The sequence below is a fragment of the Ixodes scapularis genome, unplaced genomic scaffold (genome assembly GCF_016920785.2).
Source record: "Ixodes scapularis isolate PalLabHiFi unplaced genomic scaffold, ASM1692078v2 PGA_scaffold13__105_contigs__length_92229423, whole genome shotgun sequence".
NCBI classification, from domain to species: domain Eukaryota; kingdom Metazoa; phylum Arthropoda; class Arachnida; order Ixodida; family Ixodidae; genus Ixodes; species Ixodes scapularis.
In genome coordinates, this window is record NW_024609839.1 from 85,937,301 (window position 1) to 86,041,817 (window position 104,517).

General features: G+C 48.5%; 10 protein-coding genes across 17 annotated transcripts; 6 read left to right on the forward strand and 4 right to left on the reverse strand.

The window, feature by feature from the left end:
* Nucleotides 1-481: 481 nt before the first annotated feature.
* LOC121048050 lies at nucleotides 482-12,807 on the forward strand. The gene is made up of 4 exons (XM_040503903.1): nucleotides 482-683; nucleotides 10,977-11,230; nucleotides 12,430-12,615; nucleotides 12,670-12,807. The coding sequence occupies exons 1-4, from the start codon at nucleotides 482-484 to the stop codon at nucleotides 12,805-12,807; spliced, it is 780 nt and encodes a 259-aa protein (XP_040359837.1).
* A 3,909-nt stretch (nucleotides 12,808-16,716) lies between these two features.
* On the forward strand, nucleotides 16,717-24,205 carry LOC8026417 (splicing factor 3A subunit 2). The gene is made up of 5 exons (XM_002403549.4): nucleotides 16,717-16,847; nucleotides 18,020-18,190; nucleotides 19,152-19,360; nucleotides 20,311-20,493; nucleotides 24,013-24,205. The coding sequence occupies exons 2-5, from the start codon at nucleotides 18,037-18,039 to the stop codon at nucleotides 24,172-24,174; spliced, it is 708 nt and encodes a 235-aa protein (XP_002403593.1). The 5' UTR covers nucleotides 16,717-16,847; nucleotides 18,020-18,036; the 3' UTR covers nucleotides 24,175-24,205.
* Nucleotides 24,206-25,125: 920 nt separating this feature from the next.
* LOC8026416 (histone deacetylase complex subunit SAP30L) lies at nucleotides 25,126-32,101 on the reverse strand. Its single transcript, XM_002403548.5, has 4 exons — nucleotides 31,776-32,101; nucleotides 29,521-29,697; nucleotides 28,629-28,850; nucleotides 25,126-25,370 (listed from the first exon to the last, which is right to left on the reverse strand). Exons 2-4 carry the CDS (start codon nucleotides 29,686-29,688, stop codon nucleotides 25,248-25,250), a joined length of 513 nt encoding a protein of 170 aa, XP_002403592.2. The 5' UTR covers nucleotides 29,689-29,697; nucleotides 31,776-32,101; the 3' UTR covers nucleotides 25,126-25,247.
* A 1,971-nt stretch (nucleotides 32,102-34,072) lies between these two features.
* On the forward strand, nucleotides 34,073-37,030 carry LOC8026415 (high mobility group protein B1). Of its 2 annotated transcripts, none has more exons than XM_029991413.3 (4): nucleotides 34,073-34,232; nucleotides 35,650-36,009; nucleotides 36,108-36,282; nucleotides 36,345-37,030. In XM_029991413.3, exons 2-4 carry the CDS (start codon nucleotides 35,711-35,713, stop codon nucleotides 36,492-36,494), a joined length of 624 nt encoding a protein of 207 aa, XP_029847273.1. In that variant the 5' UTR covers nucleotides 34,073-34,232; nucleotides 35,650-35,710; the 3' UTR covers nucleotides 36,495-37,030. The 2 variants fall into 2 exon arrangements, with proteins under 2 accessions (XP_029847273.1, XP_029847282.1); XM_029991422.3 differs by lacking the exon at nucleotides 34,073-34,232 and adding an exon at nucleotides 34,385-34,924.
* Nucleotides 37,031-37,524: 494 nt separating this feature from the next.
* Nucleotides 37,525-38,727, forward strand: LOC8026414 (NADH dehydrogenase [ubiquinone] 1 subunit C2). Its single transcript, XM_002403546.3, has 3 exons — nucleotides 37,525-37,781; nucleotides 38,000-38,143; nucleotides 38,585-38,727. Exons 1-3 carry the CDS (start codon nucleotides 37,577-37,579, stop codon nucleotides 38,632-38,634), a joined length of 399 nt encoding a protein of 132 aa, XP_002403590.1. The 5' UTR covers nucleotides 37,525-37,576; the 3' UTR covers nucleotides 38,635-38,727.
* Nucleotides 38,728-38,782: 55 nt separating this feature from the next.
* LOC8026413 (coiled-coil domain-containing protein 169) lies at nucleotides 38,783-56,473 on the reverse strand. Of its 3 annotated transcripts, none has more exons than XM_042290016.1 (7): nucleotides 56,396-56,473; nucleotides 42,040-42,125; nucleotides 41,745-41,858; nucleotides 41,640-41,686; nucleotides 41,483-41,581; nucleotides 40,777-40,931; nucleotides 38,783-39,512 (listed from the first exon to the last, which is right to left on the reverse strand). In XM_042290016.1, exons 2-7 carry the CDS (start codon nucleotides 42,119-42,121, stop codon nucleotides 39,362-39,364), a joined length of 648 nt encoding a protein of 215 aa, XP_042145950.1. In that variant the 5' UTR covers nucleotides 42,122-42,125; nucleotides 56,396-56,473; the 3' UTR covers nucleotides 38,783-39,361. The 3 variants fall into 3 exon arrangements, with proteins under 3 accessions (XP_042145950.1, XP_029847305.2, XP_002403589.3); XM_029991445.4 differs by lacking the exon at nucleotides 56,396-56,473 and adding an exon at nucleotides 42,178-42,336 and having other exon boundaries at nucleotides 38,783-39,494; XM_002403545.5 differs by lacking the exon at nucleotides 56,396-56,473 and adding an exon at nucleotides 42,178-42,326.
* Nucleotides 42,496-47,958, forward strand: LOC8026412 (60S ribosomal protein L21). The gene is made up of 5 exons (XM_002403544.3): nucleotides 42,496-42,533; nucleotides 42,742-42,872; nucleotides 42,955-43,067; nucleotides 43,966-44,116; nucleotides 47,837-47,958. Exons 2-5 carry the CDS (start codon nucleotides 42,744-42,746, stop codon nucleotides 47,927-47,929), a joined length of 486 nt encoding a protein of 161 aa, XP_002403588.1. The 5' UTR covers nucleotides 42,496-42,533; nucleotides 42,742-42,743; the 3' UTR covers nucleotides 47,930-47,958.
* On the forward strand, nucleotides 51,879-63,837 carry LOC8026411 (alpha-N-acetylgalactosaminidase). Its single transcript, XM_029991430.4, has 7 exons — nucleotides 51,879-52,253; nucleotides 54,791-54,965; nucleotides 56,197-56,374; nucleotides 57,501-57,598; nucleotides 60,572-60,733; nucleotides 61,011-61,208; nucleotides 62,085-63,837. The coding sequence occupies exons 1-7, from the start codon at nucleotides 52,018-52,020 to the stop codon at nucleotides 62,343-62,345; spliced, it is 1,308 nt and encodes a 435-aa protein (XP_029847290.2). The 5' UTR covers nucleotides 51,879-52,017; the 3' UTR covers nucleotides 62,346-63,837.
* Nucleotides 63,838-63,904: 67 nt separating this feature from the next.
* On the reverse strand, nucleotides 63,905-80,011 carry LOC8026409 (nascent polypeptide-associated complex subunit alpha, muscle-specific form). 5 transcript variants are annotated; one of them, XM_029991484.4, is made up of 10 exons: nucleotides 79,467-80,010; nucleotides 79,286-79,395; nucleotides 79,067-79,120; nucleotides 78,061-78,309; nucleotides 76,874-77,071; nucleotides 74,463-74,573; nucleotides 73,494-73,630; nucleotides 71,667-71,917; nucleotides 66,593-66,645; nucleotides 64,927-65,053 (listed from the first exon to the last, which is right to left on the reverse strand). In XM_029991484.4, the coding sequence occupies exons 1-9, from the start codon at nucleotides 79,721-79,723 to the stop codon at nucleotides 66,639-66,641; spliced, it is 1,374 nt and encodes a 457-aa protein (XP_029847344.2). In that variant the 5' UTR covers nucleotides 79,724-80,010; the 3' UTR covers nucleotides 64,927-65,053; nucleotides 66,593-66,638. The 5 variants fall into 5 exon arrangements, with proteins under 5 accessions (XP_029847334.2, XP_029847341.2, XP_029847344.2 ...); XM_029991474.4 differs by lacking the exon at nucleotides 66,593-66,645 and having other exon boundaries at nucleotides 63,905-65,053; nucleotides 79,467-80,011; XM_040503898.2 differs by lacking the exon at nucleotides 79,067-79,120 and having other exon boundaries at nucleotides 79,467-80,009.
* Nucleotides 80,012-82,082: 2,071 nt separating this feature from the next.
* LOC115329815 lies at nucleotides 82,083-103,161 on the reverse strand. Its single transcript, XM_040218541.3, has 19 exons — nucleotides 102,439-103,161; nucleotides 100,657-100,729; nucleotides 97,301-97,360; nucleotides 95,302-95,361; nucleotides 94,956-95,009; nucleotides 92,601-92,663; nucleotides 92,458-92,517; nucleotides 92,325-92,366; nucleotides 92,189-92,248; nucleotides 92,070-92,120; nucleotides 91,257-91,406; nucleotides 90,781-90,834; nucleotides 86,133-86,195; nucleotides 85,976-86,035; nucleotides 85,840-85,893; nucleotides 85,704-85,763; nucleotides 85,585-85,635; nucleotides 84,339-84,637; nucleotides 82,083-83,586 (listed from the first exon to the last, which is right to left on the reverse strand). Exons 1-18 carry the CDS (start codon nucleotides 103,048-103,050, stop codon nucleotides 84,480-84,482), a joined length of 1,785 nt encoding a protein of 594 aa, XP_040074475.3. The 5' UTR covers nucleotides 103,051-103,161; the 3' UTR covers nucleotides 82,083-83,586; nucleotides 84,339-84,479.
* Between the last annotated feature and the right edge of the window lie 1,356 nt (nucleotides 103,162-104,517).

The window sequence follows — 104,517 nt, forward strand, 5'->3', positions numbered from 1 at the left end:
ACGTTTGGGTGCAGTTTTAGATCTTTGCCCTCGTTAATCACCTTATTCTATGATTCATTCGCTTGAGAAAAAAAAACAAGAAAGGTAACATAACACACAACATGGCAGGCTTATAAAGTCAAAGCCAACAAGGATGGGACGCTGAAATATTTATTTTCGTCATTCAATAACTTTCGTTTCTCTCTGATGAATTTCCATTAAAAAAAAAATAAAAGAGTCAACCCAGGGGCGCATTGCTATCGATACAATCAAGACGGCCAGCAAGATCACCAACTCGAGCTAGGCCAGGTGAATCGTGGGAGCGTGTCCGCAGTCAGCCAGAAAAAAAACATCAGCAACTTCGCGGCGTGACACGCCAACGCAGTCACGGATGTGCCTTAATAGGCTGCGGTGCACGACGGTTCTTATCGTAGCATGCGTGAGGTAAGAGCAAGCGCTGGCGGATGACTTGTGCAGCCGATGATCTTTTCTGAACTGGAGCATGTCGCTGCAGCGGTCCATAAGCTCGCTTCAGGGCATGTGGGACGCCGGTTCCGAGGACCGCGTCATCTGCTGGGCAGGAGGTTCCGATGTACAGGCCCAGTCCGGGACGTTGCTGGGATTGGTGCTAGCCTTCGCCAACGTCTTCTTCAATGCCTCCAGCTTCGTGCTGAAGAAGTACGCGCTGCGCAGGCTCCATCTCAGTAAGTCTATAGACACCCCCGTCTTTTATCTATGAGGAGTATTCAGCGGCGGTCATAGCTGAGTCCGCGGCTGCCGGTGGTGAGTTTCTAGCTCCTTTGCAACGTGCATTTCATACAATGAAGATTGCCCGAGTTAGTAGCCGATAGATGGGAGATGGTTTTGAGCACGCGCAGTGCACAGCTGGCGTTGGTAACAGCGCACTCAAGTATGGCGTTCAGTGAGTACCCGCTGTAGGGAATATATACCTATCCAATGTTTACAAAATCAGAGTGCAGCGTCCTATCTTTACAACCCAGCACGTGCGTGTTCGTCGCTTCGAAAAGCGAGCAAAGCACGCGCCATGCGCACAAACACTGAAAATGGCTCCGGCCACACGCTCTTTTTTTCGAAAGGTCTATTTACTGGCGGCCATAGCTTTGTGCCCGACTGCTCTTAGCGAGTGCTGATTGCAGGCTTCCACAGTTCATTTGCAACGTGCATTCCATACCATCAAGATTGCCGGTCTTGGCAGCCTATTATTGTGAGCTCGTTCTGAGCATGCGCTCTAAACAGCGCCCTCAAATATGGCGTCCAGTAAAGGAGTGCACGTGGTACCCACGCGGTTATGCTATCATTTTCATAGCGCATAGAAGCTTGGCATTGCACGTGCTTGCACCAGCGGAGGAAGTTGAAGTATCCTCACTCTGGGTGCACACATTCTTGTTTTGCCTCACTTATATTTGGTCGCCTATTTCAGGTTTAAATGTTTTTTTTTTTGCTTCCGCATACAAGATACGGAACCCACGTGACTGAGAACGACAGGAAACAGAAAACGTCTATACGTCAGTTTTGGGCAGCAAAGGTGATAAACCACCATGATCATTATGATGGACCAACGTTTTGTTCCACATATGGCCGTCAGAAGTCGTCCTTGCATACTGGCGGTCATTTGCTTACTGTTATTGCCGAGAAAAATGAATTTGGGGTTGCGAAATGTTTGCTATACGCGCTGAGCAACGAAGTCACCCCAATGGTCGCTGATGTGTGACGTTAATACAAGAAGACGTTTTCTGTTTCCTGTCGTTCTCCGTCACGTGGGTTCCGTATCTGGTATGCGGGACGAAAAAATAATAAAACGTTTCAACCTGGAACATGTGAGAAAATATAGGTGAGGCAAAACAAGGATCTGTGACAATCACGCATTTTTCGTAAACACCTTCCAGCGGCGTGGAGAGCTCAAAACGATGTTTTACCGCATACCAGAAGTGCCGACATTCAAGATGGCTGCGCCCTTGGGGAAAAGGTACACGCGGGACAACTAGCCGGCGCCATGTCTCTGCTCGGGCGAGCAAACCTGTGCAATTGCGAGCATGCCAAAGCTACATCCACGCGCCCGCTATACTCTCAGTCATACACACAAAAATAATTTACACCCTTAAAGGTGTGAATCAGCTTCTACAGTGGCTAACTCCCCGGGCTAATGCCCTAAGGGTGCTACTTAACACCCTTGGGGTAATCGTCGCCATGTTTAATCGCGAAACTTCCGGTATGGGGATAAACATATTTTTCCCTTGCCACGCAACTGGGAGGTGTTTACGTTTTTATCATCGTTGGCAATCCTTGCTTTGCCTCTTTTATATTTTTAACTTGTTCCAAGTGGTAATTTCCTGCTTTTTTTTTTTTTTTTTTTTTTCTTCGCCTATGTTAGATGTATGGACAACGTAGCTGGAGACAAGATTTCAATAATCAGGTTTCGGACGGTACCCTTTTCATCGTTCGTACGAACTGCGCGCGGTTTGCTCGCTTTCCGAAGCGACGAACACGCGCATGATCGCACGCTGGGCTGGACGTTATATTTGAGTGCGCTGTTCAGTGCGCATGCTCCGAACGAGCACATTTATGGGCTGCTTAGACCAGCAGTCTTGATGGTGCGGAATGCACTTGCAAACAAACTGTGGAAGCTCGGCTTCAGCACGCGATCAGCATTCTCGCACACAGCTATGACCGCCAGTGAATAAATACTCCAGACATTTTTCATTTACTCTAGTCCCCAGCCAAGTGTATCTGCCGCATCGGCGATGCGGCTGCCTGTAGCACTGGCTCAAAAGTGTGTAAGCGAGCTTGGCATCTGATCGTTTAGCCACCGATGAATCGATTAATACTTTCATCGCTATTAATTATTTAACCGGTTAATCAGTTAAATTTGGGGGAACACACAAAATTAAAAATGCTACGCTTTTACCACGCAGACGTGGGCCAGTACACCAGTAGTGGTGTACTGGCCCACCTACAGTGAACTGTAGGTGTGAGATTTGTAGTAACTGTAAACAAGTGCAGAAAGTTATACGTGTCCCAGCCGCTTAAACACCGTGCAAGTGTCCGTTTAGCGTATCAGAGACTTTTGTGAACAATCGAAGGAGTTCGCCCTTGCCGTAGGCTATCAACGAACCTCTTTGCCACTGCGGCTGAAGTAATTATTGGTGAGTGCGGGTGTCTTATGACTGTTCTGAACTACGCATCAAGTTTAATTTAAAGTCTGAAATTGTATATTGGACCGTTTATTACTTATTCAGCAGAAGCAAAACATTTAATTTTGACTTCTCTAAAAACGGTTACGCATGGGAATGAACAAAGCCGATCAATCGATTCATTAATCGATTAAAGGAACCAATCAATCGGGTTATTTTTTTAATTTTTTTTTAATTTACGCCCAGCCCTACTTGCGACCCCATCTAATACGTTGAAACACGCGTGGTCGCCACTCGTTTTCAGTCTTGGGTAAGTTACTTTTAAAAAGTAATTAGTTACAGTTACACATGGTTTGTCAAAAATGTATTTAAGTTACAGTTACGTAAAATTAACGCGTTACAGTTACAGTTACTTCGTCATAGTAGCTTAGTTACTTTCAAAGTACTTTTCTTGTTGTTGTTGTTGTTGTTTTTAGCGATGAAGGCATTGGCGACAACAAACAATGACTACGATTTATATTTATTTTGAAACTCTCAGTAAACTCTCATTCCACTTTCTAAGATACATATTATTACCGCCGCACGACTTTAGTGATACAAAACGTTTGCCGCTTCCATACAAGACGGACTAAATAAAAAAACTATTTTAGTTCTTGTTGTAACGCAGCAGCGACTACTTTTCAAAGATCACTTAAAGGAGCTGTGCAACGATATTCAATCGGAATGTTTTTCTCTCTACACGAGCTTACTGGCACACCTGGGACTCAAGGATACTCACACGCAACGCCATTGGCCAAGAAACGCCTTTGTTGCGGTGTAATTTCAAGGACAAAAGCGATCATTTTCATTCAATCTCTCCTTTGCAAAATTTGATGACGTAACTCGGGGATCGCAGTACACCCAAGTGACGATATTTGAATGCGGCTCATAGATTGGACCCAAGCATTGCGTGGGCACTCGACTTGGGCTCGTGACAATTGCTATCTCGAGAAGCATTCGGGTTGTAACCCGTGTCCAATCGCTGCAACGACGACAATAGCCGAGCCATAACAATGTCTGGAACTCAGCGCGTGTCCTGCGCTTTGCCAACCCCAGCGCGTGGCTATGATCAACACTGGCGGCATATAATCGGCTCCAGATCACGTGGCCGCTTGTTCTGGCTGCGAGTTGAGGGGGTGAATGCTGCTCGTTTTTCTTAAATTTTTTTCTGGGACTTCTATTGCGTGAGGTGAAAAACGAACGCGTGTTTCATAGGTCATTAACGTTAGGGATCCGTTTTACGCGGTATTTGTGCAAAGTACAAAAATTGTTGCATTGCTCCTTTAACTTTCCCCCTTTTGATGCTGAACAGATCCGGGCCCTTGTTAATACCCGTGTCCCACTAGAGCGACAGACAGAAACAAACGACAGCGACAAGCCTCAAATCAGGGTCTTTCGCGATTTGGCAGGCTTTGTATAATAAAGGAAGCTATGTTCAAACACAAGCATCATGCACGCGAAGGTGGCTTTGGCAGACTTGCAATCGCTCGTGCTTACTTCACGAGCACCGAACGACTAAACGCCAGCCAAAGGTGCCATCGCGAGCATGCTGCATGGGTTTGAGGCTTGTCGCTGTCTCTTGTTTCTGTCTGTCGCTCTAGCGGGACACGGGCATAAAGAGGCGCTCAACGGGTGCGCTAGACGGCAGGGCAGTATACAGACATGAGAAAACTTACCTAATAGTGGGAAAGCCGTTGAGGCTGGAAAGCGCTGTCGAGGTTTCAGCCTTCCCTCGTTCCGTCTCCATGCCTAGCGGTATAGTGTCCAGAAACGAAACTCACCCCGACGTGCTTGCGAAGAATGGAGGAAGAGGACCTCCCGGCTGCGAATACTTTTTTTTTTTTTTTTTGGCAGGATTTTCAGCCAGCAGTGAAGTTATCGCTAAAGTCAAAGTGCAGTTCATAGCCGGGCCACGGTAACACCAGCCGTTCGTCACTCGTGATAGCCTCTCGTTTGAGCTATAACGGTTAATTGCCATCCATTTTCTTTCTTTCTTGGGACGTTCTCTCTCTCCCTTCCTTTAACAGCTCTCTTGTTCCCCTTTCTTAGCTGACATGAGAGGGAGATACCGATGGACGAACGCATATACATTACAATGATAGGGAAGGGAGCAGAAGCCACTTTATTCGGAACTGAATAAAGTGGAAAAGACCGTTATTATGAAACAAGGTAAAGAAAGAAGCCAACAGAAAAAGAGAAGGTCATCTCGGAATGCGTTTCGCTTTTCTTTTTAATTTCTTCTATGCAACGCAGAACAAAAGACTCGACCGTGGATCACGGGCTCACGGCCCCTGGAAAAGTGCAAGTCGAACAGTGGAAACATCGTCTGTGGCCCCGGTCAGACAGTGTCTTCTGGCGGCGACTCGCTTTCGCAAAGAAAGCTGTCACCGCGACTGCTGCGGCACCGACGACAGAGGCTCTCGGTCGACGTTAAACAGTTCACCGTTAGGTGTGTACGCGTCGCGGGTCGCGTGTTTCCTTGAGGCGGCTCTGTTGCTTGACTGAGGCCGAGAAGGTTGAAGACGGGGCGAGAGAGACACGCACAAAAAGATTGAATAAAACAAATGCTAAATGCGCACTTTCCGTGCAATGAAAAATGAAAAACAGAACAAGAAAGACGTCTGCAATCTGCGCCGGCACTTTGCTCCGACGAAAGAATGTTGAGTTCTTGTTTTATTTTGTCCCGCCTAATGTGGGGCCCAACCTCCACACATGGTCGAACCCGCTGTAGTGTGCACAAAATGGGGTCAATTTTTCGCGAAAAGTATCTATTTTTACAGATACCTTTTTTTTACTTTTTCAGGAAAGTATTTAGGTCGTCGTTACGCTTACTTAAAAAGAAAAAAAGAATGTATCGAGTTACAGTTGAAAGTTATCAAAGTCAGTGACGACCTACAGTATCGCGATACAAATATCGCTATGCCAACTCAAGACTGCTCGTTTTGCGCTCGTGCCTCCCACAGCGCTGGTCACCCGCAATGCCGCTTCTCCGCGACGCAACAGTTCGAAAGGAGAAGACCAGCTTCCACTAAGCAGAGCTGGCGAGCTATCCCGTACGAAAATGTCAGATCCATGTCAGATTCGGTCTCGTATCTGGCGGCCATGACTTCAATCTGCGCTCGACCAGAGGCACACTTCCATTCGGGCCGGTTCCAGTCAACGGCTTCCATGTTTTCGGTAAATTCAAAAAACGACTCCGGTGATTCCGGTGTGGCTTGATCCGGTCAGTATTATTATTTTTATTTTCCTTTTTTTTCATTTTTTTTTACATAGGGAGTCGCAGGACGGAAATCATAATCAGACAAGACGATTTAAGATTTCACCTGGTTCGAGCTCTATACGGAGCGCAAGTTCGTCTGCTTCTTGAGCAGCGGTTGTGGTGACGTCAGAACGTCGAGCTCTGATTGGCCCCGATTGGAAAGATAGTGGGTAGACCTCAAGGTAGCTAGCATTGAGGTCTACCCACTATCCCTCTATCGGAGCCAATGAGAGCTCGGCGTTCTGACGTTACCACAAGCCCTGAAAAAAGAAGCAGACGAACTTGCGGTCCGGACAGCACCCGGCGACTCCAAGACAAACGTCTGACGCTTCGTGGCGTACTCTCGTCCAGTTTCAGCGTATTTACCGCTTGGGGCAGGTCGGTAATCCACTAACGATGACGTCATCCGCAGGTCTTCACTTTTAGGCGGGTTCAACGCGTGCTCAAAGCGTATGCCCAAAATATGACGGCCTCGGATAATCGACGCATGCAGCACTGGAGGGCGCGCATTTTTGAAAACGGTTATACAACTCTTGATCGCAGTACGTGCACGAAACTGTCGAACCACCATGGTGGTTTAAAGACCCGCTCGCCGATGCGCAGGCGGAAGCGGCGGCCTCGGGGGTTTCGAGCTGGGCTGCCTGCTGGACCCGATCTGGCTGCTGGGAGCAACGCTCGGTGGGTGCGTTGCCCCCCGCGCTCCCGCACTCGGCGCCCGTCGTGAGCCGGGCCGTACGCAGGCAGTTCGGCGGACGTGGCCCAGGGACTGGCCCTCCAGTTCACCTCCTCCACCGCGGTGGTCGCCATCGGCATGGCCAACGGTCTCGTCACGTGAGCAGTCTTTGCGCTCGCCTGATGCTGGGATTGGCCAACGCCCAGTCACTGGAAGGATCAGAACGGCATAACGTTTCCTTCCGACGTCCAACACGTGCTCTGCCTTCCGACATGCTTTGGCTATGCGCCCGTTTGAAGCTCACAAGACATCGAAGCGTTATCGAAGGAGCTGGCGCCAGTGGCGGGACACCTGAAAGACCTCCAGGCTCCCTGGCCTTCTGATCCTGTATAGTGACCCTAGATTATAAAATAATTAAATCCTGTAAACGACCTCCTCAACCACAATGGAACGTGGATATAAGTTCCGCCGAACGCTTCACTAGTGTTCAACCTGAATGATAGCCGGTGATAAGGCGTGAAATTACACGGTGTGCTATTAATATTAAGCGTTAGTTTGGTTTCAGGGGCACCCCGCTTGCGCGTTGCCGCATAAAAATTGCACACACCAGAGAAGACCTTCCAAGGGAAGGTTGATTATCCACGAACTCAATGACGGTTCCGTCCTGACGAACACACGTGACGTCTCTGTTGTCGCAGGGCGCTGCTGACGGCGACGCTGTTGCACGAGCCCTCGTCGGTGCTGGTGGTCAGCTGCTGCCTGCTCACCATCGTGGGCACCCTGCTCATGGTGCTCGGGGTCCCCTCCGAGATGGAGCCCACCACGGCGCTCGAGCTCGAGCTCTACCTCGTACAAACAGGTGCCCCCCCCGAAGCTCTCGTGGGAAGCACCACGCCTCTGAGACCTTATAACTGTATAGGTTCCGTGTTTGCGGAACAATAACGATAAATCCCGAAAATCAACCCCCGAGGCTTTTTAATCAAAATCGAGGAAAACCAAAAAACCTGAAATGCCCTTAAATATAAAAAAATAAGAAAAAAAGCGTATCAGGAAGCAAATTTTTTTAGTTCACAGCTTTATGCCAATGTTGTCTCGGAAAACAGACCTAGACCTAGACGTTTGTATAAATAAAACGTCATTATTAAAAACAGCGCAAAAGGACGGGACAAAAGTAGAAGGAGCAAACAGGACATACGCTGATGTCGTTCAACAACCAACTATAGCCGAGCAATTCACCCTTTAAAATATTAAAACGCATTTTCACTTGAGTTGAATGCGCTATCCGCCAGGCATGCTTCTTGCTTCGGAACCGGACCTCTTGCCTGGTTTCTTTTTTCTTGTCTGCACGGGGTCTTTTTCTAATTATTCAGGCCACGGGTAAACATAATTGAAAACGGGCGTGTTGTTGAATAGATAGGAATACTTGAAAGAAGTCTCGTTTCCGTCCCCGTCGAGCTCGATGGTTTTTCCTTTCAAGTATTCGGGTATACATGTTTCCCAAACGTTGGGGCATTTTATGTCCCTATTTTCTTCGACGGGAACCCCAACTTTTTTTTTATCCGAAACCTAATATTCACACAGAAAAACGCCGAATGTTTGTGAAAAAGTAAACCCCAGAAAACACCCCCCAATTCGCCGAAAATTATACACCGAAAACACAGATCATAATTTAGCATGTCCCTGCAGAGATCCAGCAGTCATAGTTCCATGTCTATACTCCTAGCCTAATTAAGAAGAAAAAAAAAGTTTTGCGCATTGCTCATCCGCTACGCGAAGTAGCCCTTACACGATTTGGTTGTCGGGAGAAGAAACGATGCTTTGGGCGTTTGAAACGCGCGTACCGTCTTGATAAAATAACATGTAGCTAATTTTATATGCACATATATGTTCATTCACCCCATAAAGAGGGAAATTAGTAAAACTCCGCGAGAAGTCGAACTTAATTCATTACGGATTCTGTGGTGACTCACTTGTATAAACTCCAATGCAGAGTGCAAGTTCGTGGGTAGACCCAAAGGTTGGCCGCTCTCCACCCACTGCCTCCCCACCAATCAGAGCGAGCAAGAACGTCGTCTGCTCCTCGCCCTAGGGGTGCTATGTTGCGCTTTTTGGACTCCCAGGAGACTAGGGAGAAGGATGTGACATCAACAACGCAGCAAATGCAGATTGGATGTTGATTTTGTTTTCTTCTGTCAACACCCAATCTACGTTTGGTGTATCGCTGACGTCACTTCCTTCTCCCTAGTCTCCTGGGGAGCGCAACATAGCCCCCCAGGGTCTGGCGTCCTTTCCGTCTACAATCATTCCAGTCAGAACTCGACGATCCGACATCACCGGACGCTCTGAACTCCTCCTCTCCCGCAGTTTCTCTCGGTACAAAGCGAAACGTAATAGGAAGTTTTAGTAGACCGTATTTCCCCCTCCGCTAAGCACCTCTGCTATCCGGAAGTCTACAGCCAAAGCCATCGGCACGAAGGCGCAGTGGCGGTTTCTTCGTTGCGGAGGGTTAGCGGAGGGGGAAACACGGTCTACTAAAACTTCCTAATATGTATGCGAGAAATAGAGATACCTTGCGTTCCATGGGGCTAGGACAGAATAAGACGCTAAAAAATATGCAGATTGGGCATTTTATTGCAATCTGTATTAGGTATTGTCCAGCCGTAAATAAAAACAGCCCCTCCTTCCCCCCCCCCCCCCCCCCCTCTTTTTTTTTTCTTCTTCTTTTTGGCGTCTTGCCTGCTCCGTTTTATTCAGAACCAATATTTCCAAAGAATTTCTTGCCGTTGTGGCCGTAGCGGCACCGCTGTCAGCCAACATATCGATGATGATATAATGCTCGTTCTACTCCACTAACCGAGGTTCTTGTTGGGGACATGAAAGGATATCGGGTTGGAACGTTCAGGACTTTACAGAGGTACACTGGTCCTAGTCTGGCCCAAGTATACTCGCAGAGACCGCCACGGATTCAGAAGCTTCTCGGTCGCGGCATAATTACGAAAATAAAAAGGAACTATTTCTTTCAGTCTTGCCTTCGCAAAGATCGATGACGTCATTGCGGGCTCGAAACCACCCGCCTGACGGCATTCGAGCGCGGCTCATGGATTGGACACGAGAACTGCGTGAGCACTCGACTTCGGCTCGTAACAATCAATGCCTCGACGGACACTCGGGTAGTGGCTCGTGTCCAACCACTGCAGTGATTAGAATAGCCGAACTCTTACAATGCCTGGTACTCAGTACGCGTTTTCTGCTTTGCCGACACCAGCGCGTGGTTATGATTAACGTTGGCGGCAGGGTAAGCACCAGGCCACGTGGCCGCTTGTTCTGGCTCCGAGTTGAGGGGATGAGTGATGCTCATATTTCTTGAATTTATTTGCCGACTGCCATTGCTTAGGAAGAAAAGCTAAGGCACGTTTATTTGGTTATTAACGTTAGGGAGTGATTCTAGATAGTATTTAGCTAAAATAGAAATCTCCGGAAGTTACTTCAGGCTGTCCATCTGGTCACCATGACACTATGGCAACCTAGCTGTCCCTTGTCACCGGCCCGGCTGCAGCACGCCTTACAATCAGGGCACTCTGTTGCGCACCACCCTTGAGATAAAGCAATCTGCACAGTTGTCAGACGGACTGGCTGCTGGCACCTCCATCCCCTTCTGCAAAGAGATCTGACGTGAGGAGCGAAGCATTGACCAGCTATATTTTGTTCATCTGATATAGTTTCCATTTCACCCAAGGCTAAACATTTCTTCCTAAGAAAGCTGGTAAATGTAGTTTTTTTTTTTTTATTAAAGAGAGGGTGGGTGGGGGGGGGGGGGGGAGCGACCTCTTTCCTCCTTTTTTTTTATTATCTGCTCCTGACGGACGTTGCACAGGTTTCGTGGTGTACGCCCTGCTGGTCGGCGTGGTTCTGGTGCTCGCTGCTGGGCTGGTGTCGCAGGGCGGTGGCCGTCGCTGTATCCTGCTCAACATCTGCGTGAGCGCGTGGGCCTCGGTGCCGTACACGATCGCCGTCAAGGCCATCGTCATGACCGTCTCAGAGGTCGGGCGGCTCGTGTCCCTGCGCACGGCCGCCTGGTTCGTCGTGGTGCTCGTCTCCTTCCTCGCACACGTCATCTTCCTCAACAAAGTATGAGCGTGTGAAATGTGGCCAGAGAGTGGCGCCGAACGACCTCGCATTTTCTCAGCCTATAGCATTCCTTTTGATGAGCGCTGGTTCCGAGGCCATATTCCAAGAGCCCGTGACGTTGGAACAAGAAGGACACAGGGTGAGGCGATCGTCCCACCAGATACTAAAGGGCCTATTATGTCCGTGCGCTTCGTCCTACGTCACGGTAATAGCATTGGCTGCTGATCGATATTAAGTTGCGTGACACACTCGTCACACCCTGGGTTTCTTGGGCTACCAGTGACTATGATAAAAAATCGGGTGGAAGGAAGGGGCAATCCCGCCATGTCCCTTTCGACGCCCAAGAGCCGGGAAGCATGTTGGCGCGAAACAAAGATTCATATACAAAATCCCGAAGACGTACGCATTTAAAACCACGAGCGCCGTGAACACGTCCTCAGCCGCAGTTAAATGGTCTCGCCGGTTTTTGAGAACCCCTCCGCCTCTTGACTCCGTCCGACTGGAGCCGATGATCGGACGGAGCCAATCAATAAGCAGCACCAACAATGCATTGTCACGGCCCTCGTTCTCTTTGTTGGTTTACTCCCGCGCTAAATCAATCACGCACCAAAGAGCGCAGGATCGCGGCGCATTCACACTATGCCTGGTCGCAAATAAGGCAATGAGCACTTTCGGCGCTGTCTGATTGGCTACACCGGATTGTCGGCTGCGGTCAAGTGAAACGGAGTATGCACGGGCGTGCACGCTCTGGGTAATTGCACAGGTGAGCTGGTTGTCCCTAATCTAAAAAAATTAGATTAGGGACAACACAACACCGTGTCTTGTCCCATTAAAATCTCAGTTTTTTTGTTTCTTTTTGCTGTGTTTGTTTTTGTTTGCTCCTGGACTGCTCGTCACCAATACCGCCTAGAACAGAAGGCCTACGCTTGACGTCATCGTTAGTGGATACCCGACCCACCCCAAGCGGCAAAGACGCTAAAGCCCGGCTAGAGCCGCCGCAAAGTTGCAGACGCATCCGTCATGGCGTCGCCGCATGCTAACGTTGCACTGGTTGCCAGACGCTGCAAGACGCGCTGGCGATAGGGCTCACGCAAGCTAGGCGGCGCTGCTTGGATTCACTAGTGGTGACGTTTGGAGGGAGAAAGGCGCAGGGTCTTGTCTTCTAGTCTTGCTGTCATCCCTCGATCCATGTGATGCAGAGCCTGGAGCACTTCGACCCGGTGCGCATCTCGCAGCTGTCATCCTGTCTGCTGCAGCTGAGCATGACGGCCACCATGATGCTGCTGTCCCGGTCCTGGCAGGAGGCCACGCCGTACCACGCGCTGCTCTTGCTCCTCGCCGTCGGAGACGTGGCCTTTGCGCTCCTCGGATTCGTGCTCTTTCAGGCAGGTCCGCTCCTCGATCGCGCCGGCGTCAGCTGAAGATGTCGCTGCACGCAGGAGGACCAGCAGCGCTCGGACGCCGCGGTCCGTGTCGCTCTGCGGCTGCTCTTCACCTCCAACCGGCTCGGGAGGACACCTCGGCCCAAGGACGAACTGGGCTCCCGCCCGGTCCGCAAGAGGCGCAGGAGCCAATGAGTCGCTTGGGGCGGCTTGCTTTCAAGTCATGGCTCGAAGTTACTTAACATATGTCCTTATTCGTATGTCCTTCCCTGCCGGTGGAGTAATCTCCCGGTGTATATCGGACAGAGCCCCTTTTCGAGGAACTGTCCTGTCTCTTAAAAATCTTGTCTGCGCGAAATGTTGCGGTACATATAGAGCTTATATATTAATCGCACCCTTTGACCCTTCTTTCGTTTGGTGCCTTCGATGAACCGATTGCCCGCGCATCGCCATAAATAAAGTGAGTCAGTGGTTTTACAACAAACACCTCTCCACAAAGAAAAAAAAATAAAGAACCATTGGTGGATTCTTAGGGAATGTGTTAGTATGACGCTTGGGAAACGCCACACAGGTCCCTTTTGGGGAATCGCTAACGCTGCCCCTTCATTTTTTTCTGTTAGAGTTTTCTCTTTTGCTTACTTTATTTTCTGCTGCCTATTTTTCCCCTCGTTACGGGGTTAGCGTTAGCGATTCCCAAAGGGGGACATGTGTGGCGTTTCCCAAGGGTTATGCTAATCCATTCCCTAAGAATCCGCCAATGAATCTTCCTGTAATTTGTTTCACCCCTTTTCTGTACTCTACCTGTCAGAGTATACTTCGAAGCTCTTGGATACGGTCATCCCTGCCACTCGTGCAAAAAACCACGTCCATATCACTTGTGGAAGGAACTGCATTCATATCACTCGTGAAGGGAACCGCACCCACCGTTTTAACTACACACACACATCACAGCACACGCACCGCCTCTGCGGAAACCAAGAGCGAAGAACAACCGGCGACGGTAGAACAGCAACTGAGCACGCCCGCATTCCACCGCGCCGCGGCTCGGTCTCCTCTCTGGCTCCGTGCCAGTTGTGCGCGTGACTGACGAAAACGAAAGGGCTCGTTTTGACAAAAACCCGGCGGTGTCTGTCAGTTTGTCAGCGCGGAAGAGAGAGGGAGAGGGTGACACGTGCTGACGTCAGCGCTTCGGACCAATGGGAGCGTCGCATGCGTCACCCTCTCCCCATCCTTCTCCCTCTCTCCCCGGCGCTGACAAACGAAAGAAACCGCCGGGTTTTCATCAAAACGAGCGTTCTAATGCTCGTGTAATTAAAAGAAATGTTCGTGGCAGGGTGCAGCATCTGCACCGTGTTACGAAGACGCGTGTTGAACGGAAACAATGAAGTGCCTATATTATTGTCATTTTATTTATTGAATATGCTGCTTCTAGTGCAAAGCGCCCATTGTTCCTATCGGAAAATAAAACATACCGGTTTTTGTCTCAGTTCGTCTGACGCCTCAATTTGGTGAAGCCCCAGTTCAGAAGAGAGTTTAAATTTGGTTAAAAGTTTTATTTTGGCTAATGCTTAAGTTCGGCTGAACCTATCAGTTTGGAAGGTTCACGTAGATGGGACGCTTCAGTTTCGGAGAACGCTTCAATGTCGGCTTATTTATACTGTAAAACCCAGGGAGCCCTTAATTTTCGCAAATTACGCGAACTGAAATTTGCGAAATTTAAAGGCGTCTGGAATTCGCGGGCTTAACTGGCCGGGATTATGTACTCTGTGACCGACTCGCGAAAAATAGGGGCCGCGAAAATGAAAGGTTTTACTGTATTTCAGTTAGACTGCGCCATTATGTGTAAATGTGTGTCTACAAATGTTACTTCAAGCTAAAGATTTTTTTTTTTTTAATCTGCGTTTTGGGAATTAATGCAAGTGCACTTTTTGCGTCGAAACAGTTCAATTCAAGAGCAGTGTCACGCGTGTGAGAGTCCGACTTTCCTGGTAAAAAAGAACAATCTCAAGAAGTTATTTGGAAATTTCCAAATATTGTCACGAATGACAGCCAGGCGTCAGTATTTTCTGAGATATCAATATGAATGAGAGGCGTTCATATTTTCTGAGATATCACCTTATATAATATCAGGCATACATCGAAGCGTTAAATCAACCCCTGCCGCATTTAAGAAAAGCCGCTGGAAAGCTCCTCCCACGAAGCCTTCTTTCCACTTAGCAGAGCGAATGCCGGAGAGGGCGTATTTCCAAAACCTAGCCCTTCCAGATCTGCCGCGGAGCGGCGTGCTTTGATTGGCCAGATTACCGCCGCACAAAATTTTGACGGCGACGCACATGCGGCGCCGGTCGCCGGCTGGAGCGCCGGGGAGCAGGCGAGGCGAGGGGGGCTCACCTCCTCTCCGGCGTTCGATCTGCCCTGCTTGAACGTAACTTATGCAGCGCCGTATCAGCGCAGATTCATTGGCGCAAAGTCAGCCTGGTTCAGATTGCTACCAACAGAGATACTGACAGGTTAACAAAAGGGTTGTTTAACAGCAAAGGCGATCTAAAACAAGGAGACGTCGTCTAGTTGAGTGTACACGTCCCACATCTCCGCGGCAGTGTTCCCGACATACACTTTTGCCGAGGATTGGTTCGATAGAACCGTCGTGTCAATGACCGCTAAACTGTCTCTCTCGAACATATTGAGGAGAGATACACTCTAAGAAATGCCTGCGCGTCTACTTAGCCGCCAAACACTCGAAGAGCAAATCCCTGCGATCTACGAAATCAGCGCACTGAATGATCGAAGAAAGGGTAAAAGCACAGGCGAGCTGGTGAAGAACTTCCATCGTAAACCGGAGACACGGAAAAATAAAAAAAACGGACAAAACAACAACAAGTCTCAAACACAGCTGAATGATGAGGCGGAACATCTGTTTAGTAGTCAAAATGAAGTCTGTGTTGTGGCATTACGCAATGCAAGCATGACGCTTTGCATTGCGTAATGCCACAGCGCAGACTTAAATATTAAATATTTAATGTTTAATATTTAAGTAGAAGTCCTTACATTACTCTTATTTCCGTCAATCCTAGATCCTTTGCTGACGTAATAGTCAGCATTCGGCCAATCGTGGAAGGCCGATCACAGCGACGCTTTCGATCGCGCAAATACAACGCAACCATAAAGGAGAATGCTGGGAACGTATTTCTACGCGCCGCACGCGCTCACCTTCCCCGTATAAAAGATTCGGAGTAAATAACCAAAATGCATCATTGAACGCGCGTGTTAAATGAAATTTGTTGTAGACTTTTGCTTTAGAACAGTTACAACTGCAGATGCCAGCCCGTGCAGCGCGCGTAAGTATACAGCCGCAGCATGCTCCTTCGTGCTTGGGTAATTTAGGAAAAGGTATATTCGTTCTTCCAATCGTAAAAAATTCGTCCCATTGGCCATTCGAATAACTAATCCTTGCACCCCAATTTACAAACAAGTTTGGCTTGAAATACGCGCTAGAGAGCTGCTCAACGCTTGCGCGTATATCAACTAAAGCGTAAAGCAGTTTTCTTTTTTTTTTTTTTTTCCTTGTACTGTTTTTGAGTAAAATTCGCTTCCGGAGGCTATTTTTCAAACATCATCTAATTTCAATCCGGCTAGAATATTATTTACTTAACCTCATTTTTCTGCAGCATTGGTCTTTTTTCTCCCTCTCTCTCTCTCTCTTTCAAATACAGTTTTATTTTTTTTTTTTTTAAGCTTTACGTTAAAAAAAAAAAAAGAAAAACGTGAAAGTTACGCTTTCACGGTTTTCACGGTACAGCAAAAATTACGTCGGTTAGTCTCCGGTAGCTACGTTAACACCGTGATCCCGGTGATCCCCGCGACAACATTTGTGGAAATCACGCCGGTTTGTGTGATGACGAGAAAAACCGAAACCAAACATGTCATTTGACTACATCGCTGATTTCTGAAATAACGTGATAAAACACAGTAATATTTGTATTAATTTGTATAGTTTTAAAATCCCGGGCTATTTAAGTATTCTTTAACGTAAGAAAACAAAAAAGATTGTTTCCAGTTGTTTCTCTCAAGGGGTTTGGTTTCTCTGGTTTCTCTAGAACTGACGGGATGATCGCTATCGCATCAGAAAATGGCGTCTTGCGTCGTTCGCTGAATGCTGAAGTAACGCCATAGCTCAACGTTTAGCGTTCAGCTAAAAATTCAAGGCGACCGTACATCTTGAAAAGAAAAAGCCGGTGAGTTTCTAGAGCGCGTCGAGAGGCCCCTTGTGAGTCATTTTACAGCTCAATTAAGCTTCTAGGCATAGCCGAAGCCGCTTCCAAGTTTGACGCACGTTGAGTCACATCGTTGACGCCGTCCCATTAAAGTCCGTTTCTGTGAGTCTTATATGTCTCTTTCTAGCTTTACTCGCAGAAAAATTAAATATATGCTAGCTTAAAAGACGGTTGTATTTATACTTTGCCCAAGCTGTCCTGTTTCACCGCTTCTGCAATCGTGTAGCGCGCTTGCCGGGACACTACACTATCGGCCACAATGTGAGCGAGAACACGCCATACGCAGGTGGATCAGCACTGCAACGCAGAAAGAAGACTGCACCGCCGTGAAAGCTGGGACTTTAATCACACGGACTTTAGTCACATTGGCGCCGCTCTGCGGTAGCCGCCTTGCCGATCGGCCAGCGTTCGCGTGTTCATGCTCATATCATGGCCGATTCTGCTACCAGCCACAAGCGCCCCGATGAATTACGAATGACCCTCGGCGACGAACAGTCCCCATCACGGGTCAAAGTTGGACGTGAAGCCGGAGCCCAGCTATGGCTCCTCTGGACTTTCTGCCTGCCATCTTGTGACGGATCAAAGAGTACGCTACCAGCCATCGAAGCCCACCCAATGCTGTGCGAATGTCACGTGACCTTCGGATCACGTGATAGTTTCAGAGCGCTGGATTGGCTAGGGTGACTCGTAGCGTCCACTGAGTTCCATCGTAAGGTGAAACGGAGTATGTTCTCCATCTTACTAGTTGGGTGCAGCGTTATTGAAGGGGCAAGAGCATAACACAAACAGTCGGGGAGGAGGGAAAAGAGGCCCATCTTACCCGAGCCCTCCATTGTGTATCTCGATTGTTGCTCTTGAACCCAGCGAGGATGAGCCTGTCACTCAAGCCTCATACAAAAAAAGGCTTTCTCCCTCTGCCACCCGTGGCTTCCCCAGCGCCGCGCAGAACTGCCGAGATGCACCCGGGGACAACTTCTCTCTGCGTTTCCGCGGTGCTTTAATCGGCGCTCAAAATAGGAAACGACACATCTGTCGGTACCATGATTGCACCGCCAAAAAACGTCCCCGAGTGTAGTTCCGGGCGGAAACCATCTGCAGTGGGGTGTCATCTAACCGGGGCGTGTGTATCCCAGCCGGCGGAGCATCGGCGATGGACTTCCAACACCGCCCAGGGGGCAAGACGGGCTCCGGCGGGGTGGCCTCATGGTCCGAGTCCAACAGGGACCGGCGGGAGCGCCTCCGGCAGCTGGCACTGGAGACCATCGACCTGCAGAAGGACCCCTACTTCATGAAGAACCATCTCGGTGAGGGCGGCAGTCGGCGCGTGGCCCGCGCCAGACGAGCGCGCTCGTCGCTCGCTGCCAGCCGGGCTTGGCAGGCAACCACACGTTGAAAATGTTGTTATTCACGAGTTTTTAGAGCGTCACCCTTAACGCACGAGTTGACAACCCCTTGGTTGAGCTCACAGTACCAATCCAATGTCAAACTGCGCTGTCCTTACACAATGTTCCTCCTTTCTGCTTTGTCATACTTAAGAATTGTTTCTCTCATCGCCACTCCCAGCTTCATTGTTCTCAGAGTGTGTTCCACCTACATACTTTGCAATGCTTCAGGTGCCCCTATTGACGCTCTTGGATATCAAGCCACTTTGCTTCGGCTTGTTCAACTTGCTATGGTGGGAACAAAGGGGTGAGCCACAGTAAGAGGCTTCATTTATTTGTCTGCACCATCAGCTTTCCCGAGCTCTTGGGCCGAGTACAGCACATCAACTGCTTGAATCATCCGGTGGCTAATCTCCCGGCCCCACAGTTCTACAAGCAGCGGCTAGTGGCACAAATCTGGCTCTGTAATAAATTACTCTGTTTCACAAAAAAAAAATAAAAAAATTAAAATGGTTACCTGACACATTTTGTTTTAACACCATGAAAACAGTGTCCAAGCGTGAGGGAGATTTGATGGATCTGAGGCAGAGTGCTAGCCTTCAAATTCCCGGGTGGCAAGTCCAGGTCTGTGCCAAGGTGCTTGCAGTCGGGCAGAGGTTAATCACGCTAATCACCTCGAGGAAAAAGCAAGTTTTCACATGTTGTATGTGCTCCATGAAGCAGCTCTTATATGTCAAAGAAAAAATGGAGTTCGTTAATTTTTATTAACATTTTCTTTATCCTCTTCGCACAAAATGATCCCGAGCATAAAGTAACGAACAAGCAGGAAACTGTGCTTGTTTTGCAAGCATCATCCGAAACGCTTGGTGGGTGTCTCTCTCAGGCTCGTACGAGTGCAAGCTGTGCCTGACGCTGCACAACAACGAGGGGAGCTACCTGGCCCACACTCAAGGCAAGAAGCACCAGGCCAACCTGGCACGCAGGGCCGCCAAGGAGGCCAAGGACTCGCCCATCCAGCCCGCTCCGGCCAAGCCCCGCGTCGACATCAAGAAGTTTGTCAAGATCGGACGGCCCGGGTACAGGGTCACCAAGGTGAGGCACCCCGAGACCGTGGTGTTTGGAACACACCTCCGGCTGGTGCATTCCTCAAAAGTGGGCCACTTTTGAGGACGCGGTAAACGCACCAGGCGAAGACGCGTTCCAGGCCCCACAGTTGCCTTGGACCATCTGCGACCAGCGCTTGGATACACTGGTTGCACTCGGTTTTCACCACTAGGTTGCGACGGGAACCCGGCTGTCCGGAGTGGCCGGGCACCTGTAAATGCCTGTGAGAAGGACGTTTATATACGCAACTTTTGCCAGCTTTGAGAGTAAATAATGTATAGGGTGGTTTCAGGTGATGTACTTCCGGCTGCAAGTCCTGTTGGGCGACATGCTGATGAACTTGCGCCTTACATCTTTCAATGCACAAAGGCAGCGTTTTTCAGCTCGCTCGAGTCATTTTTGCGTCGCGATCAACTTCGCCGATTGGAGTGGTCGGGAACATAAAAAAGCAGCAGCTGGTACTTGATCTTTATACGCGTCGGTCTTTATTTGTACCTAAACCGAGCCAGCTATTGAGAAGTCCAGCCGTCTGCGGCCAAACTGGTTGCAGGAGATGCTGCCGAATCGACTCCGAAAAGAGGAGAAAATTGAGCGAGCATTGCTTTCTGCGGCCACAAATACGTCCCTGGTTGCACTTACCGAGTTCCGTAGTCGGCGAGGCCACTCGCCATGCTTGTGCGTTTCGGCAACCTCAAAAGTGACGCCAATAACTAAGCATCCGCATGCAAACTAACAAAGAGAGTGGAGGACACTGTTTATCGACATGAAAGAACGCGGCTTACCGGATGTAAAAAGGCTTTTGTGAAACCGCCCTAGGGTAATAAATGTCCGTCCCTTTTTGCTGAACACGGAGCAATGTCACCCGCTTACGTTGGGCAAGCAGTGCGTGTGGACGGGAAGAGAGGGCTCAAGGACGGGCGTTGTTATCGCGTGTGCAGCAACGGGACGGGACCACGGGGCAGCAGTCGCTGCTGTTCCAGGTGGACTACCCGGAGGTGGGAGACAGTGTGGTGCCCCGGCACCGCTTCATGTCCGCCTACGAGCAGAAGGTGGAGCCCCCGGACAAGAAGTGGCAGTACCTGCTCTTCGCCGCCGAACCCTACGAGACCATCGCCTTCAAGGTGGGCCCTCCCTCCGCGCCGGGATTTTGGGGGCACATTCAGCAAGGGGCACCTTCGCTCGTGGTGGTAGAGTTTGTTGCGTGGGCTCCTAGCTGGCTATAGTGCATAGACTCTCTGACCGGACTCCTAAGTACACACACGTTCCTCAGAGTACCTTCAGAGGTTCCCTAGGCTCTGAAATTATGTCGACTGCCCCTGCTTCTAGACAGAGTTTTTCTGGTTAACTCTTTCCGCACCACACCCGTCAAAATCGATCAAACTTGATCGACGATTTGCAAGCACCGTTGCAAAGCCACCAGCACATTTGTAGACAAGTCGTGGTATCTGGTGTTTGGAAAAGACACTCTAGTTTCAGTTACTGTATAGTTATCTTTTTCTCACGAGCTGGCGATTTATTATAATTAAACACGCAGCCAAGGAAGAGCGTTCTGCGCTGCAAACGTGGTGTCTGCGCAGCACGCTTCCTCGGAAGTATTTGAAGTGTCGTGATTGGAGGACGTCTGCGGTCGATTTTGTTGCCGATTCTGACGCGAGTGAGTCGGAAGGCGATGTTGGATGGTCAGATTTTAGTTCTGACAGCAATTACTTTTTAATAAGCCCGGAACACCGACAACTGCACGTCGGTAAGGACTTATTTTGGTTTTGGTTTTCATGTTCTTTGCTGGTCTTGCGTGAAAGTCCAGGCTGTTTGTGCTTGCGGTGGTTAGATTAGACACTCTAGTTCGAGTATCTGCATTGTCTTTTTTTTTTTTTTTCACCACTAAATAACAATTTTTATGAAAAAAAAAAAAAAATGCAACCGAGGAGACAGTGTTTTGCGTTGCAAAAAGTGTGTTGTGAATTTCCATCTGAGAAGGACTTCAGATGGGAGAAGTCAAAAAGAGGTGATGTCCGGTGACGACGGGGGTCGAAAAGTATTATATCTTCAATGAAAAGACTGGTGCGTCGTACACTTAACGGGCACTGTACATACTGCCAACAAGCGCATGCTTGTAAAACAGAGGGAAGAAAGAGAAGATACATGGTCACAGATCTCCATCAAGAAGCCGCAGCTTGTCGACGACTACAATGAAGATATGCTTGGAGTTCACAAATCGGACCAGCTGATCGGATCGTAGAACATCCTCATGAAGCGTGTTTGTTGGAGATGTCACTGTAGTGACATCTCAGCCATCAACAGCTGCATTCTTTTTCAAGCACACTGCAAGCAGCATCCAAACATTCCTGAACACTACAGAAGTGCACGTTTTGATCAGCTGGTATTCCAAACAGAGCTTGCCTAACAGATTCTTAGACTTGATGTAGAGCATATCCAACACCCTTCTATCCTTTAACAACTGCATCACAAACATCCCCCCCCTCCCCCACCCCACCCCCCTGAAAAAAAAAAAGGAAAAAGGAGTGTAACTGCAAGATTTGTTAGGAGGAGTGCGATGTTGAGCACAAGGCAAATGCCTTCTGCAGTACCTGTTTCTTTTTTATATAAGGCACTACAATTTAGTCTTTCTTGCTATTGAAATTTGGCATGTTGTGTATATTGTTAAATTTTTTGGCTGTCATTTTTTGCCAAGACATCTGCATATATTTCTCATTTTTGTTGTGTTGGCCCCAATAATTTTGGTTTTCAGAAGTTTAATTTTACATAATTTATTAGACTCCCTATTTCATACTTATACATATCATTAGAAAGATAATGTATTGTGCTACACTTTGATAAACTGCAACAAACTTTAGAGCTGCATGTTTTTTAGAGAAGGGAAAAAAAAAAAAGAATGCTGGGGCCTTCCAGAAATGGATTGAAAGGATTATTTTAGCAGGCATAAGCCATCTTACGACTTGCGACTGTGTGCTAAGAACTCCCTAGAATGGGCATTTCTGTTCACATGGCCTATGCAGAGTGCGAGTTCGTCTGCTTCCTGCACAGGGGTTGCGATTGTGTCGAAACGCCGAGCTCTTATTGGCTGATCTAAAAAAATGGTGGATAGACCTTTAGGCATCTAGCATGGAGGACGACCCACTATCCTTTCTATCAAAGCCAATCACAGCTCGGCGTCGTTCCGACGTCGCCGCAACTCCTGCGCAAGCAGCAGACTACTTGCTCTCCGCATAGGTTTCTGTTCCTCTTTATTGCATTAATGCTCCCAAGTGTTTTTTCTAGTTTAAGCGCTATTTTAGCAGACCCGAGTCATCAATCGATGCGTAACTATGAGCCCAACATTCCCTATACTGCATTCACCCCTAAGCTGACAGTGCGGTGGAAGCTACATGCTAGTTGGGCCAGCTGTGCGTGTACCTTTTGCAGGGGTGGATCCAGAGCTCCATTTTGAGGGGGGCGGAAAATTTGTAAGGATACTATTCTCCCATTCTTTCTTGTGCACCGGGGGGTCCAGCAATGACAAATTGCCCTCCGAGAAAGGGGGGGGGGGGGGGGGGGAGGGAGGGAGGGAGAGAGAGAGGGCGGTTGCCCTTGTCGCCCCCCCCCCCCCCCCCCCCCTTTGGATCTGCCACTGACCTTTTGCCACGTGGTCCCACTTTTGCTCATACCATGGAGGTGGGAAACTTCTGGGGGCGACACGACGCCACCAGATAGGTTAGGACTTCCGCTTTGGAGGGGCACACCCCCAACCACGACCAAAACCAAAAGACGCTATTCGACAGACTCAGGCACCCTTGGGGGCATATCCACCAACCGCGACCTCTGCTTCCGGCTTCACCTGGGATTTATTCGTTTGGCTGGCTTGAGCTGGTATGTCACCTCCACTTTTTCCTACCTCCATGGCTCATACCCAAGTGCAGGCAGTGGGGTCAGGGGATAAAAGGAAGGCAGTCGATGGGTCTGGCGAGAGCATAGCTCTTACCACGCCGTCAGCTTAGAATTGATCAGAGTATGGTGCGTGCATAACTGTTTACAACACTGCCTTACTGCATCAGAGAAAAGGCAGGGAGGGGTGGTTTTCTCCGCTGTTCGAAGCAAAAAGAGGGTTCCTCGAGATCTCGAAGTTTGAGAGTTCCTGCCCCAGGCAACGGAAGCATGGGCAGATGTGAGCCTAACCAGTACCATTTAGAGGCGAAGACCCGCACGTTTCCCCTCCAAATGCCATCGCTAGTGGGTCCAAGCGGCGCTGCCGGCACGTGGCGACACCAAGAGGCACATGTCTGCAAGGCTCTCGTCGAGTTTCAGCGTGCTTGCTGCTTGGGATGGGTCGGGGTCCACCAAAGACAACATCATTCTCACCTCGGGAACCGTAGTAAAAAAGGTTTCCCATTTACCTAAAGAATCAAGATATGTGTAGGTGCATTTTAGATTAGATATGCTACGTTATCTTATCAAGACGTACGCATTCTAAATGCCAATAGCATAGCTTCTTCCTCCAACAACCAAATCTCGTAAGAACTACTTCACGTGGCATTCAAACAATTCGCAAAGCTTCCTTTTTTCTTCGGGTGGAAATGAGTGTAGGTGGTATTGGCCCAAGTGGCATCACAGAGCCGAACTCGAGGCTGGACGCCTTTGTGCAGGTGCCCAGCCGGGAAGTGGACAAGTCCGAGACCAAGTTCTGGACCCTCTGGAACCGGGACAGCAAGCAGTTCTTCCTCCAGTTCAGCTTCAAGCTGGACAACAAGCCCAAGCTGCTGGGACCCCACGGCATGCTGCCGCCACCGCCGCCCCCCGGCAGCTAAGAGGGACTCAATAAAGCGTCCGCTACACCGACTGGTCCTTCGAGGTAATTGACGAAGCAGTCCCATTCCCCCACAGGCCTCTTGTCAGTAGTCGCGTTGAGCCAACATCTCCTATAGTCTGTTGCAGGTTAAGACTACCACTCTTTCCACTTCAGGAGTGAATGCTGAACAGGAGGAAACCACCAATCACGTCGAGCAGAGAATTTTGTTTGAGGGGCGCATCGCGTTCCTGCAACAGACTACAGATAGCAAGGCCCAGTGCCAAATTTGCTGCATCACCTACCGGAGGCCAACGCAGGGTGCAGATTGGACGTGAGTGCAGAGCCGACATCCGGCCAGAACTCGTGATCTTGCCGACGGACCCCCAGCCGAATGGTGACGCACCACTCGCATCCAGTCTGCGCCCCGCATTCTCCTCTTTATACTCGGCATCAACTATTTTGTGCTACAGGAGCGTTTTATACTCGCACACATACCCAACATGCCCCCAGCACTACAGTGAGAATGTGTGGCTTTGTCCCGTGTCTCGTTCGCACACCCTAGTGCAATTAGATTTGAGAGAGTTGGAGCACCGAAAAAATTCGCCACTACGGCCTCGTTATCCATGGCGATTTCCACCGTGTTTTCGAACCTACTTTTACAGCTTAGTCCTTCGACCGCCGTGAATGTCCGATTCGCCCGATGAGGCTGGCGAGCAAACCTGCCGCCTAGGCTTTCTGTTCTAGCCACTAGGTGCCGTCGATTTGGCCGGAGTTGCCAATAGTCTGTGACAGTTTAAGAACTTGGTAGGTGCTTCTTAACCAGCCCGCGACTACAGGAACCGTTGGCAGAGCCCATGGCATTCTCGCGCAGCTCGAAGACTGCGTCGGGCAGCCAAACCCTCCTCCCCATTTTGGGCGCCCGACAAAGCCCGTCAACCGCTCTGTGACGAAGCATGCTACGAAAAAAACCTTTGCCTTTTAGGCTGGCCAGGCTTTCTCTTTATTAATTTATGTACAGGGGCCATCTATATGTACAGTGGGAGAGGATGGAGGATGCTATGTACAAGAGGGCTGCCTTGGGCAAGGGTGCACCTAGCTGGTGCAGGGGTCATTCTTTTGGTCCAGCTTGTTCCGGTTGTTCTTGACCATGTAGATGAAGAAGGTGATGGCCTCCTTCTCCGCTATCGGGATGGTGCGGAAGTGCCGGGCAAGGTTCTGCATGGACAGAGGGGACGCCGACAGCGTTGAGGCACCGAACCTCCGGACGAATCGCTCGACGCTCACTTTTGGCCCGTCTTTTGACTCCAATTAGAGCAACCCGAATGCCAGGCAATTGCCAGACGGCAGTACGGCATCTAAAACGCGTCTTAGACTGCTGCGTTTACCATCCTCCCCTGCCCGCGCATCAAAAGTGGTCCTGAAGTGGAAAAAAGTTGCAATACAAGAGTCGGTATATCGCGCCGTTGGACATTGTAATCCTGGCAGTTGGTTGTAGAAATGCTGGCGAAAAAGGCGAGGGGATGTGATGGTCCCCGCGGTCGTGGTATCCCAGCTCTTTGGTTTTTGTCAATTGTGTGGTTGCAAAGGGATGTGTAGCAGAACAGGTGTCTGCCAAATCCAACCCCTGCTGCTGTGCCCCTGCGAGGATTGGGATGGGCAACGGTGTGACACCTTTAGGACATAGTAGGTCGGAAATCGAGGGACCACTTTTGAGCACATGGTAGACACAACAGTCGGAGATGTGCCCCGAGCACCATATTTGATGGCAATGGTTTCTTTTACAGTCTGCCAACCCTTGCCACAAAAACTTCGTCCTACCCCAAAGAGAAACCAGCACAGGCACCAGATGCAGTACTGTACTTGGTTTCAATTCACGCACGGTGATCTCTGCTCTTTTAAGGGGGGACATGGCCTGGGAGGGTCAACTTTTGAACCAATGTCTCAAATTGATTCAAACTTTCAGGGTGAAATGAACCCCATTAGGATTGATGAAATCTAAAGTTTCAGTCTTATCGGCCAACTCTACAACATACTATGCTTAACAAACTCCAGAAAAAAGTTACTTTATTAGGAAATGTATTTAAGAAAAATAATAATTGTGATCCACAAAATGTTTGGTTTAATGTGAAGTACAATACCCATAGTGCAAGTTAAGATAAAAATTAATTGTGGAAAATGCAATTCTAGAGAAAAACAATAACGCCCAAAAAGGGCAAACAATTTTAACAAATTTCTGAGTTTTAAAATATTCAGTTTTTGTCTTGAAGAATTTAGCTTTTTCAGATTGTGAGTACCTTAACTTGTTCCTCAGGAAATTTCATTCAAGGACAACACTGAATGAAATCTTTACACTTTCAAAATGTCCAATGATACATTTCCTCATACCACATTTCCTGCCAAAAAGTGAAACGGAGAAAAATGCATTTGAAGTTTCAACTTTAGTTTTCTTTCTTTTCTGTGGGTCCGAGGTAGCCAAAATTCACCTGGCGCATTGTTAGAACCTTCCTCTTTGACACTTTATTGTTCCCCTGGCTATAGCTACCAATTTGCGTCGTTTGTAGGCAAGCTAACTTTCATAGCAGGCATTTCTTGACAGATAAAATGACAAGAACTAAGAGGCAAATAATACTAAGGAAGAGCAGCAGAGCAGAAATATGATCTCTGAGTGGAAGATTCTGTGAAAGGGTGTTACTGAAGATGGCACAATATCACATCACCGGGCAGGACCAATCGTAAATCCCGTTTCAGGTCTCAACTAATAAGATTGCTCATACCAAATTTTCACAATTTTTTTCTGTTTGGATATATAGGGTTCTCCTGGCCATTGATACTTTTAAACTTGAAAGGCTTCTACGGGCTAAATCCAGAGTAAATGGCGCTTCCAATGAGGGTGAGATGTTCTGGCTATGTTAAACGAGTATAAAGCAGTGCTAAATTAATATGCAAAAAACTTGCTCCCTGCTGACTCAGAGGGCTGCCGACATGTCGAAAATAATTTATTGTGAGATAAATCCTGCATGTTTATAAATGAAAGTTTCTGAAACCATTCTTTGGAAGTTAATAAGCATACACATATTATTTTTGAAAAAAACATTTTTTTCTGAAAATTTTAATTCCGAGGCCATGTCCCCCCTTAACTAACTGTGCATGGCTGCTCACCGACACAATAGCAGTTATGAAATGGCAACGAAGAGAAGAGAGTATGGGCTCGTCGTTCGTGTTACTTTGTTCTCATTTGTTTCTTAGATGCTAGTTACTAGCCACGAACCAACTGGTCCGGAATTGTGCAGACGATAGACCGTTTCCAAAATTCGGTCTACCCACTTTGACCGCTATTGTCCAAGCGCGCAGGACATCTGTAGCATGCTGACGGTGACCCTCCCGTGGGTGATGAAGGAAGACTATGAAGACACGCGTCGGAGTGGATAACACGAAGCATGTAGACGTCGGCACAATGTGACGCACAAAATGGACACAAGCGCTGCATCGACACTCACTTCATACTCGCATTTAATAAACCAGCTGGCACACATACTCCCCACCAGCCACTCGATGCGGTGAGCATTGCCTAGGTCAGGGGTATCCAAACCCGGGCCCGCGGAAGTCTTTTGACCGGCACACGGCTGATTGCAGTCTTTTTAACGAAGCCCGGCTTGCAACCCGCTTCCAGCAGGTCTGCTGGAGGCAGGCTACTAGCGGTGCAAAAAGTAGTGAATAAAGGAATGGCACCGCAATGCGCTCCAAATGCGCAAACTAAGATGCCAGAAAGAACGAGAGAAACTGCATTGGAACGTGGGTCCTCTCGCCATATCATTAATGGAACATTGCCACCACCAGCATTACTATTCTTAGTCCTTTGCTTTATGTCCAACTGTTAAAATTTCCTTGCACTTAGTGTCCTCTGTCACAACTATTGCATATTGTCAGCATTAGTTTAATCATTCTCATTAGTCTTTTGCACTGTGCAAATGTGCCAAAGTTCCCATTCACTTTGCTTTATGATTAGCGAGTTTCTTGTCCACAAGTGTTGTGTAATGTCAAAATTAGCTAATCATAAATCATTTATGTGTTTAAATGGTTATCTAGGTTTATTTATTCCGTTTTTCTTCGTTTATGATTACTTTTTTTTTTTTCCCTGACCTTTATGATTGCAACAGATTGCTACTGCTCCTTAGCCAAAAAGTTTGGAGACCTCTGGCCTAAGTCAATGCTTTACACCAATCAATAGTTTTCTGTCACTATTGGAAGTGAAATAAATTCAGAAAGAACTGTATGGCGATGAACAGATCCCCCAGCTGCCATTGATGCATGAATGTTGTGGCGCCCGGTGAGCGTGACTCAAACATTAGTGTGACAAAAAGTCACTCATATCTGGGTCACTAGATGGCACTGAATTTCGGAAAGGGTCTACTATCCTGCACTGCCACCTTTGTAGTCGCTCTAAAAAGAGAGAGGCAGGACACTGGGACTCACATCTGCCAGCTCAGCCTTGTTGAGGCCCGGCCGCATGGGCACCTTGTAGTGGCGCTTGTAGCGGCGCAGGGTGTTCACCTGCAGTTGGAACAGGTCCACCTCGGGGATGTCCATTTCCTGCTCGTTGGAGCCATTGTCATCCTCGCTGTCCTTGCGCTTGCGCTTGGTCCGCACGCTCTGGATCACCCCCTTGTGGTAGTCGCAGATGTAAATGTGCTGCGCCTGCGGGGAATGCCGGTCGCCCTTTGCAGACTCAGCGTGCCACACAGACTTTCCATTTTTGTTTTGGTCCATACATCCATAATGCCCCTTTCTCCCCGAGATTGTAACCATCTATCTGCACATGCACTGTCGCAAATGAAAAAAAAATATTGCTCCTTTTGTTAACGCATTCCTTGCGAATTGCTTTGGGTGTCCAAATAAATTTAAAATCCTGAACATTTAAATAAAATTGAGGTACATGCGGTGCATTTAAAGCAGCTTCTTTTCGACTTGCCGACAAAAATAATATCTATACGCTTCACTATACTTTAATGTAAAGGGCTAATGATATGTGGCTTTTGTCCAAAACTTGCAACTAGCAAACGCCACGTGCATGATGCGCTGGCAGCACCACCAGTAGGAAAAATCGGACGTGGTTTTCTATGCTATCGGTTGTATGGTGCCTATGGCAACATCCACAACGGAAGTAACCTTAACAGGACAAGAACAGCGTGAGTTTGGGTGCCCGGCCTCCAGTATGCACTCGTTGCCTTCCGTTGGGCTTTGGCTGCGTGTGCGCCCACAAGACGCCAAAGCGTTACCAAAGGTAGGAAGCTCGCGCTAGAGGCATCCGAAACTCCTCCCTGCCGTTCTAGTCTTGTCAGTGGCAACGTCAGCTGGGCCCACTCACGCTGGGGTCGATGTTGAGCTTGAGCTTGCGCTGGGCGACCGTCTTCTGGATGCGCTTGCTGTAGCTGGCATTGCCGGCCGGTCGGGTGCAGCGCTCGGCGTCGTCCAGCAGGCAGCACACCTGGTTGTGGCCGCTCTGCGTCTCTTCCTCCGTGCTGAACCCGTTCATTGGACTCCCCTGCACATGGCAAGAAGCCGTCGTCAGGAGGAACGCTCGAGCCTGGCTTAAAAATCAAGCCCAAAGGCCACAAGTATTGGCAAAGCCCCGTAGACAAGCGACCCAGGTGTGAACACCGGGTGCCGGCATTCGAACAGTAAGCAGAGCTTTGCGTCTACCCACCGATCGTTCCAGCCAGAGCTCAGCGTTCCGACATCCCCTCTCGTCTCCTCCTCTCCCTCAGTTTCTGCCCGTATTGAGAGGCAACATTCTTTCGGAGAGCAAGTGCCGCCTTTTCAGCTGTGGAAACCATTTTGCCTTCTGCAATGTTTTAGCCTTGTATACGCAAAACCGGTGGATTGGCTTGTGCTGGTGAAAATGCCGAGTTAGAAACTACTCGCTGAGGTCGCCATAAATTATTCCAATACTGCAACGAAACGTCGCAAATGCAGTCATCTGTACTATGTTGCCACACTGTCGTCAGAAAACGGCACCGAAAACAAACGCTTAAATGTTCCTAAAATTATGCCCGCATCATTCTGCGGGTTTTAAGGCTCAGTAGCTGCGTAAATAACTCAAACGCCTCCGTATGGCTGGGAGACAAGATGGCGGTTCGGCTAGCAGACAACAGAGAGTTGTCCCCACTCTGGGAGGGCTCCCACCCCAGCCCAGCAACCTTGCGGCACTCTAGGCTGGACACTTTCACCGTGCAAGCACACTAAATGATCGACAGCCCAGAGTCAAGTGAGAGCAGTCGAGCCTAGAGTCACAATCTAACTGTATTTGCGCCACTGGAGTGCCACGTGCGGCTCTTTTGCCGGCCATCTGATCCCTCAATTGTGCTAATCTTTTCTTGGTTTGACTGTACAGCGGTAGCATCTTGGTGGCCTTCGCTGGATTAATATGTACAGTGGTTCCTTCAAGGTCACTTATATGGTTTGTTTTACTTTATGTGCGAGGGAAGCTACAAACACTAGCATGTTGACCCGAATGATGCACTACATGAGAGCGGATGCTTAACTGAGACGCTGAAAGCCCAGGAGGTCGCTCGTGCAACTTCTGCTACGCTCGCACTTATTTATTTTGGTGCCCTTGGGGCCAGGGTCATTACAGGGGTGGTGGGCAGGGGGTGCTATAAAATGCAGAATGAAGGAGAAGCAACACGAAGCTGTATATCTCTTGTCCCCTCCTGTTACTCATCCCGCAATAAATTGTTCATAAGCGATATTTTTATTTATCCTTTCGTTATTGTCAAACTGACAACATTGCACCGATGAGAAGAGGATCGCCAAGATTGTGTGTAACACAAACGTCGCAATGACAACACGATCAAAACGGGGGCATTATGCGAACTAAAAACACATGTGCGAAACGTTCATCTCGCGAAAACGAAAAGAACACCCATTTTAAGTTCAGCCACCGCCGTACGGGATTGCCGAACGGAACCGTTGAACTACGCCGTTTCGGCTGGCGCAGGAAATACGGTGGCATACCGGTAAATCCTTTTAAATGCTACCTAGCGGCTACCCGACAAGCAAGGGCGGGCAGCGCTAGTGATCGATGCCGGCACTTTAATAAACAATGATGAACCGTGGGGGGAAAAAGGGGGCGTTTTCAACGCTCATCGGGATCCTCGAATCGCGGAGGGAGCGCTACCAGCTGACCGGTGCCGATCGCCATCAAACATACATACGCTCACCTGACGATCCTCATGGCACTGAAAGCTGCGCGGCTGCGCCTCACCAACGGCGTTGGCGCAGCGCGTACCGACCGCCGATTGATCGCCGGCGTCGTGCTTCTGCCGGCTCGGGGACGCGAGCAAGTGCACCGTCGAGATGTTGACAGCGTCTCGTGCAACTTGGTCCGCGTGTCCGATCGGCGAAAGCTCGCTGTGCCCGATGTTCCGGGACGGCAAAGTACGGGCCTGGTGCCCGGTTGCATCGAGCGGCCGGCGTATCGGACTCGGCGTACTCACTCCGAATGTAGGCTTAGCACGAACACGGCACGCGATGCGACTTCACGGGGGGGTTGCGGTGACTTGGGTGGATGAGCCAGCTCGCGCTCGCAGGCGGCAAGCCAGCTGCTGTGCAGTTACTTGCCTTGCAGGTGAAGACTGCGCGTTGTCAGGACGATGCGATCGAAGAGGCTGACCAGCAACGGCGTGTCCTCTACGCTGGTTTGTTTACAATCTTGACAGCGGGGCCGACGGCACACGAGCTGGCTGGCTGGCTGGCTCTGCCCGATCGGAGTTCTTCCTTTTTCGTGCGCAGCGGACTGTATTTTTGCCTGGTAGCGGACCGCGGCCCAGGCATAGATCCCACCGGTAAAACTGGGTAAACGACGCAGACCCTGCAACCGCTGGAACACCTGAAACCTCTGGATGGATCGTGTCTCTGACTGGTGCGTTGACCGCGCCTGTACTTCCTCACTCTGGGCCTTCGATTCACGCTTTTTGACGTCACAAGTGGGGAGTACTGCAGTTTGCCGCGACCCTGACGTTGGCGCGGCGACGGAGGTAGGTTGTAGGTGCGGTTAAAGTGAACTAGAGGTTCACTTTAGTGCGGTCCCTGCTCTATGCCCCCTATGCCTGCGACAGGCGGCGGGGGAGTGTGCCTAGATTTGCGTGTTTCCAACTGCGCGATTTGGGTCACGTGGTTTATAGACGGCTTTTTGCGCTTACAAATCAAGCTGCAAGGAGGTGGCAAAAGTGTTTAGCATCTTCAGACTTTGCTCAACCTCTCATTGTCCTCGTCACGCCCTCACGCACGCATATGTAAGAGGTGTCCGCCATTAAATGGCTAATATTTTTGGTTTGAGTTGCTCCCTCTCTTTTAACGGCGCTCCAGGGTGCGGGTGCGGCTGGTGGGCTGTAAAGCGACTTTAGTGGGCTGGTCCTGCAAGTGTCTGGCTCGCAGGCTTCTGTTTGGCAGCCATCGCACCACGGGTTAAATCGGAGCTTATGCTTAAATCGTTTTACTTGTTTATTTTGGGGTGCCATGATGAAAGGTACTTTTTTTTGCCCATCGTTTATATAACCCTCCACCAGGATCGCGACAATCTGTAGCATTATCATCAGCTTATGCCTTTTTCGTTTTTTTTATTATTATTATTATTATCATTGTGTTGACCGTGCCACACTCTTGTTCCAACGTTCATGTGGAGCGAGCTTTCCGTCGCGATTCAATTTTGTAAACGAGCTCACATGTTGGCTCACATATCGTTAGCAGACGAACCGTCACATCCGAAGAACGGTGTTCGGCATGAAGTGTCAATCGCAAACTAAAATAAAACAAGCAAACACCTCAGGTTATCCGCCAACAAAACTGAGAAAGGTGACTGGATGCTGAATTAAAATTTGGGTTAGGGCTATAGTTGGTCCATTACTGAATAAAAGGTTAGAAAGCGCGAACAAATGGGGACAATGAAGAAACACGGACGACAGGACAGGAGAAGCGCCTTTCCTGTAGTCCGTGTTTCTTCACTGTCCCCGTATGTTTGCGCTTTTTAACATTTTATTCCATGTTGAAATTGTGAGTCTGCTACTTCACGTTGAAGCGATCGACAATCTGTAATCGTTACTTTGCTCATTGCCGCTGGATAAATTTAGGACCGCTCGGAACAAACACAAAATAGGCCGCGATACGTGAAACCTCTCTCGTTGCGCATGATTATTGTGATTATCTGGCTATCCGCGACAAAGGTGAGTCCTCACCAAAGCAAAACCGGTAAAAATACTACCTCGATTGTTGTAAACCACATGCCCACATGTCCCACATGTACTCGAGAAAGGGGAAAGGGCCGATAACGCTCGCCTGGCTCGCCCAGCAAAAAGCTGTGACGTTACGTCCAATGAGCAGTCGAGAAATCTCTCACCAGGGGCCAAAATTGGACCTCGTTAGAGCTACTACTACAGTGCTACTACCTGGTTCTCTCAGTTCTGCTACATTGCGTCGGTTTTTTTTTTTTTCTTGGTTAAGTTAAACACATGAACCTACTGTTAAAACGCCAATTAATTTTTAACGTTTTAACGCAAATAATAATCTAAAAAAATACGCGATCGTCCTTTTTTTCTTTTCTTGTCCACGCGTTTGTCGAACGTTCGACAACTAATGAGATTCCTCAAATAAAAAAAAAAATCGAAAAAAACAGATCCGGAAAATTTTTGCTGAAGACGATTATTATTATTATTTTTTTTTTTTTTATAGTCACACTTTGTTCGGATCGTTCGGATTGTTGATTTACCCATTAATTTACCGCGGCAACGGCCGCCTCATCTTTGTCGTCTGCAACCATTGCGGTTCCCGCGCTCACTTCACTCGGCTTTCTCATTGGCGGCGACGTCAGCTCACGTGATATAAAGGAGTACCGCCATTGGATAACATTGTGCGCTCAATCCAAATCCCGCCAATCGGGGCTCTTCCATTGCTTTCCTGTGGCGAGAATTCAGCGGCGCTCTCGGTGGATAGGATCTGAGGAGGCCATCGTTGCAGCGAGTGCCAGCTTGTTTATTCGAATTCTTGCCAACGAACCACCTCCGAGGCACCACCTTGTGCGCAGTAAGTCTCTTCGAAAATATCGTAATGATCGGTAACTTCTTTTAATCGTGACAGTAGCCGCCGAGACGAGGTAAATTCCGAGTTCGGCGTAGCATTTTACATGTATCCCTATGGGCGCCGTAGGAAGCATTAGCCGTGCGAGGCCTCACAAAGGAAGCCTATGGACGCCATAGTGTTTCAATGGGGGAAGTCGCGGGCAGTACCCTTGCGCCAAAATTCCTATCTCTTTTCTCATGCGTTTTCCGCTAATTGTGGCCCGGCAGAGTTGTAGACGAAGGACGAAGCTTTCTAACGAATCTTTTTCCGGTGTGACTGTGCCTTTTCTTCACGCCCGGAAAAAATTTTGAAAACGGGCGTTTGGTGCCTGCCTTTGTTGGCGGGCGTTCCATGCTTTTGCTATGGACGCGCATTGAAAACCCAAGGGCCTAGTGTTTTCTATGGGACGGCCGTAGCAATGCAAATCCCGTGTGATCCCTGCTACGGTCGGCTTTGAGTTCCGTGGCCAGGGGGATCCGAGCCTAGCGAGTGTTAGCAGCGGAAGCCATGATAACGTCCAAGGGCATTTTTCGACGGGGCTTTCATTGATGAAGACGCGGATTTCTTCCCGGTCTTCGCTATTTTCAGTGCTTGCGACTGCCCCGGCGGCTTCCATTACGCAGCCTACAGACGCGCCGCTCGCTCACGTCAGCCAGGTAGGCGCTTGCAGCCCATTTAGAACGCGAAAAGATGCTATTCGTTGCTATTTTCATCGCCGAGGCGTCCTTTGCTTTTCTGTGACTTATTTCGACTCAGTACTGCGAGTTTTTGAGGGACTTTTCTTGGAATAGTCGGAATATTGTTGTTGCTTCGACGGTTACTCTTCGTCACAGATCCTTTTTTCTTTTCCTAGGGAAAGGGGGGACATATTGTAAAATGCAAATAGCCTTTGTTTTTTTTTTTTGTTTTTTTTTCGAATTTCGAACATTTTTAGGGGGACGCCGTCAGAACAGATTTCATTAGGCCCGCTAATTACGCTCCCTTATTGTTTGTGCCTTCGTCGGAAGTATCGTTGCCCGCCAGACAAAAACCGCTATTCGATCGCTTATCCCGTCCTCGTCTGTTTATTTGCGAAGAAAATCTTCAGATACCGGAGGTCAATAAACCGATCTGAAGCAGACGCCAAAAACGTAACCGCGCGCCATTTTGAACGGGCCGTTTCAACCCCCCGGTGCGTTGCGACTTTTTTTTTTCTTCTTTTCCCGCCACAAAAGTTTACCGATTACTTTGGTTCTGTCCGTTACACCGATTCACTGAATGAAAGTTTTTGTTTTAGTTCTTTTTGACTTTGGCGGCATTATAAGGGCACCGGCGACGCTTCTTTTTTTTTTTTTCTTCGGTTGTTTGACGTGCGCTCAGACGTGCCGCTTCATTATCGCAGGTGTTGCAGCAGTTCGTTCTTTGCGAGGAAACCCCGTACCGGCCTGAAGATTGCGAGGAAAATGGGCAAGGGCGACAAGCCGCGCGGGCGCATGTCGGCGTACGCCTTCTTCGTGCAGACCTGCCGCGAAGAGCACAAGAAGAAGCACCCCAGCGAGAACGTGGTCTTCGCCGAGTTCTCTAAGAAGTGCGCCGAGCGCTGGAAGACGATGAGCGAGGGCGAGAAGAAGCGCTTCCACCAGATGGCCGACAAGGACAAGAAGCGCTTCGACTCCGAGATGGCCGACTACAAGCCACCCAAGGGTGAGAAGTCCAAGAAGCGCAAGCGCACCAAGGACCCCAATGCCCCCAAGAGGCCCCTGTAAGTACCCCCTTCCTCGGTCTGTACCACCTGTGCTGAGGAGCACTTGTCTATGCTGACGAGCATCTCTTGCCCATGCTGAAGAGTGTTGTTTCCAGGTCAGCCTTCTTCTGGTTCTGTAACGACGAAAGGCCCAACGTGCGCCAGGAAAGCCCCGACGCTTCGGTGGGCGAGGTGGCCAAGGAGCTGGGGCGCCGGTGGAACGACGTCGGCGACGACACCAAGTCGAAGTATGAAGGCCTGGCTGCTAAGGACAAGGCGCGTTACGAAAAGGTGAGTTCTGCCGAGGTGTTTGGAAAGGGCACGGTTGACAGCTGATCTGCATGCACCTGCAGGAGCTGAAGGCGTACAAGAACAAGAAGACCAAGGGCGCCTCTCCCCCGAAGGAGAAGGGCAAGAAGAAGGACGAGGATGAAGATGACGACGATGATGCCGAAGAAGAGGAGGAGGAAGCCGAGGAAGAAGATGACGAAGACGATGAGTGATGTTGACGGGGGTTCCCGGGCGCGATCCTTCAGACGGGTTTTTTTGTTTTGCCACATTCTTTCTTTGTTGTCCCCGTGTCACTTTTTTTTCTCTTGTCGTTAGCACCAGGGTTTTTTGTCCCTTCCACCGCCCTCTTCCCCGTGCGAGCCGCGTTTTTGTTTTTGTGTTCTCCAGTGTAGCTAGGGGGTGGACTAACAGACTGTTTGGGTCTACGGGGGCAGTTTTGTGCGAGGGTTGTCCCCCCTCGTCGTCGCATTCTTGGGACGAGAGCTCGGCTCTTCGGGCTTGTACATAAGACACCAATGTTCTGTCCCGGGAGGCCGGGGCACAGCTCTGGAGCCGGTGCCACACACACTTATTTTTTTTATTTTTTTTGTGCTCCGTTTGCAGTCGTTCATTTCTTCATACCTCATTGACAGTAAATATATTCAAGTACTTTTTGCTCATTCTTCATTGCTATTGGAGGACGACGCTCATTTTAGTGGCATCATTTATTTTTTGTATTGGATGGACCCTAATAAAAACGTTTAGAATATGCCTGGCTCCTGTTGTTTAGGCCTCTGGCTGTGCAGCAGTAGGGACTAGCGCCTTCCAGGTGTGTCCCAGTGCAGAATATGCTTTTCTGCTGGATCTTGTATCTACAGGAAAATGGACCATTGGGTATTTTTAAGCATATTCATAAATATTCTCTGCCAAACTTGCTTTATAAAAATCTGCTGCTACGTTTTTAGCGCTTTTATTCTCTACGGCATCCGGAGCCTGTGGACATTGAGCAGGCTTCACCTTTATGGAGCATCATCACAGTGGTACGGCGTCAATGTTGACTGGGCTTGCACTGCAAAGGTTTGTGAGATGGAGTATTGCTGTAGTAGCATAAGAATTCCGTGGTTCGCTTTCAGGTAGTGGAGAGTTTTAGTCGCTCGTTTCGATAACGAAGCGGTGCATGCGCAAAAGCAGCGGCGGGGTCATCGGAACGAACGGTCGTTAGGTGGCGCAGGTCGCCCCCTAATTTGTAGTCAGTTCCACTGTTCGGTTCTCTAATCCATTCACCCGTAGCTTCTCCGTCGGGAGAAAAGGAAAGATGGCGGACGACGAGTTTGCTAACGCTGATCTCACTGGTCGCTACGGCGAGTTGCCCCCGTATTACGCCAACCTTTTCCGTCCGACCCGTGACGAAGAGCATCGGAGCATAACCACGAAACTCTGGTACTGGGGCTTTCCTGCCTTTATAGGAATCGGCACCATATGCGTCGTCAACTTGTCCACAAGGAGACCGGCGCTCAGCGGTGAGTCCCGCGACCTTCTATGGGGACGCCGCTCGGGCTTTCTTGGAGCACGGCCGAATGAGAGTTCTCGGCGCCGGCCCTTAGAAACAATCCGGCTGCAAGCTCTCTCGGCGTGGGTACTCCCAAAAGCGCTACCACGTTGAGCGTGGAAGCGTTGTCGGGAGGCCACCGTGTGCCTCTTGCTAAGGGTCTGATCATTGTGCCTTGAAACCTCACAGGTATCCAAAAGCATCTGATCGCAGCGTCCATTGGAGCGGTTACGGGAGAAGGGCTACGGCGTTACTTTATGTATTCTGCGAGGGAAAGGGACGCCTTGCTCAGACACTATATTCTGCTTCACCCGGAGGACTTTCCCGAGCCAGGTGAGATACCTCGGCAGTGTCACTAACTCATTCACAGTCACTGACACTTAAACATTCGGCCCACTTATAAACTGAATCACTCACATTCACGGCGTGACTGACCTGCTGTGAGCGACTTTTTGAAGACAGATGAGGTCGTGGTTGTGAATTGTAAAGTGTCTTGGAGTGCATCACCCTCCAGACTGCCAGCACTTTTGTGTTAGGTCTCTACACTCAAAATGCACCCTGCTTGATAGATTTAGTGAGACTAAATTACGAAACATTTTTTTTTTAAAGCGTTCCCCAAAGTGCGAACTCGGAGCACCTTGAGGTAGTACAATCATAGCTCGACGTGCGTTAAAAGAGGTGGTCGATTTACGTCTGACGCACATTGTTCTCTGAAGAACACGATGGCTGGCAGTCGTGTTTGGTTTGCGCTGATTGACCATGGTTCCTCTGCAGAGCGCAAGAAGTATGCGGACGTATTCGAGCCGTGGCTTCCAGTCCGCTGAGGACCACCCGCAACGGCCAGTTCTTTGGGGACGACCAAGTGGTTGGAGGCGACGCATTGCTTGTTTTTGTAGAAATAAAGAGTTGTGTTTAGAGCCCGTGTACACTGTCTTTGAGAAAGGGTCTCCAAGTGCCAAGGACGACAAAAAGTGGCATTTAAACTAGCAACTTTATTCTGCTCATACTGCCCATCCCAGGGTCTGCGAGGGCAGATTTCAAGCTGAGTTGATTCATGGGCTGCACAACTGGAGCCTCGGAATTTTGTAAACTAGAGGGAGCCCCGACAGCAGTGCTTTTGCAAGCCTTGGAATTTGTTCCTTGCAGCTTGCATCAATAGCTAATTACCGTTTGCTTTTTTTTTTTTTTTGCTTTTACATTATTTTTAGTGCGATATGCATACATGCAGTGGACACTCCTACAACTGCTCTCTTTGCTCTCTTTCCGGAACGTTCCTAAGTTTCATGAAATGGTTCTTCAACGCTTACGGTCAGAGTGTAGCCGTAAATCACGCGTGTTCGAGTGCCGTGGACCTGCGTTTGAAGCATCGACAACGAGAGTGGTGGCGAAACCAAAGAACTTCCATCCGAACAAAGGGTGCTGTTGACTGTGCAGTTTGTTCAAAGAAGCCAGGAGCCCGCGCGTGCGTGGGCAGAGCCGAGCGGCTAGGTCACTGGCTCGGCTACGCCTTTGGCTGGACTTGGCCTTGGCTTGGCCGGGCCTCCAGCTCAGCTAGGTCTCCGGATCGGCGGTGGTGTCTGGGGGGGACTCTGTCGGAGCCAGCTTGGGGAGGCTGCGCACGGCGGCCGTCTTGCGGATCGGACCTTTCCGAGGGTCCAAGATGCGTTGATCCGGGAGAAGGTTGCTGCGCGAGCAAGCGTACCTGCTGGGATTAGCCACTGCCATGACAAGCCAGACACACTTTAATCACTCACAGGATGAGAATGGTGGGGAGCAGTCTCGGCTGTCCCGGCCCAAATGCGAACACCCTACCTTCGACAACGCTGAGTCGTCTCGGGAGCCTCAAGCGCGTGTGCGCAGCCAAAGTATGGCCAAAGGCAACTAGCACATGCCGGAGGCCGGGCTTCGGAAAGGGACGCCCCGCCATTCTGATCCCGTCGGCGACTAGTATATTTTGCAGTCTTTGCAAACTCTGGGCACAAGTAAATCGTCTTCAGGCTGGTTGCAACTGGTATTTGTCCATGCAGCGACGCTACTGGTCACAGAATCTGAAGCCGTCTTCACTCTATGGGTAGCTCGTAGGCTGACACTGCCTGACCAGGCTAAATTAATACCTCTCGTATCTTTGATGTTGAAAATCTTTCACCATTGCAGGGAACTGGAAGATACGTGTGAATTGCAGGGGCGAAGTACCGACCATGTCAAGTGAAAACGATACCTGTTAGAATCGAGGATCTCGTTCTCGGAGAGAAAATAGCGTGGATTAAGGAAGGCATATTAGCGGTGAATGGATGTCTAACCCAAAACGCACACTTGTTTATCTCAATTCACCTTGCCATGAACTGCGGTGGATGCTATGAGTTATTTGAGCCAATCCAAGGCCGTACGATTGTCATGTGACCTTCGTGAAAGGCGCATGGCACACATAGTCGCGCGACACGTTCACGGTGCTGGGTTGGTTGGAACGGCTTGTAGCGTCCGCTACGAGTGTAGGAAATACCACATAGAAGAAAGGGCTTACGCCTTGCACCCCCACTAATGTCATCACTAGTGGATCGACGCAGTGCTGCCTAGCTTGCGTCAGCATCGCCGCCAGCGCGTCTTGCAGCGAGCGCGTCTGTCGCTTTGCGGCGATTCTCGTCGTGCTTCAGCTTGTAGGCTGCTTTGGGCGGGTTGGGTATTCACTAATGATGACTTCACGTGCAGGCCTTGTATTCTAGGTGGTTTTGGTATAGGAATGAAGCTTGCTAAAAGGTTTGTTTAGGCTGGTTGGTTGATTAACATTTCGTGGTAAAACAGCAAAACGGGACACGGACGAAGTAGAAACGAGAGTACACGGTGCTGACTAGCAACTGAAAGTTTATTTTGCTCACAGCCTGTATATATGAACACTTCGTCCATGTCTCGTTGCACCGTTTTAGCCCGAAATCGGTATAGGAGCCAACCGAGTGCTTTACGTAACGTACAGGTACTTAAGGCGTCTGGGACACTTGGCCAGCAGCGGGCCAGGCTCGTTCATCTCGACGATCCTGATCCGGTTTCGGAGAGACTCTAGGTTGAGCATGGCATCCGTGATCTCCGTCATGTATGCCTTGCGAGTGTCGTTGAACTTGTGGAAGGCCTGCACCAAGAATGGCGGTGCTCAGTTCTCCGGGGCCTGACCCAACCGCCTGTGCCAACTAGCACCGCTAAATAATTTTACGCTTAAGGGCTGACAAGCAGCAGAAAGGAGGAAACTCTCCCTCAATTCCTTCTTGCAGTGGGGAGAGAAGAAAACTTCTCTCCCCACTGAGTGCGAGGGGGAATAGAGAGAAGGAAACTGGGAAGCGCTTTTCTGCCTGGCAGAAGAGGATTCTGTAGGTGGCCCTTTAAGAGCAACAACACTTGGCCATTGATGGAGGGATGGGATCTTGTTTCAGGTAAAGTTCCAGCTATCTGAAACTTTACCTGAAACCCCAGAAAACTTTTTTTTTTTGCAAGAACGTCGAAACAGTCTGTAACAGAATAAAATGCTTGAGCTTCCTTGATTTAAAGATGCAGAAGAAGTGCCAACATGGCGGCGCCCGCAAGAAAATCGGGGAATGAAGTTCTCTAATGGCCCCACCCGCAAGAATACCAGGAAGCTGAGTGCCGATACTCTAAGCACAGCTTATTTCTGGTTCTAGTGCCGACCTTAGACTCCTGGTCCAATTTCCACTCCGTGTCCCGTATCTCGTTGTGCACGGCATTCCGGTCCTTCTCCAGCTGCTTCAGGTAACGCACCAGCTGGTTCTGTGAACAAGACACCCTTACAGTCGCCACAGCCGTGCCCCTGTCTCCGGGTAAGTACCTCAGTCAGGCTGTCCAGGTCTAGGTCTGCCAGGTACTCGGTGAGGCCTGCCGGTGGAAACTGGTGAGAACACTGGTTTTACACCGGGGCTACGGACTGACAGACCTTCCCTGTTGTTCACCCTGGCCGCCTCGGCGCGGCTCTTGAGCCAGTCTCTCTGGTGTTCGAGCTGTTCGTTGACTTCCACCTGAGTGTAGTAGCGGACCTTCCATTCGTCCTCTGCAGAGAATGAACGTTCAACAGCTGTGAAGCTGGCTCACATCCCCATCCTCTTCCCCAAACTGTTTTCACCAAGTAAACAAAAAAGAAATAAAATAAAATAAAAAAAACAAAAAAACAGGCGCTTCTATAAGGAATTTTGAGTCGCTGAGGTGCACACGAAATCAGAACTAAAGCGTACCGTCGCTAACGTCCGTGCTCTGCGACTGGATTTCGAGGGACTGGACGGTCTTGCATAGGTCGTTGATGCTTTGTTCCAGCATGTGCCTGAAAGGGATAGAACGTTGGCGAGAATATCGAGAGAGGATACAACACCTACTTCATTTTCTCTTCATTCTCGATTTCTGATTTGATGCGCTTAATTTCAGCATCAATTTCCGGCGAAATCCTCATACCAGCGGTGTTTGTTTCGTGACAGGCTCGGTTTGTTTGTTGCCGCGCCAACGTTGCTATGTGCTGTTGCTAGGTTACAAGTGCCGCTGTTGCGGTCCTGGTTTTCCTTTAGTTAAAAAATTTGAATGTCTCTTTATTACCTCTTAGAAGTAAAATGTATATATTTATAATATAGTGATTAATATAAACTTTTTAGACTAATAATTGTTTCGTAACTTGCAAGAACAATACATATTATTGGACATTTAGTGCGGATCTTTCTTTTGGGATCTTTCACTAGCGGTGAGTAGCCACGTTCACTTTGGCTCCATCCTAATCATATCTTTTCGAACGCGTACACTAACAATTAATGTAATGTCGAGCTTAAAATCCTTATTATTTGGTTTCTCACTCGCCGCCCTGCGAGTGAGGCTTAAATGAAGTGACTGGTAGCCGACCGTAGTGAGCACGTGTGGTACCACTCGCTAAGCCTATCTCTTGCTGTCGACAGGGATGGTGAACACCAAGGGTTACCGGAGAGGAACGCGCTACCTCTTCGCCAGGGGCTTCAGGAAGCATGGCGTCGAGCACCTGTCTACCTTCCTTCAGGTCTACAAGCGGGGAGACTACGTTGACGTTAAGGTGAGGCCCTCTTCCGCACAGACAGCTCGGTGGTGGTGCTACGCAAGACCACTGTTCTGAGCGTACCTTTCTCGTTTCGCAGGGCAACGGAGCCTTCCAGAAAGGTATGCCGCACAAATTCTACCACGGCAAGACGGGCCGAGTGTTCAACGTGACGCCGCACGGTGTCGGCGTCATCGTCAACAAGCGCGTCCGGTGAGGCATTGGGGGCAGCTTCCCCTGCTAGCATTGTGGGGAGTGAAAAAGCCGTGCTTGAGCAACGGACTTTCTCTATTAGTGTTCGGCAAGAATGACATAAATTGACAGAGACGCATTCATACATTAGCTTGCGTTAACATCGAATCAGCTGGCATTCGTGGTGGCCTTGCTGAGTGCATACCTTGTGCAGTGTCAATTTCGCAGCCCTATATTTTTTTTGGCAAGAACTGGTAGGAATGGCCACCAGCATGGCGTCATAAACGGAGGTAAATGTTTTTGCGCCGTTTTTCACAGAATTTTTGTTGAGATGAAGAGTATTCACAACCCCAGCGGTGTGCATTTTCTCCCCTTCCCTCCGTTTCATATTTCGGCTACTGGGCCGTGCTGTCTTCCATTCACTCATTAGCCGAGCATTGTGGGTGCTACACGTATGCCACACCAATCAACTGTCTCCCTTTAATCACCTGACTTCGTTCTCTGCGTGCGGGTATGGGCAGCTGAGTAATCGCATGGCGAAACGAATGTGTATGACCGTTCCAGCAGGCATGTAGCTTCCACTGCACTGTCAGCTTACGGGTAAATGGAGTGTATTCTTTGCCGCACACTCGAATAGGGAGTAGCTGCCTGTCTCTCTCCCTCGCGTCTTTTTCTACTAGATGGTGCTGCCCTCCTCTGGAGTTGCAAATAATGTAGCTGCAACCTCGGGACTTCTAAATTTGCTTCAGGACAACGTGGGTGACCCCCGGGCCACTCATGGGACATGGGGTACAATGGGAGTGGCAACTGCTACTGCTTTAAGCCAGGCTTAGCCTCGTCAGGGAACAATAACCTTTCCCTGCTTTCTGCGATGTCTTCCGGCGACCAGCTTGTCTTGCTGAGAATGTGTGGCATGCAGGCACCGCATCATTCCCAAGCGCATCAACCTGCGCATTGAGCACGTGAAGCACTCCAAGTGCCGCCAGGACTTCCTGGAGAGGGCCAAGAAGAACCGTGAGCTGCGCAAGGAAGCCAAGAAGGCCGGCATCAAGGTCTGCTGCAAGCGACAGGTAAGTGTCTCTCCTCCTCCCTGTTGTAGTCTCCACTAGCACGGAAAACCCAGTGGAGGTGCATGGCCGAAACGGCGCTTGCGAGTATGGCGCTGCTAGAGCTTTCGGCATAGACCCTCTTCAAAATTCAGTGCCGTTTCGTGGTAAAAAGTAGTTTCACTGTTGACAAACCATAGCCTCCTGTGTATTGATACTGCCTGCCCTATTCCCCATTGCCAGTTATCGCCACAAAGGTGTGCCGCTTCCCCATACATGACAGAAGACGTGAACAAAGACATTAAGCCTCTCTCAAACATTCTTGCATTCTTGGCGCTATTTTGGGCATTCGGTGTGGTAGCTGTAAGCTGCAATTCAAAAAAGTTTTTTTTTTTTTTTTACTTAATGTTGCGTTGTAAGCAGACTTGCAAAAGAAGGTGCCGGGGCTGTCATTTTCCAAGACCCCCCAAGCAAAACCCAGGACCATGAAAAGTGACGAAGGACTGTGTCCCAAATTCTACTTCCTGCCTACCCGAGAGTATGCACCAGGCACCTTTTGCAATCACCTGCCTGGACAGGTCTTTCTTAATGTATGTTTGAGTGAAGCCTCAGCATCCTGCTGAGGCTTCACTCCAGGCCCAGCTTAATTGGGGCCTCACTGTCGTCAAAGCTGGATCAGGCCACATACCCTTCCACGTCCTCTTTCGGTGCTGTTCGGCTGGCTGACTTGTCCAGCTCTCGCGCACCTCGAGGTATACTCCGTTTCAAACATAGCGTGCAACGCTGGGAAAGGTACTCAAGTAGCGCGCATGAAAAAACACACAAAAAAAAAGTGTTACTCCGCGTGTTTCGTGGCCCAGTGGTACAAGGCGCTGCTCTGGCAATACCGACGTCTCGGTGGCAGTGGTTCGAATTCACTTCAAGCGCAAAGGTTTTTTTCTTTTTTTTTTTTTTTTTTTCTTTTTTTCAACATATTTTTTGTGCGAATATTGTGCGCATTGCGGAAGTGTATATTTCAATTCCTATTTTCTTATTGTTTTTATTTATAAGGCGGTAGACTAGGGGCTGGTGTTCCGTTTGAACCCCGTACCGGCCTCGTCAAAACGGAAGAACGGTCGAGATCCAGGGCGTCTCAATTTAAAGCCGTTTATTTACACGGTAGCGTGAAAATCAGAGAATACCTTTAGAGTGCGGTGGACGGTCCTTTATACAACGAATACTGGAATTAGGGGACCGCACTGCCATTGGTCAGACGGCTTGGCATTCCCTCGCGTGATGGGACTTCATGGAAGTTTTTTTCAGAGTCCAAATACTCGCCGGTGTATGCAAGTCGTCCAGACGGCAGTATCTCGCTGCTCTGGTGCCGGCGTTCCCATGAACCGGGAGTAATTCACAATAGACGCGTACACAACACACGGCACTCGAGAGCAGGATCGAGTATTGTTTCCTTTTCCGAGGAAAGCAGGGGCCTCGGAATACAGGCACGGGCATGTGCGTCGTCCACTTAGCCGACCAAGGTTAAGGTGCCTCAGGCAGACGGAGCCGACCGAGGTTACGGTCCCACAGGCAAACAAACCCAGACGCTTCGGAATGCAACCACGGGCATCGTCCGCTTAGCCGATCAAGACGAAGCCGTAGGCACGATTCATCACAGACACGGTTCCTTCTTGAGGCTTGATTCACTTTGAAGCCACAAGGCCGATTTTAACACCAGAAATAACAGAAGGCAGTTCACAACACGGTCCGCGTGCTCAAAACTTTCACGTTGCGAGGTCCTCGCTTCGGGGACGCCACCTTGCCAGACACTCCGGTGTCGTTACTGACAGTCTCCAGGACTTCACGGACCGACGTCTCCGGGAAACGCGTTCTTGGACTCGCGTACACGTTGGCGATCACCTGCTTGCACTTTTTCGAGATCTTCACACAACGAATCTCCGAAAATATCCGAGCAGGAGAGGAAAGCTTCCCTGCGTAAGAGGCCATCTCCTCAAAACCGGCGAGGCAGGGTAAGCCGCACAACCCGAAAACCCGAAGCGACTGCCGCACGGACAAAAACGGAAAACAGTTTGGACTTTGGAGTAGTTTACATTATCTTTTCCTTTTTATTGAAAAAAAATCGGTGTTCCGTCGAAATCATAACGCCACTATCAGTTACTAGCTCCAAAAATTCACATTTTACGATTTTTTTTTTTTCTTGCACGGGGTAGCACTATTTTATGGGGCGAACGTAGGCGGTCGGCAGTGCAAACCGGTGCGCTAGCTTTGACTGCGTTGCACGCTATGTTTGAAACGGAGTATAGTGACGAGCGCCCGACGACAGCCATAGTACAGCTAACGCCTTCCACTCTGCTTAGGGTACTTCTTAATGGTTGTTACCCAGAGGACCCTGACTGTTGCAATCCCTCTTCCCTCCTGCTTTTCGCCTGGTCCTTGGCATCGGCCATAAAAGACTTGTTTTTGTGGTTTCGACATTGTGAAAGTTTACCAACTCGTCCGTCTGTCCTGTAATTCGTGTTGGGTCATACCTACCGTCCACTACGTTTATTCTCTTTTGGAAACCACATGTTGCCGCTCATCTGCTATGAAATATGCATTCCAAAAGTATTTGAATCACGTTATGTGTGCAGCCGACAAGCATAGTCTTTGCATGGGGACGTGGCGCCTCTGGCAGTGATTATGTGAAACGGGCAACGGCACCAAACCATGGGAAAGCCAGAAATTGGGCAGGCATTGTCTGCATGAAGGAGGCTATGGAGAAACTAATGGCTATCACGAAACTGGATTTTATTTTGCATTGTCAGTTTCGCACGTGAATGGCAGACAACAACTGGTTCTTCAGTCGCCTCATAATCCTTTCGTTTGTTTCAGTTTTGATGGTGGGAACATGAGAAATGATCAGTGCAAAGAGGCAACCCATAAGCTCCTTGATTAGACTTCTGCCATCAAAAGGCTTTAAAGCTGAACTTGTGACAAGAGATTGATTGGACCACACGTCAAAACGAATGCTTATATCCTCTGCTTGGTTGTATCTTCACCTTTATCAACCTCAAGAAGGCTGCCATTAGTTTTGGCACAGATGCCTTACACTGAGAGATAATAGTTATCAAAGCTTCCAGACGAACATCTTCAAAAGCATAGAAGCTAACATGTTGGTATTTGTGCATTGCCTTTGATTCACACAGTTAGGGTGCTTGATTCAGCCGATCTTGTTTTTCTGTCACCGCCATTAGGACAGAAATGTTAGAGCTTTTGAGACTGCCACTGGATGGCTCTTAGTTAAAGAAAAAGTATAGTGTTTTACTCCCCTAAAAGTAATGATGTTTGTGTGTATGTAGACAGCAGGAAGTTTGTCAGCCCCATTGAGCGCATGGTGTGTCTCTTGTAGATGATAAATTTAGCCAGTACAGATAAAACTGCTAGCCTGGGTTCTTCAGCTTGCATCACCCAGTAGTGATACAAGACCGCACGCTGGTACGATGCTCGTCCAGATTAGAATGGGCAGGGGTGAGGGTCAAACCCAGGGTGCCTGGGATCGGCAATGCAAGCTTTTGGTCCACGTGCGCCGACACGCTCGGCCACCAATCCCCCTTTCATTCCCCTCGTAGCAATATGGAACTGTCCACTTCAGATACCACGCCCCCTCCAGCCACCGTCTCGGCCGTGTGCTCAGAGTGGGTCTTTGGTGTCGGTGGAGACTATTGGTGGCCCCGAGCAGATGCTCACTGCCTCTCTCCTTTCCCATAGCCCGAGGGTCCCCGGCCAGCGCACTTCGTGAAGCTGAACGGAAGACAGGAGCCAGAGTTGCTGCAGCCCCTGCCATACGAGTTCATCGCCTAGACCTGTCAATAAACGACCACCCAACACACTGCCTGTCTCGACTCTCATCGTGCAGCGCCTGCCATCGTTTTTCCGACTCTCCATGATATTCCGATGTGTGGCGTTCGAAGGGTACCTGTAAATAGAAAAGAATGGCTTCCTTGTTTAGCATTTTGCAATCTCTGGATGCAAAGAGAGCATGATGATAACAGAACAGGGTACATATTGCCTTTGCGATCTGTTCACTGCATTTTCTTTCTGTTCTGAACTCATAGTGTTAAAGGGATACTTCAACGAAATTTGAAATATTCCCGTCGTGTTCAAAAATAGGTTGAATATGATCCACAATATCCGTAAATGACAATCGCACGTTTGTATTTTGAGCCTGGTGGCTGTATTTTTCGTTATAAACGGCCCACTCTGGCAAGCGCTCGGAGAAGGCCCAGCGGAGACCACGTGACATCCAACGCAATCGTGACGTAGGTCGTCTCAAGACGAGCAAAGCTACGTCGAGAGGATGGCCTAGTCGTTCCAGCCACCGAAGCGGCTGCTTTTGTACAAATTTTGAGTGACGGGTTAATCTTCTATAATCTTGTAGGGGGACAATAGCGACTTATGTGACACACAAAAGACATTCTCGAGAAGAGGGGAGTTCCTCCTGCCCCTCTTCTCTCGTCGTGGCGGAAGGTGAGACAACCTCTGTCACTAGCTGCCAAGGTTGCTAGACGGGCATTACAAGCGAGGCGTTAGCGACATCCACCAGGTGCTCTTTGCTAATCGTTTAATTCATTTTAAAATATTCCTTTTCGTGACTTTTTTAACGAGATATTGGTATGTTCGATTTGATGGTGCTTTTTTAAACACATATAGACCAAAAAATGAGCGCCGAAATTTCGTTGTAGTATCCCTTTAAAGGGGATACTACAACGATTTTCGGACTTTGGCCAATTAACTACGGAAATTAATCTGCATCACCTATGGAACGAAAAGCAGAAAACCACATTTTTTTGCGAATGCTAGTTCTTATTTAAAAAAAAAGAAATTAAACAAATCCAAGGTCAAAGTGCCTCTCAACTCTCCACGTCTACTTTCGAGTGACATACTCTGGGGGTTCACATAGTTTCCCCTTGGGTCCTCTCTTCAGAGACCAGCCACTTCCTCCGCAATTATCTACTTTTAAAGGATTGGCCTTGTCGAAGGTCGCGGCAAGCGATGGAAACAAAGGACGGTTCGCCACGGGGCTGACGGCAAGTGTAGCAGCGGAGGGGGACAGGGTTTGTTGACTTCTGCGTACCCCCAGAGACGCCGGCATTTTAGTTCTCGTAGCTGCCACAGGCGGCTGCAGATCGGCAAATAATTCGTTTTTTGCCTTGCGATTACGCAGCAGATTAGCAGTTTTTCGGGGAAAAATGACGCGTTTTTGGTCACTTGGACTTGTATAAACAATATAAAAAATGCAAACTGGCAATTAAACATTAAAACCGTTGCACTGCCCCTTTAAGAAAGAAGGAACAGAGCCGCTTTTATAATGTACGAGGCAACCTGAGCATACATCTGAGCGGCCCCACGCGGTACAATGCAGGATGGCCGACAGGTCTTGTAGAGTTTTCAGGAAGGGTCTGTTGTGATGCCTGGAAACGAGTCTTCGACCAATGTATTTAGCGTCCTATACACGTTTGCAAGTTCAGCCGTTGGGTGCCGCCATTTTGCTCAGTTAGGGTGCGCTTGGACGCGTCTTAATCTGGTTATGGCCGTGCCCAAGCACACTCCAACTGAGCAAGACTTGCAAACATGAATACACCACCCGTACATCGAAAGTGGTTGTAGATGTTACAGCAAAGAACGTTGAGTGAACGCAAGTGTTCCTGTTGTCGCGACATCCCAAATTCTGGCTGCTCAGGTTAGCGTGGATTGTTGGGCTGGATAGCAACCTACAACAGAGCTGGCATACCCACCCCCCCAGCTGTGCCACCGCCAGGATTGAAGCAGGCAGCAGCATGACACTAACACGACTGACGGGCGGAAATCGAGGGACCAAGGATGATGCAGTAAGCATTGCAGTCCAAAACATGTTTCTGGCACTATAATTGCAGTCTGTTAGCTTTTGGTAGCGGTTTGTTGCCTTTCACCTGATCATGATGCTGCAACTGAACTAATGTCCACTTTGGATGAAGGGTTCTTCCCAGGTGCCTTCATGCATGTGCACTCTTGTTCAGCAGTAAAAACATGAATCGCTTTATTGGGCTGCTCTGAGACTTGCTAGTGACTGATGTAAGTGCTTAATGCATTTTTGTTTATTTCATCTATCAAGGGTGGGGGGTTGTATACAAATGCATTGTTTCCGTGATGCATGATAAAAATTTCTATGCCACCGACATATCTCCGACTTAGACACGCGGCATGTCTGCCAAAGGTGACCACGCTAGCGCTGTTAGATTTTTATTTTTTGCGTGTTCAGTGAATTTCGTGGTAAAACCGTGTTTGACAATAGCGTTAGCAAATGCAGCGTTACTTTGAACAAGCACATGAGGTTTGGGTAGCCCTCGGTTGAATGAAGCTTTGGGGAACGCCGACTTTTCATTGAAAGACTGAATAGTTGACTGCCGCAAGGCGGCATTTACGGATGGGCCAAGTGGGTTAACATTTTTGTAATGAGCCGCAGCAGCCTGCCGGTGCAAAGCGGAGTGAACGCAGCGCAGGCAGTGGTCGGGTTAACGCCCGCCCCCGTTATTCGCTAAAACAGTCAATTCGCTCAAATGGCGCTATTCGCTAAAACGTCGTTTGCTCGTGATATGGACCTCAAGGGGTCACGGTGAGTTATTACAATGAACTCTATACTCCGTTTCACCTTATGTCCAGACGCAACCGAGTTACAATTTCTGCGCGTCGCTGCCCCCTCTTCTAGGTCGCATGATGCTCGCACGGCCTTGGGTTGGCTCTGTTGGCTCATAGCCTCCGCTGTGCCCGGTCGTAAGGTGGCGCTAGTGTGCTGTTGCATTTTGAAGCAGACAGCACCCAGTCTAAATTTGACTTCCGGTAATGCATGCCTATGGGAAAATGCAAATTCGTTTTCTCTTTGCGCTCGATTATAACAGCAGATATGGCTTAGTGTTGTGAAAGTATAAAAAGTTTGGAACATTTTACAATTAAATCTACAAAATTGTGAGCGTTTTTCTTTAGAATTCATGGGGTCGAAGACTGCACTAAAATAGCCCAATACACAAGTATAATACGTGTTGACGTTGCGGCAATGCCATGACGCACACAAAGTGATCAGCTTCACAAAACACCAAAAGGGTGCTAAAATATGCCATATCAAACAAAAACCCGACAAGAACGAAGCACAGAGTTATGAACGAAGCACATATACTGGATCAGTAACAAACTACATGAATGATCAAAGTGAAGCAGTAACGGAGTGTTGTCTTTTTGCTGATATTAATAGCTTGTATTGACATATGCTGTACAACAGACCTGGGCGTTTTGCCATCACTCAATAATAAAAGAAAAATAGCTAAATTAATTACATTTTTATAATATGAATAAAGCTACGTAGTGCCCGTACCCGTTACGAGTAAATAAACTACGCTGATTTCTATTACTCCTTGGCGAAGAGAAAAATATCACGTGGAAAACTGGTTGCTGTCTGCTTCAATTTGCAACCAAACGTCCCGTAGACACTAGCGCCAGATGAGCCTCTAGCGTTGATTGTATTAACCAGTGGTATTAACTGTATGGTCGCGGTGCCTGGCGGTGCTGTATGACTCATCTTACAAAATTGCCATTGATTTTTTGAATCAATATATATATATATATATATATATATATATATATATATATATATATATATATATATATATATATATATTTTTTTTTTTTTCCCCGCCATAGTTTAGGGACACGGTCTCCGAAAATTTGATCGCAATATATATTCAGAAAAACACGAGGCGCCCCATTTCAGTCTAGTGGCGAAGTGCGGAACTGCGCTCGTCAACATGGCAACGCAAGCAGCTGACGGGTGCTCTGTTTACGAATGGGCGCAGGACACGTTTTTCGCTTATCGCTGCTTCTAGCACCCCGTGTGCGGTTAGAATGTGAGCGATTTGGTGATGGCGAGGAACGAGCCCATTGCTCCATGCGTCTATGTCCGTGGCACGATCGCTGGTTGCAGACTCTTGATGGGATCGCGTCGGTGGTGCCTCATGACCGCGTTCTTGGGCTGGGCAATCGGACCAACTCACTGCCTGGATAACGGCGTGGCGCTGACGCCTCCGATGGGCTGGATGTCATGGGAGCGATTTAGGTGCAACATTGACTGCTATAAGGAGCCGGATAACTGCCTCAGGTTCGGTCTTCCTTTCTGTTTTAAACGATTCTCGGGCATGTGGTCGTTTTCCGCGAGCGCTTCTCATTTGCGAGTTCGGGGGGAGGGAGGATGCAAGACGCTAGCTATTTGGCAACTATATTTCGATCTGCCGACCAAACTTTTAAATTCAGAATTGCGTTTTGTGAAAAACGCAACCAACACACACGTTCACAGCCTCCGGCTTTCTGGCGCGCGTCGCCTCGTCTTTTCGAAGCGCCGCCGCGTCTTTTCGAAGCGACGCCGCGTCCCTTCGTTGGCCTCGCCTGCCTCTTTCTTGCGACGACGCGGAGAGTGCACGACCAGCCGGCGCAGGTGTTTGGCAGGTAGCCAACCTTGCTACCGTCTACCCTTATTTGCGACGCCAAGCTCGCACAAAACTCGCATACATTCACATGGTGACATTCCGCCATTTTGCTATTAAAATAAGTGAAATATAAAAAAAAAAGATAAAATTTATTATTTTTTGCGTACTACCAATCTCCGGGAGTGGTGTGAATCTTTCAAATACTCGCCTTCGCTCGGCACCGTTCCTATGTTACTAGATTACCTCAGTTGTGGAACTCCCGCGGTGGGGGGTAGCCCAATACCACCTAGAACACAAGGCCTGCGCGTTTCCTCCTCTAAACGTCATCACTAGTAGATCCCCTCAGCGCCCCCTAGCTATCCCGGATGAGCAACATCGTCTGCTACATCGTCTGCAATATTGTCTGCTCCATTGACTGCTTCAGTTGTTTGTGTAGCAGATAATGAAACAGATGCTCATGTCGAGTGTCTTTTGCTATAGCATACAATGAAGTTAGACGTTCACGTGGAGCGTCAAATGCATGAGTGAAAGTGCCTTACTGCTGTGCGAAGGGCCGCAAAGCCCTCCGCTGGGCGCTGGACGCTGGCAATGGACGCCATTTTTGAGGGCGCTGTTCATACTCCGTTCATTCCTAGGCAGAGAACGCAGCCAATGCCAGAAGCACGAGAGCTCGAGGTGGCTGCTTTCAAGCGTTCTTCGGCAGAACGAGCGCGCGCTCGAGAAATGCTCGTACCAAAGCCAGGAGCGCCTGCTAGCCGGCGCTTCTGGCCGAGGGAGTGTTCGTATGCACGTTACAAATGACCTGCAAGCTCGGTATCAATTCTAGTACACTGTAGTATCAGCTCGCGCTCAGCAGTCGCGCACGCAGCTGTGGCCGCAAGTGAATGCGACGTTGGCCGTGTTCCAAAATTTACTCGATCTTACTCCAGGATGAGGTGTTTATTACCTTGGCATTTTAAAACCTACCCGCGTCCAGCGTTTTTCAATATCTGTGTTGTCACGTGACACGACCCGTCGGAGTAACTCGGATCCATTTGGGTAAGATTTGGAACGCAGCCGTAGTTCTGAAGCGGCCCATATATACTCTCGTCAAGCTTCGGGGTGTTTGCCGCTTGGGGCGGGTCGGGGATCTACTAACGAAACGTCATGCGCAGGCCTTGTCTTCTAGGTGGTATTGGGTAGCCCCCTCACTCACTTCTGTCCGCCTCTTGTCGTTTGAAGCACGATCTAGATTTTCGTTCCATAACTGTGTGTTCGATAGGGTATGGTGAAATGCGCCATCTAGACGCTGTGCTTTGAAACATATGTTTTCCATAGAATACAGTGTAGTTACCGTAGCAGCCGTCCGGCATGTCAAACGGTGGGAGGCGAGCCGTTGTGAGAGGAGTGGGGGTACTGCTCGTGCGAGCGGTGTCTATGAGCAGTTCCGTAACTGAGCTAATCTAATAACGTTGGCACCTGTCGACAGCTCATAACAAAAGGATGAATGTAGTTACGTCAGCAAGAACGCCCCTTAGCTTCCATTCCAGTACATTAAAAACGCAGGGCAAAGACGAGAAACATGCAAGATGTAACGGGCACCGACTCCCAACTGAAGATTTCAATACGCAAAGGAGAGACAAAACCTACCATAATATCCCGAGAGATAGCCCACCTAAAATCGACAGCAAATCGGGCGAAAAGAAGGAGTGGGCAAACTTTTGGTGTACAATCAAGTAAAGTTGAAAAAACACTATTTTTTTATTATGTTTTCCTGCCAAACTTCTTATTGCAGCGAGGGGAAATGAAACAAAGATGACTACAATTCTCAGTCAGCAATGTTCGCTTATATCCCGCCATAGCTAACTAGCCGCATGTACGCCAAGGTCATCATTGATCCGAACACTACGATTAGCAGGTGTTTAAGAGAAATCGGCTAATCAAGCCAAAAATAGAGGTGGGTTATCTTTCGGGGCTGGGGCATCTCGGGATATTACGGTATTTTCCTTGGTTCACTGGTCACGGAGACTGTTCAAACATATGAAACATTGTCTGCCCATCACCGGTGTTCCAGGGCTACCTAACAGATGGCGCCAGAGTGTTCTTTCGTCGCAATACGAGAAAGCGCGCTGAAATGCAAATGTGTGAACCAGTAGGACGACACTGTGCCGTTCGATTTGACGAGACATGTTTATGCCACCGCTTCTCAGTAGGCTGTATCGCATCGATGCAGTGAAAAGCTGTTCATGGAAATGGCCGACCGGCTAGCAGACGACGGATTCCGGGACGCCGGCTACGTGTATTTGATCATCGACGACTGCTGGGCGGCCCGAGAGAGGAACGCCCGTGGCGACCTCGAGCCCGACTACGAGAGATTCCCAAGGGGCATGAAGTTCCTCTCGGACTATGTGCGTATAAGCCTCGCGCACTGCGCGCGCCTGGCTCGCGACACCCCGGAACTTCGATGGGAACACTGAGGTACACGGTTTCCTCGCCGCCTCTTCCACGAATCCGTGGGCATGGCTTGCGCTCCGGCGGAGGCCGGTTTCTGATCGCGTGGTTGCCCTTTTGATTAGTATGGTGCCTGTCGCACGCAGCCTGCGCCTGGATGCTGTTAGGGGATGAGTTTCAATGTTTGCTTGAATTGTGGAACTTGGTGCTGAAGAGCCTGTCAAGCATGGGACTGCCTTCTTACGAGATGATTGCAGAAATTACTGCGAGGGGGGACGTTTTCGGGCAGTTGTCATAGTGGCAGAAGCTACATGCTCGTTAGACCATGTTGTATATCCGCAAATCTTTCTTCCCGCTTCCACCCATATGCCTCCCCCCCCCCCCCCCCCCCCCTCCCCCCAAACACTATGACAGTGTGCCACTTTATAGGCATGGTGCTGTTTGTGGACACACAAAAATAAAAATGAGTAAAGAGAGCGCGGGGTTGGGCGACGAAAGGCAGGTGGCTGATTAGTCCGGTCAGCAAGCAGCTTCCGCCGCTGCTCGGGTGTGAATGGAATGTAGGACTGTCCCCTCAGTACTGCTTTGGCAGTTTTCTTAAAAGAAAATTGGGTCTGTCTGCAAAAACAAAAAAGTCCCAACAATTCTCAATCTTTTCTTAACTTTGTGGCTACAAGGGTGCCCTTTGCTTCCATTTGCAACTTTTGCCCGTTTCGTCGCACGTGTTGCCTCAAAAGCTTGTTTGAGGTTCAGATAATGTTTATGGGCGACACTGTGGTTGTAAAATGAAAGATGCAAACAAACCGACGACGGTCGAACCCGATTATCCTGGGACACGAGACAGAGAGAAGGGGACGCGTCCTCTCTCCTTCTCTTGCCGCGGCAATGCCACCTAAAATATCCTAGGCCTGCGAGTATTCTTTCCTTCCTCTATGGAACGTGGCCACAGATGGGTGACGTCAACTCATCATCTGAACCCGAACCCGATGCCGAGTGTCCTACGACGCATTGATTGAACACAAGGCCCAGCCAAACGCTGACGCAGCACCACGTCCAATCTGCGACTTCGCTCTATCCCACGGTGGTGATGTCGAAATGCTATCGCACGGGCTTGGATTATTCTAGGTGGCGTTGGCCGCAGCATCCTTGTTTGGCGCGACTGACGTAGCATGCTGGCGACTCCCCCAGGTGCACAGCAAGGGCCTCAAGTTCGGCATGTACACCAACTACGGCCACTCGACGTGCATGGGCTTCCCCGGCACGGAGGACAAGGACATGGAGAGGGACGCCCGTCGCTTCGCCTCCTGGGGGGTGGACTACCTCAAGGTGGACGGCTGCCACTCCAATGCCACCCTCCAGAAGCAAGGTGGGCGGCCACCACACTCACCTGTGGTGTAATCACGGTAGGCTAGAAGGGGAGGTGTGGTGATCGCTCGCTTCTCCCTGCAGCTGACAGCAGCCCCACGCTTTCACTATCACCCCACCTGTAGGCTGGCAGCAACGCTACAACGGCAAAGACCGGATATTTTTTTTTCGGAAATTAGGTTCCGAATTCAACGAAGCGGGCAAAAAATATTAAAATATATGAGGGGTCGTGTCAACATTTACTGCCTAAAAATACCTTTACAGGGTGGGATAAAATGGTCAATTTGGCCGCTTTTGTTATGATTAATTTGCTTCTTGCTGCCTGCACATAAAAACCTACCACCTAAATACACGATCATTCAGAGTTTGATCTCAATGAACGTGTATTTAGGTGATAGGTTTTGCCACGTGAAATTTCTAGACATGGCTTTCTTCTTACGAAAAATGAGGCCAAGAAACTTGCCGGGCTCAACAGCAGAAGTGTTAGGTGCAGCGAGCAGACAGTATACTTTGTTGTCTGCTCGCTGCGCTAAATGGAAGATGGCACCAGAAATTACAACCGTTGCCAACTCGGTAATCTGCGAACATGTCCACTGTTTGCCCTGGCAAGTTTGTTGGTCTAACCTTTTGCAGGAAGGTAGCTTTGTCTTAAAAACTTCACCAGGTAAAATCCACCACCTAAATGCACACTCTGTGAAAGTTTGATCTTTCCGTGAGCAGGCGGCGAGTTTTCTGGCTTGTTTTACAGCACTAGGATCCACCTGATCATACGAATGTGTGCCACAATGACGTCATTCCTGTCCCACAAACACCCACTTAGTTCTCTCTCACATATATTATGTGAACACTGGCTTCACATAAACCTGACTTATTATACATGTACTGAAGGTATAGAGCTAAAATAACTCTCTGCACTAAGTTTCATCTCGCGACAGTTCCTTAAAGAGAAACAGGGTCCGAGTACAATTTGCTTAGTGAAACAATAATTACCGTGCTGCTTCATAAAAAAATATAGCTTTTATATAAGAAAATAGATTTTGACCTCTGATGGTACAAGTCGCTTCGGAAGATATGCGACCTCGGCGGCTGGCTAGCACGGCAGCCTCTCACGCCGGTGGTTGTTTCAGGCTACCCCAAGTTCTCCCGCTACCTGAATCAGACCGGGCGTCCCATGGTGTACTCGTGCAGCTGGCCGTACTACGACCTCACCCTGGCCAAGATTGAGGTAGCCACTCTCGCTCGTACTCTTGCTGCTGCGGGTCGGCTAAATGGATGGATGGATACACAATTCTGAACCCTGTTAATCGGGTGGCAGCTTGCGCCACGTAGCATGCGTGCGCCTCGCTGACCTCGGAGGGCTTGCAAGTGCTGTGTGCCACTGCTGCCCTATACATAGCTTGCATGTGACGCCATTCGTGGTCATGCCAGTATTTTATGCGCCAAATTGGCACGCTCGCTGCACCAATGCTTTTGTAGAGTAGAGCCCTTGGACGGTCGAGGTGGCTTACAACAGACCTTTATCATCTTGGCATCTCAAATGCTGCACCTGTGTTATGCAGGTTTCTTTTAATTACTATTCACATATATAGTTGCCAAAAGCTTGAGAAACACACGGTGATCTTACCAGTTAACTCAATAACTGCGGATTGATATAATAATATACACAGGACTGGCCATGCCCCGCATTTCCGTCACTAGAATATTTATATCGGAGAGAGATAAATAAATGTACTGTTTAGGGGGGTCTGACAGCCTTTATATGGTCAACTAGAAGCCTGTGTTTTATTTAGGTCGTAAAAACAACACTAACACCCCCCCCAAAAAAAATTTTTTTTTTTTTTGCCAAGCGATTTAATATGCTGTTAGGAGACTACCCAATTAATATTATGGTGCAGAGTCAAGGAGTCGCGTGGCTACATCCGACTGCACCAAGTTGTCACACATGCTTGAAACAAACATTGCACACTGTGAAGAATACTGCTTCACGAAACTTGCGATTATGCGCCCTTGTATCCCAACAAAGTTCACCTTCCTCAAGCTTCTCCGCCAGCGCATGGAAGGAGTCGAAACGAAACAACAAAGAAACAAAACATTTCTTCACTTGGCGACGTGACGTTTGGCGCCGGAACGGCAGAAGGCGGCAGTGGCCGTAAAGGAGTTGTAAAAGCCACTTCGACGCGCAATTCGTGCACAACACGAGCGCCAGTGCCGCGGCTTCAATGAGGGTGAGAACTACAGGGTGTCTCAAATAGCAGCCAGGCTCTTTAAATTGACCGCGAAATTCGGTTTCTTAGCCAATTGCGCTACGATTTGTACAGCATTGCCCACAGGTGGTGCATTTTTTTCTATAAAATTTGCATAGAGCAAACTTACCTGAGGAAAAGTTAAAAAAAGAAAAAGGCTGAAAAGGATGCTGAACCAAAATCTGGATTCCCCAAAACACGCGGCAAAAGCGTGCAACGGGATGCTACAAACACCAAACCATCACTCATACAGCGATATCTCGAACGGGTGACGGTATTTTTGAAGGGAAGGAGGCGCATTTGGCAGGAATGTTGACGTCATGTTTCTCCGTGAAGGAGAGGGAACGGCCTCGCATCTTCCCCGCCTTACGGTCTTGAGGGAGCGAAGCGAAGAGAGGAGGAAACTAGGTATCTTGACGGTCACGCGCCTCGTCGGCCTGGTTCAATCTCGACTTCTTTTTCCAAAAATACGGCCGTCCATTTGAGATATCACCTTACGAGCAGTGTTGTAGGAATTGTAGCGGCCCGCCTACATCTCCAGCATTGTTTTTCTAAAATCCAAATTTCGGTTCACCATTTCTTTAACTCCTATGGAAACACAGCAAAGCCACCGGTCTTCAAACAATAGGGTGCCGTTTGGCACAGGATACAAGACATGGCACAAGCGGTTGCGATGCCAACTGCCGCCAACGAACTAGCATACGGCTCCGAGAGCCGGCGTCATTAGCAGACAATCTTTTCGACTCAAAAGCAGTGCAAGCTTTTTCGATGTCAGGTGCCAATGCATGATTTTATCATCCTTACTAATAAAACTCATTGAATGGGCATATAACCGATTAAAACAATGGTTTGTCGGGTTATTTTTACTTTTTTTTGCGGTACTTATGTTGTCTGCTTTGCAGTTTCCCGTTACCGCGCCTGTTTTTGGTTCTGCGACTGTCGCCGCCTGCGTAACGCGCACTGCTTTTGAGTCGAAAAGATTGTTTGCTAATGACACCGGCTCTCAGTGCCGTACACTCATTAGTTGGTGGCAGTTGACGTCGCGACCGCTTGCGCCATCTCTTGTCTCCCGTGCCAAATGGCGCCCTATTGTTTGAAGACAGGTGGCTTCGCCACGTCTCCATAAGAGTTAAGCCTTTTTCTTTCTTTACGTTTAACTCAGGTAAGTTTGCTTTAAAAATTTGAGATAAAAAAAAAAAAATGTGTGTGGGCAAGACTGTACGAAATCATAGTGCGATAGGTTAAGAATCAAATTATGCGGTCGATTTAAAGAGCCTGGCCACTATTTGAGACACCCTGTAATTCTAAGTGAGTGGAGTCGGTGAGTGAGTTCATGAGTTCTATGAGTGGGGTGTGATAAGGGGAGCGAGTTTACGAGTGGACTTGAAGGTGAGTGCGGCCGTCAGGGTGACGGTGAGCTTTTAACTTTTTATTGTGAGCTAGCTCTTAGCAAGTTCAGCCAAAAATGCCGACCTCTGCTGTATTACAACATTACTAGAACTTTTAAAAGGTGCAGTATAGTTTTGGGGATGCTCTAATGCTGTTCTCAAGATAACGATGGAAGATTTAAAAAAATTTGCTCATGCACACTTTTTTTTTTTTTTTTTTTTGTAAATCAATTTTTGTAAATCAATTTTATTGTTATGGTGCTCAACTGCTTGCTGAGTCTTTTGTGGCACCATTGCTGAACACTGTTGATACATATGGAACAAAAGAACATACAGACACTGCAGGCAACTTGTACGTCTGGTGGAAGTGCACGCCTCTTTCTCAGTTTCCCCAGCTTTTTGCTACATACCCTCTTGCCATTATAGTTCCAAATCAATGTTGGTGCAGGTGAAATTATTGATGCAACCACCGATTGCATATTATTGCGCTGCTGCGTCGAAATATGTAAACAAATCCATTTCTTCACGTGGCCATCCATGACTTGAGGTATGTGCGTTGCGATGCAGCCCAGCTTCGGGGAGCTCAGGCAGTACTGCAATCTGTGGCGCAACTACCACGACATCAGGGACAGCTGGCCTTTCATCGACATGATCATCAACTACTTTGGGGACCAGCAGGAGGTGTTTGCAGACTACGCGGGGCCAGGCCACTGGAACGACCCAGACATGGTGGGTGGCCTCGTCTTGATACAGGCACGACTTTTATTTTTGCAGGCTCAGCTCTTGTTCAACTGTTCAGTATGCTGCACGATTTTTGAGTTGAGGAGGAAAGCCAAGAAGGAAAATGTTGAAAACTCGTTTCATGGCCCCTTTAAGAACAGTGTGCCCTATGCGAAGAGTGTAATGATAGCAAGGTTTTACGCTTGTTCCCCGATTAGCAGCCGATAATTGTGCCTCTGATGCACTTGATGATTGACAGGGTCGCTTGCTTGTGCCTCCGACGCAGCTGATGATTGGCAACACGCGTCTGACGCCGAGCCAAGCGGAGGCCCACCTGTGCCTGTGGGCCATCCTGGCGGGACCACTGCTCATGTCCAACGACCTGCGCAGCCTGTCCAAGGAGGCACGCCTTCTGCTGCAGGACCCAGAGATCATTGCCCTGGACCAGGACCCCCTGGGGATACAGGGCAGGAGAGTCTTCCAGGTGGAGACCAATGCCACCTATACTTGCAGATAACTTTCTGTCGCATCTCGGAAGTGAAGAGTGCACAAGCGCAGCTTTGATGGGTGCCCAAGATGAGCGAGCACACATGCGTCCATAGCTCTACCTGCTTCGCCGCAGAAAGTTGTCTACGAGTGTAAACGGGGCGGCTCTTGGCCGATACTACAGTGCTCGCAATGCATTGTCGACTGGCATGTCCTTGCCGCCCATGCATTGGAAGTGGTACCGAAGTTACCATATTTTCGGACTATAGTCCACACCCGGTGTATAGACCGCAGGAGCCAATTTCGGCCAAAAACAGAAGTTTTTGCTTAGATTGTCGGCGCCTGGTGCTTAGGCGACAGGAAAATCTCCTCTTACACGGCACACCTTGACAGATGTCTGCTTTCTTAGCAGAAAGCAGACATCTGTCAAGTTGTCTGCTTTAGTTCTTGCAAAAAGTATAAGGAACGCAAGTGTTGCTGCTGCAAGGTCCCAACCCCTGGCAGGTAAATTTTCCACGGACCGTCAAGCTGGAGAGCGATATGCAGCAGAACAGCTGTCTACCGCATACCCCTCCATTGCCATACCACCACCAGGATCATGACAAGCAATGGCGCAATGCGTCTAGGACGTCATGGGGCAGAAATTGAGGGACCACTTTTGAGGGCGCAACGACCCTACGGTGCTTCGGGCACCATAGTTTTGTCACATTTGTTGCCACTTGGACCGCTTATGATGTACGGGTGCGATGGGGTGCTAAACGCACGAGTCAGACACGTTCCAGGCACCGTAGTCAAACCACATTCTGCATTAAGGAGCGAGAGAAGGCGTTCAGTCTTTTTTGGCTTCCCAACCCCCACCTCTGCACCTGCGCAGGAGGACGACGTGAGCGTGTGGACGCGTCCCGTGATGCCCAGCCTCGGCGGACGGCACTCCCTGGCGGTGGCCTTCCTCAACCGTGCCAACACGCCCGCCAGGGTCTCGGTGGTTCTGTCGGAACTGGGACTGAACTGGACGCGGGGGTACCGGGTGCGCGACCTACTCGCCAAACGGGACTTAGGCCTCATGTTTCCCTGGGACTCGCTGAGAGCAGACGTCAAGGCCACCGGAGCGGCACTCTTCAGGGCGTCGCTGTGACGACCGTTACCAAAACACTGGTTTCCACTTGCATTTGAACGCGATCGACCGCATTGAAACCGCTCGTTACAGCACTGTCCCGGGACGTTTTCAACTTGCGTGCAACCATAGGATGCTCCACCTGGAGCATTAAGTCCCGCTCACACACTTGCGACCTCTTAGAACAGAGTGCCTTGGAACCTCTTAATATCTCTTACGAGAGGACACACTGGTGCCATCTATTGGGTAGCAGTGTAAACTTGGCGGTCCGGCATATTTTCTATTTCTCTCGTGCATTATCCTTCCGTTCTTGGATCTAAATACTTTTGTCAACGTTATAAACAAGTTTTTCTCATAGGTATGGGGCACATTTGACCTTGGAAATCCCGCAAAACCTTCGCTCTTGTGAAATGCAGATCCAGGGTCACCGCATAGGTGGCGCCAGCGTGTTCTCTCGTCCTAAGAAATTTTAAGAGGTTTCAACAGGTGTCGTACTCGGTTGCAAGTGTGTGAACGGGCCTCTAGCTCACTGCCTTCAATAACATTCGGTCACAAAATGCAGCCATAGCCTGGCAGAAGTCAACAAGCGCGTGCTGGAAGCGGAGCTACTACTCAATGCTTGGCCCGCCTCTGGCCATAGATCGAAGGTGTTGCAGTTTTTGAGATGGAACTCTATTCACTATCTGGGAGAAACGTTTGCTTATAATGTTGTCGAGATTAGTTTGAGCCCACTGTGCGAGAAGGGTGTGTAAAAAATGAAGGAATGTACGTAGATCGAAAGTGTTCCAGGGACACCGCACATAGATGGCACCAGTGTGCGCTTTCGTCGTTCGTGATACAAGCAGTTGCAATGCAGTCGGTACCATTAGAGTTCAGATGTCCAAACCAGTACGAAGGCGCCAAAGAGGCTCGCGGAGAGGCGTTTCCGAATGCCCCGACCCGAGGGTTTGGGCCAGTCCTCCGGGAACAACCTTTTTTGTCTCGAGATCCCGATAGGCCAGCAGCTTACTTCACCCAAAGACAAAAATGCCTCGTTGATTTTCATGCGAGATTTCTGCATCGCAGTTCTGGATGTCAATTGCTCAAACAAAACCGAACTGCCAGCTACAAATAGATCTCGCAACGGCTCCTTTGAGCAAATGCGTGCATCGCCTGAGCAAAACCAGCGTTTACGGTATGTAGTCTTTGTCAAAAGTTTAGAGCTCACCACGGTAGTGCTGGCTGCGGGGTTATGGGCAAGAGGGAACTTCGGCAAGCTCTACTGTGGGCTCTAAACTTTTGACGAAGACCGTTTATAGCAGTGGCACGCTGTTGACAATCATAGTGTGGCCTCGCTAACAGTTGCCAAAGCCGTCTGCGAGCACTTGTTTCTGCCCGATGCCGTCCATCCGAGGAACAAGAGCTGCAATATTTTTAAAATGTGGGAAACATATTAAAAGCAGCGGGTTGACCTTGGATATTTTTTTAACTTGCGCAGTGTTTGCACCGAATAAAACTAGAATGTTGCTTTCAAGTTGCCCTTCTCTGCTCTGCAACGATGGTGGTTCAGTTTGGCAGAGTAACTCAGAGGTGCGGGGTTGTTCGAGCTTACCTTTTTATTTGTACCCCATAAAAAAAAGCATGCAACGTATATACAGTGCATCCAGCAACAACTGCAGGCTCGAGCTTGACCAGCAGTTAACACCCGGGTTAGGCTACCCCCCTCCCCCCAACGTGCGAGGAAACTCTCGCAGTAAAAGAAGCAAAACAAAGCACCTCGCGGCAAACCCGCGCAGGAAAACGTGTTTGGGTCAACGTTTCTCCGAACAAAAGAGCAGGCAGACCAGCAGCCGTCCATAAATATATCACATGACATCGCCCTAGCTCCGCCCCCCCGCAACGCACTTGAGTCTGGCTGCCCACGTCTCGCACACAACTAGAAAAAATGAGCAAAAGGTTACACACACTCGCCACCAAAGGGGAGGAACAAAATGTCTGGGGACGCCGCCGGTCGAAAAACTGCGGCTCTGCGCAACCCTGTGCGTTTCGTTTAGCCCGCTGTCGCGTGCAAGAACCTTCACCGAAGGTTTTCCAGCGTCCAAAAACGAGGAACGATCGACGGTGCTCGCTTTTGCGGCTTCTTAAACCTCGCGTACAAACACTCGGACTCTTGCGAACAACTCGAGATGCCTCTCCGAGATCGGAAGGCAAACTCACACTCTGCTCTAGACATTCAGTCGAGTGGCAACCACTCGACGTTGAGGAACATTCATAGGTATCTAAATCATATCTGCCCCCACGCGACACGTTTTCTCCTTACCGCTGTTGGCACTGTTGCGAGGATTAAACGCTCCTCCTGGGAGGTTGCACCGGAAGGCGGTGGGGAAGTAGCGGTGGGCCTAGCAGTGGCCGCCTTAGCAAAAATCGGCTTTCTCCCGTCGGGAGGTTTTCAAACAAAAATGCGTAAAACTTTAAAAACTTGAAACCATGATTGAAGAAAGAATAAACATGCAAGACAAGGACAACACAACCAGATCTTTCTTGAAAGATGTGGTTGCGTTGTCCTTGTCTTACATGTTTATTCTCTCTTTAATCCTGACCCGCACAACAGGCTCTTGCGGTTTCTTGATAAACGGTGGAACAAAGCTTGGGGGGCCGTGCATCAGTAACAGCCGTCGCTCCAGTCGTCGTCTGCTTCTGCAAACCGCAGAGTCGCTGCAGCATTGGACGCCAACGCCGGGATGCCAGACCTGTGGCCAATCAAATCGAAGGTTAAAACTGTGAACCAATGAGAGGACACGAAATTAACTGCACAGACGGCGCTCCTCGGAGAGACTACGCCTTGATCGACGCACAGCTACTCATTTAACGGGGTTCATTTGCACCCGCATAACTTTCAAGAGAACTCGAATGACAACCTCAAGTGTCGCTAGTTCCAACATATATTAGGTGAAATACCCTGAAGAATAGGAGCTGGTGACATCATCCTTATGCAGTTGTGAGCTACACAAACGTGCGTGTCAATCGCTAGACCTGCCCTCGCAAACCTCATCTTGGAGGTTTTTTGTCAGTGGCATACTTATGCTCTAGTCCCACTTGAGTTTTAAGGGGGAACATGGGCCTAAGTTTCTAAATTGTTTGAAAAAATACATTTTTCAATTTTGAGGTTTTTGGTATTAAAAACATATTATACACCCTTTCCCTAAATTTCATAACCATGTGCCAAATAGGTACGTTGATATAAAATATTTTCGACACATTGTGAGGCAGTAACAAAGTAAAGGAGTGCAATGTTTGAATGCATTTTTCTCAGTTCCGCTTTTTGCTGCGAATTTCATACGAAGGAATCTTTTGTTCGAAGATAAGCTTATTCTGATATCACTATCTATATGTTTCCGAACTGAAATTTACTGGGGGAATTGGGTTATCTACTTTATTTTGTTTTCAGTTGAAGTCCTCAGTGAGAAAAAACAATGTTTTCAAAAATTGACATGGGACACATATGCATCTCATATTTTGAAATAATCACTCTTCCTGAAATATTTACATTTGAGTTATAAAAACTAGATAGACTGAAGTACCACATCCCTTACTTTATATTCAAGAAGTTAAGACGATGCTTAATAGCTGCATTTACATATCATAGATTTCTTAACGAAGAGCGACACATCTTCTTATGCAGGTATGTAAAGTTGTCCTAGAGAGCTGAAAGTTTGCACAGTAAACCTACATTTGGAGTTGAATCTGCCCTGCGAATTTCATTCCGATCACTTGGGTAGTTCAGAAGTTCAACCTCTAGCCAGTGTCCCCCCTTAACAGCAACAACCCACACTGACCAACTTCGTGCATATGCAGTGTGCAGGCAAAGGTACCTTTCGCAGGCTCGCAATCTCTCGGTGCTCGTGAAGTAAGCGCGAGCGATCTCAAGCCTTCCAGAGATATGTTTGCCTGCGTGGTGCTTGAAGTTGGTCGGATGTTGCTGTTTGGTTCTCCGGTGGAACAAGGGCTTTAGAGCTACACCATGCGTCATCAACACAAATCACCCAAAGCACAGGCATTGCGAAGAAGGGCAGCTTTATCCCAAGATGATCTCCCCCTTCGTAGTTGTCGTGCCAGATAACAATATAATGCAGCTCACTTGCGAAAAACAAGCTGTGTTCTGTTTACGAATAGCACGACCTTGTAACTCAACACCCGACAGTTCCACTGTATTGCACAGTTTACACCGCAGAACCCCAAGCAACACGAATAAGAGCAATGGTAAGGTTCGACAGGCAACGGACACTTACAATAAAAAAGAGGTTGTCGTCCACCAAACAACAGCATCATGCACCTCTAAAATCTGAACGAAAAATAAAAAAATGCAAGCAACATGTCAACATTCTCGTCAGCACATTCCAGGTTGCAAATGGTATCATAAAAATAGGGCATCGAGCCAACATGCAGAGAATTCACCATTAAGGCCAAAACTTCACAAAGCATACTTGAGCGACACACTAGAAAAGTTGATGGGCAAGCTTTTCAAAACCCGAGGCAACATTCAAATTTTCGCGACGGCTCAGTATCACTAGGTTAACTTTTCTAGCAGCCATAAAAAAACAGTTTCCAATAATGGGATTAAAAACAAAGAAGGATGCACCAGGATGAACCACAAAGTAAAATATGGGGGATTTACATGCCAAACCATCGAAGGGCAACCGGCACGCCCCGGCGGAGGACTAATTTGAACCAACTGCGGATAACAGGCTGAAGTTGAGCTAGTTGGTACATAATTTAGGTAAATGGTCAGCTAGAACGAGAGGGACAAACACAGACAGGGAGGAACAGAGACATACACACCGCTGACTATCAACTAAGACTTTATATTTCTTCTTCATCACTGTGACCCTCAAATTCACACCTAAAGTAATGCCAATGAATGACCCTAAATCCTTACAGTACACTACTAAATGAAAATACTGATTAAATAATATTAAATTAAAATTGAAACTAATTAATTACATTAAATTATTAATTATTAATTTTGGTCCAACCCACAGACCACCGCCGAAACATATCCCTCCTAGTCCCTTTCACGGCGCCGTGCCACACTGCAAAAACTGCCTTTCTTTCTTGCTGACCGTGATGGAGGGCATGCTCACGCAGTCGTCGCCGGTTTGCTCAATGGCCAGGGCCTCGAGGATCTCGCGCGCCAAAGCATTCCTGTGTCTGTTAATAATGGAGACGCTACTAAACCGTGGCCTGCACCCGCACATGCGGCAATGGGCAGCAAGGTGCCCAGCCCCCGTGCCTTGCACCGACGCCGCGTGCTCCCTGACTCTGTCGTTAACGCAGCGTCCCGTCTGCCCAATGTAGCAGCTCCCACATGACATAGGAATCTTGTATACCACACCGGTCTGGCACATGGTGTACTTATTCCTGTGTGCAGTATTGCAGGTTGGCTGGCGGTTCGTGGCCCGATTTACTTGGCGGCACATAGAGTTCCCTCTGTTCGGTGCCGAGCACACCACGCTGACGTTTTGTCGTGCAGCGATCTTTTTGAGCCGGTGGGTGACACCGTGGATGTAGGGGACTACTGCGAAGTTCGCTCGTGAAGTCTGTCTGTCTCGCTCGGTACTGGGTGATCCTCTTGAAAATTTCCTGCAAATTGCCTCACATACGGCTCCAAGGAGGACACCTGGGTACCCGGAGTCACGAAGCCGGGCCATCTGCTTCTGAAAGCTGGCGTCAGCTTGATGGTTGCATGACTTGCGCAGCGCTGACACGAGTGCCGTGTTGGCAACACTCCGTTTTACGGTTTTCGAATGGCAGGACGCAAACGGAAGAAAACCTTTACTGGAACGAGGTTCGTACCTCCAGCATACATGTCCATCCTTAAACTCAAGTGCGAGGTCCAGGAACTTAATAGACTTGCCCACGGGTAGTTCATGAGTGAAGAGCGGGTCGGGGCAACATTCGTGGAATGTTTTCATGATCGTGCTCCTGCATCCGTTTTCGTCACTTTCGATGTCTGTGCTGCACAGGATCAAGAAGTCGTCCACGTACCTGAAGATGGCTTTTACTCTAGCATCGTTCAGTGTGGATTGGATGTGCCTACCACACCTGGTTTCTTCCTGCCCTGAAGCAACATCTCGCACTGAGGAAAGAAGAACACGCCAAAAGATGGCCACTCCAGACCTTTGGTCACGTCCATCTCTCAGAAGCGACAACATCTATTCTCGAACAAGGACCGAAGTATGCTGCACCACCGCAGCTAGAGGCGGTAGACAAGGTTGCCCTTGTTCGCACCATTGCGTCCCGAGCTCACGAAGAGCAGAAATCACAAATCATCACGGAAGCCATTGAGTGCTTCGCAAGCCAAAGGTGCTCGGCACGTCCAGGCTTGGGCTTTGGCAGCGCGGTACAAGAACTACGAAGCAAAGATCTTCGGCTTTGTGTCTCAGATAAGGAAGGTTTCGTAATCCTTGATGCTGGGACCTACGGAGAGAAGGCCAATGCTGCGGTAGCAAAGAACTTCATCCAGGTTGATGGGAAACGAGGCCAAAAAGCGAAGCTTGCCGTTAAGCGGCTGCTTGAAGATCACAATCTACCCAGCCTAGGCACCAAAGTGAAGGCTACGAAGGGCGGTCACCTTGACGTTTTCTTCTCGGCCAAAACACATAAGGTGGGGGTACCGTTTCGTGCCATTGTCTCCGAAAGGAAAACCTGGCAAGCTCATGTGTCAACGTATCTTGCAAAGCACCTGTCCCAGGTGCATTGCGATGACCCGTACAGAATTTCCAACTCAGAAGAGCTCATTGCCTATCTTCAAGTACATGGATCCCAGGTAGTATCTGGATTTTCCATCGACATCCAGGATATGTACTATTCTATTCCTCACACTAGCCTCATACCAATTCTACGAGAGACCATCGAGGAACACGGCGTAACGCCTTTTCAAACCGCAGCAGGGATTAGCATAGACGCCTTCTTGGAACTGCTCGGGGTATATTTAACGGCGACCGTGATCTCGTATGAAGGTCTAGACTACGTCCAAAGAAGTGGGATATGCATTGGGTCTAGAGTGGTACCACATCTATGTGATCTGTTCTTGGCGGCGTGTGGTAGGCACATCCAGTCGACACTGAACGATGCTAGAGTAAAAGCCATCTTCAGGTACGTGGACGACTTCTTGATCCTGTGCAGCACAGACATCGAAAGTGACGAAAACGGATGCAGGAGCACGATCATGAAAACATTCCACGAATGTTGCCCCGACCTGCTCTTCACTCATGAACTACCCGTGGGCAAGTCTATTAAGTTCCTGGACCTCGCACTTGAGTTTAAGGATGGACATGTATGCTGGAGGTACGAACCTCGTTCCAGTAAAGGTTTTCTTCCGTTTGCGTCCTGCCATTCGAAAACCGTAAAACGGAGTGTTGCCAACACGGCACTCGTGTCAGCGCTGCGCAAGTCATGCAACCATCAAGCTGACGCCAGCTTTCAGAAGCAGATGGCCCGGCTTCGTGACTCCGGGTACCCAGGTGTCCTCCTTGGAGCCGTATGTGAGGCAATTTGCAGGAAATTTTCAAGAGGATCACCCAGTACCGAGCGAGACAGACAGACTTCACGAGCGAACTTCGCAGTAGTCCCCTATTTCCACGGTGTCACCCACCGGCTCAAAAAGATCGCTGCACGACAAAACGTCAGCGTGGTGTGCTCGGCACCGAACAGAGGGAACTCTATGTGCCGCCAAGTAAATCGGGCCACGAACCGCCAGCCAACCTGCAATACTGCACACAGGAATAAGTACACCATGTGCCAGACCGGTGTGGTATACAAGATTCCTATGTCATGTGGGAGCTGCTACATTGGGCAGACGGGACGCTGCATTAACGACAGAGTCAGGGAGCACGCGGCGTCGGTGCAAGGCACGGGAGCTGGGCACCTTGCTGCCCATTGCCGCATGTGCGGGTGCAGGCCACGGTTTAGTAGCGTCTCCATTATTAACAGACACAGGAATGCTTTCGCGCGCGAGATCCTCGAGGCCCTGGCCATTGAGCAAACCGGCGACGACTGCGTGAGCATGCCCTCCATCACGGTCAGCAAGAAAGAAAGGCAGTTTTTGCAGTGTGGCACGGCGCCGTGAAAGGGACTAGGAGGGATATGTTTCGGCGGTGGTCTGTGGGTTGGACCAAAATTAATAATTAATAATTTAATGTAATTAATTAGTTTCAATTTTAATTTAATATTATTTAATCAGTATTTTCATTTAGTAGTGTACTGTAAGGATTTAGGGTCATTCATTGGCATTACTTTAGGTGTGAATTTGTGGGTCACAGTGATGAAGAAGAAATATAAAGTCTTAGTTGATAGTCAGCGGTGTGTATGTCTCTGTTTCTCCCTGTCTGTGTTTGTCCCTCTCGTTCTAGCTGACCATTTACAACTGCGGATCTTTTAATGTGCAACCGAAAGCTCGGTTATACGGCGCCTTCTCCGCAATAAGCCTCCGTCGGATTGTGGGCACCTCGGCCGGGATTCGAACCCGCGACCTGGGGAAAATGCCACAGCCTGACACGCAGCCTATGGCATTTTGACATCACTCGCTTATTCTGTTGCATAATGACAAGGCCCATAGTTGCTGCACCTATTGTGTTGTTGCACTTATGGCAGACAATGCTTCTGGTCAAGATTAGAACTGATAAGTGCAGTTAATTAGGGATCCACTCAGTGAACAAACCAGTTACAGTGCAGTTTGTGGGTGCCACAAGCACTGCTCCAGCGGTACGACTTCGGTTATATTGAGAGTGTTCTCGACTGCTGATTGGACGTGGTGTACAACTTCCGTGTAATCGACCCATGTAGCATTTGCGACCCGTTCAAGACTTCAAAATCTGGCAATTTTTTGGGGAAAACGTTTTCTCGATGTACGAACAGCACGAGAGCTCTCGTGGCCCCTGATGTGCTTGTCCTTAGAGCTCTTTCGTTCACCGGTCGATGTCAGCTTGTGTACGGCAGCAGAACAGCTTGAAATTTGCAACCGAATCGCTGGTTGTCTACGGCTTCCGAAAGAAGTTATAGACAAAAAAGTGGATGATCACAATTTCAGCCTCTGTACAATCTCACTTTGCCGTGGCCCTCGGTTCGTAGCAGATGGACAACATTTTTTCCGCTATGTTCGCAGACGGCGCCTTGTAGCAGAGGAACCGCATTCTATGCTACCGTTAGCAGATGAAGCGTCTACAAATGCTATTTTCGTTTGCTCCGCGCGATGCAAATTAGGTTTTGCTCTGGCAGTGACCAAAATCGGACCCCCGGGTGCTCGTGGCACTCGTGACACTGACATGCAAAGCTCTGGCGACACGTTCACGGCGCAAAGCTCACCTTTTGGTGGGTGGCGGGATCCGGGAGGGCCGGGGCAGGCCCGACCGGGGCTGGGTGGCTGGGGTGGCGTTCCTCGGAGCCAGGGACAGCCGCAGGGGCGTCGTCTCCGTCTGCTCGGGCCTCGGGGGGAACTGCTCCGAGCGCCGACCTCCCCTAGGGAGTGGGGAGGCCGCGGGCAGCCCCGTCGACGCCACCGAGGACGACCGGCTGCGGGTGGGGCGCGGTGCCGGCAACGCGGAGCGGCCTGGAACCTGCGACCACACCAAGGCCAGCTGCCAACCTCACCCGACACTTTCCATAAACACTTTTTCTAAAATCGCCGAAAAAAGGCACCGTTGCGTTTTGAGTCCCTGTAAACGTTCGGTCAAATAAGGGCACAAACGATATCTACAATAGTGCCGCTTCTTACAATGTCGTGTCAAATATTTGATAACCAGTTCTCCAGGTCGTTAGTCAATGGACCGGTTTACAAGATTTGTTGGAACTTATGCTCCTATATGATGACCGATCCCCTTTCGTCTTCGCCGTCCCAGGAATCTCGTGCCAACGGGCTCAGAAAGCCCGCCAAAACGGCTGGAAGTCTCTTGGGAGGCAAGACACACCTTGTGTTTGTAACCACGAAAGGGGTTTACAGCCACTGGCAGGGAGGAGCCTCGGCTGTCCCGCCTCCCAGCGCGAGCATTCTACCTTCAACGGCACTAGGGCATCCCATGTACCTCGAGCACATGCCAACAGCCAGCGCACGGCGGAAGCCATGGAGCTTGTGCTGGAGAGACATGCCCTGCGATTCTCACTCTGTCAATAACTATAAATAATGTGGCCAAAGTGCTCGACCGTCTTCGCCACCTAAAGAGACCAACGCAGAGCGCAGATTAGCACAAGTTCCAGGCAAAACACTGCCTGGAACGCATCTGCGACTGGTGCGTTTGCCGCGTCCTAGAGAGTGTCGCGTTGTCTGCAGCCGCAATCCTGGCAGTGTCGCAGCAACGCGAGTGGATGTAGCAGACGGCTGTTCTGTCGCAGGTCACACTCTCGCTTTCCAGCTTGGCAGTCCACTAAAGTGTTGGCAGCCGGGAGTTGGGGCGTCGCGACGACAGCCACGCTCGCATTTTCCCGCGATGTTTTTTTTTTTCTTTCGGAACTTCTATACCCAATTGACGAGATTGCAACATTCGACAGCATGACACCCCGGCTTCTGCAACGTCGTCTGTTGCCACTTTGGGACCACTTTCATGTTGTGGGTGGAATAGGGAAGCTAAACCCACTCGTGGAAAACTCCTTTCAGGCACCGTAGCCAAACAACGACGCAGCACTCGTGTCAAATCCCCGCTTTGTGTTTGCCTCTTGTAAGCAACGCAAAATATTCGGCACTACAATCTTGCTCGCTGGAATGCGGCTGCTGAAAAATCACCCGGAAGAAAGAGCCAATACTTCAGCAGACCATTCTGGAAATGTGTGGCATCTTTTCCATGCATAATGGCACTTCAATGTATGGTGTGCTGAAGATTTTGGTAAAAAAGATCCGTTAGCAAGAAAGACTATTGTTTTCTCTCTTGCTGGCAATTTCTTTTTCGCTGAAGCAGATGCCACGGGCACCCACAATGCTATTTCTTGCTTTGACGGATGTGGTGTTAGGCGGAAGTCTTCCTGTAGAGAAATATTGTTCTTCTGTATTACTTTTTGATCCAGGTAATGTCACAATCTCAAACTTTCGCATTCCGTCACCACAGCTAGCGTTGCATTCTCACAAAGTTCCGGCATTTTTCGATGTGCCGTTTATTTAGGGGGTGGAAAAACCGGGATCCATTAGCCAGCACGTTCTCCCACCTCGTGCTGAGTGGGCACAGCTAGCCGACTTCTCGGGGCGCCTAGCGTGGCCTGCTGGCCAGTGACTGCGGAGCCAGGGTGGGACCCGAGGCCATTCAGCACTCGACTCAGGTTGGGCAGGCTCCTCCGCGTTGCTCCTGCAAGGCCCACACGCACGCTTAGCACGCTGCCACAAGCCGGCCATGCAGAACACTGCGAGCCCAGGCCAAACCCACACACCAAGTTAAATGCTCTAGAAATCAGTCTTGTGATGGCACCCAAAAAGATAGATGCCATCACACCCGTCTTTATACCGCCACTTCGAGTAAACTTTAAGGTTATTTCAAGCAGAGTGTGAGAGAGGAGGCTTGCAAAAGGGAAAATATGAAAGGTGAGATTCAGAACTAGAGGTAATTCAGATAGATGAATATTTACCAATGGCTTTCAAAATACATCTAAAATTTTTGGTGCAGTACAAAACACATAAAAGATCATGACTCCCCAGGATCCTTAGCACCTGGTAAAAGTCCAGTGGAAGAGCCACTGAAATCTGTCTGCTCTGCAGGCACGGAGTAATAAACCTTTTGCAATATGTGCAGCAATCTCTGCTGGCACTGCAAGCAATTATGGGAAATTATGGGAACTGGCTGCATAGAGGCGACTGTAGCAGACGACAAAGGCAACGCGGGAGAGCGGGCAAAGGCAGGTGAGCAACATTGCTAGCCTCTCTCTCCAATGTCATGTAGTAGATGCTGCAGGAGCAAGGAGGAGCATACAGGACAATCCCATGATTCATTGCAGGCTTCACACACGGCCTTTTTGGCATTTCCTCGACAGGCCTGCTAAGCAAGCGCCTTGTTCCCAATGTCAAACGTCGAGTTCCGAGTTTCCTTGCCAGCCGTCTCTCTTCAACAGCCTGCAGCAGCGACATCTATCCTGCCTCGGGACCCTGTAGCTCGCTTAATGGCCGACGCAGAGTGGTTCTGTCACCTTTGCTGGGGAGCAGGGACACGTGGTGCAAGGAAGAGTTGGAGCCGTATGGACTGCTCGCAGCAGAGCCTCCAAGGTCGGGGGTTGGGGGTGTGGCTGCACGGGCACCACCTGCGGGCAGCCGGGAAAAACACTGAGCCAATCATTCCGACTAGGACGCCAGGGCCCGTTTGCTCGAAGCGCTAACCGCGGCTAAAGTTAGCCGCAGTACCTAGGAGAGGGATTTTGAGATCACGGGACTGGGGCTCGGTAGGGATGCGGGGAAACATGGCGGTGCCCCAGTGAGTGAGCGCCGGTCGCTTTGGAACTAATATGTCGTTGTAGCTGCAATATCGGGCGCGTTAGTCAGCAACGAATAATGCAGGATGCTTTCGCTTTGCCTTACCTCACTTAAACCGCAAAGCATGGGCAATGACATCGCCGCGTTTTTTAGATAGTGTTTCGATTCTGGGCATTCCTAAGCCTAAATGAAAGCGATAATTGTCGGCATGGCCATGTCTTTGGAAAGCGGATTGTTGATAGCACACAAAAGCAGACAGCGTCCCGACAGACTTTTTTCTAAATTATCCAAGCATCGCGAGGAGAACGCTGGAAGTGTAATTCTACGGTTCACGCGCGCTGGCCTTCCCCCTATAAAAGATTTGAAGTAAAAAATCACAATAAGAACGCGCGTGCAAGGCAAAATTTGTTTTATAATTTTTGCTTTAGAACGGTTACTACTGCAGACGCCAGCACGTGCGACGCGTGCAACTACAGTCGTAGCATGCACCTCGGTGCTTGGATAATTTAGCAAGAAGGTTTGTTGGGACGTCGTCTGCTTTTGTGTGCTATCAACAATCCGCTTTCCAAAGACGTTGCTATGCCGACAATTATCGCGTTCATTTAGGCTTAGGAATGCCCAGAATCGAAACACTGTCTAAAATATGCGGCGATGTCATTGCCCATGCTTTGCGGTTTAAGTGAGGTAAGGCAAAGCGAAAGCTTCCTGCACCATTCGTTGGTGACTAACGCGCCCGATATAGCAACCACAACGACATGTTAGTTCCAAAGCGAGCGGCGCTCACTCACTGGGGCACCGCCATGTTTCCCCGCATCCGTACCGAGCCCAGTCACGTGATTTCAAAATCCCTCTCCTAGGTACTGCGGCTAACTTTAGCCGCGGTTAGTGCTTCGAGCAAACGGGCCCTGGAACGCATCTCCGACTGGTCTGTTTAGCGTCCTATAGACCATGTGCTAAATCCCCCAAGCGCCCCGGCCTGCACCTTAGGAATCATGGGAACGGCGTTCCTTCAGCTCCCTAGTGATCATCATTTTTCGACCAATTCCATGGTTACACAGTTTTGGATATAAATCGGAGTCACCCTGAACAAGCGTCGTATAGTGCCCAAGGACCTGTCGTATCACTTATAAAATTTCTCATCAATGTCAGCGTTTTCGATACTGTGCATGCTGTCCACCCTTCAACCTGGCTGGGCTGCACAATCTCTTACATTATTCTCTCTCATACAGCTTCAAAGATGCTGATATTAAGCTAGAAATGTTAAAAATGCTATAAACAGCCCCGCTAACTCCGAGCTAAATCCTGGTTTTTGTTGTGGATTCTCGGCGTTTTAAGCAATTCCTGCTAAAATAACAATCAAGAGAATGATAATATTGTAAGATATCTGCAGCTCAGCCAGGTCGAAAGGTGGATTGCATGCATAGTATAAAAAAAATGCTGACATTGAAGAGAAATTTTAAAAGTGATACGAGAGGTCCTTGGGCACTATACGACGCTTGTTCAGGGTGACTCCAAATTACACCCAAAACTGTGTAACCATGGAATTCTTTCGAAAATAGTAATCAATAGGGAGTTAAAGGAACACCGTTCCCATGATTCCTCAAGTGCGGGCAGGGGCACTTGAGAATATAGCAGATGGTCTATTTCGGGGTTGGCCAGGCTGACCCGGCCTAAGAGCCGCAAAGGAAACCACGAAACTTCTAAACTTCCGCCGAAAGGGAAGGGGGGGGGGCAGCCCAGTGATGAATAACGGTGTATGGAAAGCATTGGCCTCAAAACAGCTGACCTTAACATTTCCGAGACAAGAGGCGCCGCCGAAAGCTTACCAGGGCACACTTTCCAGTGTGCGGAACAAGGCACCTTGCTCCATCCAATTAGCCTTATCGTCGTCTTTTTCGGCACCTGTTCCGCACATCAAGATGTGCACTTTGTTTTTTATCGGCTTGCCTCGTCCTTGTCTTTTTCTAGATGCCAAGATGAACCAATGAACCAATTATGTACTCTGCCGGAGAACTCGGATATTGTTGGAACAGATTTTGGCTTTGGCGATACGTCGGCTCCAATATCACGATGCATGTCGCCACCAACAGCAAGCAGATGTCGCACAAGGTGGCCTCTGAAGCGCTCTTACCGTCCAGTGGCACCCTGGCGAGGCCGTCTCCGTCGGAGGGCGAGTCTTCCCGGCGAGGGTCACTAGGCCTGGCGCCCGTTGTGCACCCTGTAGGCAGCCCGGAGGTCGGCAGAACCTTGTCTGCGGCACTCGACCGTCTGCCACCCGACTCGCCGGATCCCCTCTTGGGGGAGCACATGGGCGAGCTCAGCCGCAGGCCTGGAAAAGTAGGAAATCGCCGCGTCATCACCTCAGTTACCCTTCGGAAATCGAGCGAGGGCCGCCCAAGAAATTTGCCAAAGTTTTGGCTTCTGTAACCCACTCTGAGGAAGACGGGGTCGAGCAACTTCGTTCGATACGCTTCATCGGTTGAAGTGTCGGCGTGAAACTGTCTTTTGTGCGTGTTCAGATGGTGAGAAGTCAGCCTCAATGGGCATTCGGTGTCTCCACTGAAAATGAGAAATTTTGGCAGTGCAGCACTTTTTTTAGCCTGGGGTTTTTAACGTGCATCACGCAGTAGTGGCACACGACCGCGAGTTCCAGATATGGGGTTTGGGTATTCACGTTATTGCAGCGATTGGACATGGAGCCGCTATGCGAATGTTGTCACAAGCTTAAATCTAGTGCTTGCGCAGCACTCGTGTCCAGACTACGAGAGGCATTTGACTGTCATCACCGTGGAGTAATCCCCACGACAATGTCAACAACGAGATCTCCACAACTTCATCGTCAATTTAAATCGTAAAGAAGCTTCTCCAGTTGTGTCGCTTTTTATAGTAACTGACAAGATGAGAACGGAAGGAAGGAGCTTGAGTTGCCCCGCGTTCAGCGCGAGCTTCCTACCTTCGGCAACGCTTGGGCATCTCGTGAGCGTTGAGTGTGCACGCCGAGCTAAAGCACGGCAAAATTGCAACGAGCACGTGCCAAGGGCTGGCATTTGAAAGAGACACCCAGCCGTTCTCGCCTTGGCAGCAACTAGAGCCTGGGTCTTTAATGCGCATCATGCAGTGGTGATGCACGACCACTGGCCGGCACAATGCTCATCTGGATAGGAACGGGAGGAAGTGGGGATTGAATACGGGATCCCCGTGCAAGTATCCTACAAAACAGTTTGTTTGCATTTGCAAATGAGGGAGAGCACAAAAACGAAGGCTGGTGTTGCATCGGTGCCACATACACCACGCTTATGACAAGCAATGGGTGCTTACTCTCTCCTTGGAGCCTGACGATTTCGTGCACATTGACGGAGGCCAGGGGGACTGCAGCCGCTTCCGGAAGGGGCACGACCGGAGGGGGGGCCTCGCGTGCCGGCGAGACACCTCGCGGTGTGTCGTGGTCTGCCGCCGGAGCCCCGTTCTCCGCCGCGCTAATGGTAGGCAGAGCGTTCCAGTCCAGCGCCGGACGTAGCTTCCTCCGAGGCCTCGTAAACGTCCGGGAGTCGAAGGTACGGCTGGGGCCTGCGACCCAGAGGGCTGTCGGTCGGACTACCCAGGGTGCTCATCCCGATGGAGGCACTATCGGAACGCCGGGACGCGTGGCCTTTGACGCATGTTACGCTATGCCTTATCGCGAGTTAAGAATAGCAGGACATGCTCCTCCCACAAGGCCCTCCACTCTTTTCTGCTTTAGCAGAGTTAACGCTGGAGGGTAAGCGAGCGGAGAAAAGGAAACCTCCAGCCATGGCAAGCAGAGCTGTGTGGGTGGAGCTTGTTCGGCTGTTCTAAACATGCCACAGGCTATGTAGGAACCCATAAGACTGCGGAGTGGAGGGAGGGGCTGCGAGGGAGTGCACGTCGGAGTAGGCACACCTCCTCGCAGTTTTATCAGTTTGCAGAGGCCCTCAGGTAGCGCAGCATGTACTCGAGACCACGTCGCCATGCGCTCTGATGTTGACGTTTCATTAGTGCCCGACTGTAGATCGACGACCAAGAGTAGATCACGGAAGAAGGTGCAGGCAGGTCGGGACCACTGAAGGTACCGGATGCATCCATTCCGAGCAGCACTCAAACCAAAGCATGCAGCGTATGCTAGCATGCGCCAGATTCGTAATGTGCTGGTATCACCCCACTCCCCACACTCCCCACCAGCGGTCACTCCAAAAGCAACAACAAAAAATAGCAAAACAAAAAAACAAAAGAAAAACAGCAGCCTCAAAAACAAGGGGGATTAGCGGCACAGCAACGACGACGACGACATAGGGGGTCCAAGACCAACCTGGATGCCTAACGCGCGCAAGCATGTCGCGCAGCTCCTGAGCTCTCGATGCCACTGAAAACAAGATTTCGGAGATGAGTGCCCCGCGCACAGGGCCGGGCCAGCAACCAGGCGCCTTCGTACAGACGCCCGGCAGCCCGATAAAACTCTCTGCAACGCAAGGAGACTACGCAGGCGGATAACCTGCGGGGGCGGTCGCCGAGGCAAACGCGTACTCACACTGGGAGATCTCGTCCAGCTTGCTGGCGAGCGAGATCCTCGTGTTGACCAGCTCCTTGGCTTCGCTGGCGTCGGCGATAGGCCACGGCCGCTCGGACGGGTCGCAGAGCCTGTTAGGACAGGGCGCTCTCACCGACTGCGTTCCGGCGGAATAAACTTCCAAATTTGGCCCGTCCCTTACCAGGTCTCGTCGTCGTCGTTCTCGAGCAACCGGTCCACGTCGATGATGCCCAGGTCTTCGAGCGAGCTCTCCTTGGACGACTTGTCGTTGTCCGACATGCTCATGTTTCTGGACTGCTTGCGTTCCTTGCTGCTCGTCGTGTCGACGGGCGAGCGCTGGTTCTTACGGAGCTGCTTGTTTTGCAGCTCCAGCTGTCGGACCCTATCCTTGAGTAGCCGCATCTCCTCCTCGGGGTCCGTGACCAGGGGGCTGTTCATCGCGGCGCATTCACGGCGTCCTCAGCGGGCGTCCGTCTTCGCTGGTGCTCGGCTCGGGGGAACCATTCATCGAACTGACCACATCACTGAGCGTCGCCCACACCGCCCATCTTGTATCCCCTGGCCCTCCATCGCGGTAATCAGTCAGTCCTTCGCAGAAAAACAAAACAAAAACAAAACCCGGAACGGAAGGACCGAAGCCCCCGTGAACAATGCCTTTGCAAGTTCTTAATCTGTAATTATTTCAAAGTACTGTTTGATAAAATTATTTTTGTTTTGTTTGCCTATCCCAAAGGTCTGATCCGATCGCCCAAATCCTCAAATGATTACCGAGCTTGTCAAATAGTTTCGGTTTATAGACGACTGCCATCTAGTTCGTACATACGCTCGGCACAGAACACATATCTATTATAAACTGAGCATAGACTGGTGCCATCTATGCAGCGATTCTGGAACTGCATTTCGAACAAACGTGCGCGAACCGCGCGAACCAGGCACGTAGCCAGGGTGGCCAGGGTGCCTGCCGAGGACACCTAAGCATTTCTTGAGAGTTGTGAATGCGAAAAGCATGAATGTCGTTCGTCCGCTCCCTTAGTTCGTCTGCGGCGCACCGGCGTGGGCCACGTTCCGCTACTGCTGAGGTAGCCGCCGACGGCCGAGCGCGCGCTTTTCCGCTCTTGGCCGTGCAGCCTCTCCGGAGTTTGCCCGTGCGGATTTTGCGTCCAGGCGCTCCCTCTTACCGGCGGCCGATCCGCTGCGTGCGCTGCGCCACCATTGAGAGGGCTCCTCTGGTGGTGTTCCTTGGAATTACGCAGCGCGAGAGCTAATGGGAGCCTATCCATTAGATCGTTGCTGCAGACGCCAGGCTTCGCTCCATTGGGACAGGGGAGTTTAGGTGCCGTTTGGCGCGGCTTCAAAAGCTGTTGACGTCGGTTCGCTCCGTGTGACAGTTAAAGGACCCCTAAAAAAAAAAAAAAAAATTCTTTCTTAAGTCAGGACCCGCGTGTCAAAAAATAAATTTTACACACAAAAAATAAATTGGAGCAATATTGGTGGCGCAAAATTTATTTAAAATTCTATGCGCAACGTCCATGAAGAATGGTCATTCGCTCTTTCCACCTCGACATGAAGGCAGAGCCGATCCACCTCTCCTTCATGCGCTTCAAACGCAGAGAAAGAAAACAAGTGGAAAGGACGTGACTACCGAATATATCGCGTCTCACACTGTCAATGTTGCTCCAAAAACTTTTTTGTTCGCATAAAATATTTTTGACATGCGTGTCCCAACCAAACTTTAAAAAAACAACTTTTTTTTTTGCTTTTAGGGTCCCTTTAAACGTGCACTAAAGAGATCTTAGCAGCCCAGAAATCCAAAAATTATGCTTGTGCGAAAATTCTTTCCCTACTAAAAATGTGATCAAAGTTTGTGCCACGCCCCTTTCTGTGCGGAAAAATCTGGAGCACAAAATTCATCAGAGGCGCCAGAGGCGTGACGACTGTCGCCCATCAGCCAATCACAAGCAAAGGCGCCGGCAGCGGAGGCGCTGCCGGCCCCTCCACTGGATTTTGCGCTCTAGAATTTTCCGCACAGAAAGGGGCATGGCACAAACTTCGATCCAATTTTTGGTACGGAAATAGCCGTCGCACGAGCATTTTTCGATTTCTGGGATGCTAAGATCCCGTACAATGAGTTATCTCAAAGAACAAACGATCTCAGAAGCGTTTTTGGTGCACCTTTAGTGCTTTAGCATTAATAACCTGGTGCACCCGGAAAAATGGTAAGAGCAGCATCGTTCCTCACAAGAGGTCTGCCGCGCTGGACCTGGACGAGCTCACCGTTTACGCGATACACACTGCAGCGCAAAGGACGAGACATAGACAGGGCAAGCGCTTGTCCTGTCTACCTCTTTTACGTGTCCTTTGCGCTGCAGTGTGTATGTATTATGTACAACCAACTCGCCTATCGGATCATTTTAGTTCACCGTTTGCAACGTGCTTAAATGTCTTCTTAATGCAGTGTTCTTCAAAGTGCTTCGCACACATCACACACATACTGTCGAGGGTTCTGACCGCACGCTTGATGTTCCGGGACCAGCGACCAAGCCTCCAAACGCTCAGCGTCCTTTAGAGCACGGAACAGCGGCACTTTCACTTTGCCCATTTTCTTATTGCGGGCACCGAAAATGTGGGAAACGAAACTATGGGAAAGGAAAATTGAGCAACCCCCAGTTTTGTGTCCGCCTGGCAAAAATATACTGCCTACATCCATTTTCTGCCTTCATGAAACAGCATTGTCTGAAGTTCAATGCAAGCAGTCATTCCAAATAGATTATTAAACGAGTGACAGGTAAAGTATCAGTTGGAGACACAGCAGGGAGAATGCTGTTCAAGGTTTTCAAGCTTTATTCACCTCTAAAACACAAGGCAGAAAAGTGAAAAACCAGAGCACTTGGCAGGTCAACTGAAAACAAAAACGTTTTCTCAACAGAACTCGGGACTTAATGCAAGTATGTAAACCGGGAAAGTCCTGTTTCCTTGTACGACAAACTCTTTGGAGCACTACCAATAAATCGGCTCAGCCACTCGATGAACTTACGATTTCCGCATCATAATAATGAATTCACAAAATGGTAAAAATGCTTGTACGATTGATGAACATGAAAGGGAGTTCCGACAAACTCGACCGTGCCGCACTCGAACGCCAAACTATTTGTGCACACACACGCACAAAGTGAAACCACAAAGGGCATCATACGCGTCCACGGATGCCAAAATGCGGGCCACTGAAACTTGAATGGCATGTCCATGATACTCAATGTGGGATCAAGAGTCTGCATCGAGACGATACGGCGTCTCCCAGCACAATCCTTCCGTCGTGATGTAGTCGTGCACGCCCAGGTCACTTAGGCCGTGCATCGCCTAGACGGTGACAATATGGGCCTTGCCAACTGTCAACAGACAGTATCACCGAAGCCCACGACTATTGGCATAAGCATACACCCACTGCCAAGAGACAGTATTGAGAATGTGAATTCATGTATTGGACTTGCAGTCTAAGAAACGCACTGCCGACTTTCAGACTGCATCTCCTCTAAATCATGTGCTAAAAAAATGCGACGGTCTTTACACGCCGCTTCTCGCGTACGTGCACCATTAATTTGACTGCTCGTTCACAACCACTGGATCTCCTTCACCAGATTTGAAGTTTGGCACCGATCAAAGGAGACGTTGGAAACGTAGTCTCTCATTTGCAGTAGGTGCGCCTTGAGCTGCAACAAGGGTGCCTGGAACGAGTCGTCTGGTGCATTTGGCACCTCATTCCGCCCGCACGTCAAAAACCGGTTCCGAAGTGGCAACAAATGACAATGCGGAAGACACTAAGTCACATGTCAAAGCCCTGGCGGTTGGGGCTAGAAGTTCAGGCAGAAAGTAAGAGCGAATGCAAGTGTCGCCGCCGTTGCGGCGTCCCAACTCCTAGCTGTGGAAACTTGCCTGGACTTTCAAGCTGGAGAGCAACCTACAGCAGAGCTTGCACCTGCCACATTCACCGCCACTGCTGCGACACCACCAGGATCACAACCGACGGACGGACTTGACGGACACTTTTGAGGAGGACGTAAACACCAGTCGTGGACGTTTTCTGGACATCGTACTTCCTCTTCCGTACGACCCAAAGCTCGGCTGGTTGCGTCTCCGGCCGCACACCCGTAGCCAGTTCCGTGGCTGCATTACCACACACTCCGCGACCTCTCCTCGCCACCCGAAGTCACCCTCAAGTCCGTCGTAACGTAGTCAAAGCCACCAAAGAAGAGCTCGTAGGACTGCTTGGACTGGATCTTATCCTCTTGTGGACCCACGGCTTCCTGCAGACAAAAAAGTCTATGACCGGCATAGAAATGGCAACCGACCGGCGAGGACAATGGCAGACCCGTCCGGAGGGGTTTGAAATTTAGTAGAACCAACATCTCGTGCCCTCGCAGTATCCCATGCCATACACATTTCTTCGAAAATGAGTTGAGCATTTCGTAGCAAAGCCTTCACACGCACCACGTTTACTGGGACCTGCGACGATTGGCACAGCAGGCACAGAGTGAACAGTTTCCGTTTATAGACAGAACTTTGATTGTGTCTGTGGCCAAAAAAGTCGCTGCGCTAAGGTACGGTGCCTGGAATGTGCCTCCAACTGCTGCGATTAGTGTCCTATTCCACACATGCATCTAAAGCGGTCCCAAAACGGCAACAGATGACATCGCAAAAGCCGGAGTGACGTGCTTCGGATGTCGCGATCCTAGCAAATAGGCGTGAAAGTCCCGTAAAAAAAAAACAACAACAACAGCAGATTCCAAGTGTGGCTGTTTGTCACAACATTCCAACTCCTGACCACCGAGGCTTCTGTAAACCGTCAAGCTGGCGCGCGACCGGCAGCAGAACGGGTGTTTCCCGCACCCAGCTCCACCACTTCGTCAATGGCAGGCTCGCGGCATGCGACGGCATGACAATGTCGTAGGCCGAAAATCAAGGGACTAAACTTGAGGACGTGGTAGGTACACGAATCAAAGACACAATCCTGGCACCGTACGCCATCTCCAAAAGCTAACCAAGGGGAGCACCTTACCTGAACCAGCAGGTTGTGCCGGCACGACGACTCGTTCCGGTCTGATGTGTCGCAACGCCACCAAACATTTTGCTGCAACGGTGCCACAACAACTGTGCCACAACAACATTGTCAAAACAACTATGTCCCAACAGCTTGCTGCTATGACCGTTCAATCTCGCGGAACTTGATTACGTCTGGTTGCGGCCGTAGTTCATCGCAGACGGCAGGTGGTGCGTGCCCAGGTGGCCACACCGCGACGGTCGGATCCTCAAGGACCCAATGTTGCCCGACTTCCTGCGAGGATGCCGCCCCCGAACCTAGAAGCAACAAATGGATGGGGTACACTAACTACTCACTGTATGGACATCCCCACGATAAACCCAACATTTTGTTAAGGAGGTGGGACCGATCGCCCAATGTCCACATTGCAGATGAAGACTAGATATCTTTACGACAGGTGGGGAGCACAGTGAAGGCTAAGAGTGGAAGCTCCCAGTTTCGGAAGCTGCTTCGACTGCCTTATAGTAATCTTAGCCTATAGCACTCCTGCACTATAAGCTAAGAGTGCAAGCTCCCATGCTCGGCATAAACTATTTTGCACTGGGTTGTCAAGGCTAGAGTAGCTCCCGCAGTGCTCCAACTCCTACGTAAGAGAGTGAGCAAAAATGAAAGGAGACGAAGCCACATGCACATGCAGTATTGCCCGAAAGGCGCAGCAAGCGGGCGCGGAGCACTCTGTCGCCTCTCGCTGCCTCTTTCGGGAAAAGGCACCGCAAATTACGTTAATCGCCAACTCTGTTGTCTGCGAACATGTCATGGGCAAGCTTGTTGGTCTCATTTTTTACAGGAAGAGAACTACAGGGTCGCTAATATAATTCATTTCTAAGTACCCAACGCCTCCACCACATCACAGAAAACCAACGTCGTATGAACTAGCCCGAAGAAGGCTACGCAGGCAGTGCGAAGACGGTGGAGGAGCCTCAAAGATGGCGTGGAGGCACGATAGTTTGCGTGTCCGCCGAGAGATGGCGCTAATAATTAATAAGGTCTATACGGACAAAACTGCAAGAAAAAAAAATTAGCAGTCCTGCGTAAATGCACAGTAAAGTCGTTGGGCCAGGTTTGATTCTTGCGGGCGATGGGCGATCTCTTTCGAGGACTTGGCAATGTGAACGGCGGACGCCCTATTATGCCAACTACAAGACCAACAATGGACGTCGCTTCCAGTGGTGGGAAGGGCCCATAACGGAGCGTAGCTACATACCTGCCCCCAGAGAAACCGCCGGAGCGTCGACTTCCGTCGGATCTTGAGGCTCTGCACACACAAGTGGTTTCGACATTCAGAATGGCGCCTAGCTACGAAACGACACTGAGACAACAGACCTATCTTAACGGCCACTGCTGCGTTGCCACGTTGTAGGGCCTCTTTGGAAACCTGCAGCTCTGCAAAGGACGGTGTAAAATGCAACCTGTTGCCAGCGATTGCATGTCAGAATTGCCAGTCTAATAAAGTACAGACCTGGATTTGTGTGGAACGTAACCTTTGTCACGTCCGTGTGATCTGGTGGTTCATCTGGTGGGAAGAAAATATGACACAAGGCATAACATTTTGACGACATGTTCCCAGTACAGGAAGAAATGTTGTCTGAACATACCCTTCGTAAGAGCTGGCACTGGGTTCCCAGGTTTCCAAACTTCCTCGTAACATTCCGGCTCTGTGAGTGAAGAAGAAAGCGAGATCATTTTTAATAAAGAAAATGCTTTGTAAAACCCAAAGTAAAAAAATAAACAAGCACAGATTTCAGGACAGACCCGACGTAACAGATACAAGATGGCTGCTAGGCTCTTCGTCCTGCTCAACATATTCTGGCGGCTCTGCAAATGCGGGAAAGGCAAAGTGACATATTAGCTTATGCTAAAACACCATGAAAACAATAATACTATTACGAGATGCTAAAAGGAGGCTTAGCCTGAGATACTACGAGATGTTTGGCTCATGCCAAGATATGAAGGAAAGAGCTACATGCCTAAGCTTAACTCTCATGATGCCCTGGATGCGCTTAACTAACAGGGATTTAAAAAAAGGTACCAACGGGTGCTTTAGGTTATGCTGAAATTAAATAAAGCTAGAAAACATCTGTGCTCATAATTTTTCTAACATTAAGAAATTCCACGAAATGTACCCTGTTAAATTCTTTTTGGATTTGGCGGTCACAACAGTCTGTTATGCATGTCTTTTTTCTATATACAGTATAGACCACTTACAACGTAACCGCTTATAGTGCAGGACCGGGTATAACGCGGTTTTTTTAAACCACCGGTTCACCTCCCATAGAACTCCATGTAATTAGATACCGCTTAAAATGCAGGCGCGCGAAGGGAAATACCGGTTATAGTGCGGTTTTTGGCAGAGCCCGCCGACCGCGCCGACGACCGGAGCAGCGAGCTCGCTTCCCTGTGCGACACTAGATAACGGCGCCGACGGCGCGAGCCGCACGCTGCACTAGCGCAACACCTACTAGCGGGGCAAGGATGTTGCTCGAAAAAGCGGGCAGAAGCGAAGAGAGAGGCTTCAGTTGCCTTAGCGACGGAGGGACGCACGCACGTGTCGTTCACGTGCGTGCGTCCCTCCGCTGCGTTGGAAACAAAGAAACAAACAACCGCAACGACAGACCAATCGCAGGTCGAGGAGAAGTGTTCGTGCGCGTTGCATGCCTTTCCCCCCCAACCTCTCTTACAACCAGGGACTCAAACCGTAACCGCAACCGAAACCGAAAACCGTTTAGGAACGAAATTTTTTCAGTAACCGTAACCGGAACGAAACCGTTATTTGAATTTTATGAAAACCGTTACCGTAACCCTAACCGTAATTTATTTTCCTGGAACCGGTTTTAACCGATATTAACCGAAAAATAAAAATGTTAGTTTTTTCTTAAGAACGACCTTGAGCAGGGATTTTGAAATGTCTTGGCCATTTGACGGAGTTACCGTAAGCGAGTTGTGCATCTGGTGATACATTTCCGTTCAGTATATTTAGGATTAGAACACTTAGTTGGAATCAGTGATCAAGCTTATAATGAAAAGTCTCTACTTCTTTATCTGCCACACTCCTGCAATCACTAGATGTATTCAGTACGTGTCGCCTTCGGGGTATTACCTAATAAGTTAGAATTCTGAGATGTCCATCGAATTCGGTTCTTTCAAAACCACCGATGTTCCTGACCTGCAGTAGCCCAGAATGAAGAAACGAGGTACATTGACCATCATACAGAGATGGCGGCAAACAAAACCTTGTATTCATGTCGTCTGAAACGTGTCGCGATCGTCAATTTTGGAACCACACAGAAGGAAAAAAAAATGTCGAAGGTCTTGCATTGACGTTTCGTATAAATACACTGAGAAATATGTATATATATATATATATATATATATATATATATATATATATATATATACACAAAGTCAAAGATGCGTACTGTCGGAGTTACTAATTCGAAGTTTATTACGACGTTTCGAGCGGGGACCGCTCGTCCTGATGAAGAGCGGTCCCCGCTCGAAACGTCGTAATACACTTCGAATTAGTAACTCCGACAGTACGCATCTTTGACTTATTAACTTTTCCCGGTCCATTGTTTTTATATTTACCAAACTTCACCAATATATATATACAGGGTGTTTCAGAAAACGCAGGCCAAATCGCTCCTGCGAGAACTACTCATCGCAACGAAAAGAGGCTTGTGGCGTTTTGGTCCTGGGCCAGGGGCCCATTTAGGAAAATTATTAAAGTCCAGGATAATTAGGTTTTTAATTTTTTTTTTGCGTAAATAACTTTTTTTAATATTGTGTTTAAGGGCATGGTTTAAATTAGAAAATTGCTCAGCATCATCGAAAACCACTAAATCAACAAATTGCAGAACGATAGAAGGCACGCGAAGCATTTTACGGCTTTCTGAAAAACCGCGCAAAATCGACGGATTTTTAATTTTTGGTTTGCTATCAGAGCCCATCTCAGCCCCGGCGGCACCGCGCCCCGTGGAGAGATGTGCAACCAACATCTGCTGCGCTGTCATCGCGCGACGCAGCAGAGTCTGGCTGCGCCATTTTGTTATTAACTTTTTAAGATTTCAGAATCATGTTCTGTTGATTGTAACTGCTTCTAAACGAAAAGCAACTTATTCCGTAAAAACATTTTTTCCAAACCTAGACATGCTTGTATCAAAATCTAACCGCACTGTCCACGAAGTCGAACCTGTTTGAAGGTTCGTCGAACCAGTAACTGTAACCATGTTGAATTAACCTGACACTGGGGTAGAGAAGAAACTTCAAAACGTAGAAGGGACAGAAAACAGACAGGACGACGTCTCAAGGAGCGGGAAATGTATGCTTGGGTACCAAATTATATAATGCGAATAGATTTAAGGAACAAGTGTTGGAGCTAGAAACACGTGCAACTTTTGACCAATTCGAAGTACCAGAAGTCGTTTTTGAATTTTTGGTACTGTGAATACCCCGTTGTTGGAATACTGGGATTACTTGAAACCGTTTATTGTAAAACACGTGTCTAGCATTTTAATAAAACAGACTACTGGAGAAACCGAAAAAAAACCGGTTTTGAGGAGCGTGTAACCGCTAACCGAAACCGTAAATATTAAAACCGTAAAAAACCGAAACGAAACCGGTATCAACAGGAAACGGTAACCGTAACCGTAACCGAAACGTTATATTTTTCGGTTTGAGTCCCTGCTTACAACGCTTCTCCTCCTCCTCCTTCTCTTCGGTCGCGGGCCGGCTGTTTCTACAGCTTCTATCCGTAAACATGGCGTCGGTTGTAATCGTCGTCGTAGACGGCGTTCATCTCATTGTTCTGCGTAAAAGCGCTATCCTTGACTGTGAATTTTCGTTGTGTGTCGCTGTGATAACCCAGCACGTAGTACTAGAAGGGAAGATCCACCTACTCGTGCGGCGATGTCGTGGCGGCGCTCTCAAGACGGCAGAAACGCCCGTGTCGTCGTGTTTGTTTACTTCGACTACAGTGGTGATTTCTAAGCATTTCTGTCCTCGAACATCGCCCGGATTTCTTATTTGGCGCATTTCACGCGTGTGCTCAAGTTATTACTGGCGCGTACGTATGAAGGATGCGAATTTTCACGCGTTTTCATCTCCGGAGAAAAGTGATTAGGGTTAGCAATCCTGAACGCTCGCAACGTCCGTCCGCAACTCCGCTCATTTCTTTCAAAATGTGTGACACACTTGAGACAGAACTGTACTAGTCTGGTGAAATAAAGACTTTCCTCAAACTAAGCTTTATTTTTCATCTAACATAAAAATAAATTCTTTTACAAAGGTAAGTTGTTTCATGGCATGTATTTTGGCCTGAAAAATTGATGTTTTGGTTATAGCGCGGTACCGCTTATAGTGCGGATTTTCGCGACTCCCGAGACATACGTTATATGCGGTCTACACTGTACTCTATAAAAATACAGTTGGTGCAATAATTGCACAAACTTTGTACAAAAATATTAAGACATATAGAATAGATCCTTTTTTTAAGTATCTAATATAGGAGCATTCAAATGCACTACCTTATTTTGCTTTCGGACTCTGCAAGGACAATGCCCAGGGTCCTCGGAAGAAGATGTAAAAATTCAGTTACGAAACAAACTAAACTGTAAGTTGTTACCCGTTATTCGCAGAAATGTGATTTTAAAAGAATAATTTGTGCTGCAAGTCTTATGCTGCTGTTTTCTGCGGGTATAATTCATTCAAGAAAGAATAGCAGTTGTTTATCCTTTTGTAATGTATACAAATTAATTTTTGCAAATATTGCAACTTGAAATAAAATGCAAAAATTTATCATGCAGGTATATCACATTATGGTACCTAATGCACTACGTATTGTTCCAAATTGCAAAATATTTCAGAAATCCACACTTTGCAAAATATTCAGCCCACAAAAAGAACATTTACAGCATATTACTCTGGCTACTCAAGTTAGTGTTATTAAATTATAAAAACTCTGGTTAACACAACAAACTGCACAAGCGCACAAGTCTAGTTGTCAATACATCCGGTAGCTTTCTTTTGTACAACAAGTAACTTGCAACGACAAGTTTTTTATCTGTTCCTGACCGATAAATTTAATAATGAGGGACCAATAATGGTTGACCCCAATGCATTCTACAATCATCCTCCACATCCTATAGACCATTCCAGAAACGGGCATCTGGCTGCTTCCCATTTTCAGCATTTGTGCATATGGCACGCTTTACGAAGCAACAAACATGTGTCTGCCGGGCTTTGACGATCACACGCTGTGCAGTGCTTTTGTGAACATTGGCACGGTGCACTTGCTCCACCCGTTTTGTTGTAGAAATTTCAAATACTGGTAGTCTTTTTACTGCTAGATTTAGTCCGAAATGACCCGCTACATTATGCGAAAAATGCTCGTGCAACAACACACCCGTCTTGATAGTAATGGCTGTCATCACGGCGTTTTTGCTGGAACCGTCCAATCCTGCAAGAGGAGATGGCAAGAGGCTGCGATTAATACAAAGTTATGTGCTGGAAATGATTGTGTCATTAACGCCCCAATTTAAAGCACAGAAGTGCTTTGCCGCCATTAATAATAAAATGAGCTCGTTGACGCCAGTATGCTAATGCACTTACAGGTGTTTTCAAAAGCTTGAAGCCCTCCATAAAGAGAAGCAAAGGAAAGCTGATAACACCAGTTCACTCCATGGGACAATTAATGCTTTCGCATTGAAAATCTCACAGTGTACAAGGCATAAAGCCTCCAGCAACCAATAACGTCGACCCATCGAACTGTTGGCCACGCTCGATAGACATAAATGTGCAAGTTCACCTGGGATGTGTTCCAAAATTTACTCAATCTCACTCTAGCTTAAAAGATATGTACTTCAGGGTTCGAAAACCTACCCGCGTCCATCAATGCTCCATCTGTCTTGCCACGTAACAGGATCCGCCGGAGCAACTCTGATCCATTAGGGTAAGACTTGGAACACAGCCCTAGTCTAGCATTCGCTGGAATGGTCCCACTTTGTTGGGCAGCAAAGTCGTGCTGCACATCTGCGACAAAATAAGCGAAATATCACAAATAACGCACGAAAGAATACATAAGGTTGTCAACAAGCTGTCGATGAGACCACTATGAATCTGGTTTGCCAGAGAGCCACAAGGCATAAATAATTTCATGGGCTCTCTTTAAAAACCTCCATGCCCAAATAAAAAAAAAAAAGAAAAAAAAATACAACAGTTTGATTATGCTGACAAAGACTGATAACCATAGAATCTGTGATAGGCCTTCGAGGCCTATCGCAGATTTTCACGGCGCGATAGGCCTTCAGGCTCATCACGCCGTGAGAGTCAGACGAGACGGGGCTCACTTCATTTTTATGTATAAAAAATATTTCAGTGCCAAAGAGATCACTTTTATGCGTTCCAAATGCCGTCCCTGGATAGTTCAGTTGGCAGAGAACTTCTTTCACAATCTCAAGGTAGCGAATTCAAATACTGCCACGAACTGATGTGTTTTTATATGGTTACCTATGGGCATAACGCTTTTCGGTGTTTTTCGTTACAGCTGGAAGTTCAGTTGCTGCCAGCCGTTACAGTAAAAAGCGTTACACTAAAACGTTACAGAACTCTATATAGAAATCAACTAAAAAACACATTCTGCATTAAAAAATAATTAAAAAATTAAACGGAAAGAACAATAGCATGGCTACATACCAGTCCCCGTGGAAGCTGCCTTGGTGTGGAGTTCTGTCGGATCTGGCGGCTCTGCACACGCAAGTGATTCCAACATTTAGAATGGCACCTAGCCATAAAATGCCACGAAGACAACAGACCCATCTTGACATCCACTGCCCTGTTGCAGCGTCGTTGAGCGTCTTCGGAAACCTGTGGCTCTGCAAAGAATGTGGTCGAATTCAACGGGCTGCCGGCGAATGAACGCCGAAATTGACAGTTTAATAGAGCACGCACCTGCATCTAAGTGGAACGTGACCTTTGTCACGTTCGTGTAATCTGGCGATTGAGCAGACAGAAAGAAAAAAAGTTGTGAGAAAATGTTCAGAAATGTTAACAGCTATAAAAATAAGTGCTATCGGCAACATACCTTTTGTAAGAGCTGGCACTAGGCTGTTAGGTTCCCGAACTTCCTCGTAACATTCTGGCTCTGCAAATACAAAAGGGATTGAAATTCTTTTCAATAAAGTTAATGTTTAAAAAAAATATGGAGGTGCTAATTCTATGACAGACCTGACTTAACAGACACAAGATGGCTGCTAGGCTCTTCGTCCTGTTCAACATAATCTGGTGGTTCTGCAAGTGGAAGCACAGCGTAGTGAAATTTTAACTTATGCTGATACACAATGAAAACAACACTAGAGGATGCTAAAACGTGGCCTGGCTTTATATGTTTGGCTTGCGCCAAGGTACGAAGGAAGGGGGCTAGATAGATGCTTTACACTGCTTTTTAAAACAAAATATAAAAAAATACATATTTTTGCAGTTGTTTTTGGAGATTGACAGGCACTTATCATCTTGTCCTGAAGTATTATTGTGAAACAAGTCTCTGTTATCCTAAAATACTGACTTGAAAACATTGTAAAATGGGTCTGTGCATGCTTTTTTGCTATTATTTCAGAATGAACTGGTATTCACACGCTGCTCTTTTATGGAAGCCATATCACCACTTGCACGCATCCAATTGTCCCAGTCTCTTCCTTTCTCCAATAGGTACATGTGTCAGCTATCCAATAAGGGGTATAAATATGTTAAACATAACTTCAGGTGTTTTTTAGATGCCCTTTATACTCCCTGATATAAATTCCCAGAGAGCTTCCATTTAAACCTTACAGGAATCCACATACCTTTCAGTTTACTGAGCTATGTTTATTTTCTGATCTCAGCATTTTAAATTGTCTTTATCCTTTCCATAATATTTGCAAATGAAACTTCCAATATTAACTCTTTCCTGATCGCACTCATAGGTCGTCGATCACCGGTGATAAATAATTTCCAAGGGCCGTCAAAAAATTAAATTTAGTGTGGAGAACTATGTTCCACAATCATGTGGATAGCCAAAATACTGTAGTTTCGGTTTCAATATAAGTTTGAGCTTGATCGAAAGCTAGTGTGCTGTCAAAAATAGTCCTGAGAAAAGTGGTTCCACTTCTCTAACAAGGCTAACTGCTTGCATCAGTCTTCGTAAGAAAGATGGCATTTAGATAATTCAACTGTATTGTGGCATATTTTTTAGACGTCGAGAGCTCTGGCGACACTTTAAATGATGTTATAGGCTTCACTTAACAGATTATTGTCAGTAAGCATCACTATGATTTCCAATGCTGTCCTGAGCCGGCGCGCACGTTTTATGTTCCCAACAAGGTGGACAAAAATGCTAAATAGGAAGGAACTCAGCAATCAAGGCCATGACAAAACCAAAATAGAACACAAAGAAATCATTCTGCTGAGGATGTGAGGTGTAATATGTTTCAACAATATAACCATTCCTTCGTAGAAAAGCACACGTGTTATGAAGGCTAACTCTCCGACGAATCAATAATAGACAATGTCGGTTAGAGTACACTAACTTTGAGAAATAATAGCTGTGTTTGTGGGGCACATTTTTTATATTCAGAATTTTTTTGTCGTTTAATTTGACATAGCTGTAGAAGTTTCGGCGCTTATGCGCCTTCCACACTTCCGTTGTATTCTTAAAAACATTACATTTTAAGATTTCTTTCCCCACATTATACCAACCTGTGCTTCTTTTGAAAGAACAATTGGCCACATTTTGATGTGTCATATTTCTGCATATGCAAATTAGTTAGAAAAATATAAGCAGTTGCACGGATCCTTTGAAAATTACTGCTTTTCCCATGGTTAGAAAAGAGTTCAGGACATATATGTAGAAAGATTGTAAAGGCCGATAAGGTGCACAATTTTAATTTTGTATTCAATCCCAAGTTACATAAAAACAAAAGCTCTAGGAGCAGTGTTCCCCCCTTAAACAGCCATAACAGAGAAGCCATGGACATGTTTTAGTGCCGAGGGACATATTAGGTTATGCTGAAAGGTACAGAAGAAAAGCTAGAAAAACGAGAAGTGGCCTGCTGCTGATAATGTCAGCTACATGTAGCTCTTTTCCTACATTAAGCGAGGTTTGTGAAAAATTTAGATTGAAAATGGTTTTTGACGGCATACTTTATGTAGCGGTTTTTTGTGGAGTGCGTTTCTAGAAACAGCGACTTGCGATTTTTTGTTGCAACGTAAATGAATACAGATGTAAGTTATTATGTTGTTGAATTGCAAGAATTCAAGTGTAAAGAAAAAAGATCTCTGCAAGTGCAAAAATCTAACTTGCCAATGCATCGGATTGCTTTTTTTTGTAGGATGAGCAGCTTGGAAAAATTATTTTTTACTGCTTTTCTCTGGAGCAATAAACAGTGGCTTCGATGAGGGTGCAACGGCTTGATATTTGGTTCCCGTGCCATTTAGGTCGCCTGTTCGGTCATACAACCGTCAAATGTTGCCAGCCCCTTTTCATGTTACGTTTCGACCCGAAATGAGCCGCTACGTAATGCGAAAACTACTTGTGCAGCAACGAACCTGTCTTGATGGTAACAGCTTGCATCAAACTGTTGTCACTGGAACTGCCCCACCCTGCAAAAAAAGATGGCAGGAGGCTTTAATTACCACAAAGTGATGTGCTATAATTAAGGTGCTATTAATGCCCAATTCACAGCTTAAAAGTGCTTGGCTGCAATTATCAAAGAAATGATCCCACACTAATGTCCTAATGCATTTACAGGTATTTTCCAGAAGCGTAAAGCTCTGCATAAAGACAAGTAGACATAATCATTTACTGTTTAAGTCACAGAACTTCCAACAACCAATAATGCCAATCCATTAAAACTATCGCCCACATGGGTCAAAGACAAGCACACAAACTCACCTGGTCCATCGTCCGGCAGTATGGATTTGCTTTCTTGGGTGTCAGAATCGCTCTGCACATCTGAGACAAAACATAAAAAATATAATTTATGATGCAAGAAAACAAAATATAAAGAAATTGTCACCAAGCTATTATTCAGACCAGCAGATAATCAGACTGTCAGAGAGCACCTGAAATAGTCATTTCGTTAGTTTTTTTTTTTTTTTTCAAAGTGTTTGCAACTAAATTTCAAAAGTTACAAGAAAAAAAAAAAAAAAAGATGACATTAACGTAACCAAAAATGGAAACTGCTAATGGCAACAAAAAATTAGTAGAAAACGGCTACACCGGCGAAATTGATGACACTTAACAGCTAGAACAGAAAGCTGGGGTGGCAGGTTTGTTTAACAGCCTTCTCGAGTGAATTATATTCAGAGCGCCTGGCGGTCTAAAGATGAAGCCGTGAAACTATGTTAAAAAACATATGGTAAATATCGTCAATACTGTTGCCACCTTGGATCAGAAACAAACGTATTGTGACTCTGAGACAAAGTTTGATCATGCATTCATTTCACACCTAAAATTTCAGAAGAGCGAAAATTCAAAGAAATCAGAGTGTCCAACAAACTAAAAACTGAAGAGGACACCTAACCACTTCTCATGAGTTGTGAATGAGAAAGCATTAATGTCCAATTGAACACCGCTGAGTGCTGGCGTGGACGGCCACGTCTCGCAACTGCCGAGGTGGCGGCCGCCAACGATATACTAGATGCTTCTTGCCCCTTGAGACGCATTCTTTTGTGATCCGCTTCCGCCTCATACTTTCGGAAGGCTTCGTTCTGTCTTCTAGTGTGTCGCGCCGCTGCTCGATCTGCCCGCCATGTATTCGGATACTTGCACCGGCTATTCGGAGACTTGACGACGATGGTGGATTTCGTTGCCTGCCTCTTCGCTTGTGTTGCAGCGTTCTTCTGCTCCCTCTGTTTCTCGAGGTGAGCTTTCAGTTTCTCGACCGCAGTCTCGTAACTAGTGCCCGTGTTCGGGAGTGTGATGAAAACATTGTGAACGGCTTCTCCCGCAAGGTGCAGCAACAGTGCTCGCTTTCTTTGGTCGTCCGTGACGTGGGAGGCGATGAGATAATTCGCGAATCTTGCATGCCATCGCATCCAGCGCTGAGACACAGAAGCTGGATCAGCATGTGGATCAAACGGAGGAATGCTCGGGACGCTAAGGTCCATGACCACTGCTTACTTGGTTCTAGGGCGGCTCCTATGTTCAGCTCTCGAACGGCGTGGTTTTGTGGTCTTGCTCCCGGGTCTCTTTTGGCGTCTTCTCTAGGCGTTCCGTCGAGCTGAACCCTCTTGCGGTCTTCCGCGGCATCCCATGCTCGTCGCCAGACTTGTAGTGTCTCTTCTTAACGCCGAGGGAGACAACCAGGTTACGAACCAAACTGATTAACTTTATTTCCCATAACGTAAGCCTCGTATGTCCGTCTTCTACGCACGCCATTCATCTCTGCCCCATGTCGCCCGCTGCCTTTGGGGCTCTTTACCAACGCATACCGGAGAGTAGGGATGTGGCGCCATCTGGTTTACATGTTCAACACCACAAACAACTCCCAAATTATTTAAACAAAGCACTGAAATTGTTGCACAGCTCCTTTAAGTGCAATGTACTTAAAGTACTTCCCAACACTGCCTGCCACCCTTATCAATGAAATTCAGCTGTCTTTGCATAGCACACCTCAAGAATGTCTTTTTATTAATCAAAAGGTTAGGTTCCTTAGATACCCCATGTGTCTTTCAGGAATAATAAACTGAACTGCTATCATTATTAATGAAATGATCACGTTGCCACTAACGTGCTAATGAATTTACGGGTATTTTCAAAAGCTTAAAGCTCGGCATGAAGATAAAAGATAGTCTTCTAGCGTACAAGGCACAGAAACTTCAATAACCAATAACGCTAACCTCTTAAACCATCGTCCACAAGGGCCAAAGACGTAAAAGCTAAAACTCACCTGGTCCATCGTCTGGCAGTATGGCTTCGCTTTCTTGAACTTCAGAGTCATCCTGCTCATCTGAGACAGAACATTCAAGACATGATGAATGACGCATGAAAAAAAAATGTATCAATGTAATATAAAGAAATAGTAAACAAGTTGCTGCTAAGACCAGCATGCATCTTGCCTGTCAGACGGCCCCCAAAACACTAATTCCCCAAGTTCTTTTCAGAATTTTGTCAAAAATTCTGAAAAGTCAAAGCTATAACTGAAAAGTCAAAAGCCATGTCAAAATTTTGAAAGTTACGAAACAAAAAAAGTTTTAAATTAGTGAGACAAAAAAAAAAATGGAATGCTAATGAAAACAAGGAATAACCCTACAATTACAACCTTTCTAAAAAAGAAAAAAAAAGTTACCTTAAAACAGTTTGATGATGCATTGATTTCACATTACGCCAAAAAAGCAACAACAAAAAAAAAAAATGAACTAGGGTTATGACGACAGTATTTTGCCAAAAAACGTTTCCTAGTGGTTAGGTTTTGTTTCCAAAGGAAGGGCGTAAAGAAGTGGTCAATGCAAGGGTTCCTTTTTAAATATTTGGCGGAAGCACATACGGTGCTTTCCGAACTGTTTAAACTTAGAAGCATCGAATGAAAATATTGAAGGCAAAAGTTGTCACTAGAGTCACAAAACGAGCTACGCTTAAAGTATCGGCACTCCGTTTTCCGATGTGCTAATGGGCGCCACCATCTTGATGCCTAAAGCAGAGCAGTCGCGACTGTCGATCATCACAATTTAAAAAAAATTAGACTTCCTCAGCTTTAGATACGGCGTTAGGAAGCTGAGGTGATATCGTATTGCTCTGTTGCAAACTGTTTTAACATTTCTGGAGAATGGAAAAGCATTTCCTGCGATTTTGGATAAAGCTTCAGATAACTGGCCACCACGATTTTAAGCCACAAGATGGCTCAAGTGTCGTTAATCTGAAGCGTAGTTTATTTAGTGGATCTAGTTGTCACCTTTCATTCATACGGTTTCACTTTACCGCAGCCACTTCCACGACATTCCGGCGATTTCGGATTCCAAACCGGCGGTACTTTACAGAGCTCCTCCGTCGGATGTAAGCTCTCGTTCTCCGAATTGAATTCTGAGAAGCATTAAAAGTTTGAATTGGAAAGGCTGGCACTTCGATTGCCACTACCACCAGAGCTGTCGACAAGCGAAGTGACCATCTCACACGAATGACGTGCGCAGAGCTTCGAATTAATTTACGAACACATTAAACACGATTAAAGAGTCAAACAAATAAAATGAGATCACCAGTCAAAGAAAATAAACAAATATACATATTGAATGCAATTACAAAAGCTTGTCTCCAAGTACTAACCGTAAATGTGCTCGGTTTCCTTCATGCCCGATTCACATGACGGACCGATCCGCGGACAAATTGATCACGTGACGACATGTCCGCGGTTTGTCTGTCTTCCAAGCGCATCCACACGAGAGAGACGATGAGCAGACGCCAGTGAGGATGGACCGAACCTGCTCGCCACCCCACAGTGCCGCGAAACACTAACTTTGCACCGTGGCACAGTTGTTCAAGAGAAAAATTAATGTTCGCTACCGCTATAAAGAATCGTATGCTGCTGTTACGTACAGAGCGAGACAAAAACAGTGATAGGTTTCGTGCGAAGCTCCACTAGCTTTACTAACCCAAGGCATGACAGTGACACAGGCGTGGCCCTGCCCGAGAAGGGTTCAACGTAGAAGCGACAACGTTCTGGGCTCGCAGAGGGGCGTTTGGAGGTGCCTTCAACCACTCAAGTACACCAAAGCCCCAAAAAATGTCTTCCTCGGTGAAAGCCTGATTGGACGTGCAAGAATTATCGCGGCGTGCTAGACGAGTTTTGACGGGAGCTTTTTGACACGGACCCGGGGGAGTACCGGAACCTGCGTCGCGTCAGCCGGGCAAAGTTTCTATATTGTCTTTCACGTGTGAAACCAAGAATCAGGCAACAAAAATGAACCAGCAAATGCACAAAACACAATGATGTGCCATTTTTGTTTAAATCGTCTGAAAACAAAAAAAAACTAAGAAAACGTTGTACCGTTGCCAGACTAAACACTTTTCAAGTCAATCTCCCGCCAAAAACCCGTGAGTGAAAAGGCGCTCGACTTTATCAGTCCGGCGTCTGAGGTGCGGATCGCAGGAATCGGTGACGTGCCGGTCACATGGTACACGGTTCGTGGACAAATTCGCGATTCGGTCCGTCGTGTGAATCGGCTATTAGAGACGCCTTACATTGGAAGCAAAGTTTGAAGGAGTCTAGGTTATCAGTTGTGCAGATTTGTTTGACCAGCACTTTCCAATCGTTTTGCACACAAACCAAATCACTCTCAAACCCCGGTCTACAGAGACATTGAACACACTTCCTAACGGTTAGTTTTTACAGCGCTTTGGGTGAACGTCGGCCACGGCATGCTCCGACGGACGTGGAACTGCCCCCGAAGTCGACGCGTCTTGCTGCGACTTGCTAACGCAACAAAGTGTGCGCTTGCATTCTGTAGATTTGGCCTCAGCTTTGGTAGACTGCAAAGCACTTGCCGGACGTTTACGTCTCACATCCCCACCCTTCTTTTCATTGTATTTGAAAAGAGCGCCGTACAGTCCCTTCTGTGTAATGCCGACGATTCGGAATCTGCGTCGCACAAATGGCGTTACCATGCCTCCGAAGTGGAGGCATGGTAACACCATGCCTCCACTGCATGTCCAGTGGGGACATGCAGTGGAGGCATGCCTCCGTCTGCATGTCCCTCCAAAGTGGAGGGACATGCAGACGAAGGGCAAATATCTGATGTTTAGTTCAGTCAGAACAGGAGGTATTCCCACAACGTCGATCTACCGTTTTTGTTGTCGGATGTCAGTGTGATCAGACTTGTGCGCCGAGAAACAGAGAGAGGAGCAGACAAGAGCGTACGGGGACGTCAGAATGCAGAGCTCCGCTTTTAATGGTTAGTGGGTATACCCAAACCTAGCTGCTTTTGTCTCCACTGCCCTCGTCGGATCCAAGAATGAATGCTGGGTGCTGGCATTCTAATGCGTTAGACGAGAGCTGTGGAGACAGACAGCTAGCTTTATACCTACCCACTAATCATTCTGACCAGAGCTCGGCAATCCGAAGTCCCCACATGCTCTTGTCTCCTCCTCTCCCCCAGTTTCTCGGCGCACAGGCTTCCGTGCACTACACACGAAGATGTCACATGAATCCTTAAAAGGCTCGACTTCAGCATGCGCCAGACATTCCAGAACGGGAACTTTCTCTCGCAAGCCTCGAACCACAAAGCAGCCGGTGAGAGAAGAGGGTCCATATACCATTGGCATTCTTCTCCTTTTCCTTGCCAGTCCTCCTTGGGGCCATCTGGAACTGTTCCGGACCAAAATGTTCCTGAAAAAAATAAAATAAAAAAATTGCAGATGATTACAGAAAGTGGACTGCGATCAACAGTCAACAGCGGCAGCTGTTGCATGGTCGCAAGATGTGCTTTAGAATATATACTCTTAGCTGACGTCTTTTAGGCTATTTGCTTTGCAAGCTTCGTCTTTAGTAGTATAGTTGTAGATATCATTGCTCGAGATGCACTTTTTCTTGTAGGCGCGTTGGAGAACCTCAGAACACCAAAAGTGGCAGCGACTGCAGCTTCATGGCTGCTTTTGTGCAGGGGGGTGGCGAGGGAGGAAGGAAGAGTGAAAGAGGGAAGCAGGAGTGTTTGTGTGTCTCACCATAAACGACATAGTTGTGCAAGAGGCGACGGCAATGGGGGACAAGATCCCACTGTGAGAACGATTTCCGCTCCCGAAAAACGCAAGTCTGCAACGTAAGGGCCAAACAACAAAGTATGTGAAGAGACAGAAGCGAGAAGTGGAAACGGTGCGAGAGAATTCGAACTCCGTCATCCGTTGCACTGTCTACGAGAAGTACGTACACGGTTGCATGGTGCGTCGTAAACGACGGATCTAAAGCAACGTGCATCGAACGCTGCAGACCAGCAGAAGTAAAGGCCGTCCACGCAGCATTATAGGACATAATGGAAGACACACCGCCAAATTCAACAGTAGCAACCTTCACATCTCGCAAGAAGCAAGGAAGGCCACCAAATGCACCATGAAATCAGCCCTACAATATACCCCTTTCCCAAAAGTCTAAGGAACATCGATGGTCTCCATTTTTGGGCACGAAGCGTAGGATTAGATCAGGGTCCTTGCCGAACGATGTCACAGCACCCGTTTTCAATACGAGCTGAACAGAGTTCACACCGAACAGCGACGAGCCCCTCTGTTTAATGCATAACGAGAGTATGTGATCATGCAATGGTGGGCAGACGATGGCACGGATTTTTGAAAAGGGTCTATTAAAAACATACTGGAACAATGAAGACCAAAAGCAGTTAAACGGACGGGCCCCCGGACACGAGAGAATCGGGGGCAACGAGATTGCCAACGGTGCTGCGAGAGCGTACAACCGTCTCCTCCTTCGCAGCGCCGACGTGCGTAAGCATCTCGGTCCCTGCGCCGATGGACCGGGGACTCGGACCACCACACCGTACGACTCCATTTCGAGGAACAAAAAATGGACCGACACAAGGGAGAAGAAAACCCTATTCCCAGAAGCTTCAGAAGCTTCAGAAGATGCTAACGGTACCCCTTACGGAGACTCAGGACGGAAAGTGCCGTCACACTGTCCTAAAAGAGGAAATGAACAGAAGCCGCAAGTTTATGTAAAAATCCCAACTTCATTCCTACACAGACAACATGCCCATACTGCAATGAGCAGATTGTAACCGACTTGACTTGTCTCAAGGAAGGAAGAGAGGGTGGGGGGGAAAGGGCCAAACCCCACTTCGCGGAGTGCCACAAGTGGGCTAAACGTTCATCCTTCCTTAGCATGACGTCACGTGCAAGGCAGCGCCATTCCCACGAAAGTAAAATTTTGGGGTTTTACGTGCCAAACCAATGACGGTCACCTGGCACGCCCCAAAGGAGGTCTGAGGGTCAATTTGCACCTACTAAGGATCTTTTGGCGTGCAACCGAAATCTCAAGGCGTCTTCTTACGCAATAAGTTGCGAGCCCATGCCAACGAAGAAACATGTACGCACCTTGCGAGTGTAGCCCATGTTGACAGTCGGGACCGAGTTCTCGGTGCGCACTCCATGCGTGAAATGCCGCGAGCACACTCGGGAGAACGGCGATGGGCAAAAGTCTTTCCGATTGACCGCCGCGACCCACTGACGCCGGAGTTCCTTGTCATTCGGAAAGCGATGAAGCTTAAAAACATTGCACCCGCACTCGCCTTGCAGGCTTTTGTGCGCGCTGCAGGGCACGTTGCATGCTATTTGACGCTTCCGGTAGTTGTTCGTACAACCTAGAACCGCGCAATGATGTCCCGACGGCACCCAATCTACAGATGTAGACACGAACCTGCGCATATAGGCGAACGGAAAAACTGCAGCTCGCTTAAGACGTTTAGCTTCGGCATCTTTAGCTAGTACACGAGGATCAGACTCGCGTCTTCGGCGCTTGGATTCGGCTTTTTGCTGCCTTCGCCTAGTCGGCGATGACGGAACCCGTGGCGGCACACCTCGTTCTCGGGCTTTGGCTCGGCGAGCTGCATTCCGTGCTTCTCTAGCTTCCTCTGGCGTCGCGTACTTCTTAGGTCGGCCAGCAGGTCGACCACAAAAACTAAGAGGCCCTGGCGTAGCATCCGACATGGCACGCTACTCGGTAGACGTCTCGCACTGCGCGAGCGCTAGGCCGGCGAGGCCACCGACGGTACCGCGGCGACCGCGGTAGGGAGCAGCGGCAGGACACGGCAGAGGGCCTGCGCCATGTTAGATTTTGAGCGGCTTCGTCTTCGCGAACGGCTAGGAAGCCGCTCAACCTAGCTCGACGGGGTCAAAAGTTATAATTAAAACGTTAGTGCTCCATTTTATGAACATGATTTTGTTTCTTATTTTAGTATCGCAATCTATCGATAAAGCAATAAGTGGCCAATTTGTTGCAGTCATAGAGTTATTACAATAAACGCTAGAGGCTCAGCTGGCGCTAGTGTCTATGGGACTTCCGGTTGCAAATTGAAGCAGACAGCTTGCAGTCTACTTTTCCAGTCTTCCTGTGTATTCCTATGGGAAAACGTGCGTGAATCCTGTCTCGTCGCCGAAAAATAACATTAATAACTTTTGTTATTTCGGTTGTACCGGGTAGTATGTACCTTAATTAGTATTGTGAAAGTTCAATTGCTTTAGTTACAGCATTTTTCCTTTACCACTGAACGATGTTAAACTTCGCTATATTTCAGGCCCAAACCTCTGTTCCATGGCAGATATGTAGAAACGAGCGACGATTCTAAGCAAAATAACGATCGAAAGGAATGTAGAGTATGTTCAAAGTTCGCCAGCATTCCGTTGGTGCTTATATATTGCTAATATGCCTGTCCTCTCACTATATAAAAATGACCCCGTCGTGCATCTCTACGAGCGGTTAAAAAAAAAACGTTCGAAACGTAAAGAATAAAGTACGTGGGCTACGAAAGGTGTGTTTTCTTATTATTTCCTATGTTGGTCAGTTTTTATCGCGCAAAGATTTGGAGCGTGCGGGTGATGATTTGAACACAGAACAAGCATCTTCGCACATATTCATGAGCAGAAAGAATAAAGCAGTACTTATTTATTGCAAATCGGACTATATTACGTGACTTTCAACTTATTTTGATCGTCTGCAAGCACAGGGAGTTACTTACCCTGTGTTACTGCGTAGTTCTTGCCGTCTCTCTTGGTTTTCCACATGTCGTTCGTTCGTTTGGCACGTATATCCCCCATGCTGGAAAGCGTCGACGCCGTGTTCGCGCTAACAGTGTCCGACAGTGCACATAAATACACATACGAAGCGGTTTTAACACCGTTTTTAATGCCGCGAATTTCAAATAAAAATGCTGTAATTGACCAATTAATTGGTCAATTACAGCAATTATTTCGTCTGCGTGACTGAGAAATGTTCCAATGTGCCTAGTACGTACAAATTATTCGTGATATTTGCTCTTATCATCGAGCGCAGAGAGAAAATGCACTCGCTTTTTCCCATAGAAATGCATTACCGGAAGTCAATTTCTGACTGCATGCTGTCTGCTTCAATTTGCAACAGCACACTAGCGCCAGCTGAGCCTCTAGCGTCTATTGTAA

Bases quoted from the DNA above. Each gene is read 5' to 3' on its own strand.
- LOC121048050 (XM_040503903.1), top strand. From the start codon at position 482: ATGTCGCTGCAGCGGTCCATAAGCTCGCTTCAGGGCATGTGGGACGCC. The intron at 11,231-12,429 runs GTATGAGCGTGT...CATGTGATGCAG, and splicing joins ACGTCATCTTCCTCAACAAA to AGCCTGGAGCACTTCGACCC. The intron at 12,616-12,669 runs GCAGGTCCGCTC...CGCTGCACGCAG, and splicing joins TCGGATTCGTGCTCTTTCAG to GAGGACCAGCAGCGCTCGGA.
- LOC115329815 (XM_040218541.3), bottom strand. From the start codon at position 103,050: ATGTCGGATGCTACGCCAGGGCCTCTTAGTTTTTGTGGTCGACCTGCT. The intron at 86,036-86,132 runs GTCTGTCCTGAA...CTTCACTCACAG, and splicing joins TCTTGTATCTGTTACGTCGG to AGCCGGAATGTTACGAGGAA. The intron at 85,764-85,839 runs GTCTGTACTTTA...CGTCCTTTGCAG, and splicing joins TACGTTCCACACAAATCCAG to AGCTGCAGGTTTCCAAAGAG.
- LOC8026415 (XM_029991413.3), top strand. From the start codon at position 35,711: ATGGGCAAGGGCGACAAGCCGCGCGGGCGCATGTCGGCGTACGCCTTC. The intron at 36,010-36,107 runs GTAAGTACCCCC...TGTTGTTTCCAG, and splicing joins AATGCCCCCAAGAGGCCCCT to GTCAGCCTTCTTCTGGTTCT. The intron at 36,283-36,344 runs GTGAGTTCTGCC...ATGCACCTGCAG, and splicing joins ACAAGGCGCGTTACGAAAAG to GAGCTGAAGGCGTACAAGAA.
- LOC8026413 (XM_002403545.5), bottom strand. From the start codon at position 42,251: ATGAGGATTTCGCCGGAAATTGATGCTGAAATTAAGCGCATCAAATCA. The intron at 41,687-41,744 runs GTCTGTCAGTCC...TTCCACCGGCAG, and splicing joins CAGGGTGAACAACAGGGAAG to GCCTCACCGAGTACCTGGCA. The intron at 41,582-41,639 runs GTACTTACCCGG...TCTTGTTCACAG, and splicing joins ACCTGGACAGCCTGACTGAG to AACCAGCTGGTGCGTTACCT.
- LOC8026412 (XM_002403544.3), top strand. From the start codon at position 42,744: ATGGTGAACACCAAGGGTTACCGGAGAGGAACGCGCTACCTCTTCGCC. The intron at 42,873-42,954 runs GTGAGGCCCTCT...CTCGTTTCGCAG, and splicing joins GAGACTACGTTGACGTTAAG to GGCAACGGAGCCTTCCAGAA. The intron at 44,117-47,836 runs GTAAGTGTCTCT...CCTTTCCCATAG, and splicing joins AGGTCTGCTGCAAGCGACAG to CCCGAGGGTCCCCGGCCAGC.
- LOC8026411 (XM_029991430.4), top strand. From the start codon at position 52,018: ATGGCGAGGAACGAGCCCATTGCTCCATGCGTCTATGTCCGTGGCACG. The intron at 57,599-60,571 runs GTAGCCACTCTC...GTTGCGATGCAG, and splicing joins TCACCCTGGCCAAGATTGAG to CCCAGCTTCGGGGAGCTCAG. The intron at 61,209-62,084 runs GTGGAGACCAAT...GCACCTGCGCAG, and splicing joins AGGGCAGGAGAGTCTTCCAG to GAGGACGACGTGAGCGTGTG.
- LOC8026416 (XM_002403548.5), bottom strand. From the start codon at position 29,688: ATGAACGGGTTCAGCACGGAGGAAGAGACGCAGAGCGGCCACAACCAG. The intron at 28,851-29,520 runs GTGAGTGGGCCC...CATTCCCCGCAG, and splicing joins AGCTCAACATCGACCCCAGC to GCGCAGCACATTTACATCTG. The intron at 25,371-28,628 runs GTGAGTCCCAGT...CTGTCCATGCAG, and splicing joins ACAAGGCTGAGCTGGCAGAT to AACCTTGCCCGGCACTTCCG.
- LOC8026417 (XM_002403549.4), top strand. From the start codon at position 18,037: ATGGACTTCCAACACCGCCCAGGGGGCAAGACGGGCTCCGGCGGGGTG. The intron at 18,191-19,151 runs GTGAGGGCGGCA...TGTCTCTCTCAG, and splicing joins CTTCATGAAGAACCATCTCG to GCTCGTACGAGTGCAAGCTG. The intron at 19,361-20,310 runs GTGAGGCACCCC...TCGCGTGTGCAG, and splicing joins CCGGGTACAGGGTCACCAAG to CAACGGGACGGGACCACGGG.
- LOC8026409 (XM_029991474.4), bottom strand. From the start codon at position 79,723: ATGAACAGCCCCCTGGTCACGGACCCCGAGGAGGAGATGCGGCTACTC. The intron at 79,396-79,466 runs GTAAGGGACGGG...CTGTCCTAACAG, and splicing joins AACGACGACGACGAGACCTG to GCTCTGCGACCCGTCCGAGC. The intron at 73,631-74,462 runs GTGACAGAACCA...TGGGCCTTGCAG, and splicing joins GTCCCTGCTCCCCAGCAAAG to GAGCAACGCGGAGGAGCCTG.
- LOC8026414 (XM_002403546.3), top strand. From the start codon at position 37,577: ATGGCGGACGACGAGTTTGCTAACGCTGATCTCACTGGTCGCTACGGC. The intron at 37,782-37,999 runs GTGAGTCCCGCG...GAAACCTCACAG, and splicing joins AAGGAGACCGGCGCTCAGCG to GTATCCAAAAGCATCTGATC. The intron at 38,144-38,584 runs GTGAGATACCTC...GTTCCTCTGCAG, and splicing joins GGAGGACTTTCCCGAGCCAG to AGCGCAAGAAGTATGCGGAC.